General features: G+C 39.6%; 3 protein-coding genes across 7 annotated transcripts in view; 1 reads left to right on the top strand and 2 right to left on the bottom strand.

Moving 5' to 3' along the window:
- Nucleotides 1-6,809, bottom strand: part of LOC143033061 (uncharacterized) — a 22,637-nt gene extending 15,828 nt beyond the window's left edge. The window contains exon 1 of the mRNA XM_076198262.1: nt 6,532-6,809. Coding sequence (XP_076054377.1) covers nt 6,532-6,534 — 3 coding nt within the window. The 5' untranslated portion in view covers nt 6,535-6,809. The remainder of the gene's footprint in view (nt 1-6,531) is intronic.
- An 8,567-nt stretch (nt 6,810-15,376) lies between these two features.
- On the top strand, nt 15,377-17,003 carry LOC143030570 (uncharacterized). The gene is made up of 2 exons (XM_076193727.1): nt 15,377-16,044; nt 16,224-17,003. The coding sequence occupies exons 1-2, from the start codon at nt 15,920-15,922 to the stop codon at nt 16,447-16,449; spliced, it is 351 nt and encodes a 116-aa protein (XP_076049842.1). The 5' UTR covers nt 15,377-15,919; the 3' UTR covers nt 16,450-17,003.
- A 9,191-nt stretch (nt 17,004-26,194) lies between these two features.
- Nucleotides 26,195-126,916, bottom strand: LOC143033033 (sorting nexin-25-like). 5 transcript variants are annotated; one of them, XM_076198251.1, is made up of 19 exons: nt 126,554-126,916; nt 121,397-121,648; nt 112,441-112,610; nt 110,385-110,519; nt 104,128-104,303; nt 103,848-104,034; nt 103,545-103,604; nt 89,000-89,120; nt 80,227-80,397; nt 74,765-74,974; nt 67,854-68,043; nt 60,247-60,386; nt 59,980-60,153; nt 51,267-51,487; nt 50,896-51,153; nt 50,607-50,804; nt 41,410-41,556; nt 36,243-36,381; nt 26,195-33,430 (listed from the first exon to the last, which is right to left on the bottom strand). In XM_076198251.1, exons 2-19 carry the CDS (start codon nt 121,637-121,639, stop codon nt 33,359-33,361), a joined length of 3,012 nt encoding a protein of 1,003 aa, XP_076054366.1. In that variant the 5' UTR covers nt 121,640-121,648; nt 126,554-126,916; the 3' UTR covers nt 26,195-33,358. The 5 variants fall into 5 exon arrangements, with proteins under 5 accessions (XP_076054366.1, XP_076054349.1, XP_076054361.1 ...); XM_076198234.1 differs by lacking the exon at nt 126,554-126,916 and adding an exon at nt 126,237-126,438; XM_076198246.1 differs by lacking the exon at nt 126,554-126,916 and adding an exon at nt 125,457-125,530.
- Between the last annotated feature and the right edge of the window lie 17,263 nt (nt 126,917-144,179).

Below are 144,179 nucleotides of genomic sequence, written 5' to 3'. Positions count from 1 at the left end.
ACACCACGCCAGGGAACAGAACTTGGCACTCGCGTTTGGTTGTTACAGTGTTTGTCGACTAATACCCTCTGCGATGAAGCGGCACAGCACTCAAATATTCCTCCGGAGCGAATAAAGTGTTCCCAAGACAGTAGGTGAAGGAGTGGGAGAATTGGGATCCTAGAACACACACACGAACACACATTTTGGTGTAGTGATATCGTCCTCGTTTGCTAACTCAACGGTCTGAGTTCGGTCCCCCCCTAGGGCTGAAAAACTTCAAAGCGCTGCAAGCTGACACCACTCCCTGTTGGGTAAGGATTTGTGTTTTTACCTAATTGTAGTATTCAGGAAAAGAGCAACGCTCGATGGATCCCGTCTCCTACTCGTGTGTGTGTGTGTGTGTGTGTGTGTGTGTGTGTGTGTGTGTGTGTGTGTGTGTGTGTGTGTGTGTTTGTGTGTGTGTGTGTGTGTGTGTGTGTGTGTGTGTGTGTGTGTGTTTGTGTGTGTGTGTGTGTGTGTGTGTGTGTGTGTGTGTGTGTGTGTGTATGTGTGTGTGTGTGTGTGTGTGTGTGTGTGTGTGTGATTCACCATGGTCTTTGGATCACAAGTTGGACTCATGACCGACAGTTATTAACCTCCCGGATGAGAGTTCAAAGCTCGTATGATAATGATATGACCGATCTATGGGTAATACTGTGACCTTACACGCACACACACACCCAACTCCCCGCCCACGAGAGTTGGAGTAACAAAGTAGACCAAAGTAGACCACTTGGAAAAAAGAAACTAACGAAGCAGAGCGCTTTCGTATATTACATCTTCAGTGCAACAAGTGCATAGTAATAGAAATGCATAGATAATATATACATGAAAAAAGGAACAAGGACAGTTTGAATAAGGGCAGCGGACAATTACCCCCTGGAGGGCGGAAGGTCAATGTCAATACACTAATGATGGAGGGGCGACATCAGGTCACAGTCGCCAGGGTCAATGCTTCCATCGACTATGACCTAATGTCAATCATTAGTGGTGTGTGTGTGCACGAATGTGTGCGTGTGTATATAAATGTGTGTGTGTGTGTGTGTGTGTATTTACCTAGTTGTGTTTACCTAGTTGTATTTTACGGGAAGGGGAGCTATGCTCGTGGTGTCCCGTCTTCATATCTCATTATATCTAAACTATTTTTAAATTCATGTATTGTTTTTTGCACACACCACTTTCTCATCTAACTTGTTCCAACTGTCTATTGCTCTGTGAGGAAAGCTGTTCTTTTTAAAATCTCTTCTATAGCTGTCTTTTTTTATTTTCTTTCCGTGTCCTCTTGTATTTCTGTCATCCCATTTTATCAGATTCTCTCTATCAGTAATTTCTATGCCTTTCATGATTCTGTAAATAGCTATCAAATCTCCTCTCTCTCTTCTTTGCTCTAGTGTCTGTAGTTTAAGTTTTTGTAGTCTCTCTTCATATGATAGTTTTGAGAGTGTTGGTGCCAGTTTTGTAATTGCTCTTTGTATTCTTTCAAGTTTTTTTATACATTTTTTTGTACTTGGTGACCATATCGTTGCTGCATATTCCAATCTTGGTCTTATCAGGGTGATTAGGATTTTCCTCACCATTTCTTCATCCAGGTATGTAAATGCCACTTTGATTGTTCTTATTAAATTATAAGTTTCTCCAAAAATCTTATTTATATGTTTCTCAGGTGACATATTATTCATAACAATGACTCCCAGGTCCTTCTCATTTTCTACTTTTTTTATTCCTTCTTCTCCCAAATTATATGATCCTGCTATTCTGTTTTTGCTTTTTCCAAATTCCATTATACTACACTTTTTTGTATTGAACTCCATCTCCCACTTCCTACTCCATTCTTGTACTTTATTTAGATCCCTCTGTAGTGATTCACAATCTTCTTCAGTTTTCACTCTTTTCAGTAGTTTTGCATCATCTGCAAAGAAGCTCATATAGCTTTCAATTCCTTCATCCATATCATTAATATATATAGCAAACATTATTGGGGCCAGAACTGTTCCCTGCGGGACACCGCTTATTACTTCATTCCATTTTGAGTGCTGATCTCTTATCACTACTCTCATTTTTCTTTCTTGCAAAAAGTCTTCCATCCAATTTAGCAATTTACCTTGTATTCCTCCTTCATATTCTAATTTCTTAAGCAACTTCTTATGTGGTACTTTGTCAAAAGCTTATTTTAGGTCTAGAAATGCACAATCAGCCCATCCATCTCTTTCTTGTATTATATCTATTAGCCTTGAATAGAAACATATTAAATTGGTGACGCATGACCGTCCTTGTCTGAATCCAAATTGCCTTGGATTTAGTACGTTGTTTTTTTCCAAGTATTTTACCCATCTACTTTTGATAATTCTTTCACAAATTTTTGCTATTGTACTTGTTAGAGAGACTGGTCTATAATTGGTAGGTTCTTCTTTATTTCCTCCTTTATATATAGGTACTATATATTTGCTTTTTTCCAATCTTCTGGAACTTTTCCTTCTTTTAAGGAACTGCTTATTATGCTATGTATTTTGTCTGCCAGTTCATTCCTGCATTCTTTCAGAATCCAGTTTGCTATTTCATCTGGCCCATGCGATTTTCTGACATCAAAATTACCCAAGTGTGTCAATATTTCATTCTTTGTTACTTCTATTTCTTCCATAGGGGGACTTTTTCTTTCCACTCAATCTCTTCAGGTTGTATATTTTCCCTTGTAAACACTGATTTAAAATGTTTGTTCATAATTTCTGCCATTTCCATTTCCTCAGTGTATTCAACTCCTCCTTGTCTCAATTTCTCCAAGTCTTGTTTGTTTTTCAGTTTATTGTTTACAAATCTGTAGAATAGTTTTGGTTGATCTTTACACTTTTCTATAACATCTTTTTCATATTTTCTTTTTTTCTCTCTGCACTTTTGTACATATTCATTTCTATAACCAGTATATATTTTCCATTTTTCAGGTCTTCTGTCTTTTTTCCATCTGGTCCAGGCTTTGTCTCTTTTGTCTTTTAACTCCCTACAACTTTTGTTGTACCAGCATTTTACATATTCTTTTTCTTGTTTTTGTCTTGGGACATACTTTTCCACTCCTTTTTTGTAAATTTTTGTCAAAATATTCCATTTCTCTTCCACTGATGTTTCTTCTTTGTATAGTTCTTCCCAGTTTTCTTGTTGGAAGAATTCTCTTATTTTATCAAAGTTTGTTTTTTCATACATCATTCTTCCTTTTCTATATTGTTCATTTCTTTTCATATATTTTTCCTCATTTAGTTCCAGTTCAATCAATATGTGGTCACTTTTACCTATTGGTGTTTTATATTCAATCTTGTCCACTATTCTAGGTTCAGATGTAATTATTAAGTCTAGCCTCGATGGTTCTTCTTCATTTCTATACCTAGTGTTCTCTTGTATCCATTGTGTCATTGAATGGTCAGTAATCATCTCAAGTAGAGCATTTCCCCATGAGTCATCACCACTCTTTACTGTCATTTCTTCCCAGCAGATTTCTTTGCAATTAAAGTCGCCCATCATAACTATTCTTCCTCCGTCTTCCATTATTTTAGTTAATGCTATCTTTGTGTCCTCTAACATACTTTTATATTCACTCTCCTCCCATGAGGCTGTTTTCGGAGGCACATAATTGATCACAAATTTTCTGCTCTTCTTATCTCTGTCTTCCACTTCTATCATAATCATCTCTACTGTATTCTTTCCATATATGACACCTTTCACGTTTATATCCTTCTTAGTCAGGAACATAACTCCACCCCCTTGCTTTTTCTCTCTGTTTCTAATCCAATAATTGTATGCATCATGTCCTACACTGTTGGGTGGTAGTGGGCCTTTTAATTTTGTTTCTACAATTCCCATTATGTCCGGTTCTTTTTCTTTCAAATAATCATTCAGCTCATTCAATCCTGTTATTAATCCATCTATATTTGTGTAAGACACTCTTAGTTTTCTGCCACTTCCATTGTGTTCTCTGTTTCCCTTATGTTTTTCTTTTGTATGTCGAACTTCCTTAGTTTCATGTTCACTACTCTCCAATAGAATCTCTCTTTCTCTGACTCCGTTCTGTTCTCGTTTTTTGTCTTAGCTTCCAGTCTTTTCTGCTTTTCTTCCTCTCTTTCCTCTTTATTCATTTCTCTTTTTATCCATATCTTTTTGTGTTGTTCACTTGTTGCTAGTTTCCCTGTTTTGGATAAGATATTCTCTGCCGTTGTTTGTGACTTGAATTTAATCTTAATTGGTCTGGTCTTGTCTGTGCTATACTTTCCGAGTCTAAATTTCTCTTCGATTTGTTTCATAATTCCTGGTTCATCTTCCTGAACTGATTCTAGTAATTGGCTTACTTTTTCATTTTCCTCTTTGATTCTTGTGGTTCTATCTGTGTTGTGTTTCTCTTCCATTCCTAATATAATTATACATTTCTTCTTGTCTGCTAAATCCCTTACTATATTCTCCTTTTGTCTCATCACTTTAATAACTGAGTCTTCAGTATGTTCTTTCAATTGCTGTTTGACTATGTCAGTGAATGAAATCTTATTTCCTTCTTGGGTTTGCTTCCAATTTTTACTTTCTTTAGCTATTGTTTCTCTGTTTTCTTTACTATTCTTCTTCAATTCCTCATTCTCCCCCTTTACCTCTCTTAACTGTCTTTTTAGTTCTTCTATTTCATCAGTTAAGTTTTTATTCGCCTTTTCCAGTTCTTCCAATCTTTCAACCCTTTTTAAAATGGTGTTCATATGACCTAACCTACTCTCCAAGTCCTCGATCACCTTATCAACCTTCTTCTCTAGTCTTGTCAGTCGGGGGGGGGTTTGTGTCCCCCCCACCCTCTTTAAATCCCTTGAAAATATTCTCATCACTTTCTGCTATATTGCTCCTATCTATACCTCTAATCTTCACATTCCTATTAGACATGTTATCATCCAACTCGTCTTGGGGTCTTTTGTCTACCCGGCGGCCCGTCAGGGCCATTTCCTCCACCTCCTCATTACCTTCCATTTCCCCAGCAATCCCTCCCCCTCTCCTCTTTCCTTACTTTCCCACTACCTCACGAGCAATTTCCCCCCCCCCCCCTGCAAATACAAAAAGGCACTTCTCTTTGCGTTGGTATCCACAATCTGCACTTTTCTTCAGAGCGTTCTTCAAGCCGTCCGTTCGTTGAAAGTGTGTGTGTGTGTGTGTGTGTGTGTGTGTGTGTGTGTGTGTGTGTGTGTGTGTGTGTGTGTGTGTGTGTGTGCGCGCGTGCTTAATGCACGTCACTTTCCGCCACTTCACCCCCAGTTGCGTCTACAGTCTTGTTTATACTAAACCCAATTTCTTTCAACGGCTGAGGTAGATGAAATGACCTGAAACTAACAGTCTTGTCCCGATTTATCTAAGGTTCTCAGGTGATGAAGTTACCTGAAGGTCACATAATTCGAATAAATCATAAATTCATCTAATTAATGAAAGGAGTGGGACGCCACCCCCGAAAAGGAGATCGGGGTCTGGAACATGGGGGAAGTGACCTAGGGTACCAATTTATATATTTTCTGATGACCCCACAATCACTTCTGTAGAGTTTTTACCGCATGACATCTATCTCATAATTATTACTTTTTTACTAAGGAAATCTGGAGACCCTCAAGCAGGAGGGTCGGGGCAACTGTCCCCTTTACCCCTGTTACAAATCCGGTACCACTTTAAAGACAGCCTGGTTATCGTTTGATCCACGTGAATTAATCTGACTCTTTGGAGGAAGGCGCAGATATGGGGGAAGGGGGGACTAGGGGGGAGGGGATTGGGGGAGGGGGGACTGGGGGGGGCGGAGGAGTGGAGGGGAGGGGTGGCGAGATTATATTATATTAATTATATCATATTATATTATATTATATTATATTATATTATATATTATACTATATTATATTATATTATATTATATTCTTTTTTTCCTGTTGACGTTTCCCATTTTCATATATTATATTATATATTATATGCACTGAGGAGGGGGCCAGATCGATTGGCTTAATCGAAAAAGTTCTGTTGACACCTGAAAATTGGGAGTTCGTCACTTATTTGGAACGAATCCACTAGCGGTTATCATTCAATTGGACTCGTTGGCTTGTAATGACAGGAAACTCTGACAGAGATACTATGAGCATTAGGAAATGAAAAGCTCCGTTAGTTTCCTTTGCCATCACAAGCCAACAATTCTAAACAAAATATCTACAGTACGTCGCCAAGTCTGAGTTTCCTTTCTTATTTAAGTGCTAGGTGCCCGTGAATGCTCAGCTACCATTTAACACTTACTGTTCAAAATTATCTCCATCTGCGACTATTCACTGATGTGTTATCCTCGGCATTTGTAATTGTTATTTCGAACTGTGTTCTTTTCTTTATCTGCACTTCATGTATATTGATTCAATCCCAAATAAAATTACTTACTATTGTGTTCAGTAAACAGCATGGTATAACAAGCGTTCGCTTAGTGCTCATGAACACTTTCACATAGGAAAAAAAATCAGCCAAATAGATGGTGTGAAATACCATTGTCGTTGTTTCCTGAAGCTTCCCAAGAAATGGCTCGAAGAGCTGGAGGTGAGGATGAATGTGGCTTGGGCTGGTCCTGGTGTTTATTACTAATTGATTAGGAATGAGTGCTGTTCATTCTGTCGCTTCTCACTTGGGACGATCTAATACAGAACGCTATCAATCTCAACGAGTAGGAATGATCTTCGAAGACACTTTGGAATGACGGTCGGCCACATAAAACGGAAAGTGTTGTGACACCGAACAAGAGTGCACTCGCGTCTTTACGCGGTCAATCCGCCCGTAAACTACTAAGAAGGATAACGAATCTTAGTCGAAACCCAAGCTGACCGGATATGACGACAAAATGTGTAGTATAGAAAATAAGGTGGTTGTAAGTAAAAAATAATAATGAAAGAAAAACAAAGATATCCATCGTTTCTCCTCTGAAATTCAAATTGATATAGTCTCCCCACTTTCTTTTTTTTATTAATTTAAGGGAAAGAAACGCATAGATAGTGAAGGTGACGAGCCTTGTCCAGGAGGGGCCGAGTAGCTGCGGCCAAATCTGTTAGCTTTGCCGCGGTTTGACCGGGCCAGGAAACAGTCACTGTTGGGGAGCGGAGTCCGAGATTCGAACCCATAATTAAGCGAATGCAAGACCAGCATGCTTCCGATTACGCCACCAATCCTCATGCATTGTATATTTCTATATTTGCAAAATTTAATAAACAAATACATAGATAATAGATAACAAACAAATAAATAAATAAACAAATTTATAAATATGTAAACAGATAGATAAACAAAGGATTACAAATGATTACAAAGGAAGAGCATGCCGACAGGAGACCTTTTGGTCCGTAACAAGGTCGGATGCGGAAAAAAGTAGATAAACTAATAGAATAAATAGATATTGACAATAAACAAACTGAAAAATAATGATAATTTAAATAAATAACAATAACAAAATAAATTAATAGATATATGAACAAAGTAAACGAATATCTCCTATGAAATAGAAGCTATTGCAAAGCAAACCATTTACTTTTCTTTTTATTTCAAGTGTGAAGAAAAAAAAAAACTTTCCTTAAACCGGGTCCACACTGCCTCATGTAGACCTGCATGTAGCAGGTGGCGTTGGTTAATGCTGTACTGTCCACACTGATGATCCACAGTAAGTGGGCATGAGGAAAGAATGTCACTCTCACAGATACAATTCTTATCTATATCATTGGATGGCTCCCATTAATGTGAATGTTTTAAACCCCATACATAATCATCGCAAATTGATAAGGTCAGTAGCTATATATGTATATATATATATATATATATATATATATATATATATATATATATATATATATATATAATATATGTATAGATATAGATATATATACATTATATATATATATATATAGATACATTATATATATATATATATGTGTGTGTGTGTGTGTGTGTGTGTGTGGTGTGTGTGTGTGTGTGTGTGTGTGTGTGTGTGTGTGTGTGTGTGTGTGTGTGTGTGTGTGTGTTGAGACATTGTGACAAGTTGAAAAAAGGTGGAAAAAGAGTCACGGGTCTCGTTCCGAGTTTATTCCTGACCGGTTTCGCTTGTAGCTTCTTCAGAAGAAGCTACAAGCGAAACCGGTCAGGAATAAACTCGGAACGAGACCCGTGACTCTCTTTTTCCACCTTTTTTCATATATATATATATATATATATATATATATATATATATATATATATATATATGCTAATAAGAACACGGGTACGTGTGTTCACTTATGCAAAGTAGACCACTTGGAAAAAGAAACTAACGAAGCAGAGCGCTTTCGTATATTACATCTTCAGTGCAACAAGTACCTGAAGATGTAATATACGAAAGCGCTCTGCTTCGTTAGTTTCTTTTTCCAAGTGGTCTACTTTGCATATATATATATATATACATATATATATATATATGTATATATATATGTGTGTGTGTGTGTGTGTGTGTGTGTGTATGTACACACACACACACACACACACACACACACACACACACACACACACTTTCAACGAACGGACGGCTTGAAGAACGTTCTGAAGAAAAGTGAAGATTGTGGATCCCAACGCAAAGAGAAGTGCCTTTTTGTATTTGCAGGGTGGGGGAAATTGCTCGTGGGGTAGTGGGAAGGTGAGGAAAGAGGAGAGGGGGAGGGATTGCTGGGGAAATGGAAGGTAATGAGGAGGTGGAGGAAATGGCCCTGACGGGCCGCCGAAAGGTAGACAAACGACCCCAAGACGAGCTGGATGATGACGACATGTCTAATAGGAATGTGAAGATTAGAGGTATAGATAGGAGCAATATAGCAGAAAGTGATGAGAATATTTTCAAGGGATTTAAAGAGGGTGGGGGGGACACAACCCCCCCCCCCGACTGACAAGACTAGAAGAGAAGGTCGATAAGGTGATCGAGGACTTGGAGAGTAGGTTAGGTCATATGAACACCATTTTAAAAAGGGTTGAAAGATTGGAAGAACTGGAAAAGGCGAATAAAAACTTAACTGATGAAATAGAAGAACTAAAAAGACAGTTAAGAGAGGTAAAGGTGGAGAATGAGGAATTGAAGAAGAATAGTAAAGAAAACAGAGAAACAATAGCTAAAGAAAGTAAAAATTGGAAGAAAACCCAAGAAGGAAATAAGGTTTCATTCACTGACATAGTCAAACAGCAATTGAAAGAACATACTGAAGAATCAGTTATTAAAGTGATGAGACAAAAGGAGAATATAGTAAGGGATTTAGCAGACAAGAAGAAATGTATAATTATATTAGGAATGGAAGAGAAACACAACACAGATAGAACCACAAGAATCAAAGAGGAAAATGAAAAAGTAAGCCAATTACTAGAATCAGTTCAGGAAGATGAACCAGGAATTATGAAACAAATCGAAGAGAAATTTAGACTCGGAAAGTATAGCACAGACAAGACCAGACCAATTAAGATTAAATTCAAGTCACAAACAACGGCAGAGAATATCTTATCCAAAACAGGGAAACTAGCAACAAGTGAACAATACAAAAAGATATGGATAAAAAGAGAAATGAATAAAGAGGAAAGAGAGGAAGAAAAGCAGAAAAGACTGGAAGCTAAGGCAAAAAACGAGAACAGAATGGAGTCAGAGAAAGAGAGATTCTATTGGAGAGTAGTGAACATGAAACTAAGGAAGTTCGACATACAAAAGAAAAACATAAGGGAAACAGAGAACACAATGGAAGTGGCAGAAAACTAAGAGTGTCTTACACAAATATAGATGGATTAATAACAGGATTGAATGAGCTGAATGATTATTTGAAAGAAAAAGAACCGGACATAATGGGAATTGTAGAAACAAAATTAAAAGGCCCACTACCACCCAACAGTGTAGGACATGATGCATACAATTATTGGATTAGAAACAGAGAGAAAAAGCAAGGGGGTGGAGTTATGTTCCTGACTAAGGATATAAACGTGAAAGGTGTCATATATGGAAAGAATACAGTAGAGATGATTATGATAGAAGTGGAAGACAGAGATAAGAAGAGCAGAAAATTTGTGATCAATTATGTGCCTCCGAAAACAGCCTCATGGGAGGAGAGTGAATATAAAAGTATGTTAGAGGACACAAAGATAGCATTAACTAAAATAATGGAAGACGGAGGAAGAATAGTTATGATGGGCGACTTTAATTGCAAAGAAATCTGCTGGGAAGAAATGACAGTAAAGAGTGGTGATGACTCATGGGGAAATGCTCTACTTGAGATGATTACTGACCATTCAATGACACAATGGATACAAGAGAACACTAGGTATAGAAATGAAGAAGAACCATCGAGGCTAGACTTAATAATTACATCTGAACCTAGAATAGTGGACAAGATTGAATATAAAACACCAATAGGTAAAAGTGACCACATATTGATTGAACTGGAACTTAATCAAGAAAAATATATGAAAAGAAATGAACAATATAGAAAAGGAAGAATGATGTATGAAAAAACAAACTTTGATAAAATAAGAGAATTCTTCCTACAAGAAAACTGGGAAGAAATATACAAAGAAGAAACATCAGTGGAAGAGAAATGGAATATTTTGACAAAAATTTACAAAAAAGGAGTGGAAAAGTATGTCCCAAGACAAAAACAAGAAAAAGAATATGTAAAATGCTGGTACAACAAAAGTTGTAGGGAGTTAAAAGACAAAAGAGACAAAGCCTGGACCAGATGGAAAAAAGACAGAAGACCTGAAAAATGGAAAATATATACTGGTTATAGAAATGAATATGTACAAAAGTGCAGAGAGGAAAAAAGAAAATATGAAAAAGATGTTATAGAAAAGTGTAAAGATCAACCAAAACTATTCTACAGATTTGTAAACAATAAACTGAAAAACAAACAAGACTTGGAGAAATTAAGACAAGGAGGAGTTGAATACACTGAGGAAATGGAAATGGCAGAAATTATGAACAAACATTTTAAATCAGTGTTTACAAGGGAAAATATACAACCTGAAGAGATTGAGTGGAAAGAAAAAGTCCCCCCTATGGAAGAAATAGAAGTAACAAAGAATGAAATATTGACACACTTGGGTAATTTTGATGTCAGAAAATCGCATGGGCCAGATGAAATAGCAAACTGGATTCTGAAAGAATGCAGGAATGAACTGGCAGACAAAATACATAGCATAATAAGCAGTTCCTTAAAAGAAGGAAAAGTTCCAGAAGATTGGAAAAAAGCAAATATAGTACCTATATATAAAGGAGGAAATAAAGAAGAACCTACCAACTATAGACCAGTCTCTCTAACAAGTACAATAGCAAAAATTTGTGAAAGAATTATCAAAAGTAGATGGGTAAAATACTTGGAAAAAAACAACGTACTAAATCCAAGGCAATTTGGATTCAGACAAGGACGATCATGCGTCACCAATTTAATATGTTTCTATTCAAGGCTAATAGATATAATACAAGAAAGAGATGGATGGGCTGATTGTGCATTTCTAGACCTAAAATAAGCTTTTGACAAAGTACCACATAAGAAGTTGCTTAAGAAATTAGAATATGAAGGAGGAATACAAGGTAAATTGCTAAATTGGATGGAAGACTTTTTGCAAGAAAGAAAAATGAGAGTAGTGATAAGAGATCAGCACTCAAAATGGAATGAAGTAATAAGCGGTGTCCCGCAGGGAACAGTTCTGGCCCCAATAATGTTTGCTATATATATTAATGATATGGATGAAGGAATTGAAAGCTATATGAGCTTCTTTGCAGATGATGCAAAACTACTGAAAAGTGTGAAAACTGAAGAAGATTGTGAATCACTACAGAGAGATCTAAATAAAGTACAAGAATGGAGTAGGAAGTGGGAGATGGAGTTCAATACAAAAAATGTAGTATAATGGAATTTGGAAAAAGCAAAAACAGAATAACAGGATCATATAATTTGGGAGAAGAAGGAATAAAAAAAGTAGAAAATGAGAAGGACCTGGGAGTCATTGTTATGAATAATATGTCACCTGAGAAACATATAAATAAGATTTTGGGAGAAACTTATAATTTAATAAGAACAATCAAAGTGGCATTTACATACCTGGATGAAGAAATGGTGAGGAAAATCCTAATCACCCTGATAAGACCAAGATTGGAATATGCAGCAACGATATGGTCACCAAGTACAAAAAAATGTATAAAAAAACTTGAAAGAATACAAAGAGCAATCACAAAATTGGCACCAACACTCTCAAAACTATCATAGGAAGAGAGACTACAAAAACTTGAACTACAGACACTAGAGCAAAGAAGAAAGAGAGGAGATTTGATAGCTATTTACAGAATCATGAAAGGCATAGAAATTACTGATAGAGAGAATCTGATAAAATGGGATGACAGAAATACAAGAGGACACGGAAAGAAAATAAAAAAAGACAGCTATAGAAGAGATTTGAAAAAGAACAGCTTTCCTCACAGAGTAATACACAGTTGGAACAAGTTAGATGAGAAAGTGGTGTGTGCAAAAACAATACATGAATTTAAAAATAGTTTAGATAAAATGAGATATGAAGACGGGACCTCACGAGCATAGCTCCCCTTCCCGTAAAATACAACTAGGTAAATACAACTAGGTAAATACACACACGGCACACACGGCCCGGTGGCGGATTGGTAAAGCACTGGCCTCACAAGCCAGAGAACCAGGGTTCGATTCCCCGGCCGGGCGGAGATAAGTTGGGTTTGTCTCCTTTCACGTGTAACCCCTGTTCACCTAGCAGCGAGTAGGTACGGGACGTTAGTTAAGGAGTTGTGACCTTGCTGTCCCGGTGTGTGGTGTGTGAGTGGTCTCAGACCTACCCAGAGATCGGCAAATAATGAGCTCTGAGCTCGCTGCCGTAGGGTAGTGTCTGGCCGTCTCGACAAGAGGCCGCAGCAGATCCGAGGTGAATACACACACACACACACACACACACACACACACACACACACACACACACACACACACACACACACATATATATATATATATATATATATATATATATATATATGTATGTATATATATATATGTATACACATACATACATACACACACATATATACATATATATCTAAGTCTAAATAAAAATATTCTTCTAAAAAACGCTGTGGAAGTCGGGGACAGGTGGTATTACGGTGACACTTTGTCCTAAAAATATTCTTGAAAAAGCGCTTGGGTAAGTCGGGGGCAGGTGGTATTCTTCTTCTTCTTCTTCTTCTTCTTCTTCTTCTTCTTCTTCTTCTTCTTCTTCTTCTTCTTCTTCTTCTTCTTCTTCTTCTTCTTCTTCTTCTTCTTCTTCTTCTTCTTCTTCTTCTTCTTCTTCTTCTACGCGTTCTTCTTCTTCTTCTTCTTCTTCTTCTTCTTCTTCTTCTTCTTCTTCTTCTTCTTCTTCTTCTTCTTCTTCTTCTTCTTCGCGTTTTTCTTCGCGTTCTTCTTCGCGTTCTTCTTCGCGTTCTTCTTCGCATTCTTCTTCGCGTTCTTCTTCGCGTTCTTCTTCTTCGCGTTCTTCTTCTTCGCGTTCTTCTTCGCGTTCTTCTTCCTCGCGTTCTTCTTTGAGTTCTTCTTCGCGTTCTTCTTCGCATTCTACTTCGTGTTCTTCTTCGCGTTCTTCTACGCGTTCTTCTTCGCGTTCTTCTTCCTCGTGTTCTTCTTCGAGTTCTTCTGCGCGTTCTTCTTCGTGCTGGGGATCCCGTGGTGGGGTTCCGCCCCGAGGCCGAGGCCGAAGGGGAAAACGAGGGATTAGAGCGTGGAAAGCTGCGGAGCCAAGCTTCCGGCGAAGCCGGGGAGGGCGAAGCCCGTGGCTTGTATATATATATATATATATATATATATATATATATATATATATATATATATGTATGTATATATATACATATGTATACACATACACACACACACACATATATACATATATATATATACTGTATATGTATAATATATATATATATATATATATATATATATATATATATATCGTTACGGATCTTATAACTAACTCATCTTTTTCTATTGTGCATTGGCCGCGATCCGGAATCCACGAGTGATAGTAAAATCGTGTATGCAATTGTCCAGGTCAGGGAAAGGCAGGAGTGTCACTTTGTCACTTTATTAGTTCCAACGAGAAGAGGACTGACAGTTGTTCACACCGGGTTTAGCCTTGCACTACTCGCGAGGGGGATATAGCGAGCCCGCGGGGACCCCCCCCCCGGCGTCCCCCGACACATACCGTCGCTATATACCCCTACCTCCTCTCCGAATCACGCATCAATCACACGTTACAAATCACGTCACGTCCAGACCAGCCATCCAGGCGCACTGTGCAACATTCATTCATGCTCTTTCGCCACAATATTTATTTATATGTATGTATGTATGTATGTATGTATGTATGTATGTATGTGTGTATACATATTGTTTTTTGGGTGGGGTGGGGCTGGGATGTGGTGGAGAATGGCATAGCCGCACCTAACCTAACCTGACATAAAAAAGCTCCTATAAAAGTGTTGCCAGTGCTGGGAGTAGGTAAGTATAAAAATATGTTGTCTACTGATGCCTACAATCTTTCGTACTGATATATTTTCTATTAAGGAAAATCGGTATATATAAAGTTGTTTGCCAGCCTCACAGGTGCAATTCTCATCTACATCACTGGGTAGCTTCCATCATTCTGAGTATTTTGAACCGCATAAATAAGTACGGTCTGCATTTTTTTTTTTTTTTTCAGAGGCTGCGGTGGAAAATAGCACAACTGCACCTAACCTAACTTAAAAACTCATTTTAATGTCACGGTTCGGGATAACTCTTTCCTCATATCATAATGGCTAGTACTTATGTTCCTTGCTCTTGATGTTCCATATGCTGGGATGCTGATTCAATAACTATAAAATATTGGGTGCGACCTCTCGTCCAATCAATGGGGCTGGCAGTTTGTTTACTAGGTCAGTTTGCAATGACGTCATGATTTCTTTAGTCCAATGATCTTTACTTTTATATCTAAGTACCTCCCCTAAGGGCGTGACTTTACTCTCGTGAACCAATTGAATTTTCTCCTCCTCCACCCTTTTTCCAATCAGAAAATCTATTACAAACCCCGTCAGCAATACTGTTTACTCAATCTCGAAATCATTGCACCACTGACTTATTTTACACATTGTTACATAGGCATAAAAATTAACATTATACAGCAATGAAATCGAGTCCCCGGCGGCTGTTTGCAAGCATTAGGCGGGGAGCGAGATTGTGCAATTCCTTTGCCTACGAACTGTTGTTTATCAAACACCGAACTCATAAAAATGAAATTCTCGCCACCTACCCCTCTATCTACCTCTCTTTCTACCCACTTGTCTACCAGCCTCTTACACTGACCCGTGCTCTCAATATCCACCATATACATGTGATTCACACTGACATTTTAATATTGATACAAGCCCTTTCTAAGGACTTCCCCCAAGACTGTCCCCTAACTGACGTTTCTTCTTTTCCAGCTTAGGTCCCTGAGACAACGAGGTCGCCTGGTCGTCCTCAACTGGGCCCTCGGACACATTGTTGTACCGGGGAACGGAGCCTCAGGCAGGGAGGCGAAGGTAGCAGCAGTCAGTGACCATATGAACGGCGGTATCGGTTCAGAGTCGATCAGAAATCTTGATTATTGCAGTAAGAGCAATGAACAAGCGGGAGCTGCAGGGACGCAAGATGCTAGGACTCCAGTGACCCTCGCCCCGCTGGTACCAGAAGTGTACGGTCTATGTACGATTGTCCCCGGGAGTACGACTATCCAGGAGAGAAAAAGCTGTACTCCATCGCCTACGGCTGGGGTACCGGTGCTTCTGGGAGGTGACGGACCGACATGAAGAATGCCAACACTGCGGTGCAGCAGAAGCCAACACGCCGAGCCACTATGTGTCCGCCTGCTCAGCGACTGGGTTCCTCCGTGCAGGTTCAACGAATTTGCCTGGAGGCCTAGTGAGGAGGCTGATAGGTGTGCTTACGCCGTATCGTCTTGGATGCCTACTCGGAATGCCTCCCCTTAGATTTTTTTTTTTTTTTTTTTTTTTTTTATCTGACCACGTATTGACATTTTTACTTTGATATAAGCTCCTTAGAAGGAATTCCTTCCAAGACTGTACACTCACTGATTTTTTTTTTCCTCCTCAACAGCAAGGACGACTGGTCTGCCGGGAACGAGGCGGGAAGGATAGCAGCGGCCAGTGAACAACATGGACGGCGATATCGGTGTGCTCCCGAGACGAAGAGGAATCTTGAATGTTGCAGCAAATGCGACGGCCAAGAGGGAGCTCCAAGGACCGAAGATGTTGGCACTCTCACATCTGGGGTATCCACAGTTATCACTCCTGATTCCTGTGTACATGTTTTTCTATGTTAAATAATTGTAAAAGTGGACTGTGACCCGCGCAAATATTGAATAGTTCTTGGAATCAATAAAAACGAAAATAAAGGAAGCTGGGGGTAATTCCTGACCACCTGCCACAGGGACGCTCGGGGGACCAAGAAATGGTCCCCAAATTACGCAATGAGGCACACTCTCAAACACACGTCCAAACATAAGAGCCACACACACGAACATACGTATAAGGTCACGGTTACATGCCACCGAGACGCCGGGATGACCACCTCCCTACCGGGACGCTGAGGGGAATTCCGGGCCACCTGCCACCGGGACGCTCGGGGGACTAAGGACTGGTCACCTGTCCTCCGGGACGATGGGGTGGCCAGGATCGCATTCATTACAAGCGTTCACAAGCACGCAAAGAGGCACATTTTCAAACACAAGTCCAAATATAACAAGAGCTACACAGACGAATAGGCCTATACCTGCAAGCTCACGCTCAAAGCACACAGGTGCACATTCAGATCACGCGTTTTGCCCTACACACAGATGTGTACATGCCTGTATGTGTGTAACGTACATTATCATGATTTTATTTCTTCTCAATAAAATAAAATGGCCTGTCAACCTCTGTTTGCCTGTACGTACCTATATAAATTTGCAGGAATTTTATAGACCTGGCTCAGACGCATTTCTACACGATAAACCTAAATCATTTAGTTTCAGTTATTAAAAAAAAAAAAAAAAATGAGTATGATTTCTGGATTCAGCATGCAAAACTCTAATGGTATATACTAATGACGTCTTTGTTCCAAGGATTTTTTTTTATACAGCCCAGTGTTATTTTGTTTAGCATTTGGAGGGATATTTATCAGAAACAAATCTGCTCAGCTGTGTGTGTGTCCAGAGATGGTTGGGTTGTATTAATACATGTATTTATGAAGTCTAAATAATCCCATTTCTCACATAACACTAAATTCAAGCGAAATTAATTAACATTAGGTTAGGTTACATTATGCTATATTTTGCCAAGTTGCGTTCGATTATGTTACATTATGATATTCGAGTAGCCTACATTACATTTGCTAATCTTTAAGTTTTTATGCTGTACAAACTTTACTATTTTAACCAGAATATTAAATTGCTAATACACTAAAATGGTTGTGTGTATGGGGCGGAGGAGGGAGGGGTGCCTGGAGGCACAGTTCCCAGCTATAGTAGACGCAACGAGAAGTGGCCGCTAAGGCGGGGTTAGGGAATTTCCTGGTGTTGCCACATCTCCACAGATAAAACGGCCCGCACGGCTCGCCCACCCGCCCGCTCTCTCTCTCTCTCTCTCTCTCTCTCTCTCTCTCTCTCTCTCTCTATATATATATATATATATTATATATATATATATATATACACACACACACACACACACACATATATATATATATATATATATATATATATATATAACACATATATATATGTATATATATATATATATATATAATGTATTTATCCATGGCGAGAACGTGCGTGTGGATGCAATGCTTTCTGAATGCAGTGTGGGGGCGTGGCCAGAGAACGGATGGAGTGGCAACGTCGCTCTCTCCCGCTCATATGCCATGTCCACGACTCGAGGAAACGAAACCTTTGTATAGAAAACATTACTTTGATTTTTACCTCAGTGGTGGTGTGTGAAAAAAATTATAACATAATTATATGTGGCAACATTATAAAATTATAAATTTGAAATAAAATAAAATTATAAAATAATTATATGTGGCAACACAGGGGGAATCCCCGTGCTCCGGCCTAACGGCCAGTTTTCGATGCACCGAGTATAGTGCTCTTGCAGTCTGGCAAGAATATGGTGGTCCAAAAGTACAACCTCCAAGGTCCGAAGGTCCTAGAGATAAGTTGTATACAAAGTTAGGTCAGGCTAGGATACGTAATTTCTTGAGACGAACTATCTCGCCTATTTATATGTTTATTAATTATTCTGTTTATCTGTGGCACCTCTTTGGTAATGACAAGGTTAATGAAAGCATAACATGGCTGAGTGTCCCACATGATTTATTGGCGCAAACACTGCCATCTGCAGTCCTCCGATCCTTTTTTTTTATATATATATAAATCGGTCTATGCCCCTGAAACTCCAATTTCGCAGTCATACGCCGGGATGGCTTGTGTGCAGAACAAAATGCCTACGTGCACCATCTCCCATGCCTTGTCAGTCTGTGTATTTACCTAGTTGTATTTTACGGGAAGGGGAGCTATGCTCGTGGTGTCCCGTCTTCATGTCTCGTTTTATCTAGACTTTTTTAGAATTCATTTATTGTTTTTGCACACACCACTTTTTCATCTAACTTGTTCCAAATGTCTATTACTCTGTGGGAACAACTGTTCTTTTTCAGATCTCTTCTATAACTGTCCTTGATTTCCTTTCCGTGTCCTCTTGTATTTCTACAATCCCATTTTATTAGATCCTCTCTATCAATAGTGTTTATGCCTTTCATGATTCTATAAATAGTTATCAGGTCTCTTCTCTCTCTTCTTTGCTCTAATGTTTGTAGCTCAAGTTTTGCTAGTCTCTCTTTATATGATAGTTTTGAGAGTGTTGGTGCCAATTTTGTAATTGCTCTTTGTATTCTTTCAAGTTTTGTTATACATTTTTTTGTACTTGGTGACCACGTCGTCGCTGCATATTCCAATCTTGGTCTTATCAAAGTGACTAGTATTTTCTTCACCATTTCTTCATCCAGGTATGTAAATGCCACTTTGATTGTTCTTATTAAATTACAAGTTTCTCCAAAAATTTTGTTTATATGTTTCTCAGGGGACATATTATTCATAATAATGACTCTCAGGTCCTTCTCATTTTCTACTTTTTTAATTTCTTCCTTTCCCAATTTAAATGATCCCACTATTCTGTTTTTGCTTTTTCCAAATTCCATTATACACTTCTTAATATTGAATTCCATCTCCCACTTCCTACTCCATTCCCATACTTTATTGAGATCACTCTGTAGCGACTCACAATCTTCTTCAGTGTTCACTTTTTTCAACAATTTTGCATCGTCCGCAAAGAAGCTCATATAACTTTCAATTCCTTTATCCATATAATTAATGTATATATATATATATATATATATATATATATATATATATATATATATATATATATATATATATATATAGCAAACATTATTGGGGCCAGAACTGTTCCTTGTGGAACACCACTTATCACTTCATCCCAATTAGAGTGTCTCTTATCACTACTCTCATTTTTCTTTCATGCAAGAAGTCTTCCATCCACTTCAGCAGTTTTTCCTGTATTCCTCCTGTAGTTTCTAATTTCTTAAGCAACTTCTTATGTGGCATCTTATCAAAAGTTTTTTTCAGGTCTAGAAAGGCGCAATCAACCCATCCATCTCTTTCTTGTATTATATCTATTAGCCTTGAATAGAAACACATTAACTTTGTGACGCATGATCGTCCTTGTCTAAATCCAAATTGCCTTGGATTTAGTACGTTTTTTTTTTTTCAAATGCCTTACCCATCTACTTTTGATAATTCTTTCACAAATTTTTGCTATCGTACTTGTTAGAGAGACCGGTCTATAGTTAGTAGGGTCTTCCTTGTTTCCCCATTTATATATTGGTACTATATTTGCTCTTTTCCAATCTTTTGGAACTTTTCCTTCTTTCAATGAACTGTTTATTAGGCTATGTATTTTGTCTGTTAGTTCATTCCTGCATTCTCTCAAAATCCAGTTTGCTATTTCATCTGGTCCATGCGATTTTCTGACATCGAGATTACTCAAGTGTTTCATTATTTCATTCCTTGACACTTCTATATCTTTCATAGGGGGACTTTCTCCTCCCATTCGATATCTCTAGGTTGTATGTTTTCCCTCGTAAACACCGATTTAAAATGCTTGTTCATAATTTCTGCCATTTCTATTTCCTCTGTGTATTCAACTCCTCCTTGTCGTAGTTTCTCTAATTCTTGTTTGTTTTTTTAGTTTGTTTACAAATCTGTATAATAGATTTGGTTGATCTTTACATTTTTCTATGACATCTTTTTCGTATTTTCTCTTTTATTCTCTGCACACATGTAGATACTCATTTCTATAACTAGTATATATTTTCCATTTTTCAGCTCTTTTGTCTTTTTTAAATTTTATCCAAGCTTCATCTCTTTTGTCTTTCAACTCCCTACATCTTTTGTTGAACCAGCACTTTACATATTCTTTTCCTTGCTTTTGTCTTGGGAGTTGGGACATACTTTTTCCTCCTTCTTTATAGTTTTTTTGTTGTCAAAATATTCCTTTTCTCTTCTACTGTTGTTTTCTCCTTGTGTATTTTTTCTGTCTGTTTTTTGAAAAAAAATCTCATATTTTATAAAAAAAAAAAAAAAAATCATACATCAATCTTCCCTTTCTATATTGTTCACTTTTTCATGTATTTTTCCTCATTTAGTTCCAGTTCAACCAATATGTGGTCACTTTTACTTATTGGTGTCTTATATTCAATCTTGTCCACTATTTCAGGTTTTGATGTGATTATTAGGTCCAGTCACGATGGTTCTTCCTCATTTCTATACCTAGTGTTCTCTTGAATCCATTGCGTCATTGTATGTTCTATAATCATATCAAGTAGTACATTTCCCCATAGGTCGTCTCCACCCTTCTCTGTCATTTCTTCCCAGCAGATTTCTTTACAGTCAAAGTCACCCATTATAACTATTCTTCCTCCATCTTCCATTATCTTATTTAGTGTTATCCTTGTGTCTTCTAACATTCTTTTGTGTTCTCTCTCTTCCCACGAAGCCGTTTTAGGGGACACATTATTTACTACAAACTTCCTGCTCTTCCCGTCCTTGTCTTCCATTTCAATCATAATCATCTCTACTCTATTCTTTCCATATGTGACATTCCTCGTATTTATATCCTTCTTAGTCAGGAACATAACTCCACCCCCTTGTTTTACCTCTGTTTCTAATCCAATAATTATATGCACCATGTCCTATACTGTTGGGTGGTAGTGGACCTTTCAATTTTGTCTCTACAATTCCCATTATGTCCGGTTCTTTTTCCTTCAGATAATCATTCAGTTCGTTCAAGCCTGTTATTAAGCCATCTATATTTGTGTAAGACACTTTTAATTTTCTGTTACTTTCATTGTGTTTGGTTTCCCCTCTGCTATGAACCAATTCCTCACTTTCATATTCACTACTCTCCAATAGAATTTCTCTTTGTCTGACTGTTCTTTTCTCGTTTTTGTCCTTAGCTTCTAGTCTATTTGTTTTCTCCTCCTCTTTATTCATTTCTCTTTTTATCCATACCTGTTTATATTGTTCACTGTCTGCTAGTTCCCCTGTTTTTGCCAAGATATTCTCTGCTGTTGTTTGTGACCTGAATTAACCTTAATTGGTCTGGACTTATCTATATTGTATTTCCCTGTTCTATATATTTCTTCTATTTCTTTTCCTGTTTCTGGTTCATCTTCTTGAACTACTTCTAATATCTTTTCAACCTTTTCCTTTTTTCCTTTATTCTTGTCCTATTTAGATTATACTTCTCTTCCATCCCTAATATAATTATACATTTCTTTTTATCCGCTAAGTCTCTTACTATATTCTCCTTCTCCCTCATCACTTTAATAACTGTGTCCTTAGTTTCTTTCATCTGCTGTTCCATTATACCTCTAAATTCCATTTAATTGTTTTCTTGTACATTTTCCAACCACTTTCCTCTTTTGCTATTCCTCATTCTCATCCTTTACTTCTCTTAACTGTCTTTTTAATTCTATTACTTTAGTTTGGATTTGATTCTCATTCTTTAGTTCTTCCAGCTTATCAACTCTGATAACTTTATTTGGTTAAACTTAGCTTCCTAATTTTCATTCCTTTTAGTTTCTCCTCTAGATTTACTAGTCGGGGGAGGTTGTCATTTCCTCCCTCATTAAATCCATGGAAATAGTTATCTACACCTTTCATTCCACTGCTCTTATCTATATTTCTAATTTTTACATTTTTACTAATCACATCGACTTCCCCACTATCGTCAGGCCGTCTTTTGCTTACATTCCGTCTGAGTTCCTGGGCCCTATCTTCCCCTTCATCATTTCCTTCCATTTTCCTCAGTAATCCCTCCCCTTCTCCATTTTCTTCGCCTTCCCACTACACCACGAGCTTTCCCCTTTCCTATTAATACAACACAGGTACTTCCTTGTCGTTGTGATCCTTGAAATTTGAAGATATCACCGGAGTCCAGACTTTGCTGTCACTCCGACATATTTGTATGTAGAGGTGGGCGGTCCGATTCGGAAGTTCGAATTATCCTACTTAATCAGATTAGCATTTTCGAATCGGATAATCGAATCGGACTGGCGACAATTTAAGGCGATTAGCGATTAATCCAGGTCGACGTCGTCTTTATCTATTTATTTATTTTTTTGCAATAACAGTTCCTTAATATTTTTTTTTCTATATTTTTCTCAAGTAAATATTTTTAGTTTTATTCTGTTGTATTTACACTTTCGTAATTTTTATATACTTTAATTGAATCATATACTTTAATTAAATTATATACTTTAATTAATTATATACTTTAATTAAAATGATATATAGCAAACATTATTGGGGCCAGAACTGTTCCTTGTGGAACTCCACTAATCACTTCATCCCAATTAGAGTGTGTGTTTCTTATCACTACTCTCATTTTTCTTTTATGCAAGAAGTCTTTCATCCACTTCAGCAGTTTGCCCTGCATTCCTCCTGCACTTTCTAATTTCTTTAGCAATTTTTTGTGTGGCACCTTATCCAAAGCTTTTTCCAGGTCTAGAAATGCACAATCAGACCATCCATCTCTTTCTTGTATTACATCTATTAGCCTTGAAAAGAAACACATTAACTTTGTGACGCATGATCGTCCTTGTCTAAATCCAAATTGCCTTGGATTTAGTATTTTTTTTTTCAAATGCCTTACCCATCTAATTTTGACCATTCTTTCACAAATTTCAGCTATCGTACTTGTAAGAGAGACTGGTCTATAGTTAGTAGGGTCTTCCTTGTTTCCCCCTTTATATATTGGTACTATATTTGCTCTTTTCCAATCTTTTGGAACTTTTCCTTCTTTCAATGAACTGCTTATTAGACTACGTATTTTGTCTGTTAGTTCATTCCTGCATTCTCTCAAAATCCAGTTTGCCATTTCATCTGGTCCATGCGATTTTCTGACATCGAGATTACTCAAGTGATTCATTATCTCTTTCCTTGTTCTATCTCTTTCATAGGGGGACTTTCTCCTACCACTCAACATCTCTAAGTTGTATGTTCTCCCTCGTAAACACCGATTTAAAATGCTTGTTCATAATTTCTGCCATTTGTATTTCCTCTGTGTATTCAACTCCTCCTTGTCTTAGTTTCTCTAATTCTTGTTTGTTTTTTAGTTTGTCGTTTACAAATCTATAAAATAGTTTGGTTGATCTTTACATTTTTCTATGACATCTCTTTCATATTTTCTCTGCTTTAACTTTTTCCTTTTTTTCCTTTATTCTTGTAGTCCTATTTAGATTATACTTCTCTTCCATCCCTAATATAATTATACATTTCTTTTTATCCACTAAGTCTCTTACTATATTCTCCTTCTCCCTCATCATTTTAATAACTGTGTCCTTAGTTTGTTCTTTCATCTGTTGTTTTACTATATCTCTAAATTCAATTTTGTTGTTCTCTTGTACTTTCCTCCAACCACTTATCTCTTTTGCTATGGACTCTTTATTCTCTTTATTATTATTCTTTAATTACTCATTCTCATTTTTTACTTCTTTTAACTGCCTTTTTAATTCTATTTCTTTATTTAGGTTTTGTTTCTCCTTTAGTTTTTCCAATTTATCAACTCTTTGTGTAATCCATGTAAGTTTACTGAACCTAACCTCCCACTGTTTGCTCATTTTCTCTAGTTTTTCCTCTAGACTTGCTTATCAGGAGAGGTCATCTCCCCCCTCATTAAATCCATGGAAATAATTATCTTCACCTTCCATTACGCAGCTCTTATCTATATTTCTAATTTCTACATTTTGACTAAGCTCTTCTACTTCACCTCTATCGTCTGCGCACCTCTTGTTGACATTCCTTCTGACTTCCGGGGCCTGTTCGTCCCCTTCCACATTTCCTTCTATCTTCCTCACTAATCCCTACCCTTCTCCTTTATCTTCAACTTCTCACTACACCACGAGTTTTCCCCTTCCCTACTTATACAACGCAGATACTCCCTTGTCATTGAAATCCTCAATATTTTAATTTTTTCCTGAAGTTTCCAAACTTCGCTGTCACTTCGACTGTCGTGTGTGTGTGATTACCTAGTTGTATTTTATGGAAGGGGAACTATGCTCATGGTGTCCCACTTTTGTATCTCGCAGTGTCTAGTTTGCTCTTAAATTCATGAATGGTTTTTGCAAATACTATCTTTTTGTCCAGTTTGTTCCAAGTGTCTACCATTCTATGTGGAAAACTGTTCTTCAGATCTCTTCTATAACTATGTTTTTTGAGTTTCTTTTCATGTCCTCTTGTGTTTCTCCTTTCCCAACTTAACAAGTCCTCTCTATCGAGTATTTCCGTGCCTTTCATGATTCTACAGATGGTCAGTAGGTTGCCTCTCTCTCTTCTTTGCTACAAAGTTGGGAACTCCAATTTAGCCAGTCTCTCCTCATATGACAAATTTGAAAATGCAGGAGCCATTTTTGTGGCTTCTCTCTGGATTCTTTCAATTCTATTTATATTCTTTTTGGTACTGGGTGACCACAATGTTGCTGCATATTCCAGTCTAGGCCTTATCAGTGTGACAAATATTTCTTTAATCATTTCTTCATCCAAATATGTAAATGCCACTTTTATTTATCTTAGGAAGTTATAGGATTCTCCGACAATTTTGTTTATCAGAGGAGGGGTCATTTGAGATAATTAATCCCAGATCTTTGTGTGTGTGCATGTGTGTATAATATGATGATAATAATAAACAATTTATTAAGATTACAGCAATACAAAGTTGCACTGACAATATGCATTTTGTTTAAATCTAAGAACTAGTCTAAAATAGGTGCATAAAGTGGACAGGGTTGTTGTTGGTGGTAATCTTTCCCTTTTGATACTCACTGTTTCAATGACTGGATATTCTGGACCCTAACAGTGATGATAATTTCGGAGGTCAGCCGTTGGTGCACACTCGATGACAGAGTGCGGGATTGTATTATGATGTAGGTGGTAGCCGTGAGATATGACTTTACTAAGTCTAAATCCTGTAACGGGAGCCTGTAGTGATTCACCTATGAATATCTATTTGATAATGTATGTACAGTATATATAAAGCCACCTGGTGGGTTCTGTTACTATGTTCATATTCCTGCCAAAATGGATTAATGTTTCCTGTGTATTCTAAACATGGGATGCAATGTAGCCAGTCTCTTGTCAGCCATGAGCGAGAGAGCAGCTTCACTTCTTAGTGTCTTCTCTTTCTTTTTCATCACTCATTTCTTTTTTCACCCATATACTTTTATAGTTTTCACTATTTGGCAACTTTCCTGCTTTTACTAATACTTCTGCTACCATTTGTGATCTTAATTTGATTTATCTATATATTTTCCAAGCACACTAATAACTGAAGTGGGTGTATGAATCAAATGACACCAAATCTGAAATATTTTCTGCTCATTTGGCTACATAAGTACAGTAATCAGTTCAAAGGAAAGGCTATTTTTAGATAAAAGAAGGAACAAGAAAATATTGGTAATCATGGTACACATATATTTTACACAGTATGTACAAGCTTGGCAAGTCTAGGAGCATCTTGGAATGTTGATTGTTGTGTTGTTTGCTTAGTAATGCCTCACTGACCTGCTCTGCTTGCCTTTCCTATATTTCTATCAATGCACCACCTGGGTAGGACTACTATTTGTGTGGTGATTGGCAGGTTCATTTCTTGGTGAGCAAGACATGTCAGCCATTAAATGATCTGGGATCTGGATGCAGGGGGTCCAAGAGAGAGTACATTCTGGCATCAACAGTAATACGGAGTGGACCCAAAGAGCACTCCCTATGGAATGAGCTAAAGATAAATTTAAAATGAAATGACTAGGTAACAAACTCAACTTCTATATCTGCCAAACTTTTCACCAAATTTGTTAAAATTTAACATAAATTAGTATACTTCCAAGGGCAACTTTTAAGTTTCTGTCATACCACAGGTATTACTGTATTAGTATGATTATACAATTAATCAACGTGAAGAAGCAACTACCTTTGGCATAATTTTTCAGACATAAAAGGAAATTAATTACCCGTATGTGACAGAATGTGATGAAAATTGCACCTTTTGTGCCAAGATAAAATCAATGAAAAGGTTAGTTTGGCATTTTGCTTTAAGTATGGTATCTACATGTGAAAATATATTTGCAAGAAACAAAGATCTCACCACTTTGTCATTTGAAGGACTACTGTCAACTGGACTAGTTTATAAGTATATCAGTAGTGATACATAAATTACATTCCACATACAATCAATGTTTCACTGACAAATATCATGTTAGAATCTCTTCCTATTTACAGTCTGGGAATAAATATTTTCAATGGTGGAGGTAGAATTACACCACAATATTTGTACATACATATACCAGAGGCTTTTTTTCCCTTACAAGAGAGGTAGCCAAAAAACAAAGGCATAAAAACCACTCCCATCCATTCCTTTAAAAGGCATACTCAATTATGAATTCATCTGCTTCCCTACCACCACTAATAGCCATGGAAAAGAAAAAGTTATATGGAATCAATAAAACAGAAGACAGTGGTCACATATTCCATAATCTGAATATTCAATACAAAATCACCAATCTTAGGTAAAAATGTTATCATGAATATGATAATGAAAAGGTAGTCTTACAAACTCTATTATCATATGGTAACCCTGGGCATACATTTTGTACCCTTTTTTTGTCTTTCAACAGATGCAACCACTACACAGACAACAAAGAGCACCTTAAACTACATTGCCCTACATTTACCTCTTCCATTCAGCAACACAAAATCTTTCCAATGAGTGACTTATGGGTTGAATTAGTGGCTGTGGCCAGTTTCCTTGGGCAGTAGGTTTCTTGCAAGAGAGAATGGAGCCCATTAACTGACCGATTTAAAAATGTCAGTTGTTACCTGCTCTGCAAGGTGGCAAGGGATACAACCTTTGTTGGAGCTTAGGGATTTAAGAATATACAACCTTACTAACATCATACAATGACTTGTGTTTTCAAACTGTAAACTGCATACCTCTGGCCTTTCCCTTAACCTGAGGTCTAACCCTGAACTAAATAGAATTAACAGAGATTTATCAAAAAGTCTATATTGTGTCTAAGGTTCACTGAGTTTATACTGCTTGTATATTGTAGTGATAGTTTCTTTGTTTTGTCCAGATATTGTACCTGCATGAGATTTAAGCACATTGGGTCTATGTGTGCATTTTGTCTTTATGTTTGTGATGTGTTGTTTGAATGAGATGGATATATTTTATGTTATGCTGAGAATCTTGTGTGTGTGCTACGAGGGAGTTATTAATAAAGAGGAATAGTTTGCATTTGTGTTTTCCTGCCCAGTTGGTGAGAAAGGTGGCTGTGGATCTGGTTAGGGCTAATTTGAGCCTTTTTTTAATTAACCATATGTTGAGTGTGTCAAGGTATGGCTGTAGTATTTCTGTGTCTCTGTCTACGTCATGGTATGTGTATATAATTGTTATGTCATTTCCATAAGAAGAGATTTGTATTTCTGGGGTGTTGGTATATTGTTCACATATAGATTAAAGAGCGTGGGGGATAGGACAGAGCCCTAAGATACTCCATTCCTAAAGTTTCTAGTATTTATCTAGTTGTATTTACCTAGTTGTATTATACAGGAAGGGGAGCTATGCTTGTAGTGACCTGTCTTTGTATCTTGCAATATCTAGTTTGTTCTTAAATTCTTGTATGGTGTTTGCACACACTATTGTTTCATCCAATTTGTTCCAGACATCCACCACTCTGTGTGGATTTTTTTTTTTTTTCAGATCTCTTCTATAACTATCCTTTTTGAGTTTCTTTTCATGTCCCCTTTTCTTTTATCCCACTTTAATAAGTCTTCTCTGTAAAGGACTTCCATGTTTTTCATGATTCTGTAAATGGCCAATAGATCTCCTCTTTCTCTTCTTTGTTCCAGGGTTGGTAGTTCCAGTTTAGACAATCTTTGTTTGTATGTCAATTTTGAAAGTGTTGGGGCCATCTTTGTCATTCTTTTTTGTACTGAGTGTCCATAGTGTTGCAGCATACAGGAATGCCTCACTATTTGACTGAGTTGTGTTCACAGCTGACTGGTTGCAATGCGAAAATTTGTATATCGAGGTGGGTTTTACATGTAAATAGGGGGGTTGTCTTCATGAACCCTGTCAACCCCCTCCTCAGTTTTTGCCTCCTGGGGCTTTCACATACACCCAACACTTGTTTTACCTACTTTATAGCACATATTTTTATGTATATATAAGTATTCAGAATGTAGAAGGTGCCACAAATTAATAATGAATGGTTTTAGACTAACAGGAACTTTGACTAATAAATAAACAAACAATGTGCACTTGGAAAAAACAGAAAATTTCAGTCATCCTCCAACATCACCTCCACATCATCCACCTTTTTATCATCCATGTCTTATAAGAAACTTGTGACTCCGAGAGCTTGGTCTACACAGCCTCCACAGGCTCGACAGGCTCCTCCACCACAACCCTTCGTGGCAGCTTGCCTGGCCATGGTGTGAAGAAGGAGGTGATCTTTGATTGCTGTGACTGTTTTTTCTTTTCTTTCATCAGATTTTCATACACAGCCACAGCCACCTTCACAGCCTATTATGCCTGAAAGCTGTGATCAGTATCACTGTTGATGTCCATGATTGCGTCACACAGTGCACACCAGTGTGCCCTTTGAATCTGGCAAACCAGGTATTGCTTGGCTTGAAGGTGGTGGTGGTGATGGTGGCTGTGGTTGTGGTGGTGTGCATGGTGGCAGGTGAAGGTGGCGCTGATGGTATCACCATGGATGTGGATGGCTGCAGCTCGTCTGCTTCAGCCAAACTCTCCCAAGGTGACATTGCCTTGTCACAAATAAGAGCCTGGCTAAGAGGCTGACGGCGCTGAGTCCTGTCCTCAATCCACGCACACAGCATGGTCTCCATCTTTTCCATGCAGCTGTCTCTCGTCCTGATGACTTTGAGCCTGTCACCAAACACAGTAGTCTTGCTTAATGCCTCATACTTCTCCCTCTTGCTCCATACAGTGCTGATGGTTGATGAAGTCAACTTCAGCTCCTTAGTCAAGGAGGCCCTGGCACCCTGCTGCATTCGGTGGATGATCTTCATCTTGGCTTAGAGATCCAGAGCCTTCTGTGCCTTCTTAGGTGCTGAAAGTGGCTTGGGTACCATGGCAGCTGCACATGTGGAGAGGTGGGTTGAGCGGAGCAGAGCAGGAGCAGCACATCTTGTTGCTGTGCAAGGGGAGTGCAAGTGGGCAGACAGAGCAGTCTGCCCACTGTTGGGTGTTATTATTAGCACTGTTACCACTCATTGCTGATCTGAAGGGTGGGTAATCAGTCTGTTACTAGCAGTGGAGTGGAGGCATCAAAATGGGTGGATGCTGCCTTTTAAGCCACTTTGTCAGTTCATTCACTAATAGGGATGCCAACATGAGATAGCACCCAGCAGAATGATACAGTTTTGAAGCAGGTGAGATTTGGATGATCCATGAATAGATTCTGTGGACCAATGGCTGGTGAGACTTGAGGATGGAAACTGCTAGTCAGATGTTTAATAAATCTGATGTAATCACATAGGATGATTCAAAGGCTGCTGTGGATAATAAGTAGGGCAGTAAACATGGCAAAGAGTACAGTGATGAAGGCTGAGATGATGTGGAGGGTAGGGACCTAGATCTTGTTTTGGTTGGGAACAGTGCTGTATAAACTACTCCATAGTTTGAGTGGGAGCAATCAGAGTATAGGATGACAGCTGTGGCATGGGTACTTAGTTGGCATTTTCTATTTTGTTAAACTGGCTGCAGTGAGGTGAGGTAGGTGAGCACCAAAGTACATAGCCAGGGGGCTTGAATCATTGTGAAAAGGAATTTGTTAGCAATTTCCAGTACAGATAGCAGGTCTACCATTCTTTTGCCATATGGATGATGTTATGTACGTATTCAACAAATTCTTGATGGATTGTAGAGGTTTTAATCGTGTAGGAACTGGGTTGATACAGGTACCCTTGATGTGATAGAGAAGTTTTAGTGATGTCTGAGTAAGGTAGAAGTCAAGTATGGGAGGGGGTTCTGTCTATTTTATACTACAAGCTTTTTAGTGGAGTACTGCAAAAGACACCTCTGTTGAGGTGTAGGCCAAAGCAATGTATAGGTTCATCGTAACTTCTACTTTAGATACTACTCAACATTAAAACAATACTAACATAAATTCAATCTCACCCCAATCTCTTCTTGTTCTACATATTCATATCACAAAGACAACAAAGAATGTATCACTGCCCTAACAACATTATGTCTTCACTATAAGATCTTTGAGTCTGGTAAGCTCTTGCATTCTCTCAATCACTTCACTACCCAAGAGGAGCCATGGCAACAAATAAAATAGCCTGGTAGCAAACTGAGTACAGGGAAAAATAATATCTAGTACTATTACTAAGAACAATATTAATAATAACTGTTGCCATGAGTTTTACTGAGTGGAAAACCAGGAGCCCCACAGCAGCTGGCAATGGTCCTCCCAGGTCCTCTTACAGATCTCTCTGGGAAGAAACTTTGGACTATTTTCTGTGTTGTATTGGTGTGAGATTTTTTCTATGTTACTGGCTGAAAGTATTGGAGGGGGAGCTGTCACCAATTGTCAGCTTTCCATGATTAAAAAGGTGTAATAAATACAGATGAAATTGACACAGAGAGATCTTGGGCCCAGTCTGGAGACAGCATCAGTTCCTAAGACCTCCTGAAGGGATAATCAAGAGAGGCATAACCCTTTGTTAATAAGGGGATGCCAAGGAGATAAATAAAAGAGCTTTTCAATAAACAGAATGAAAGAAAAGTTCAACCCAGCATGGAAAGGTTTAAGATACACTGTGAGGTAAAAAAGTTAAATCATATATAATAAGTGCTCTAACAGCACAACATTCTGCAAGGTTTTTATGCTTCTGTTCACTGATTATATGTCCTACCAAGTAATATTTATTTATCATATATAGTATGTTAGTATTAAGCTTTACAAGTGCTAAAGGTGTAACAAAATTTTATCAATCTATTGTGTACACCTAAGTCATGGTAATGTTTATGGGTATACATTCTTACAATATCATGGTATCATGATCTGACAATAAGGAAAAAAAATCATAATCATATCCTGATATCAATCCATGAACTAGTGATAACCTTGCCCACAACATAGAGAAGGGATTCACAGCTTTTATAGCATTTCCTTGGAAAAAGAATACTGGTTTATATAAATACATACATACATGTATATAGCAAAGGGCCTTTTCCCCTTATAAGAAGGATGGCTGAGTTAAAGGATACACTTACTTTACATCCACACCACACCCATCCAAAAATTCATTCATCATCCTTCCTATCTTAGCACCTCCACAAGTCAAAAGCAGAGTAGCAAGGCACAGCATTTCCCCCAGCAAGGTCCACAGCTGGAGCTGGTTTACTCTCACCACTTTATTATATGGTGGCCCCCACCCCCACCTCATTAACTTGAGATATTTACAAAGAAGACATGAAGAACATCCCTTCATGCCAGATAATTTCCTCATCTATAAATTCCTCTCAAGAGAAGCAAGAAGCACTTATGTTTATATTCATGACATCTTCCAGCTCTATGACATTACAAGCACAGAATAGGCCTGGCTACAGAATCAAACTACCATTAACACAATATTTCTTCTTCAGGTGATTGATGGGCCAATCCAGTGGCTGTTGCCTGTTACTTGGGAGCTGTGGGTTTTTTGCAGGAGAGCTTTGGGGCGATAGATTGACTAACCGATTGCTTTGCATTCATCCTCAGATACCTACTTCTCATAACACTTCATTCTCTCCAGACTTCCCTTAATTCTGTAAGTTCATCTCTACCTCCTCATATACACACAGCTCAATGGTGCAGTGGTAGCATTCGTAACTACTGCTCTAGCAGAACGAGTTTGAATCCTGCCCAGGGCAGAAATAATATCAGTATGTGCTGCAAGCCGTTACTCCAACTCTAGTGGGTGGGAAGTTGTGTGTATTAATCTAGTTGTATCTTGTGGGAGGAGAGATATGCTTCTAATGACACTCTGTTGTATCTTTCCACATTCAGTTTATTCTTAAAGTCATGTATAGTATGTGTGTGTGTGTGTATAGTCACAGCATTACCCATAGATTAGTCATATATGGGCTCTGCTCTCATCAGGGAGGGTAAAACCTGTCGACTTTGAGTCCACTACATGAATCACATACATCTATTGTTACACATGACTTCAAATACTACAAGCTTTCCACTTCCTCTCCACTTTAAAATTACCTCCAACCCACCACCACAATCACCCCTTGTACATCTCATAACTTTATTTTTGCCTATTTACTTTCAGCTTTTTCTTCTCACACACCCTCTCAAAGTCTGTCACCAATTACTTCAGTCTATCCTCCAACTCAGCCACACTTGCTGTGTCATCCATAAACAATAACTGGCTCACCTACCACATACATAGGGAAAACTTTACAACTAAGGGCTGCACTTTCTATGTTGGCAAGACATGTTATTAACATGCAATTGTGCTGCTTCTGAAAAGGTGACTAGAAACCTTAGATCATCACTACAACATAATTTTCACTTTATCATGGATTTCAAGGAATTTCTTACTTTGGTTGCTTATCTAACCTTTCTTGAAGTTCTGGGAAGAGCTGTTTGAGAAGTACTTCAAGGATTGTCTGAAAGGTTAAATATAATCCATAAATCCTAAGTTCCTCATTATTATAGAAAATATTGTTCTCATAAGTCCCCCATTGTACATGGAGGGAAAAAAAAAAAAAAAAAAAAAAAAAAATATATATATATATATATATATATATATACACACTACTAGGTGCCTTATATGGTATACTGACTTAAATAGGTTCTATACAGTTAATACTTTTAGGATTTTTATGACACCCCTACAAATCAGATTCATACACTCTCCAGTGCTTTTAGTTTTTCCTCGTATGTTTTATCTGCCAGGCAGGGGACTAGTTTGGTTGCTGTGCTTTGCATTCTCTCAATTTTAGTTATATCCTTCACTCTGTGTGGGGACCATACCACTGATGCATTAAAGTCTTGGATGGATCAGGGTTTCAATGAGTTTTTGCATAATTTCTTTATCCATATAGTGAAAAGCCACTTTAATCTTCTGCAGCAGACTGTACATCTCTCCCACAATCCTGCTGATATATCTGTCAGGTGAAAGGTTGTCTTTCATCAACACTCCCAAATCTTCCTCCTCTTTTGCTTTAGTAGGTTCTCTTCCCATGGAATAGTTTAAGGATGGTCTTTTGCTGCTATTGTCCATTTCCAGTATATACATACATGCATACATATACAAAAGGCTTTTTCCCCCTTACAAGGGTGGTAACCAAAAACCAAAGGCATAAAATCCACTCCCACCCATTCCATCCCCACATACTCCACTTCCATCCACCCCCTCCCTCCCTCTTATCTTGGTTCCTCCTGGATGATGGGTCATCCCTGCATCTTGCCCACTGCCCTGAGTCAAAAACGGTGTAACAATTCACAGCACATCCACAGCAAGGCTGCTTCATTAAATCGGCGACCCCCACTCTCCGTCCCCTCATGCAGAAATGGAGAAAACGGGGAGAAATCCCTTCAGTCTGTGTCAGTTTATTTTTCACACATACTCCCTCACCCCCCATCCCCAACCCATTCCCATTCATGTATCACAGCATCATCCATACACAACCACTCTCCACTCACCCCCATCTTCTGTTTTCTCCCATCCTTTCTCAACAGACATTCCCCTCTTTCCCAATGCCTCCTTCACCTCATCCATCCATCTCATCCTTGGTCGCCCCTTCACATTCACTCCTTCTACTTCTGCCTTCCACACATCTTTTACTAATCTTTCTTCAGTCATTCTTTCCATGTGTCCAAACCATTCCAATACTCTTTCATCAACCCTATCTCCCAACTCATTTTCCACCCCTGTTCTCCTCACCTCCTCATTTCTCACTCTATCCAGCCTAGTAACCCCTGTCATACTTCTCAGGCACCTCATCTCAAACACATTCAAACTCCTTCCCTCTTCCTCTCTTATGTTCCATGTTTCTGCCTCATACAGTGCTGTCAGCACAATCACTACTTCATACAATCTCCTCTTAGTATCCATTTCCAAATGTCTATTTATCATTATACTTTTTAATCCACCAAGGCATTTATTGCTTCTCTCAATCTACATTCTACCTCCACTCCTCCCTTTCCCATTATATTCACCCCAAGTATCTAAAACTATCCACTTTCTCCCCTTGTACATCTCATCACCTTACTTTTACCCTTATTTATCTTCAACTTCTTTTGTACACCTTCCCAAACTGTCATTGACTTCCTCAATCCCTCCTCTGATCCTGCTATAAGGGCATAGTAGTCAGCAAACAACTGACTTATCTCCCACTTTTCTCCATTTTCTTTAACCATCTCCAATCCCTGACCCATTACCCTTGCAGTTACGTCTCAAACCACCCCATCAATGTACAAATTTCCAGTACTTTGCATTTTTTGGTATTGAAATTCATTTTCCATTTTTGGTTCGATACAAAATTAGTGTCTAATCTTTTTGTAATAGTCTTCAGTCCTGTTTATTCTCTTCTCATGATTTTTGCATTATCTGCAAACATGTTGGCATAGCTTGTTGTACCTTCCATTATGTCAGTGACATAACAAGAATCATTATTGGTGCAAGCACTGAACCTTGTGGAACTCTGCTCTTTACTGCTTTCCATCTTGACATCTTATCCTTTACTACTGTCCTCATATATCTTCCTTTCAAAAAATCTTTCATCCATTCTAGTAGTTTGCCTCTCAGTCCTCTAATGTGCTTATTAGGGGAGAACCGTTTCCAGGTCATTTGCTGAAAATGTGAAGATGGTAGCATTCACATGTCAGTTTGCCTTAACCACTTCAATACGGGACTTAAATCTCGCGGGCAGCAGCCAATGCCAGCCGTACGACGTAACGAAATAATATTCGCATCATAAAATATAGTCGCCGCTTATATCGATCGTTCTCTCTTTCACCCGCGAATTTTGAAAACCACAGAGAATGGGATTAAGGGCGCATTTGGGAGAATGTAAAAACACAGGGGCGACTACAATAAATATAATCAAGACGCCCATATGGCAGCGTCGCGAATCCACTTGCTCCTCATGACGCCTACGTGTGCGGCACCGTATGGAAGGGGTTAAGTGAACAGGTGGAAGAAATACAGTTAAAGTTAATAGAAAGATCTAAGAGCTGGTCTGGGGAGTGAGTGTCAGTCTTTCAGGGTTACATCCCTAGATGGAAATGATAGAGTTGAGAAGTTTTGAAAAGTTTTGAAAATGGGCAGCAGGGAAATGATTCCCTCTTCCATCCATCTTGCAGGACCACCATTAGGTAATACCCATCATTGGTCCCTGACTAATAAATAACACTTACCATTTCCCATGAACTGATTAAAATGAGGTTATGCAACAATGTATAGATGCAACTTACATAAAAGAGATTTTTATTCAAAGCATGATGTTGCAGAGTGGTAAATAACTTGATTGCTCCACGCCGTGCATTCTGCTGCCCTACTAGAGTGCAAAGAAGAACTGGCAAATTGTTGATGAACTGCTCCCGAGCTTCAAACCTGCATGTAAAGGGGTATTGAAGTATATCAACTATTTCAAGTGATAATTAAAGAGCATATAGAATAATGAAAGCTTCAATTACAGCATGTACTACTATACAGTATGTGATATGCTGGGTGCCTTTCACAAGAAATAGTGATTAGAAAATAATTGTATTACCATTGATATACTTGATTTGAAGTTCAATGTGTAGGTGCAGTACCATTTATATAAAAGAAAACGTTCATGTAAACATATACAGTGGGTTTACAAATTCCAGACAGCTTGAGTTCTGCGATAAAAGTTCCACATGATACCCTAAATTCTAAATTCTTAGCATCTGTGCTCGTTGCTCACAACTTTCTTGGATATGCTGCACATTTTTTATATTCACATTCATAATGTCTACATGCCTCATTTAAGAATGACATGAAAACTTGATAAACTAATTTTTGTATCATATATTACCATGTATATGATAAACCTGAAAAAAAAGAGATATAGAAAAAGCTGATAGGGCATTTGGGTTGGATGGGTGTCATGAGGAATGTCTTAAAAAGGAAGGTATGGTTATAGTGGACTGGCTACTGAGGTTGTTTAATGTGTGTCTAAGGGAGGGGAGGAGTGCATGTGTAGTTCCACTTTACAAAAGGAAAGGGAACAAATATGAATGTAGTAGATTTAGAGGGATCAGTTTGTTGGGTGGAATTAAAAAGGCATATGTAAGCATTTTTATTGAGAGCATTAGGAAAGGAACAGAGGGAATCATTGCTAAGGAATAGTATGGGTTTAGGAAAGGCAGAGGGTGCATGCATAAATTTTTTGTGGTAAGGCATATTTGTGAGAAGTCTTTGGCAAAAGGTAAGGATTTCTTTAACATTTATGGATTTTGAGGCTTATGACAGGGTAGGAAGGCACTATGGGAGGTATTGTAGATATATGGGATTGGGGGATAGCAGTTAAGGGTTGTCAAGAGTTTATGAGGGTAGAAGAGCTTGTGTTTGGAATGGGAATGAAGAGAGTGGTTTGAGGTAAGGGTGGGGCTGTGTTATGGATGTGTAATGTCGCCATAGCTGTTCAATGTGTACATAGCGACATACTACTCAGGGTTAGAGATAGTGCAGAGAAGTGGGAAGTGAGCCAGTTGTTGTTTGTGGATGACACTGCACTTGTGGCAGGGTCAGAAGAAGAATTAAGGCAGTTAGTGACAGTGTTTGAAAAAGTTGCTGTGATAGGAACATTACATGTGCCTACAACACTGAAATTTAAGAGGTAGAAAAATGTTTGAATGTGTTTGAATTGGAGTGTCTGAGAAGTATGGTGGAGGGTTACAAAGTTGGATAGATTGAGAAATGAGGAGGTGAGGAGGAGAACAGGTGTAGAAAGGGAGCTGACAGTTTGGGCTGATGAAAGATTATTGGAATGGTTTGGGCACATGGAAAGAATGAAAGAAAGATTAGCATAAAGAGTGTGGAAAGCAGAGGTGGATGGAATGAAATTGAGGGGACAACCAAAAATGTAATGGATGGATGGATGGAGTGAAAGGAGCTTTGAGCAAGAGGGGAATGTCTGTTGAGCAAGAAAGGGAAGAGGCATGTGATAGGTGTGAATGGAGAATGATATTTTGATGCAGCCCAAAATTATTTCTCATTGTCTCCTATATTTTTTGTATGAGGGGACGAGGAGGGAGGGACGCCATGTAAATGAAGCAGCCCTTTTGTAGATGTGCTGTCTTGCTGCATTGCTTCTGACTTGAGCAATGGGCAGGAAATAGGAATGACCCTTCATCCATGAGGAGCTAAGAGAAGATGGAAACAATGGGCAGTACATGGAAATGGAATGGGTGGGAGTGGGTGTGTTCCTTGGCTGGCTAACTCCCATATATGGGAGAAGAGGCCTTTGGTATATAGTTCTAGAATGATCAGTCTGTTGAGTGTATTTGGGTACTTGTTAAGAGAATTCGAAGGGGAGGAGGGGAAAAGAATGAGTAATTGGGGAAGGAATGTGTAATCTCTTAAACAATTATTTTAGCTCGGTATTCGTAAACGAAACACCTCAAAGTGAATTCCAAACTGAAACCTGTGAAAAGTCTGGGGTAAACTTACTCACTACGGTAAATATAACAAAAGAAACAATTAAAAGGTGTATAGACAAACTCAAAGTTAATAAAACACCAGGGCCTGACGGTTGGCATCCAAGAATCTTAAAGGAAATGAAAAATGAGATTGTTGTTCCATTAGAAATTATTTTCAAGAAATCCATCATATCCGGAGATGTCCCAAGAGAATGGAAGCTAGCTAACGTTACTCCCATATTCAAAAAAGGTGACAAAAAGAAACCAAATAACTATAGGCCTATTAGTTTGACTTCGATCGTAGGAAAAATAATGGAAACTATCATCAGAGATGCTATCGAATATCATTTAGAAAGTAACCGTTTGATAAATGATAGCCAACATGGTTTCAGACGGAAACGTTCTTGCGTGACTAACTTACTCGAATTCTACAACACAGTTATCTCGAATTATGACAAAAGAAACAATATAGATTTAATATATCTAGACTTTGCAAAAGCTTTTGATACCGTCCCACACGAAAGACTACTTACTAAATTAGCTTTGCATGGAATAAGTGGTAGCCTATTAGGTTGGACTAGTAATTGGTTGAAAGGTCGAAAACAGAGAGTTGTTTTGAATGGAAAAACTTCTGGATGGAAAAGTGTTGCAAGTGGAGTTCCTCAGGGTTCCGTTCTTGGGCCACTTCTATTCATAGTATATATTAATGATATAGACCATGGACTAAAATCTACTGTTTCCAAATTTGCTGATGATACAAAACTGTGCGGAGTGGCAAATGATCACTCAAACCAATTAGATATTCAAGAAGATTTAGATAAATTACAGCAATGGTCTGAAAAGTGGCTCATGAAATTTAACACAAGTAAATGCAAGGTAATGCACATAGGTAAAAATAACAGTAAGTACGATTACAAGTTATTTGGAAATTCATTAACAAAAGTGGATAGTGAAAAAGATCTCGGCGTAATTATCAGTAGCGACCTCAAATCATCCAAGCAGTGTATTTCAGCCTCTGAGAAAGCAAATAAGATTCTGGGATTGATTGCGCGATCTTTTGATTTCAAAAGTCCATCACTCATTAACAAGCTATATAAATCGTTAGTTCGTCCACATTTGGAATATGCTGTTTCCGTATGGTCACCGAATCTCATTAAAGACATTGACAGACTGGAAAAAGTACAACGGCGAGCCACAAAACTGATTCCAAATATCAAAAATAAATCATACGAAAATCGACTTAAGCACATGAATCTGTTTTCCCTAAAAAAGCGTAGACTCAGAGGTGACTTGATACAGGTCTTTAAGATTTTAAAAGGAATTGACAACATCAAAAGTGACAAAATTTTCACATTGAATGAGAATCAGACAAGAAACAATGGTCTCAAACTGTCCGGAAATAGATTCAATTTGGAAGTAGGTAGAAACAACTTTGCCAACCGTGTAGTTAATGAATGGAATAAACTTCCTGCACAGGTAGTGCAATGTAGTTCAGTTCGAAGCTTTAAGAATCATCTAGATAAATACCTAAGTAAGATGCTGTAATGATTATAATTTATGTTATATTATTTGTTTTTGTTTTGTTATAATTTGTCTGTCTGATTTTCATTTATTATCAGTGTCAATTTATTATCATTTACTATTTACCTGTTTGTTTGTTATTCAACTATACCTATGCATTTTTTTATTTATTTTATTTTTTATTTACATTATTATATTTTTAATTTATTATTAATTTTATTTTTTTTTTTTTTTTTTTTTTTTTTTTGCATCCGACCTAGATATGGATCAAAAGGTCTCCTGTCGGCATGCTCCACCTTGGTAATATTCATCACAAAGCAGATAGGTGGGAAGTTTTTGGCTAAAATTAAGGACTTTTTTTTTTTTCTTTTAGCTTTTATGGATCTGGAGAAGCTCATGACAGGGTTAACAGGAAGATATTGTGATATGTTTTTTGGGTTCATTTGTTATTATGTGATGGCTGCAGCTCCAATTCTTTGTATACTGGTTTGTGTTGGACAGAATAGTGTATGTGAAGTGGAATCAAATGTAGGATGTGTTGCATTTGATGGCCATATCTAAAGATAGTGGTTGGTTTCATATACTTTGGGAACATTGAACACACACCACTCAATCTGGATTAACACACAAACAGCAGATAGAAGAGGATGCACAATATTAGAACAAATCCCCAATCTAAACAAAATAAACTTCAGCAACACCCCCCCTAGACAACCTCCTCATCATAACCAGCAAGCAACATCTGACATAACAAGGTGCTCACCCACCCTGTGAACACAAACATGGGAAACAATACAAAATCTTCCATTAGATCATTTCCCAATACAAATTACCAAAGACCTGGAAGAGAAAATACACTTTACATAGAAGAGAACATTCATAAACTACATGGACTAATATCAATCCCTTATTAGAACCATGGATGATATTGTAGCAACCATCCAGAGGGTAAGCAGGAGACATTCCCAGAGGTTGCAGGAAGAAATACAACTCAACTATACACAAGATAGCCACCTAAAAGAAAGAAAAGTAAAGAAAAGAAAAGAAAAGAAAATAAAGTAAAAAACACACACAACCTAACAAGACAAGAAAAAACTACAGCATTAAAATAGATAAATAAATAATCAACTACATACATATATATGTAAATGACATGAAGGTGTAGAATGCTACATAAACTTCTTTGCAGATGACACAAAACTACTAAAGAAAATAAGTACAGAAAAAGATTGTAAATCATTACATAAAGACCTGGACAAAATCTGGGAATGAAGTCAAAAGTGGGAAGTGAATTTCAACATCAAGAAACGTAGTATAATGGACCTTGGAAAAAGTAAAAAAAGAATATCATAAGTTGAAAATCCCCATGTATACTTAGCTTGTAAAACTTAAACACTGGCAAAACCTATCTGTACATTATCTTTTAATTTTTTACAGTACTCAAAAGGCTTACCTAGTTCTAATTTTGTCTTCTTCAGTGCGGGTTTGGAAAGCTGAGGTTTGCATTTCATCTGATGGCCACAGTGAGTCCCGAATAGTGTGTGCATAATACAAAACCATAGACTCAGCCAAGAGACTTGATACAGTTTCTCTCACATGCCTATAGAAAAAGAAAAAGAAAGTACATAAATGTAAAATATACTGTCATTCTCATGTTTATGACAAAATATATTACAATCAGAGCTCTTACATGCCTAAGTGTCACCCTGGGGCAAAGTTCTCAGTGACGTTCCCCGCCTCCCCATCACCACTTCCCATCTCCACCATCCCTTACTGCCTATTATAGCTACTGGCTTGCAAAATAATTAAACGGACTTTAAAAATGTTATTTAATGTCCCTATTGCAGAAAGGATATGGGAAAAATATTTCATATTCTGTTGATTCTAATGCAAAATTGGTAAATTATGGTAATATATCCAGGGTTCCTTTGACCTTTTTTTTTATCATAATTATTCTGTCAACCTTGTGGGTGGCATGTCCAGACTAAATGTGCCACCCCAGGGCATTTCCTTTTTTCGCCTACCTATGCTGTGGTGGGGGCAAAAGAATACTGCCACCAAGTATTTCCACTTGAGTCATAAAAGGCGACAAAAAAGGGACGGGGGATGGGATTAGGAGTCCTACAGCCTGTAGCCCCAAAAGGGGACATTCCTAAAAAAGAAAGTGTTTGGTTGTAAGATGCAAAAATGTACCTGTGGAGGAGACTGCAAGAGATCATAAGGCCTACACCAGGCAGTTCCATGTCCATTACCATCATTACCATCCCCATTCATAAAGTTATCTAACTTCTTAAAACAACCAATATTTTCAGTGTTCACTACATGGTTACTAAATCCAATTTTCTAACCATTCTATTAGTAAACCAGTTTTTGCCTATTCCCTTCATAAATATAAATTTGTCCAATTTAAATCTATTACAAGTAATGCCTAGCTGTCTTAATATGATGACCCTGTCTGCATCACCCTTGTTAAAGCCCTTGACCCATTTGAATACCTCTATTAGATCACCCCAAACTCTACATCTTTCCACAGACTGTAAGTTAAGGTGCCTATGCCTGTCTCTGTAAGGTAAATTTCTGAGCTCATGTATCATTTTGGTCATTTTCCTCTGTATTGATTCTAGTGATTTAATACCCATTCTAAAGATTGGAGACCAAAACTGTACCATATAATCAAGGACAGGTCTGCTTATTGGCAGACAGAGTTCAATTTCTTCAATGCATGTCAAATATTTGTGTGCAAATGTTAGGTTACCCGACATACAATGCTTCAATGATACATCACAATATGCACATTATAAGATATAAAACTACAGCTGTAATATTTTCCTTTCTCTCATTCTCTTTCACCCTGAATGTGGATAACCACAGAAAACATGATAAAGCCTGTTCAGAGAATACAGGGATCACTCAGCTACAACTACAAAATAAATATGATCATGACACTGATGCTTATAGATAGATAAGTTACATATAGTAATGCATTAAGGAATTGCGAAGTAAACAAATTATTGGAAGAAATCATAGATTTGAAATTGGACTACCGAGCTATACTTAGGGAATTGATTACCTTGCATAAGAGTAACGAGCAAACGATTAGAGAGTTGAGTGACCTAAAGAGTGAAATTGATGTCCTCAAAAGAGAAAATGAAAGAATGAAAAATGAGTACAAAAATAAAAATGAAGAACTGAAAAGGAGGTCAAAGAGCAATTACAGGTAGTGACTGGAAAGGCAGAAGAGTCAATTAAAGAAACAGACCTTATTGAAATAAAAAATGGTACAAAAGCAGATGGAGGAAAATACAAAAGAAACAGTTACAAAGTAATTAAAGAAAAGGAAAACTGGGTGAGAGATACTGTTGACAAAGATAAATGAATTGTGGTCTATGGTATCCAGGAAAAATATGATATATATATATATATATATATATATATATATATATATATATATATATATATATATATATATATATATATATATATATAAATACCAGAGAGAAAAGGAGGAAAAGGAAATTGCTAAAGAAATTTTTAAAGAAATACAGGACAAAGGGCAAAATTTTTATAAAGATATTGACGAAATTCACAGGATAGGCAAATATCTAAAAGAAAAACAACACAGACCTCTGAAAATAAAACTAAGAACTCAAATGATAGCCGAGGATGTATTATCGAAAACAGTAAAATTAGCAAACAGCAAAAAATTCAAACATATATGGATAAAAAAGGAAATGAGTGATGAGGAAAAAGAGAAAGACAAGGCTCTCAGAATTGAAGCAAATGATAGAAATGAGAAAAGAACAGAGACTGGAAAAAAACAAGTTTTTTGGAGAGTACTGGACTTGAGACTGAAAAAATGGTACATCAGAAAAATGGAAACTTAAACAAAAAAAAGAGAAGAAAATACAAAACTAAAAGTGGCACACACAAATATCGATGGTATGATCTCTGGAATTAATCAACTAAATGACTATCTAGAAATAGAGAAACCTGACATTATGGGAATTGTGGGTTAAGGAAAATACTAGATATAGAAACAATGAGGAACTGTCGAAGCTAGATCTAATATTAACTTCTGAACCATATAGTGTGAACAAAATGAATTATAAAACACCAATTGGAAAGAGTGACCATATACTAATAGATTTTGAATCAAAAGAACAAAATCATGTAGAAAGGAATGATAAGCATAGAGAAGGAAGATTAATGTACAACAAAATGGATTTTGTAAAACTAAGAAAATTTTTCCAATTTACAAACTAGGATAAATTCTCCAAAGAAGAAACAAAGATGGAAGACAAATGGAACATATTCAAAGAAAAGTATAAGGAAGGAATTGATATGTACCAAAGAAGAAGCAAAAAGAAATTTACATAAAGTGTTGGTATAACAAAAGGTGCAGTGAGGCTAAAGACAGAAGAGTCAAAGCCTGGAAAAGATGGGAAAAAAAAAAAAAAAAAAAAAAATCCAAATGGCAAACACACATAAAACTTAGGAATGAATATGTGAATATACGCAGGAAAGAAAAACGAAATTATGTAAATGACAAATTAAAGGATGAACACGAAATTGTAAAACTGCGTGAGGGAGATAAAGAATATATAGACGACACAGAAATGGCAGAAGTTATGATCAGACATTTCAGGTCTGCTTTTACAAGTGAGAGTTCACAAATTTGGGAAGATGGACAACAAGAAAGCCCCCCTAAAATGAAAGAAATGAAGGTAACACAGAAAGAAATAAGAGACCAAATAAAAATTCTAGATGTTAGGAAATCGCATGGACCGGATAGAATTGCAAATTGGATACTGAAAGAGTGTATAGACAAACTGACAGACAAAGTATACAAGATAATAGACTTTTCAATCAAAGAAGGAAAGGTACCACAAGATTGGAAAGATGCAAACATAGTACCAATATATAAAGGAGGAAACAAAGAAGATCCTACAAACTTCAGACCAGTATCCCCAGGTTTAAAAATATTATAAGAAATAGGGAAATCAATGAATTGTTAGATGAAATAATCAAACTCAAAAGTGAATGCAAAAGAATATACAAAGAAGTAGCCCTATTATGAAAGGCCAATGAAGAAAATAACAGGGAAATAGGTGAGTTGAAAATTGAACAAAATTGGATAAAGGGAGAAAATAAAATATTGAAAAATGAAGATATGAATAGGAATGAGGCATTAAAGAAAGAGATGAAGGATCAAATACAAGCAGTGACTAAGAAGGTGGAAGAAAAGATCAAAGAAAATGACTTACAAGAAATAAAGAAACAGTGGAGGGTAGAACAGGAAAATAAAAAATTATCTTTTAAAGAAATAGTGGAACAGCAGGTCAAGGAGAATGCTAAGGAAACGGTAATCCAAGTGATTAAAAAGAAAGGTAATTTGGTTAGGGATAGAGTGGACAAAAAAAGATGCATTGTAATATATGGTATTAAAGAAAAGCATGATGTTCCTAGGTATCAGAGAGAAAAAGAGGAAAAAGACAGCGCTAAAGAAATTCTGAAAGAAATTCAAGGAGGGGCAAAGTTTAGACAAAGAAGTCGAAGAACTTTACAGAATAGGTAGATACTCAAAAGAAAAACAATATAGGCCACTAAAAGTAAAACTTAGGTCACAAATGATTGTAAAGGAAGTACTATCTAGAATAGCAAAACTAGTAACCAGTGAACAACACAAAATTGTATGGATAAAAAAAGAAATGAGTGATGAAGGTAAAGAAAAGTAGCTTAGAAATGAAGCGAATGAAAAAAATGAAAAAAGAACTGAGACTGAAAAGAATGATTATTTTTGGAAAGTGGTGGACCCAAGGCTTAGAAAATGGTATATCAAGAAAAAAGAAAAAAAGCAGACAGAAAAAGATGAGAAAGAAAAAAATAAAATTAGCCTATACCAACACAGATGGAATGATCTCAGGACTGAATGATCTAAATGACTATCTGGCATTAGAAAAACCGGATATAATGGGAATAGTAGAAACTAAATTAAAAGGTAATCTACCACCAAATACTGTGGGACAAGGTCTATACAACTGTTGGATGAAGAACAAAAAGGAAAAACAGGGAGGGGGAGTATTATTTTTTACCAGGAAAGACTTAAATGTGACAAAGTTAACAGAAGGAAAAAACAATGTAGAATCAATTATGATAAAAGTTGAAAGTAACCACATGAAAAGTAGAAAATTTGTAGTAGAAACATGGAACATAAGAGAGGAAGAGAGAAGGAGTTTGAATGTGTTTGAGATGAGGTGTCTGAGAAGTATGATGGGGGTTACTAGGCTAGATAGAATGAGAAATGAGGAGGTGAGGAGGAGAACAGGGGTGGAAAGGGAGTTGGGAGATAGGGTTGATGAAAGAGTATTAGGATGGTTTGGACACATGGAAAGAATGAATGAAGAAAGACTAGTAAAAGAGGTATGGAAGGCAGATGTGGAGGGAGTGAACATGAGGGGACGTCCTAGGATGAGATGGATGGATGGGGTGAAGGGGGCTTTGGGGAAGAGGGGAATGTCTGTTGAGGAAGGATGGGAGAAGCCAGAAGACAGGGGTGAATGGAGAATGGTTGTATATGGATGATGTTGTGATGCATGAGGTGGAATGGGTGGGGGGGATGGGGGTGAGGTAGTATGTGTGAGCAAAATTTGACACAGCCTGAAGGGATTTCTCCCCGTCTTCTCATTTTCTGCATGAGGGGATGGAGAGGGGGGGGGGTCGCCGATTTAATGAAGCGGCCTTGCTGTGGATGTACTGTGTCTTGCAACACTGCCTCTGACCCAGGGCAGTGGATAGGGTGCAGGGATGACCCGTCATCCAGGAGGTGCTAAGATGAGAGGGAGGGTGGAGGGGAGTGGAGTGTATTTAGGGATGGTATGGGTGGGAATGATTTTATGCCTTTTTCTTTTTGGCTACCTCCTTTGTAAGGGGGAAAAAGCCTTGGTATATGTATGTATGATGTAAGTACCCCCCAAAATACAGTCCTGGACAGAACACAATCATTCCAAATTGTTGTAAGATAATAAGTATGAACTGACTGATATACTAAAGGAAAGAGGAAATACAGTAATTATGGGTGATTTTAATTAAAAAGAAATACATTGGGAAGAAAAGGGTGAAGACATATGGAGCAGCATGCTACTCAATATGACCATTGAATACACAATGACTCAGTGGATAAAGGAAAATACTAGATACAGAAACAATGAGGAACATTCGAGACTGGATTTAATACTTACATCAGACTCTGAAATTGTAGACAGAATAGATTACAAAACACCAATAGGAAAGAGCGACCATGTACTAATAGAATTTGAACTAAAAGAGCAAACAGACCTAAGAAGAAATGAAAAACATAGAATAGGAAGACCAATGTACAACAAAACAAATTTTGAGAAACTTAAAAAATTCTTTTGTAATGCAAACTGGGAAAAATTCCTGAAGGAAGAAACAAGGATGGAAGAGAAATGGAATATATTAAAAGAAATTTATAATGAGGGAGTGAACAAATATGTACCACAACAAAAGCAAGAAAGAGTATACATAAAGAACTGGTACAACAAAAAATGTAGAGAAGCTAAGGATAAAAGAGAAAGCCTGGGAAAAAATGGAAAAAAGAAAAAATACAAACTATGAAAAAGAAATAATAGAAAAATGCAAGGAACAACCTAAACTATTTTATAGATATGTGAATGGTAAACTAAAAAACAAACAAGAAATAGAAAAGCTGTGCCAAGGAAGTTGTGAATATACAGAAAAACAAGATATGGCAGAAATTATGAGCAATCATTTTAAATCAGTATTCACAATTGAGAACTCAACCTGTGAGGGAATAGACAGAAATCCCCCCCAATGAAGGAAATAACTGTAACAAAGAAGGAAATCAGTGACCAAATAAAAAACCTTGATGTCAGAAAATCACATGGTCCGGATGGAATCGCAAATTGGATAGTGAAAGAATGCATAGAGGAGTTAACAGATAAAATATACAATATAATCAAATGCTCGCTCAAAGAAGGAAAGGTACCACAGGACTGGAAAAATGCAAATATTGTTCCAATATATAAAGGAGGAAACAAGGAAAATCCAACTAACTACAGACTGGTCTCCCTAACAAGCACAGTAGTAAAAATATGTGAAAAAGTGATCAAAAGTAGATGGGTTAAACACCTGGAAGAAAAAACTATACTGAACCCAAATCAACTTGGATTTAGACAAGGAAGATCATGTACAACAAACCTGATCTGCTTTTATTCGAGACTAATAGAAATACTACAAGAAGGATGGATGAGCAGACTGTGCCTATCTAGACCTACAAAAAGCATTTGATAAGGTATCACATAAGAAATTAATAAGAAAAATAGAATCAATAGGTGGCATCGGAGGTAGATTATTAGAATGGATGGAGGACTTCCTGACTGGGAGAAAAATGAGGGTAGTAATTAGAGACAAATACTCGAAGTGGGAAGAAATGATAAGTGGTGTCCCACAGGGTCAGTGCTAGCTCCAATCATGTTTGCCATATATATAAATGACATGGATGAAGGAGTTGAGTGTTATATGAATTTCTTCGCAGATGACGCAAAAATACTAAAGAAAGTAAGAACAGAGGACTGTGACTCATTACAATCAGACCTGGTCAAAATCTGGATATGGACTCAAAAGTGGGAAGTGAACTTCAATATCAAGAAATGTAGTATAATGGAGTTTGGAAAAAGTAAAAACAAAATATAAAAAAAATGTAAAATTGGTGAAGAAGAAATAAAAAAGTGAACTCAGAAAGAGACCTTGGAGTAATAATTTGCAAAGACATGACACTGGATAAACATATCAACAAAATAGTTGGAGAAACCTTCAACCTATTAAGGTCAATGAAAGTGGCATTTGACTATTTAGATGAAGAAATTATTTAAAAAATGTTAGTTACATTAATAAGACCAAAACTGGAATATGCAGTGACACTATGGACACCCAGTACTAAAAAGAATATAAGGAAACTAGAAAGAATACAGAGAGCAAAGACAAAGTTGGCACCAGCTCTTTCCAAGTTAATATACGAACAAAGATTATCCAAATTGGAACTACCAACACTAGAGCAGAGAAGAGAAAGAGGTGATCTACTGACTATCTATAGAATTATGAAAGGAATAGAAATCCTTGATAGGAATGATTTACTAAAAAATGACAATGGAAAAACAAGAGGTCATGAAAAGAAACTAAAAAAGGATAACTATAGAAGAGATTTGAAAAAAAGGCTTCCCACACAGAGTGCTGGATATCTGGAATAACTTAGATAAAGAAACAGTGTGTGCAAACACTATTCAAGATTTTAAGAAAAAAAATTATGCTGAAAGATACAAAGACGGGTCACCACGAGCATAGCTCCCTTCCCGTATAATACAACTAGGTAAATACTACTTTATCTTCCCCTACTCTAGCACTACATTCACAAACCTCCCAAAACTCTCTAAACACTCATTTAAATCTATCCAAAAAGCCTCCCTTTCCTCCTCACTTTTCTCACTACAAGGTCCACATGCACTCACAAAAAAATCTTATCTACCACCCCAGTTTCATTTTCACCCACATCAACCTTGAAGATACTTCTCTCCACTTTACCACATGCTTTCCTATCTTATCACTTGCCAGCAGAGACACTCCCTCCCTCCTTCACCCTCCACATCACTCCCGGCACTCACCTCACTACACTTCCAAACTCAAAATTACCCCTCCTTTACAACTTAGTTTCACTTAACCCTTTCCATATGATGATGCCTACATAGGTGCCATAACGCACGAGTGGGAATATGAGGATGCCAGCATTGGGGTCTTGATTATATTTATTTTGTAGTTGTAGCTGAGTGAGCCCTATTCTGTGAACTGACTTGATCATATTTTCTGTGGTTATTAATATTCAGAGTGAAAGAGAATGAGTAATATAGCTGTAACTTTATATTTTAAAACGCGAGTATTGTGATGAATCATCGAATCATCATACATCAAGCAGCTGATACTGCCCACGAGACTTTGGAGACTTTGACTTGTACTGAAGAGGTTAACACTAACAAATCCAACTTCCTTTTCACAAACATACTGCCAATCTCTTATTCTCACCTGTACCACAACCAGACACATTTAATGACCCAATTTTTAGGGTTCTGCTTGGAGTTCTCCTCTTATACCCTCATAGGATGATCATTAAGAAAGCAGGCTTCCTAGTCCCATCACTCTGTCCTACTTTGTTGCCTTTTATGACTAGCATGAAGATTACTGGCAGAATTCTTTCTCATTACCAAAGGGATAAGAAGAGTCATATATGTGGGCAGGGTGCAGGGATGACCCGTCATCCAGGAGGTGCTCAGATGAGAGGAAGGGTGGGAGGGGTGTGGAGTGTATTTAGGGATGAAATGGGTGGGAGTGTTTTTATGCCTTTCCCTTTTTGGCTACCTCCCTTGGAAGGGGGAAAAAGCCTTGGTATATGTATATGTATGTATCACCATGGCTCAAAACAGTCCATAAAGCATTAGCTGCATGATACCATGCAATCACTACTACATGCAAGTCAATGCCACAATATGGATTTCATCCAATATAACCTTAAACAGCATTATAATCCTTGAGTCAATTAGTATATGTAATACATAAACTTACTTTGTTATTGTCTTCCCATAAGTTATTTGTACAAAAGATATGAGAGTTTTGCGCAGCCATTTTCTTACTCCCCGTAATTCACACACTTCTTCTAGAAAGACAAAAATGGGTTCTGCAATGGAATCCTTACTGTCTCCATCAGTATCTCCTTCCATAACCCCGACATCATCTTCATCACTGTCTCCTTTTCCTTCATTACTGGAAGAACCAAACAGAAAGCATTCAAGAACAGATTCATAAATTTGACCGATGTCAAAAATTTGCATCAGTTTAAGAATACTGTACTTACCCCTTAAAGAAAGTTGAGAATGAAAACTTTGATTTTTTCTGTTGGGTACCTGTTTGCTTCAGGTGTTCTGGTGAGGGTGATAGGAATGCATACACTAGCTCAGAACCAGACAGCTTTTCATCTGTTAGAACTGTATCTAGGTAATTTTGTGCAACTGCTTTTGCTTTGTCAATATAAGTTTTATCAGAAGTTTTTCCGAACAACATTTTGCTAGGAACACTTGGAACTTCTATATTTTTCATGAAAGACGATATTTGACTGAAAAAGATGGAATATGTAATTACATTAGAAAAATATAAATACCAGGGTATCTGATGTTATTCAAATCAATAATCCATAGCACTTAATTTTAGATCATATATATCTCATACCATAATTTCCTGTGGAGGTCAGACAGCTGTGGTAGTTTTCTTACAACAACCCAGCCATGAGCAGGAATGCCTGAGGTCAATGACATTTCATATCGGTTTGATGATGGGGAATTTGATACAACTGTAGGATTAACCTCAGTAGGAGGACAGCACTTTATGGAATCTGTACTGAGATGAACTAGAAGAACAAGGTGGGGTGGTGTATCTCGATCTTCCATCACCTGAAAGCATCAGAATTTAGTTCAGTATGTCAAAAGGCAACAATAAATTGTTACCAAAATGACAAATTTTGAATTTCCCTTTTTAACCCCTAAACTGACACACCCTAATACCTATCCAAAAAAAAAAACATTCACTGTCCTTCCCTCATGACCCTCTTTAATGAAGGGCTATCCTACCTCCTACCACACTTGACCAAAAACTTCTCATACACCTGTCTTAAAACGAAAATGTGATCTAAGGACCCTCTTCCTATCCTAAACCCACACTGCTTTTCCCAAATTATTACCTCTGTTCCCCTCTTAAACCTCTCAATAGAAAACTTGCCTAACAGTGTAGATAGAGAGAATTATTCCCAGCAATGAAAGAAATAAACGTAACACAAAAAGAAATCAGTGATCAAATTAAAACCATTGATGTCAGAAAATCACATGGCCCAGACGGAATTGCAAACTGGATACAGAAGGAATGTATGGAAGAATTAACTGACAAAATATATAATATAATTAAGTCCTCACTTAAAGAAGGAAAAGTACCATTGGACTGGAAAAAGGCAAACATTGTACCAATTTATAAGGGAGGTGATAAAGAAGATCCATCTAACTACAGACCGGTCTCACTAACAAGCACAATAGCAAAAATTTGTGAAAGAGTTGTCAAAAACAGATGGGTTAAATACCTGGAAGAAAAATCTATACTGAACCCAAATCAATTTGGATTCAGACAAGGGAGATCATGTACAACAAATCTGATCTGCTTTTACTCAAGATTAGTAGACATAATACAAGAAAGAGATGGATGGGCGGACTGTGCTTTTCTGGACCTGCAAAAGGCATTCGATAAGGTACCTCATAGGAAATTAATAAATAAGATAGAATCAAAGGGTGGCATCAAAAGGAAAATTATTGGAATGGATAAAACTTCCTGATTGGGAGGAAAATGAGAGTTGTAATTAGAGAAAAATTCTCCAACTGGGAAGAAGTAAAAAGCGGTGTCCCGCAAGGATCGGTACTGGCCCCGATCATGTTCGCCATATACATTAAGGACATGAATGAAGGCATGGAGTGCTATATGAATTTTTTTGCAGATGATGCAAAATTACTTAAGAAGGTAAAAACGGAAGAGGACTGCAACTCATTGCAACAAGATCTGGACACGATATGGAATTGGATTCAAAAGTGGAAGTGAAATTTAATATAAAGAAATGCAGTATAATGGAATTTGGAAAGAGTAAAAACAGAATATCAAAAGATTACAGAATTGGAAAAAAAAAAAAGCATACTCTGAAAAAGATCTTGGAGTGATGATTGGAAAGGACATGAAACCTGATAAGCATATAAATAAAATATTCGGAGAAACCTACAATTTATTGAGGTCAATCAAAGTGGCATTTACTTATATGGATGAAGAAATGATAAGAAAATACTAACTACACTAATAAGACCAAAACTTGAGTATGCAGCATCACTTTGGACACCCAGTACCAAAAAGAATATTAAGAAACTAGAAAGATTACAAAGAGCAACAACCAAACTAGCACAGACTCTCGCCGAACTATCACATGAGCAAAGACTATCCAAATTGAACCTACCAACTCTGGAACAAAGAGAAAGAGGAGATTTGCTGACTACCTACACAATAATGAAAGGAATGGCAGTTTTAGACAGGAACGACCTGTTAGTGTGGGACAACGGTAAAATGAGAGGACACGGAAAAAAACTGAAAAAAGATAGTTATAGAAAAAACTTGAAAAGGAACAGTTTCCCACACAGAGCGATTAATACATGGAACAAATTAGACAACAAAACAGTATGTGCAAACACTATACAAGATTTTAAGATAAAACTTGATGCGGAGAGATACAAAGACAGGTCACCACGAGCATAGCTCCCCTCCCGTATATTACAACTACAACTAGGTAAATACTTCTATTAGCATCTGTCCATCTGCACCCTTTACCTTCTCTTTACCGTATTCACATCCTCCCACTCCTTTCACTTCCTTCCAAAACATCTTTTTACCGTTTTCAAAATTCTCCATTAAATATCTATCCCACCTTATATGTGGCAAGGCAGATTCCTGGGGAAATAATCTGTTAAGTATGGCAATGGAAAACTCAATGACCCAATAGGTAAAGGAAGAGACTTGATTAAAAGGAGATGACACTGTCGTGAGATTTGATCTACAACTCGCCAAAGAGCCAGACATTAGTAGTTCCTTGAACCACCTTTGCCCCATAGGAAAAATTGACCAAGTAACAATTAAATTTCAGCTGAAGGATAAGGAAAGAGTCAAGTAATGAATCTCACAGGCAAGGCAAACTCATTTTTGGGAAGGCATTACTTAGGATTGAAGAAATTCTTTGAAGAAGCAAACTGGAAGGAATTCATGAATACCATGGGAATAAGTAGGAAATGGGAATTTTTTCTTGACATTTACAACCTGGGAGTGAACAAACATACTGGATTAGTGAAAGAAAGCAAAAACAAAACTGGTTCAATAAAAGGTGAGAAAAAAATGGGCATGGCTTAAGGAACATGGAGAAAGAGAAGAATCAATACAATAAGAAGCTTACAATCAAGCTGGAAACAACTATACAAGCATTTGCAATGAGGAAGAGAATAATTTTGAAAGGGATGTTGTAGATAAATGCAAAGATGAACCGAAACTGTTCATAAATAGTAAACTGAGACACAGGGAAGTAATCATCAAGTTAACTGTGGGTGGTGAGGTCTTTGTGGAGGCCTCAGTTCAGGCAAAAATAATGAAAGAATGTTTCCAATCTCTCTTCACAAAGGAGAGAACTTTTTTTAAAGGAAAGTGTGGAACAAAAAATCTGGGTTTAATTTAAAAGACCCTGTATAAATGTAGAAGTGAGGAAAGTGTTAAATTTTTGGGGATCAGTGGATATCACAAAAACTTCAGGGCCTGACAGGATCTCAAATTGGATACTTAAAGATTATAAGAAACAACTGGACAAAATTCAGTCTTATTGTATATTCATTAAAAGAAGGCAAAGTGCTGCATGACTGAAAAAGGACAAATGTGGTATCAATTCACAAAGGTGGAAGTAAGGAGACACCACTAATCTATAGGCAGCTATAGACTATGTTTTCTTGCACCAATTACATGCATATTATTTTTCCTTCATATTTTCAACAAAAATATTACAAAACAGATAATTCCATCTGTTTTCTCCTGGTCTCTCTTGTAGGACACCCACAGCTCCTGGGTAAATGGCAATGGCCCCAGAGTGGTCCACAAATCAATCAAAGAGGAGATATTGTGTTGTTATTTAGGTAAGATGAGAGCAAGGCAAAGTAGGATGAGTTATTTACATAGTTGTATTTTATGGGACGAGAGCTATGCTCATGGTGACCCGTTTTTGTATCTCTCCACATCCAGTTTATTCTTAAAATCTTGTATAGTTTTGGCACTCACTGTCTCTCCATTTAGCTTGTTCCAGACCAATCACTCTATGTGGGAAGCTATTCTTTTTCAAATCTCTTCTGTAATTGTCCTTCTTTAGCTTCTTTTCATGTCTTCTTGTTTCTCTTCTGTCTCATTTAAATAAGTCGTCTCTATCAAGAATATCCATACCTTTCATAATTCTGTAAATGATCAACAAATCACCTCTTTCTCTTCTCTGTTCCAGTGTTGATAGATGTAATTTCTCCAATCTTTGTTCGTATGTCAAATTTGATAGTGTGGGTGCCATTTTTGTTGCTGTTCTTTGAATTCTTTCTAGTTTTCATATGTTCTTTTTTTTTTTGTGTTAGGTGCCCATAGTGTTGTAGCATACTCTAGTTTAGGTCTTATTAGTGTAACAACTATTTTCTTTACCATTTCTTCATCCATGTAGTTGAAGGCCACTTTCATTGATCTTAATAAGTTAAAAGTCTCTCCAAATAATTTATCAGGTGTCAAGTCACTTGAGATAATCACTCCCAGGTTCCTTTCTGACTCGACTTTTTTGACTTCCTCGTTTCCAATTTTATATTGACCCAATATTCTATTTTTGCTTTTTCCAAATTCCATTATGCTACATTTCTTAACCCCTTCCATACGGTGCCGCACACGTAGGCGTCATGGACTTAGATCTCGGTGGCAGCAGCCAATGCCAGCCGTACGACGTGTCGTAATAATACTCGCATCATAAAATATAGTCACCGCTTATATCGATCGTTCTCTCTTCACCCGTGAATTTTGATAACCATAGAAAATGCGATTACAAAAGAATTAGAAAGAATGTCATTATGGAGGGGCGACTACAATAAATATAATCAAGACGCCGATATGGCAGCCTCGCGAATACACTCGCTCCCCATGACGCCTACGTGTGCGGCACCGTATGGAAGGGGTTAATGTTAAAATTCATTTCACATCTCTAACTCCATTCCCATATTTTGTCCAGGTCTTCTTCTAGCAATCTGCAATCTTCTTCTGTGCTTACTCTCGTGATTAATTTGTCATCATCAGCAAAGAAGTTCATGTAACAATTCACTCCCTCATCCATATCATTTATACATATGGCAAACATTAAAGGACCCAATACAGAGCCTTGCGGGATGCCACTTATCACATCTTCCCAGATTGAATTTTTGTCTCTGTACCACTCTCATTTTTCTCCCACTTAAGAAATCCTTCATACATTCCAGTAGCTTACTTTGTATTCCTCCTATTATTTCAATTTTCCTATAAGGCACAATCTGCCCAGCCATTTCTTTCTTGTATTATCTCAATTAATCTCGAGTAAAAGTATATAATTTGTGGTACACGATCTTCCACTTTTAAAGCCAAATTGTTTAGGGTTTAATATTTTATTCTCTTCCAAATGTTTGATCCATTTGTTTCTGATAACTTTTTTGCATATTTTTTTCTACTGTGCTTGTAAGGGATACTGGTCTGAAGTTTGTAGGATCTTCTTTGTTTCCTCCTTTGTATATTAGTACTATGTTTGCACCTTCCTAGTCTTGCGGTACCTTTCTTTCTTTGGGTGAAAAGTCTATTATCTTGTATAATTTGTCCGTCAGTTTGTCTATACAGGTAAACGTCGACTTACGATGGCCGCGACTTACGATTGTTCGACTTTACGATGACGACGACGATATGATATATTTAACCCCTTCCATACGGTGCCGCACACGTAGGCGTCATGAGGAGCAAGTGGATTCGCGACGCTGCCATATCGGCGTCTTGATTATATTTATTGTAGTCGCCCCTGTGTTTTTACATTCTCTCAAATGTCTCTGAATCCCATTCTCTGTGGTTTTCAAAATTCGCGGGTGAGAGAACGATCGATATAAGCGGTGACTATATTTTATGATGCGAGTATTATTACGACACGTCGTACGGCTGGCATTGGCTGCTGCCCGCGAGATTTAAGGCCGTACTGAAAATACATATTATAGTGTATGAATATGGTAAAAAGGATAAAAATAATTAAATAAACTACTGTACATGTTTAATAGGCTATATTCAGTATCTCTGGTGGTTAATATACAGGTAGGCTAGGTACAGTGACCACGGAACAGAGTGATACACAAATTGGGGATCGACTTACGATGAAATCGTCTTACGATGGATCTATCGAAACCTAATGCCATCGTAAGTCGACGTTTACCTGTACACTGTTTCAGTATCCAATTTGCAATTCTATTTGGTCCATGCGATTTCCTAACATCTAGGTTTTTTATTTGGTCTCTTATTTCTTTCTGTGTTACCTTTATTTCTTTCATTTTAGGGGGTCTTTCTTGTTGTTCATCTTTCCATATCTGTGAGCTCTCACTTGTAAAAACAGACCTGAAATGTCTGATCATAACTTCTGCCATTTCTGTGTCATCTATATATTCTTTATCTACTTCATGCAGTTTTACAATTTCATGTTTATCCTTTGTCATTTACACCCTGTGTTGGGGGGGGAAAAGAATGCTGCCAAGTATTCCCACTTGGATTGTAAGAGGCATAAAAAAATGGGACAGGGATTGGGACCAGGCATCTTCTCCCTGCAGTCCAACAGGGGACATTCCTAAAAAAAGTAAAGGCATAAGAGGGTCTAGAAATTTTCCAACCAGTACCCTAAAGTTTGCATCTTTTAATGTGCATGGATGTGGTACAGATGAGAGTAAAAGGGAAGAGATAGGTAGTATGTTTGTGAGAAGAATGATGGATGTGTTGGCTTTGAGTGAAACTAAGTTGAGAGGGAAGGGAGAGTGTGAGTTTGGGAGTGTAGTTGGGAGGTTCTCAGGAGTGAAGAGAGGGCGTGGGAGAGAAGGGGTGGCTATACAAGTAAGTGAAGAGATAGGTAAATGTGTAGTGGAGTGGAAGGAGGTTTAAGGATAATGTGGATGAAGGTGAAACTGGGAAAGGAGATGTGGGTTTTTGTAAGTGCACATTCATTGTGTCTTCCAGTAATTTAGAATAATCATTATCAGACCAAGCCTGTGTTTTTGGTGGCACATACACTGCCACAAATTTTCTGCTTTTCATATTTTTGTTTACAATTTTAATTATAATTAATTCCACATTATCTTTGCCTTCATTTATCTTTGTCACATTTAGACCCTTTTTGGTCAATATCATGACACCTCCACCCTGCTTGTCTGTTTTATTTTTCACCCAGTGGTTGTATAGACCTTGTCCCACTATACTTGTTAATAGAGGTCCTTTCAGTTTTGTCTCCACAATTCCCATAATGTCAGGTTTCTCTATTTCTAGATAGTCGTTTAGTTAATTAATTCCAGAGATCATGCCATCGATATTTGTGTATGCCACTTTTAGTTTCATATTTTCCAGTCTCTGTTGTTTTCTCATTTCTATCATTGGCTTCAATTCTGAGAGCTTTGTCTTTCTCTTTTTCCTCATCACTAATTTCCTTTTTTCATCCATATATGTTTGAATTTCTCGCTGTTTGCTAATTTAACTGCTTTTGATAATACCTCCTCAGCTATAATTTGAGTTTATAGTTTTATTTTAAGAGGTCTATGTTGTTTTTCTTTTGAATATTTGCCATTCTGTGAATTTCATTGTCAAAATTTTGCCCTTTGTCCTGTATGTCTTTCAAAATTTCCTTAGCTATTTCCTTTTCCTCCTTTTCTCTCTGGTATTTATATCATGTTTTTCCTGAATACCATGGACCACAATGCATTTACCTGTCAACTGTATCTCTCACCCAATTTCCTTTTTCTTTAATTACTTTCATAACTGTTTCTTTTGTATTTTCCTCCATCTGCTTTTGTACTATTTCTCTAAAAGATTTTTTTTTATTTTCCTGTTCTTGTTTTCATTGACTTTTTTTTTTTTTCATTGAGGTCTGTTTCTTTAAATGACTCTTCCACCTTTCTGGTCACAACCTGTAATTGCTCTTTGACCTTTTTCAGTTCTTCATTTTTTTTTTGTCCTCAATTTTCATTCTTTCGTTTTCTCTTTTGAGGATTCCAATTTTGCTCTTTAGGTCACTTAATTCTCTAATTGTTTGCTTGTTACTCTTACGCAAAGTAATGAATTCCCCAGGTACAGCTCGGTAGTCCAATTTTTAAATCTATGATTTCTTTCAATAATTTGCTTACTTCGCGATTTCTTAATGCACTGCTATATCTAACTTCTCTATATCTAAGCCTTTACCTATTTCTCCTGGATTTCTTTGAAAACCTGAAAAACTTTTGTTCTATCACCTTTGGTTTATCATTGGAGTGTCAATTAAACATGTTTTTTTGGGAATGACACCTCTTGGTGATTCCACCTTACTTATATCCAGGCCTCTCTTCATTGGTTCATTTAATATTCTTTCATCTTTTTCTTTGTCCACTGTGCCAACGATACTTATTTCAAGAACTGGATTTTACCTTATCAGTCACACGAGAAACATTACACATCCCGCAATGTGAGCAATAACTACATATAGGGCATATACTCTGTATTGTTACTGTTTCAAAACTGGGGGACAATACAGCCATGAACTTTCCTTTAGAGTAACATGTTTATGACAACTCTGTATTGTAACACTCAAAGGGAGTGAGGCTTCATGTTAAATCCTATCATAATCTTACCTGTTGTCCATGAAAAATTATATACATACTCCAAGTGCCAAAGTCAAAAGGCATAAATCCACTCCAACCCATTTCATCCCCACACCCTCCACTACCATTTACCGCCCCTTTCTCCCTATTTTTTGGCTCCTCCTGGATGCAAGGTCATCCCTATATCTCACCCATTGCCCTGGGTCAGAAGCAATGTACATGAGAATTCAGTGTGGGTGAAGGATAGACCCTATAAAATATTTCACAAAAATTGTTGATGGTTGTTTGAGTTATTTCCTAGTAATGGGTCTCAGAAAAAAAAACATCATTACAACTGAATTCTGGCCATGTTAGACTGGTTTAGTCAACTAATTGTATATTATAATGGATCTATTTTGATAATAAAGTCAAATTACCTATATTTCAAACTGTGAAATATCATTTCTTACCATATTAGTCAAATTAATCTATACTACCTGAACATTCTGCACATAAACTCTCCATCGTCCAATATTGTCACTCCATAAAGCAGTCCGTTCAACATGGGTCTCTAGTTGTTTGTGGTCTGCTGAGAGAGCACTAATTTCATTTTCTAAATGTGTAATGACTTTTGGATCTGCTTTCCTGCACTGTTTAATTGCTTGCAAAGCCTGTTAGCAATACAAAATACAAAAATTAATGCAAGAAATTATTAAATTTTTCTTATGTACAAAGACTTTAAACGCAAAAAATAAAGCTCTTACCATACGTTTGTTTATCAGTCTTTCCTGAAGATGGGCAAGTTTATTTCTGGCATAAGTAGAATGATCAGTAAGTTGTAGTTGTTGTGCTGTATCCACTACCTCAGTACTACTTCCATTTTCTGTTGTCCCAATTCCTTCCTCTAGAACATACAAATACATTTAACAGGAAAATGAAGGAGAAATAAGGAAAAATGAGGTGAAACCAGTTATCAAAATGATGAGAGCATGTAAAACACCTGAGTTGGATGGGTGTCAAGTGGAGTGTTTAAAAAAAAGGGAGGTACAGTGATGGTGGACTGGCTGGTGAGGTTGTTTAATGTTTGTCTAAAAGATGGTAGATTGCTGGAGAACTGGAGGAGTGCCTGTATAGTTCCTCTTTACAAGGGGACAAGTGTGAGTGTAGTAGTTTCACAGGGATCAGTTTGTTGAGTGCAGTTGGGAAGGCTTATGGGAGGTTTTTGATTGAGAGGATTAGGAGAGGAACAGAGGGAGTAATGGGACCTTTCGCAGTCAGGCTCGTAGATTCCTATTAGCGCTAGAATTTTCAATTGTCTCGGATTTCACGCGGCAAAGGGGTGACTTAGCTAATTTGGAAACAGATATTGAAAAAAATAAAAAATAAAAATACGACATAAATTGCTGTGGTGGGGAAAAAGAATATCTTCCCTGTGGCGGGGGAAAAGAATACTGCCACCAAGTAATTCCACTTGGATCGTAAGAGGCGAGAAGAAAGGGACGGGGATTGGGACTAGGCATCCTTCTCCTTGTAGCCCCACAGGGCACATTCCTAAAAGAAAAAGCAAAGGCATAAGAGGGTCTGGGAGTTTTCTGACCAGCACCCTAAGGTTTGGGTCTTTTAATGTACATGGATGTGGTACAGATGAGAGTAAAAGGGAAGAGATAGGTAGTATGTTTGTGAGAAGAAAGATGGATGTGTTGGCTTTGAGTGAAACTAAGCTGAAAGGGAAGGGCGAGTGTAAGTTTGGGAGTGTAAGTGGGAGGTTATCAGGAGTGAAGAGAGGGCGAGGGAGGGAAGGGGTGGCTACACTAGTAAGTGAAGAGATAGGTAAATGTGTAGTGCAGTGGAAGGAGGTTTCCTCAAGGATAATGTGGATGAAGGTGAAACTGGGAAAGGAGATGTGGGTTTTTGTTGCATATGGACCTGGCAGTGAGAAGAGTGTAGAAGAAAGGGAGGCTTTTTGGATAGATTTAAATGAGTGCATAGAGGATTTAGGGAGAAATATCAATGTAATAGTACTGGGAGACCTTAATGCTAGGGAGTGGTTGGGAAATGTGGAGTTCCAGGAAAGAATCGTAGTGGAGAGTTGATGGTGGAAATGTGTCTAGAGAGTTGATGATAGCAAATACAGTGTTTCGGAAGAAAGTCAAGCATAAGTACACATGGGAGAGGGTGGTGGAGGGAAGGGTGGTAGACAGAGCGTTAATGGACTATGTAGTGGTAAATAGGTTTATGATAGGAAGAGTTAAGGATGTACATGTGCTAAGGGGAGAGGGTGGGGGAATATCAGATCATTTTTTGGTGGAAGGTAAGTTGAGAGTGGAGGATAGATGGAGGAAGAGGAAAGTGACAGAAGGTAGGGAGGTACTTAGAGTGAACTCTTTAAATGAAAAGGAAAAGGAGAAGGAGTACAAGAAGAAGCTGAAGGAGGAGTGGAGGGAGTGAAGGATAGAGTAGAGCTAGGTGTGGAGGAGGAATGGGGATGGTTCAAGGAGGGAGTCACAAGGTGTGCAAAGATTGTGTATGGAACAAGGAGGGTGGGAGGAAATATAAGGAAAGGTAGTGAGTGGTGGGATGAGGAAGCAAAGAAGGTTGTAGAAGAGAAGAAGTGAGCTTTCACAGATTGGTTACAAAATAGGACGAGGGAGTCATATGAGAGGTACAAAGAAAAGAAAAGAGAAGTAAAGCACAAGGTAAAGGAGGCAAAGAGGAGAGCAGATGTGAAATGGGGTAAGATTATGACAGAAAATTTTGAAAGTAATAAAAAGATGTTTTGGAAAGAAATTAAAAGAGGAAGAGGAGGTGAATCAAGTAGAGAAGAAAAGGATAAAGGTGCAGATGGAGAGATGATAATGGAAGAGAAGGCAGTAAGGGGAAGATGGGCAGAATATTTTAGGGAGTTGCTAAATGTGAAGGAGGATAGGGAGGGAAAGGTAGCTGCAGTGGGAAATGCTAAGAAAATGAGAGTGATGAGTGAGGAAAATGAAGGAGAAATAAGGAAGGATGAAGTGAAGGCAGATGTTAAGATGATGAAAGCAGGGAAGGCACCTGGTCTGGATGGATGCCATGCAGAATGTCTAAAAAAAGGAGGTACAGTGATGGTGGACTGGTTGGTGAGGTTATTTAATGTTTGCTGGAGAGAGGGTAGAGTGCCGGAGGACTGGAGGAGTGCCTGTATAGTTCCACTTTACAAGGGAAAAGGGGACAAGTGTGAATGTAGTAGTTTCAGAGGGATTAGCTTGTTAAGTGTAGTTGGGAAGGCTTATGGGAGGATCTTGATTGAGAGGATTAGGAGAGGAACAGAGGGAGTAATTGGTGAGGAACAGTGTGGATTTAGGACGGGTAGAGGTTGTGCAGATCAGATTTTTGTGGTAAGACAGATATGTGAGAAAGCTATAGGAAAGGGGAAGGATGTTTTTTGGGCCTTTATAGGAGAACAGTTGCTGGCTGGCGAAGTCACATCTTGGCTTAATGTACTGTATGGTTAGTTGCCAGCAGCCGACGGTTAGTAATCGTACCGGAAAAATTAAGTCTTCGATGCAAAATCATATTTTCTATACATTACATGGATTTGCCTATTGCTTGGTGCATTCAAATGAAAGTATATATCAGTATATGTCCATTGAAGTCGGTAGAAAATGACAAATTGCTTGGCTTGATACAATTATAGCCTGTTTTACGAATATCATTTGTAATTATAAATAGAGGATCAAACAATGCTATATGCCATTTGCAATCATGAAATTAATTGACTTAAATTTCAGACACAATAATGTACAACGATCCTCTGTAAGCTTATAAAACTTGCCCAAAAGAAGTATTTATTTTCTGGCAAGAATTACAAAATCTGGCAGTGTCTGGTATCAAATCGCTCACTGCGAAAGGTCCCATTGGTGAGGAACAGTGTGGGTTTAGGATATTGAGAAAGCTTTAGAAAAAGGAAAGGATTTTTGGGGGGGACTTTATGGATTTGGAAAAGGTTTATGACAGGGTAGAAAAGAAGACACTGTGGAAGGTACTGCAGATATATGGGATAGGAGGAAAGCTGTTGAGAGCAGTCAAGAGTTTTCATGAGAGTAGTAGAGCCTGTGTTAGAATTAGAAACAGAGAGAGTGGTTTAATGTGACTTCGCCAGCCAGCAACTGTTTTCCTATGCCTAAAATTTTCAGGCACTGAAATAGAAACAGTCCCGCACAGATAAAACATAGACAACAGTCCAAAGCTTCTTTCATGGACAGATATGTGGGAGATTCTGAGGACTTGTCAGCTAGTGTGGGTCTGTGGGTTTTCCAATTAGTGAAACTTGAAGTAATCAATGATCATAAGATACGTTCCAGTGCATAGGGTATAATATTACCTAAGAACATAAGTATGAAGGAAACTGCAAGAAACCATAAGGCATACACTAGGCAGTTCCATGTCTATTACCACCTGTCACCCCCATCCATAAAGTTGTCTAATCATTTCTTACAACAACCAATAGTTTCAGCACTCAATACATGGTTACTAAGTCTATTCCATTTGTTGATCACCCAATTAGTAAAACAATTCTTGCCTATTTCTTTCTTAAATCTACATTTGTCCAACTTAAATCCAATCTTCCTCACTTAGTGTTTTGCTTCTATTCATTTTTGTGTGCCTCTCATATGCTTCCCTGGTTCTATTTGGCAACAGATATTAATATGTTCACTTCTCCCACCATTGCCTTCATCCCTTGATCATCTTATATGCTGCCACTCCTTCTGCTTCCTCCCATTCTCCTTATCCCACATGTTCTCTATGCACACTCTAGCACTTCATCTTTGAAACATCCCATTTCTTTATCCTTCACTACCTCTCACACTTATCTCAGTTTCTCCTGGTACTGGATTTTTTTTCTTTCACCTCATTCAATTTGTTCACTTTCAAAATTTCTCTGTCTCCCTCATTTTTCTTCTATCTCCACTTTATCTCCAATCTTAACTTTCCTGCTACTAGATAATGATTTGACAATCCCCTGCTCTCTCCCATAAATACATTTATATCCAAATCTCTTCCAATCTTCCTTAGGTATTTCACTACACAGCCCATCAATGCCCTTTCAACCATCCTCCTATCCACCACCCTTCCCCATGTATACTTATGCTTGTTTCTTTTCTTAAACACTGATATTACCAATTCCTTTTCTAAGCACATCTCTAATATCTTCTGTCCACTCCAGTATAATTCTTACTTGACACCCCATACCTCCCTCCTACTCCATCAGCTCATCTCCTACTCTAGCACCAAGATTCCACAACTCCACTACATAATTTCTCCCAAAATTCTATGCACTCATTGAAATAAATCCAAAAATCCTCCCTCTCCTCCTCACTTTTCTCACTATCAGGTCTACATGCATTCACAAAAACCCATATCCCCATCATGCACTCACCTATCTCATTACTTATCAGCAGTGCCACTCCTTTCTTTCCCCACTGTCACTCCTAACACCCCCACAAAACACTTCTAAACTCCAAATCATCCTCTCTTTCAACTTAGTTTCACTCAATGCTGAATGGAGGGTCCCTAGACCTCTCACTCTGTCCCATTTAGTCACCTATAACCATCTATTCCCATCTATATATGCACAATATACCCACACCTCACACCTCAGAAATACAAATTTCTTCTTGTGGAGATGACATAACAATTACATGCACACACCATAACACAGACAAAGCTGCAGAAATACTACAACCATAGCTTGACACACTAAACACCTGGTTCACAACAGACTCAAAATAGTACCAACCAAATCTAAAGCCACACCTCTCACCAACTGGACAGAACACAAATACATACCACGCCTCTTTATCAACTATACTCTCATACCACACAAACATATACCCAAGATTCTTGGCATAATATATGATACATTCATGTCATTCAAACAACACATCATGAACATAAGGAGAAAATGCACACCTAAGCTTAACTCGCTTAAATCAATTGCAGAAACAACATTCAAACAAAACAAAGAAACTACCATCACAGTATACAAACAATGCAAACAAGGAGTGATGAATTATGCGTGCCCCACATGGGCTCCTAATTTCATTATGACACACCATAACACCCTACATACCATACAAAACAAAGCCCTAAAGACAATTACATGCTACACAAATACACCTACAGACCATCTTCACCATGAAATAAAGTCCTCAAAGTTAAGGATTTCCTTGAAATGAGAGGCACACAAACACCTGTCACAGCCTCCACAAACACACTATATCCATAAAGACTAGATTCAATATTTATATCAGAGCCTGAAAATGTGGATAAAACTGAATACAAGACACCAATTGGGAAGATTGATCACATACTACTTAAGCTTGAACTACATACATACATATACCAAGGCTTTTTTCCCCTTACAAGGGAGGTAGCCAAAAAGGGAAAGGCATAAAATAATTTCCACCCATTCCATCCCTGAAACAAGAAACACAAGAAAGGAAGACTGATGTATGACAAAATGGACTTTGGGAAACTTAGAAAGTTCTTTCAAAAACTGAGTTGGGAAATATTCTATAATGAAGAAGCACAGGTGGAAGAGAAATAGATGATTTTAAAAGAAATCTATAATGAAGGAGTGAATAAATATGTACCAAAACAAAAACAGGAAAAGATGTACATTAAATGCTGGTATAACCGTCTGGGGTATAGGCTGCATGTTATTAGGACTAAGTAGCATACAGCTGGTACTTTAGGGTCTATATGGGGCATCCCTACAGATCAGAGCCACACATCATTTTTTTTGTGATAGAGGAAATCTTTGTTTATAGAGAAATTATGATACTTTATTATACTGCAACTGTCCCTCCGTTATGCTGTCTCCCCAACCCTTGTTACTGTCCAGTACCATTTCTCTGAATATTCATTCAATGGAGTGGTTGGGAAGTGTGGAGCTCCAGGAAAAAATATCGTAGTGGAGAGTTGATGGTGGAGATGTGTCTAGAAAGAGAGTTGGTGATAGCAAATACAGTTCAGGAAGAAAGTCAATCATAAGTACACATGGGAGAGGGTGGTGGAAAGAAGGGTGGTAGTGTTAATGGACTATATAGTGGTAACCAGGAGAAGAGTAGGAAGAGTTACGGATGTACATGTTCTAAGGGGAGAGAATGGGGGAATATCAGATCATTTTTTGGTGGAAGGTAAGTTGAAAGTGGAGGATAGATGGAGAAAGAGGAAAAGGACAAAAGGTATGGAGGTGCTTAGGGTGAACTGTTTAAATGAGAAAGAAAAGGAGAAAGAGTACAAGAAGCTGAGAGAAGAGTGGGAGGGAGTGAAGGATAGAGTAGAGCTAGGAGTGGAGGAGGAATGGGGATGGTTCAAGGAGGGAGTCACAAAGTGTGCAAAGATGGTGTGTGAAACAAGGAAGATAGGAGGAAATAGAAGGAAGGGTAGTGAGTGGTGGGATGAGGAAGCAAAGAAGGTTGTAGAAGAGAAGAAGCGAGCTTTCATAGATTGGTTACAAAATAGGATGAGGGAATCATATGAGAGCATAGCTCCCCCTTCCCACAGAACACAACAAGGTAAATACACAACATAGCAAATCACCCACACACACCTAAAAACATCAAAACAAAATCCAAATACCTATATCACACACAAATACTCACTTCTCTTCCTCCACAACTATCAGACACCAGCCTCCAGAAGCATAGCTATAATCCCATTGCTCACTGTTCCATCAACAAACTGAAAGACAACACACTGCTGCATGCCAGACCCCCCCCCACCCCGATATCCATCCCTCTGAATCCTCTCTCCACCATAAGGACAGAGTCCACCTGGCCAGACTATTGTGCAGCCACTATCCAGTCATTCTATGCTACCAGAAGAGGTTGGATGACCACACTGCTAATAGATATCCAGGATGCAACACTTCACCCCATACTATACAACACATTATGGAAGACTGCATATTTTAAAATGGATTTATGGGAAAACCCCATTACAGCCATTGCAGTCCTCTGAGAGACAGGACTGCTCAGCCAGACAGTCTAGGGAACAACAACAACAATAACATCCATGGGAACATGATGGTACCATTCTTTTCTCTCCAACTACAGGGGGAACAGGGAGAGGTAGAATCACAGATGTGGTAAAGGACAGGTTTATGGAAGTGGCATAAACAAGGGACAGCAGTAGTATAAAAGTATCATCATTCTTTAATGAGTAGAGATTTAATCTCTATCACAGACAAATGAAGTGTGGCTCTGGTCTGTGAGTGCCCAAAACAATTCCTTAAATACTGACTGCATGTTACCATACAGCCAATACCTCAATTAATTCCAGAAAATAGAATTGTCATAACTTTCACAATAAAAAATGCTTAACTCACCTGTATAATCAGTCATAAAGTCAACTCCCTGAAGAGTAGCCTGAGTAAGCATTGCATAATATGTGTGAGAAACCAAAAATCCTGTGTAGTGACGCTCTTCCAAGATCCTTTCCATTTCCTCACCAATTTCATACAATACTTCTGGACCACGATTACCAAGTAAAAATGCTTCTACACCTCTCAAAGTTGCCTAGGACAATAAACAGTTAACATTACAAATGTGCTGATTATGTAAATTCAAATACATAAAAAAAATGAAATAAATCATCCTATTTCATGAATCATCAACTTGTACTTGCAATTAAGTTTCTATCTTCACATTAGTATATTGATTTTTATTTACTAATGCTAGTTCATATATCTACCTATATACCAAAGGCTTCTTCCCCTTTATAAGGGAGGCAGCCAGTCACAACACATAACCACCTACCCACTGCACTCCCATACACCACCCACTGTTTCCCTCCCATCTCACCTCCTCATGGATGAAGGATCATCCCTGTCTCCTGCCCATTGCCAGGGTCAGAAGCAATGTAGCAAGACACAGCACATCCAGAGCACAGCTGCTTCATTTAAATAGCAACCCTCCCTCCTTGTCCCCTCATGTGAAAAAATGTGGAGACAAGGAGAAATCCCTCCAAGCTGCATCAAAATATTATCCATACACAACCATTCTCCACTCATCCCTATCCCCTGCTTTCTCACTTCCTAGTTCAACATACATTTCCTTCTTGCTTAAAGTCCCTTTCATCCCATCCATCTGTCTCATTTTTGGTCTTCCCCATTCATTCCATCCACCTCTGCTTTCCACACTCTTTTTGCTAATCTTTCTTCACTCATTCTTTCTATATGCCCAAACTATCACAACAATCTTTCATCAGCCCTATCTGCCAGCTCCCTTACTAACCCCACTCTCCTCCTCAACTCTTCATTTCTTACTCTATCCAACCTTGCAACCCCCATCACAGTTCTCATTAACTTCATCTCAAATATATTTAGGCTCCTCCTTTCTGGTTCTCTTGAATTCCAAGTCTCTGCCCCATACAAGGTAAAAGATTAACAAAGTTATGACTACTGATAAAATTTCAAACACACCCTGGACATCCTCTTGACACCCTTGGTAGTTAGTAAGGCATATGGGTGTCAATCAAAATGGGAATAGAGGGAGTAATAAAGGAAGAACAGTGTTGGTTTAAGAAAAGAAGAGAATGCATAGATAACATTTTGTGAGAAGTTTTTGGCAATAGGTTATGTCTTTCTGGCATTTATGGATTTGGAGAAGGCAAATGACAGTTGACAGAGGGCACTGTACGGGATAATGGGAGGGCTGTTGAGGGCAGTCAAGTGTTTATAAATGAATAGTAGAACTTGTGTTAGGGGATGAAATGGAGAGAGTGAATGGTCTGAGATGAAGGTGGGGCTGTGCTAGGGCTGTATAATGCCACCATGGTTGTTTAGCTTGTAAATGGAGGTGGTGCAGGAGATAAGAATTTAATTATTGCCTCAAGTTTCACTATGTTGAAAACCTGCAGCCCCACAGTGGCTGGCAATGTATTAGGGTGAGACTATTTCTCTGTCACCAGCTGAAAATGGTAGGGAGGGGGAGCATTCAGCTCACCATGTACATACATACATACATACATATACCAAAGGGTTTTTCCCCCTTACAAAGGAAGGTAGCCAAAAAACAAAGGCATAATACCATTCTCACCCATTCCATCCCTAATACACTCCACTACCCTCCAACCTCTACCCTCACTCTTATCTTGGCACCTCCTGGATGACGGGTCATCCGTACATCTTGTCCACTGCCCTGGGTCAGAAGCAGTGACTCAAGACACAGCACATCCACAGCAAGGCCGCTTCATTAAATCGGTGACCTCCCATCTCGTCCCCTCATGCAGAAAAGAAGATGGGGAGAAATCCCTTCAGGGTGCGTCAAATTTTTCTCATACATACTACCTCACCCCCATCCATTCCACCTCATGCATCACATCATCCATATACAATCATTTTCCATTCACCTGTCTTCTCTCCTCTTCCGTCCTTCCTCAACAAACATTCCCCTCTTCCCCAAAGCCCCTTTCACCCCATCCATCCATTTCATCCTAGGTCGCCCCTCCATGTTCACTACTTTCACAGCTGCCTTCCATACCTCTTTTACTAGTCTTTCTTCACTCATTCTTTCCATGTGTCCAAACCATCCCAATACTCTTTCATCCACCCTATCTCCCAGCTCCCTTACCATCCCCATTCTCCTCCTCATTTCTCACTCTATCCAGCCTAGTAACCCCCACCATACTTCTCAGACACATTCAAACTCCTTTCTTCCTCTCTTATGTTCCATGTTTCTGCCCCCATACAGTGCTGTTGGCACAATCACTCCTTCATACAATCTCCTCTTAGCATCCATTCCCAAATGTCTATTCCTCATTACACTTCTTAATCCACCAATGCATTTACTCGCTTCTCTCAATCTACATTCTACCTCCACCTTCACTCCTCCCTTTCCTGCCACATTTGCACCCAAGTATCTAAAACTATCCACTTCCTCCAGTCGCTCTTCCTTAATGCTCACTTCTAGTCTGCTGCCATTTTCACCCCTTATACATCTTCAACCTTCTTCTTTCACACACTCTCCCGAACTCTGTCACTAACTTCCTCAATCCCTCCTCTCATCCTGCTACAAACACAGTGTCGTCTGCAAACAACAGCTGACTCACCTCCCACTTTTCTCCATCTTTAACCATTTCCAATCCCTGACCCACTACCCTTGCATTTACCTCTCGCACCACCCCATCCATGTATAAGTTGAACAGCCAGGACGACATAACATATCCCTGACAAAGTCCCACTTTTACCTCAAACCACTCACTCTCTCCATTTCTAATCCTGACACATGCTCTACTACTCTCATAAAAACTCCTGACAGCTCCTAGAAGCTTTCCTCATATCCCATATATATGCAAAACCTCCCACAGTGTCTTCCTATCTACCTGTCATAAGCCTTTTCCAGATCCATAAAAACCCAAAAAACATCCTTACCTTTCCCAATAGCTTTCTCACATATCTGTCTTACCACAAAAATCTGGCCTACTCAACCTCTACCAGTCCTAAATCCACACTGTTCCTCACCAATTACTCCCTCTCTTCCTCTCCTAATCCTCTCAATCAAGATACTCCCATAAGCCTTCCCAACTACATTTAACAAGCTAATCCCTCTGAAACTACTACACTCACACTTATCCCCTTTTCCCTTGTAAAGTGGAACTATACAAGCACTCCTCCAGTCCTTCGGCACTCTACCCTCTCTCCAACAAACATTAAATAACCTCACCAACCAGTCCACCATCACTGTACCTCCTTTTTTTAGACATTCTGCATGGCATCCATCCAGACCAGGTGCCTTACCTGCTCTCATCATTTTAACATCTGCCTTCACTTCATCCTTCCTTATTTCTCTTCCATTTTCCTCACTCATCACTCATTTTCTTAGCACTTCCCACTGCAACTATTTTTCCCTTCACATTTAGTAATTCCCTAAAACACTCTGCCCATCTTCCCCTTACTGCCTTCTCTTCCATTATCATCTCTCCATCTGCACCTTTTACCTTTTCTTCTCTACTTGATTTGCCTCCTCTTCCTCTCTTAATTTCTTTCCAAAACATCTTTTTATTACTTTCAAAATTTTCTGTCATACTCTTACCCCATTTCACATCTGCTCTCCTCTTTGCCTTCTTTACCTTGTGCTTTACTTCTCTTCTCTTTTCTTTGTACCTCTCATATGACTCCCTCGTCCTATTTTGTAACCAATCTGTGAAAGCTCGCTTCTTCTCTTCTACAACCTTCTTTGCTTCCTCATCCCACCACTCACTACCCTTTCTTCTATTTCCTCCTGTCCTTCTTGTTCCACACACCATCTTTGCACACTTTGTCACTCTTTCCTTGAACCATCCCCATTCCTCCTCCATTCCTAGTTCTACTTTATCCTTCACTCCCTCCCACTCCTCTCTCAGCTTCTTTTTGTACTCCTTCTCCTTTTCCTTCTCATTTAAAGAGTTCACCCTAAGCACCTCCCTACCTTTTGTCCTTTTCCTCTTTCTCCATCTATCCTCCACTCTCAACTTGCTTTCCATAAAAAAATGATCTGATATTCCTCCACTCTCTCCCCTTAGAACATGTGCATCCTTAACTCTTCCTATTATACTCCTATCTACCACTGCATAGTCCATTAATGCACTATCTACCACCCTTCCATCCACCACCCTCTCCCATGTGTACTTATGATTGACTTTCTTCTGAAACACTGTATTTGCTATTATCAACTCTCTTTCTAGACACATCTCCACCATCAACTCTCCACTACGATTCTTTCCAGGAACTCCACGTTTTCCAACCACTCCGTCGATTGGTTCATTTCCTATCCTAGCATTAAGGTCTCCCAATACCACTACATTGATGTTCCTCCCTAATCCCTCTATGCATTCATTTAAATCTATCCAAAAAGCCTCCCTTTCTTCTACACTCTTCTCACTACCAGGCTCACATGCACTTGCAAAACCCACATCTACTTTCCCAGTTTCACCTTCATCCACATTAACCTTGAAGAAACCTCCTTCCATTCCACAACACATTTACCTATTTTTTCATGAAAATGGCAGTTGCCAACAAGACTGACGAGTTAAACAACATATGAGGACGGAGCCTTAATTTGTACGACGTTTCGCTTATTACAGCTTTTTCAAGTACAAGTTGAGATACATATGCTTGAGACTAAATAAGGGGAAATGAGGGAACGGGGAGAGAAAAGAAGAAGAGGGAGAGGAAGAGGAGGAAGAGGAGGAGGAGGAGGAGGAGAGGAGGAGAAGAGGGGGGATTGACTACTGGGAAAGGTTGAGAATGCTGGCCCAAACGTCTGTGGGCAAAATGTTCACAAAGGGTGGTTTAAATATTTAAAATTTTGCTGGCCATGGGTATTAGGGGAATTATGTGGGGCGAGATGTTAAACATGCCCCTGTTTTGTTCAATAGTGTTCGTTCCTTGAATGATTGCTGCTTCTAAACACTTCCTGCGGATTTTGTCTGGTTCTCGTATCAGCAGCTCTGCATTCTTCCAGTCCATAAGATGGTTTTCCTTGTTTCTATGTGTCACACATGCATTGGTGGTGACATCATGCCTGACGTCGTAACGGTGTTCACGTATTCGTGTATTCAGGTCGCGTGACGTTTCTCCGATGTAAACTTTATCACAGGACAGCACCACAAGACATCTCGTGTTGCCAACCAGTGCCACCAACCTGACACATATTTTAAGAACCACCAACTTGGAAGTAGTGTGCCAGACAAGCAGGACGATAAAAGACATCACGAAGACGAAAATACACAACAACCAAACACCGGGCACCAAAGCCAGCGTTTATCGTATTCCGTGTTCAGGATGTGATAAAGTTTACATCGGAGAAACGTCACGCGACCTGAATACACGAATACGTGAACACCGTTACGACGTCAGGCATGATGTCACCACCAATGCATGTGTGACACATAGAAACAAGGAAAACCATCTTATGGACTGGAAGAATGAAGAGCTGCTGATACGAGAACCAGACAAAATCCACAGGAAGTGTTTAGAAGCAGCAATCATTCAAGGAACGAACACTACTGAACAAAACAGGGGCATGTTTAACATCTCGCCCCACATAATTCCCCTAATACCCATGGCCAGCAAAATTTTAAATATTTAAACCACCCTTTGTGAACATTTCGCCCACAGACATTTGGGCCAGCATTCTCAACCTTTCCCAGTGTTCAATCCCCCCCTTCTCCTCCTCTTCCTCCCCCCCTTCTTCTTTTCTCTCCCCGTTCCCTCCTTTCCCCTTATTTAGTCTCAAGCATATGTATCTCAACTTGTACTTGAAAAAGCTGTAATAAGCGAAACGTCATACAAATATAGGCTCCGTCCTCATATGGTGTTTAACTCTTCACATTTATCTATCTCTTCACTTACTAGTATAGCCACCCCTTCTCTCCCTCGTCCTCTTCACTCCTGAGAACCTCCCAACTACACTCCCAAACTCACACTCGCCCTTCCCTCTCATCTTAGTTTCACTCAAAGCCAACACATCCATCTTTCTTCTCACAAACATACTACCTATCTCTTCCCTTTTACTCTCATCTGTACCACATCCATGTACATTAAAAGACCCAAACCTTAGGGTGCTGGTAGGAAAAATCCTGCTCAACAAACACTCCTCTTTTACTCAAAGGCCTCCTTCACAACATCCATTCAGCCATCTCATTCTTGGTATTCCCCTAAGTTCACTTCATCTACCTCTACTTTCCATACTCATTATGATAGTGCTTCTTCATTCATTCTTGCCATGTGCCCAAACCATCTCGATATTCTTTCATCTACCCTATCTGTTAGCTCCCTTTCCACCCCCACTCTTCTCCTCATCTCTTTATTTCTTACTCTATCCATCTTTATAATACCCACCATATTTCTCAAACACATTTCAACTTCTGCTTTCTTCCTCCCTTAAATTTCAAGTCTACCCCATACTGTTCTAACTTGCAACCAATCCACATATGTACACTTTTTCTCTTCTACCACTGTCTTCATCTCTTCATTCATCTGTTCATCCTACCATTCCCCACCCTTCCTTCTATTCCCTCCTATCCTCCTCATCCCATATACTATCTCTGCACACTTTGTCACTTCCTCCTTGAAATATATTTATTCTTTTTCTACTCCTACCTCCCCTCTCTCCTTCACCACCTCCCATACTTATCTAAATTTCTACCGGTATTCTTTGTTGTTTTTCTTCTCATTCAATTTGTTAACTCTCACCATCTCTTTACATGTCTCCACAGCTGCATATCAATATAAAGAAATAAAACAATACAACATACCTTGTCAACAGAAACTGGAGGGGGTTGCGGGCTCAAATATGTATGGTATATTTCCATGCCCAGTTGATAGTGGAGCTTCTTATCAGAATGACGAAGTTCCTGAATAGCTGCCCACAACCCAAGCAGAGCTCCATGGCCAATTTCGTCAAGGTAGAGACCAAAATAGTGACGTGCAAAGGCATACTCCAAAATAACTTGGAACATCAAAATCTATAAGCAAAACATGTAAAGCACAATTAATGTGACATTCTACAATTTTTGATTGATCATCACTTGCAGATAGTACTTAATTTTACAACAATCTCTAAATTTACATGTCTACCCATCTATATACTAAAAGTCCTCTTTCCCCTTACATGGGAGATAGCATACTAAGGCATGCACCCACCCTTCACCCATCCCACACCCATTTGTTTTCTCCTTTATACTAGCTCCTTGTGGGTAATGGGCCATCCTTGCTCCCTGCCAATTACCTGGGTCAGAAGCAACAGAAGCAATACAGAAAGACATAGAACATCCACAGCAGAGCCTAACAGGCAAACCTGTTTACTCCCACAACTTCATGACATTGTGACCCCCTCCCTCCCTCCTCATCCTCTCATGTATGATTAGATAAGACAGGTAAAAATCCCTTCTGGACACAACTAATCATAATCCATTAACCACTTCCATACGGTGACGCCTACATAGGCGTCATGAGGAGCAAGTGGGTACGCGATGATGCCGACGTCGGCGTCTTGATTATATTTATTGTAGTCGTACCTACGTAACCTCCATTCTCTCTAAACTGGCTTCATCATATTTTCTATGGTTATCAAAATTCACGGGTGAAAGAGAACGAACGATTGAGCACTGACTTTATTTTTTATAATGCGATTATTATGACGCAACATCGCACGTCGGGCAGCTAATGCTGCCAGACGTGCGATGTGCCCCGGAGTGAAGAGGTTAACAAATAACAATCATTCTCCTCTCACAACTATCTCTCACTCTCTCCTTTCCCTGCTCAACAGACATTCCCCTTTTCCTCAAGGTTCCCTTCATCCCATCCATCCATCTCATTCTCAGTCTTCCCCACACTTTTTCCTAGTTCTCCTTAACTCACTCTTTCCATGTGCCCAAACCACCCCACTACTCTTTGGTCAACCTTATCTGCCAGGTCCTTTCCCATCCCTGCTCTCCTCATCAGTTTATCATCTTATATTCTATCCACCCTCATAACACCCACCATACTTCTCAAACATTTCATCTCAAACACACACACACACACTGAAAACAGAAGAAGATTGCAGAGCACTACAAGATGACCTGGATAAAGTATGGGAATGGAGCCAGAAATATGAAATGAACTTCAACATCAAGAAATGCAGCATAATGGAATTTGGAAGAGGCAAAAATAGAGTTTCGGGAAAATATACAATTAGAAACAAAGTAGTCAAAAAAGTAAACTCAGAGAGGGACCTAGGAGTAATCATCTTAAGTGACTTGACACCTGACAAACATGTAAATAAGTTATTTGGAGAGACCTATAACTTATTAAGATCAATGAAAGTGGCCTTCGACTACATGGACAAGGAGATGGTTAAGAAAATAATTATTACATTGATAAGACCAAAATTATCATATGGTATATCCATGTGGGCACCTAGCACTACCTGGCATTAGAAAAACCAGACATAATGGGAATTGTAGAAATGCAATTAAAAAGTCCTCTACCACCAAACACTGTGGGACAAGGTCTATACAACCATTGGATGAAAAATAGAAAGGAGAAACTGGGTAGAGGAGTAATATTTTTGGCTAAGAAAGGCTTAAATGTGACAAAGATAACAGAGGGAAAAAACCTCACAGATAAACCATATTGGAAAGACTAAAGGCACTGGATCAGCCAACTTTCAAAGATTGTAGAGAAAGAGGTGATACAATTAGTGTTCGCATCATTATAGGAGATAGATTACAGTGACAGAAGAGATCTCTTGATTAAGGGTAGGAGGGTTTTAAGAATCATGAGAAATTAAGGAAGACTACATGTCTAAAGGATGGGAAGAAATAGCTGGAATAGCTTAGAACAATACATGAATTCAAATCTAAATATGAATTAGAAATCAAGGATATGGACTAGGTTGGGACTGTACATGTAGGCTAGATATGACAAATTGGAGTGTAGGAGAATGAACCCAATGAGCACTGTTTGTTTCTTGTATGCTACAAATGGGTGAATACACCAGCTCCACCTGTTGGGCACTCTTTTGGCAGAGCTATGTCTCACTGCATTGCCCATGATCTGAATGGTTTGGCAGGGGACAGGGATAACCCTTCTTCTACTAAGTGCTAAGATGGGAGAGATGATGTATAGGTTTTCAATGAATGTGGGATGGGTACATGCTTTCACTTGGCCAACCCCCTTATAAGGGGGAAAAGACCCTTCAATATAAAGGTATTGGTTATGTTTGTATATATGTAAATATGTATGTATATGTATATATATATTATATATATATATATATGTATGTATGTATATATATGTATATATATATATAGGCATATATATATATATATATATGTATTTACCTAGTTGTATTTTGCGGGAAGGGGAGCTATGCTCGTGATGTCCCGCCTTTGTATCTTGCAGTGTCTAGTTTGTTTTTAAACTCATGAATGGCTTTTGCGCATACTATTCCATTGTCCAGTTTGTTCCAAGTGTCCAAAACTCTATGAGGAAAACTGTTTTTCTTCAGTTCTCTTCTATAGCTATGTTTTTTTTATTTTCTTTCCATGTCCTCTTGTGTTTCTTTTGTCCCAGTTAAGTAAGTTCTCACTATCGAGTACCTCTGTGCCTTTCATGATTCTGTAGATGGTCAATAGGTCACCTCTCTCTCTTCTTTGCTCCAGTGTCGGTAACTCCAGTTTAGCCAATCTCTCCTCGTATGATAGGTTTGCAAGTGCAGGTGCCATTTTTGTAGCTGCTCTTTGGATTCTTTCTATTTTCTTTATATTCTTTTTGGTACTGGGGGACCACAATGTCGCTGCATACTCTAATCTAGGCCTTATCAATGTAACCAATATTTTTTTCATCATGTCTTCGTCCAAGTATGTAAACGCCACTTTTATTGATCTTAGCAAGTTGTAAGTCTCCCCGACAATTTTGTTAATCTGTATATCATAGGACAAGTCGTTCGTGATAATTACTCACAAATCTTTTTCGGATCCTACTTTCTTGACTTCTTTGGTTCCAATTGTATATTTTCCTGATATTCTGTTTTTGCTTTTTCCAAACTCCATTATGCTACACTTCTTAGTATTAAAGTCCACTTCCCATTTCTGACTCCAGTTCCATACCCTATTTAGGTCTTCTTGCAGTGCTTCACAGTCCTCATCAGTTTCTATTTTCCTTAGCAGTTTGGCGTCATCGGCAAAGAAGCTCATGTAGCAGTTCACGTCCTCATCCATGTCATTCATATAGATAGCAAACATTATTGGTGCCAGCACAGATCCTTGCGGTACTCCACTGATCACCTCTTTCCAGTCTGAATATTTTTCTCTGAGCACTACTCTCATCTTTCTACCAGTCAGAAAGTCCTCTATCCATTTTAGTAGGTTTCCCTGTATTCCTCCTATGTGTTCCAGCTTTTTTAGTAGTTTTCTGTGTGGTACTTTGTCAAAGGCTTTTTGCAAGTCTAGGAATGCACAATCAGCCCATCCATTTCTTTTTTGCACTATGTCTATTAGTCTTGAGTAAAAGCATATTAAGTTTGTGGAGCATGATCTTCCTTGTCTGAATCCGAATTGTCTTGGGTTTAATATGTCATTGTCTTCCAGATGTTTTACCCATCTATTCTTGATTATTTTCTCACAAATTTTGGCTATGGTGCTTGTTAGTGATACTGGCCTATAGTTGGTGGGTTCTTCTTTGTTTCCTCCTTTGTGTATTGGTACAATGTTAGCGTTTTTCCAGTCCTCGGGTATCTTTCCTTCTTTGAGTGAGCTGTTTATTAAGATGTGTATTTTGTCTGTTAGTTCTTCTTTGCACTCCTTTAGAATCCAATTTGCAATACCGTCCGGGCCATGTGATTTTCTGACATCCAGCCTTGATAAATGTTCTGATATTTCCTTTAGTGATGCTGTAAACTCATTCATGAGGGGAGATTTCTTGTTTTTATCTATGTCACAATTTGGTATTTTCTCTCTGGTGAAAACAGATTTAAAGTGATTGTTCATGACTTCGGCCATCTCTAAATCTTCTGTGTATTCTATGTTTCCTTGGCATAGTTTCACCAATTCCTGTTTGTTTTTAAGTTTACCATTCACATACCGATAGAATAGTTTGGGTTGCTCTTTGCATTTGTCTATAATATCCTTCTCATGGTTCCTTTTCTCCTCTCTTCTCACATTAACATACTCATTTCTATAGTTAACATAAATTTGCCATTTGCTTTGTTTTTTGTCTTTTCTCCACTTTTTCCAAGCTTTGTCCCTTCTGTCTTTTGCCTCACTGCATCTTTTGTTGAACCAACATTTAATGTACTCTCTCTCTCGCTTTTGTCTTGGTACATGCCTGTTTACCCCTTCATTGTAGTTTTCCATCAATATATTCCATTTCTCTTCCACTGTTGTTTCTTCCCTGTAAAATATTTCCCAGTTTGCATTCCGGAAGAATGTCTTTAGTTTTGTAAAGTCTGTTTTGTTGTACCTCAGTCTTCCTTTCCTATGCTTTTCGTTCCTCTCTATGTCCATTTCTTCCTTTAGTATAGTTTCGATGAGTACATGGTCACTCTTTCCAATTGGTGTCTCATACTGGACTTTATGCACTATTTCAGGCTCTGTTGTAAATATTAGATCTAGTTTCGATGGCTCTTCATTATTTCTGTACCTTGTGTTTTCACAGACCCATTGGGTCATTGTGTACTCCATGGTCATATCTAGCAGTACATTGCCCCACGAGTCATCTCCTCCTTGCACTGTCATGCTGTCCCAACAAATTTTTTTGCAATTGAAGTCCCCCATAACTACCAGATTACCCTTACCCATTAGTATCTCATTGAGTGATTTTCTTGTATCATCTAGCATTTTTGTATGTTCGATTTCTTTCCAAGCGCTTGTTTTTGGAGGCACATAAGTCACCACAAACTTTCTACTTTTCATATTCTTGCCTTCGACTTTTATCATGATCAATTCAGCATTACCTTTGCCCTCTGCAATTTTTGTCACCTTTAGGTCTTTCTTGGCCAAGAACATGATTCCCCCTCCCTGTTTCTTGTCCCTGTTTTTTATCCAGTAGTTGTATAAACCTTGTCCGATAACAGTGGATGGTATTTCACCTCTTAGTTTAGTCTCTACAATTCCCATTATGTCTGGTTTTGCTTCTAACAGATAATCATTGAGTTCGTTCAGTCCCGAAATTAGTCCGTCAATGTTGGTATGTACATACATATGCATGTGTATATGTAAGAATTTCTAAATACCTTTTGCCCTGGAAGATTTTGCAAAGGACGTGAAAATGAAATGTCCTCACTCCTTTCTTCATTCTCATGTCCAATGGTGGCCTCTTGCTGAGTACTTAAAACCTTGATTCTCCTCTCACATTGTGCTTTGGCATAAGTAAGTTGATTGATATACCTCTTCAGATTCCTTGCCTGAAAAGAGAATATATTCTTAAGAAGAATTATATAAAAAAAAAAAAAAATCTAACATTTTCATTTAAGAGACAGGGAAGAGAAAAAAGAAAGAAAAAGTTAAAACAAAGGAAAGAAAGAGATGAGGAATAATGGGAAAAATGTACAGGGTGGGAGAGATGCAAGCATAAATATGTACACTCACATGAAAACAGTGGCAATGGATAGGATGTCAGGCTGGAGGGAAGTAAATAACAGTCAGTGGGTCTAAGAACTGGTGCCCATGATGATCCTGATTTACATAAATGATGGATGAAACATACATATACCAAAGGTTCTTTTTCCCTTTACATGGAGAGTGGTCCTGCCAAGACATGCACCCATCCTTCACCTATTCCACATCCATCCAACATCCATTTATTGTCCCTTTTATCTTGGCTCCTTGTAGATGAATGGTCATCCCTTTCCTTTGCCTGCTTCTTGAGTCAGAAGCAATGTCACACGACACATCACCTCCACGGCAGCAGGGCCCAAAAGCTGGTTTACTACCACCACTTCATTACATAGAAACCACTCCCTGTACCCACTCCTGCCCACTGCCTGGGTTACAAGCAATGCAGCAAGACACAGCACAGCCACAGTAGGGCCAGCCACTTTATTTATACAGCAACCCTCCCTTCCCATCCCTTCACACAAAAAATGGAAAAAATGGAGAGGACAAGGAGAAATATCGTCTGGCTGCATCAAATTATCATCTATCCACAACCATTTTCCACTCACACCTATCCCCTGCCTTCTCCTTTCTCTTCTCGACAGACACTCTCCTTTTGCTCAAAGGCTCTTTTACCTGATCAATGCATCTCACTTTCAGTCTTCCCCTCAAGTTCACTCCATCCACCTTGGCTTTCCAGACTCTTTTTTGCTAATCTTTCCTCACTCACTCTTTTCATGTGCCCAAACTACACCAACAATCTTTCATCAGTTGTATCTGTTGTCTCCCTATCTACCCTTCCCCACTCTCCTCCTCACCTCATTTCTACACAGTCTATCCCTGTATGTGGTATTACAAAACAATCAATTAATTAATTGTTGCCTTGGGACTGGCTGGTGAGGTTATTTAATGTTTGCTAGAGAGAGGGTAGAGTGCCGGAGGGCTGGAGGAGTGCCTGTATAGTTCCACTTTACAAGGGAAAAGGGGACAAGTGTGAGTGTAGTAGTTTCAGAGGGATTAGCTTGTTAAGTGTAGTTGGGAAGGCTTATGGGAGGATCTTGACTGAGAGGATTAGGAGAGGAACAGAGGGAGTAATTGGTGAGGAACAGTGTGGATTTAGGACAGGTAGAGGTTGTGTAGATCAGATCTTTGTGGTAAGACAAATATGTGAGAAAGCTATAGGAAAGGGGAAGGATGTTTTTTGGGCTTTTATGGATCTGGAAAAGGCTTACGATAGGGTAGACAGAAAGGCACTGTGGGAGGTTATGCAGATATATGGGATAGGAGGAAAGCTTCTAGGAGCTGTCAAGAGTTTTTATGAGAGTAGAGCTTGTGTCAGGATTAGAAATGGAGAGAGTGAGTGGTTTGAGGTAAAGGTGGGACTTCGTCAAGGATACGTTATGTCGCCCTGGCTGTTCAACTTATACATGGATGGGGTGGTGCGAGAGGTAAATGCAAGGGTAGTGGGTCAGGGATTGGAGATAGTTAAAGAAAATGGAGAAAAGTGGGAGGTGAGCCAGCTGTTGTTTGCTGACGACACTGCGCTTGAGGCAGGATCGGATGAGGGATTGAGGAAGCTGGTGACAGAGTTTGGGAGAGTATGTGATAGAAGAAAGCTAAAGATAAATGTGGGTAAAAGTAAGGTGATGAGATGTACAAGGGGTGAAAGTGGCAGTAGACTGGAAGTGAGCATTAAGGGAGAGCAACTGGAGGAAGTGGATAGTTTTAGATACTTGGGTGCAAATGTGGCAGGAAAAGGTGGAGTGAAGGTGGAGGTAGAATGTAGATTGAGAGAAGCGAGTAAATGCCTTGGTGGATTGAAGAGTGTAATGAGGAATAGACATTTGGGAAGGGATGCGAAGAGGAGACTGTATGAAGAAGTGATTGTGCCAACAGCACTGTATGGGGCAGAAACATGGAACATAAGAGAGGAAGAGAGAAGGAGTTTGAATGTGTTTGAGATGAGGTGTCTGAGAAGTATGATGGGGGTTACTAGGCTAGATAGAGTGAGAAATGAGGAGGTGAGGAGAAGAACGGGGGTGGAAAGGGAGTTGGGAGATAGGGTTGATGAAAGAATATTAGGATCGTTTGGACACATAGAAAGAATGAGTGAAGAAAGACTAGTAAAAGAGGTATGGAAGGCAGATGTGGAGGGAGTGAACATGAGGGGACGTCCTAGGATGAGGTGGATGGATGGGGTGAAGGGGGCTTTGGGGAAGAGGGGAATGTCTGTTGAGGAAGAACGGGAGAGGACAGAAGACAGGGGTGAATGGAGAATGGTTGTATATGGATGATGTTGTGATGCATGAGGTGGAATGGGTGGGGGTATGGGGTGAGGTAGTATATAAGGGGGAAAAAGCCTTGGTATATGTATGTATGTATGCCTTGAGTTTCACTAAATGGAAAAACCCACAATGACTGGCAATGGTCCTTGAGCCCTCCCACAGATCTCTCAAGGGAGAGACATTGGACTGCTGTCTGTGTTGTTAATGTGGGACCGTTTCTATGTTACATACATACATATACCAAGGCTTTTTCCCCCTTCCAAGGGAGGTAGCCAGAAAGGGAAAGGCATAAAAACACTCCCACCCATTTCATCCCTAAATACACTCCACACCCCTCCCACCCTCCCTCTCATCTGAGCACCTCCTGGATGACGGGTCATCCCTGCACCCTGCCCACCGCCCTGGGTCAGAAGCAGTGTCGCAAGACACAGTACATCCACAGCAAGGCCGCTTCATTTAATCGGCGACCCCCCCTCTCCGTCCCCCTTTGCATATAAGGCGAGGACGGGGAGAAATCCCTTTGGGCTGCGTCAAAATTCACTCACACATACTACCCCACCCCCACCCCCATTCCTCCTCATGCAGTCACAACATCATCCATATACAACCATTCTCCACTCACCTCTGTCTTCCGTCCTCTCCCTTCCTTCCTCAACAGACATTCCCTTCTTCCCCAAAGCCCCCTTCACCCCATCCATCCACCTCATCCTAGGAAGTCCCCTCATGTTCACTCCCTCCACATCTGCCTTCCATACCTCTTTTACTAGTCTTTCTTCACTCATTCTTTCCATGTGTCCAAACCATCCTAATATTCTTTCATCAACCCTATCTCCCAAATCCTTTTTCACCCCTGTTCTCCTCCTCACCTCCTCATTTCTCACTCTATCCAGCCTAGTAACCCCCACCATACTTCTCAGACACCTCATCTCAAACACATTCAAACTCCTTCTCTCTTCTTCTCTTATGTTCCATGTTTCTGCCCCATACAGTGCTGTTGGCACAATCACTCCTTCATACAGTCTCCTCTTCGCATCCATTCCCAAATGTCTATTCCTCATTACACTCTTCAATCCACCAAGGCATTTACTCGCTTCTCTCAATCTACATTCTACCTCCACCTTCACTCCACCTTTTCCTGCTACACTTGCACCCAAGTATCTAAAACTATCCACTTCCTCCAGTCGCTCTCCCTTAATGCTCACTTCCAGTCTACTGCCACTTTCACCCCTTGTACATCTCATCACCTTACTTTTACCCACATTTATCTTTAGCTTTCTTCTATCACATACTCTCCCAAACTCTGCCACCAGCTTCCTCAATCCCTCCTCTGACCCTGCCACAAGCGCAGTGTCGTCCGCAAACAACAGCTGGCTCACCTCCCACTTTTCTCCATTTTCTCTAACCATCTCCAATCCCTGACCCACTACCCTAGCATTCACCTCTCGCACCACCCCTTCCATGTATAAGTTGAACAGCCAGGGCGACATAACGCATCCTTGACGAAGTCCCACCTTTACTTCAAACCACTCACTCTCTCCATTTCTAATCCTGACACAAGCTCTACTACTCTCATAAAAACTCTTGACAGCTCCCAAAAGCTTTCCTCCTATCCCATAAATCTGCATAACCTTCCACAGTGCCTTTCTGTCTACCCTATCATAAGCCTTTTCCAGATCCATAAAAGCCCAAAAAACATCCTTCCCCTTTCCTATAGCTTTCTCACATATCTGTCTTACCACAAAGATCTGATCTACACAACCTCTACCTGTCCTAAATCCACACTGTTCCTCACCAATTACTCCTTCTGTTCCTCTCCTAATCCTCTCAATTAAGATCCTCCCATAAGCCTTCCCTACTACACTTAACAGGCTAATCCCTCTGAAACTACTACATTCACACTTGTCCCCTTTTCCCTTGTAAAGAGGAACTATACAGGCACTTCTCCAGTCCTCCGGTACCCCACCCTCTCTCCAGCAAACATTAAACAACCTCACCAACCAGTCCACCATCACTGAACCTCCCTTTTTCAGACATTCTGCATGGCATCCATCCAGACCAGGTGCCTTACCTGCTTTCATCATCTTTACAACTGCCTTTACCTCATCCTTTCTTATTACTCCTCCATTCTCCTCACTCATCACTCTCATTTTCTTAGCATTTCCCACTGCAGCTATCTTTCCTTCCCTATCCTCCTTCACATTTAGCAACTCCCTAAAATATTCTGCCCATCTTCCCCTTACTGCCATCTCTTCCATTATCATCTCTCCATCTGTACCTTTTACCTTTTCTTCCCTACTTGATTCGCCTCCTCTTCCTCTCTTAATTTCTTTCCAAAACATCTTTTTATTACTTTCAAAATTTTCTGTCATACTCCTACCCCATTTCACATCTGCTCTCCTCTTTGCCTCCTTTACCTTTTGCTTTACTTCTCTTTTCTTTTCTTTGTACGTCTCATATGACTCCCCCGTCCTCTTTTGTAACCAATCTGTGAATGCTCGCTTCTTCTCTTCTACAACCTTCTTTGTTTCCTCATCCCACCATTCACTACCCTTTTTTCTATTTCCCCCTGCCCTTCTTGTTCCACACACCATCCTTGCACACTTTAAGACTCCCTCCTTGAACCATCCCCATTCCTCCTCCACACCCATCTCTGCTCTATCCTTTACTCCCTCCCACTCCTCCTTCAGCTTCTTTTCGTACTCCTTCTCCTTTTCCTTTTCATTCAAGGAGTTCACTCTAAGAACCTCCCTACCTTTTGTCCCTTTCCTCTTTCTCCATCTATCCTCCACTCTCAGCTTACCTTCCACCAAAAAATGATCTGATATTCCCCCACCCTCTCCCCTTAGCACATGTACATCCTTAACTCTTCCTATCATAATCCTATTTACCACTACATAATCCATTAGCGCTCTATCTACCACCCTTCCCTCCACCACCCTCTCCCATGTGTACTTATGCTTGACTTTCTTCCGAAACACTGTATTTGCTATCATCAACTCTCTTTCTAGACACATTTCCACCATCAACTCTCCACTACGATTCTTTCCTGGAACTCCACACTTCCCAACCACTCCATCGATTGGACCATTTCCCACCCTAGCATTAAGGTCTCCCAGTACTATTACATTGACATTTCTTCCTAAACCCTCTATGCACTCATTTAAATCTATCCAAAAGGCCTCCCTTTCTTCCACGCTCTTCTCACTGCCAGGCCCATATGCACTTACAAAGACCCACATCTCCTTTCCCAGTTTCACCTTCATCCACATTATCCTTGAGGAAACCTCCTTCCACTCCACTACCTGTTTACCTAACTCCTCACTTACTAGAATAGCCACCCCTTCCCTCCCTCGCCCTCTCTTCACTCCTGATAACCTCCCACTTACACTCCCAAACTTACACTCACCCTTCCCTTTCAACTTAGTTTCACTCAAAGCCAACACATCCATCTTTCTTCTCACAAACATACTACCTATCTCTTCCCTTTTACTCTCATCTGTACCACATCCACGCACATTAAAAGACCCAAACCTTAGGGTGCTGGCCCGAGGCCCTCCAGCACCCCTTATGCCTTCACTTTTCTTTTTAGGAATATGCCCCGTGGGGCTACAGGGAGAAGGATGCCTAGTCCCTCTCCCCGTCTCTTTCTTCTCGCCTCTTACGATCCAAGTGGGAAACTTGGTGGCAGTATTCTTTTCCCCCACCACAGGGAATTCCCCCCATCACAGAAAGAGAATACTCAGAGAAATGGTACAGGACAGCAACAAGGGGTTGGGGGACAGCATAACGGAGGGACAGTCGTAGTATAAAAGTGTCATCATTTCTCTATGAACAGAATTTCTTCTATCATAGACAAAATGATGTGTGGCTCTGGTCCGTAGGGGCGCCCCATATAGACCCTAAAGTATCGACTGCATGCTACTTTGCCACAATAACAAGCAGCCAATACCCCAGACGTTTCTATGTTGCTAGCTGAAAATGGTAGGGGAAGGGGAGCAGTCATTGTTTGTCAGTGATGAAAGGGAGGGAGGAGGGTAGAAGGGAGTGGAATATCTAGGGAATGGAATGGGTGGGAATGGGTTTTATGCCTTTTACTTTTTGGCTACCTCCCTTGTAAGGGGGAAAAAGCCTTAGTATATGTATGTATGTACAAAGGAATTTAATAAAGTAAGCTTGGAAAAGGACCTAGGAGTAATTATCAGCAAAGACATGTCACTAGACAAGCATATTAACAAAATAGTCAGAGAAACCTTCAATTTACTAAGATCAATGAAAGTGGCATTTGATTACTTGGACAAGTAAATGGTAAAGAAAATATTAGTTACACTGATAAGACCAAAATTGGAGTATGCTGGAACACTATGGATGTCCAGTACTAAAAAGAATATAAAGCCAGTCACCCTGGCTGTTCAATTTGTACATGGATGGGGTGGTGTGAGAGATAAATGCAAGTGTGGTGGGTCAGGGATTGGAGATGGTTAAAGAAAATGGAGAAAATGGGAGATAAGCCAGCTGTTATTTGCAGACAACACTGCACTTGTGACAGGATCAGAGGAGGGATTGAGGAAGTTATTGACAGAGTTTGGGGAAGTGTGTGAATGAAGGAAGTTGAAGATAAATGTGGTAAAAGTAAGGTGATGAGATGTACAAGGGGTGAAAGTGGCAGCAGACTGGAAGTATTAAGGGAGAGAGACTGGAGGAAGTGGTTAGTTTTAGATACTTGGGTGTAAATGTGGCAGGAAAGGGAGGAGTGGAGGTGGAGGTAGAATGTAGATTGAGAAAAGCAAGTAAATACCTTGGTGGATTAAAAAAGTGTAATGAGAAATAGACATTTGGGAAAGGATGCTAAGAGGAGGTTATATGAAGGAGTGATTGAACCGACAGCACTGTATGGGACAGAAACATGGAACATAAGAGAGGAAAAGAGAAGGAGTTTGAATGTGTTTGAGATGAGGTGTCTGAGAAGTATGGTAGGGGTTACTAGGCTGGATAGAGTGAGAAATGAGGAGGTGAGGAGAAAAAAGGGGTGGAAAGGGAGCTGGGAGATAGGGTGGATGAAAGAGTATTGGGATGGTTTGGACACATGGAAAGAATGAGTAAAGAAAGACTAGTAAAAGAGGTATGGAAGGCAGATGTGGAAGGAGTGAACATGAGGGGGCGACCTAGGATGAGATGGATGGATGGAGTAAAAGGGGCTTTGGGGAAGAGGGGAATGTCTGTTGAGGAAGGACGGGAGAGGACAGAAGATGGGTGAAAGGAGAATGGTTGTGTATGGATGACACTGTGATGCATGAGGTGGAATGGGTGTGGGGTGGCAGGAGAGGGAGAATGTGTGAGAAAAATTTGATGCAACACAAAGGGATTTCTCCCCGTCTTCTCCTTTTCTGCATGAGGGAACGGTGAGGGGGAGGGGGGGGAGTCACCGATTTTGATGAAGCGGCCTTGCTGTGGATGTGCTGTGTCTTGCGACACTGTTTCTGACCCAGGGCATTGAACAAGATGCAGGGATGACCTGTCATCCAGGAGGTGCTAAGATAAGAGGGAGGGAAGGGAGTGGAGGGGAGTGGAGTGTGATAGGGATGGAATGGGTGGGAGTGGTTTTTATGCCTTTGTTTTTTGACTACCTCCCTTGTAAGGGGGAAAAAAGCCTTTGGTATATGTATGTATGTATATAGAAAGAATTCAAAGAGCAATGACAAAGATGGCACCAACACTCTCCAAATTGACATACAAACACAGATTGGACAAACTGGAACTACCAACCCTGGAACAAAGAAGAGAAAGAGGAGATCTATTGACCATTTACAGAATTATGAGAGGGATAGAAGTCCTAGATAGAGCTGACTTATTAAAGTGGGACAAGAGAAAAACAAGAGGACACGAAAAAAAAACTCAAAAAGGATAGTTATAGAAGAGATCTAAAAAAGAATAGCTTCCCACACAGAGTGGTGGATATCTGGAATTAATTGGATGAGGCAACAATGTGTGCAAATACTATATAAGAATTTAAGAACAAACTTGATGCTGAAAGGTACAAATATGGGTCACTATGAGCATAGCTCCTTTCCTGTATAAAACAACTAGGCAAATACACAGGCTCTGTTTTTTAGCACCTGAAACTTGTTACCTGCAACAAATCGCCTTTGCCTGTGCCTTGAGGTGTGCTTTCACGGCTGGGATCTACACCTTTAGCTTTCTTCAGATTATTGATTGCAGTTGCTTGCATTATTTCATTTATTATATTTCGCCTGCAAAAACGTAAGTCCATTAGTATATCTTAACACACATTACATATTTTCAAAACATTCTATAAAAGTATAGCTGTTATATCAACCATGGTGTGGTATACTCATATCTGTATTTCTTACCATAAAAAGTATAATGATGCACATGCAGAAATAAGCAACTAATGAAATTTCTTACAATCCACCCACTGCCCTGGATCTCTCTTGCAGGAGATCCACAGCCCCCAGGAAACCAGTTCAGCCTACAAGTCACTCAATGAAGAAATTTTGTGTTACTGTTGGCAAGGGGTGATAGAAAATTGAGTATAGAGCAATCTGTGTTTTCTGTGTGGTAGTTGTATCTGGGGTAATCGCAGTATTGCCATGCCAATTCAGTGCTAGTACTGTTTTAATGTGAGGCAGTGACCTGGATGTAGGCATGCCTGTATTCCTGCTTGCCTTACAAATTAATTTTCTGTTGTGCTCTCTTTTTGGGAGAGTTTGATGAAGTATAAAAATTTGGTAGTGTATTGTGGAGTGCTTGTTTCATGACTGTATTACATACAGTAAGAGACCTTACTCAAGCTGTCATTGTATGAACCACTATCATATGAACATGATTTATGTGTCTTATACCACTTTTATTCCTTCAGAACTGAAAATTTACCATTGGAGTGACAGAAAGGAGAAGGGGGGGATTAGCAATTTTAAACTACATATCCAAATACTCCCTAAATCTGAACATGGTGTGGCCCAATTAGTTCGGATATATGAAGCACTCTTGTATATGCTTCTAAATAAATATATTGTGGGGTACTGGGGCAGGTTAATGTAATGCTTGAGGTTGTTTTCATGTTGCATTCTAATGTTGTATTTACCAAGATGTATTTTGCGGGAAGGGGACCTAAGCTCGTGGTGTCCTGCCTTTGTATCTCACAGTGTCTAGTTTGCTCTTAAACTCATGAATGGTTTTTGTGCACACTATTTCTTTGTCCAGTTTGTTCCACGTGTCCACCACTGTATGTGGAAAACTGTTTTTCTCCAGATCTCTTCTGTAGCTATGTTTTTTTTTATTTTCTTTCCATGTTCTCTTGTGCTTCTCTTGTCCCAGTTTAACAAGTCCTCTCTATAGAGTATTTCTGTGCCCTTCATGACTCTGTAGATGGTCAGTAGGTCACCTCTCTCTCTTCTTTGCTCCAGAGTCAGTAGATAGATGTTCTATAGTTGTTTTTGTGTTGTCAATTATCATTTCTAATGTCTTTGTACTTGTTTGTTTTCTTAACTACTAGATACTATGCATAGTTAAGTATAGTTATTATGAATTGCTTGCATACGATGATAAATGTCCAAGTTTTGTACCAGTTACTTTTCTAATCAAATTCAGTTTCTTGTTCGCTTTCAGTCAGGTCTTTAACATGTGAGGTAAAGGTCATGTATTTACCTAGTTGTATTTTACGGGACGAGAGCTATGCTCGTAGTGACCCGTTTTCATGTCTCTCCACATCCAGTTTATTCTTAAAATTGTGTATAGTTTTGGCATTCACTGTTTCTCCATTTAGTATGTTCCAGACATCAATCACTCTATGTGGGAAGCTATTCTTTTTCAGGTCTCTTCTATAAGCGTCCTTCTTTAGTTTCTTTTTGTGTCCTCTTGTTTCTCTTTTGTCCCATTCTAATAAGTCATCTCTATCAAGAATTTCCATCCCTTCCATAATTTTGTAAATGGTCAATAAATCACCTCTTTCTCTTCTCTGTTTCAGTGTTGACAGATGTAATTTCTCGAATCTTTGTTCGTATGTCAGATTTGACAGTGTAGGTGCCAATTTTGTCGCTGCTCTTTGAATTCTTTCTAATTTTTTTATGTTCTTCTTTGTGCTGGGTGCCCACAATGTTGTGGAATATTCTAGTTTTGGTCTCATCATTGTAACCACTATTTTTTTAACCATCTCCTCATCTATGTATTTGAAGGCCACTTTCATTGATCTTAGTAAGTTAAAAGTGTCTAAATAATTTATTGACTTGTTTATCAGGTGTCAAGTCGCTTGAGATGATTACTCCCAGGTCCCTTCCTGAATTGACTTTTTTGACTTCTTGTTTCCAATTTTATATTGACCCGATACTCTATTTTTGCTTTTTCCAAATTCTATTATGCTACATTTCTTAATGTTGAAGTTCATCTCACATTTCTGACTCCATTCCCATATTTTGTCTAGGTCTTCTTGCAGCGATCTACAATCTTCTTCCATTTTTACTCTCTTGAGTAATTTGGCATCATCAGCAAAGAAGTTCATATAAAAATTTACTCATCCACATCATTTATATATATGGCAAACATTACAGGAGCCAATACAGAGCCTTGCGGGACACCACTTTTCGCATCTTCCCAGTTCAAATTTCTGTCTCTAAGTACCACTCTCATTTTTCTTCCAATTAAGAGTACCTTCATCCATTCCAGCAGCTTACCTTGTATTCCTCCTATTATTTCAATTTTACTTATTAATTTTTTATGTGGTACCTTATCAAATGCCTTCTGCAAATCCAAGAAGGCACAATCTGCCCAGCCATCTCTTTCTTGTATTATCTCAATTAATCTCCAGTAAAAGCAAATTAGGTTTGTGGTACATGATCTTCCACTTCTAAAGCCAAATTGTTTAGGGTTTACTATTTTATTTTCTTCCAAGTGTTTGGTCCATTTATTTCTGAGGACTTTTTCACATGTTTTTGCTACTGTGCTTGTAAAGGATACCGGCTGAAATTTGTAGGAGCTTCCCTATTTCCCCCTTTATATATTGGTATTATGTTTGCATCTTTCCAATCTTGCAGGTACCTTTCCTTCTTTGAGTGAGAATTCTATTATCTTGTATAATTTGTCTTTCAGTTCGTCTATACACTCTTTCAGTATCCAATTTGCAATTCCATCTGGTCCATGCAATTTCCTGACATCTAGGTTTTTTATTTGATCTCTTATTTCTTTTTGTGTTACCTTTATTTCTTTCATTTTGGGTGATCTTTCTTGTTTTCTATCTTCCCAAAATTGTGAGCTCTCAATTGTAAAAACTGACCTGAAATGCCTGATCATGACTTCTGCCATTTCTGTGTCATCCATATATTCTTTATCTCCTTCATGCAATTTCACTATTTTGTGTTTATCCTTTAGATTTTCATTAATATATCTGTAAAAGAGTTTAGGGTGATCCTTACATTTGTCTATAATATCTTTTTCATAATTTCTTTTTTCTTTCCTGTGTATATTTACATATTTGTTCCTAAGTTTTATATATGTTTGCCATTTGGATGTTTTCTTGTCTTTTTTTCCATCTTTTCCAGGATTTGTCTCTTCTGTCTCTAGCCTCACTGCACCTTTTGTTATACCAATACTTTATATAAATCTATTTTTGTTTCTTTTTTGGTACATATTTGTCAATTCCTTCCTTGTACTTTTCTTTTAATATGTTCCATTTGTCTTCCATCTTTGTTTCTTCTTTAGAGAATTTATCCCAGTTAGTGTTTTGGAATTTTTTTCTTAGTTTTTCAAAATCCGTTTTGTTGTACATTAACCTTCCTTCTCTATGCTTATCATTCCTACCTACACTGTTCTGTTCTTTTAATTCAAACTCTATTAGTATATGCTAGGGTGGGAAATGGTCCAATCGATGGAGTGGTTGGGAAGTGTGGAGTTCCAGGAAAGAATCGTAGTGGAGAGTTGATGGTGGAAATGTGTCTAGAAAGAGAGTTGATGATAGCAAATACAGTGTTTCGGAAGAAAGTCAAGCATAAGTACACATGGGAGAGGGTGGTGGAGGGAAGGGTGGTAGATAGAGCGCTAATGGATTATGTAGTGGTAAATAGGATTATGATAGGAAGAGTTAAGGATGTACATGTGCTAAGGGGAGAGGGTGGGGGAATATCAGATCATTTTTTGGTGGAAGGTAAGCTGAGAGTGGAGGATAGATGGAGAAAGAGGAAAGGGACAAAAGGTAGGGAGGTTCTTAGAGTGAACTCCTTGAATGAAAAGGAAAAGGAGAAGAAGTACGAAAAGAAGCTGAAGGAGGAGTGGGAGGGAGTAAAGGATAGAGCAGAGATGGGTGTGGAGGAGGAATGGGGATGGTTCAAGGAGGGAGTCTTAAAGTGTGCAAGGATGGTGTGTGGAACAAGAAGGGCAGGGGGAAATAGAAGAAAGGGTAGTGAATGGTGGGATGAGGAAACGAAGAAGGTTGTAGAAGAGAAGAAGCGAGCATTCACAGATTGGTTACAAAAGAGGACGGGGGAGTCGTATGAGACGTACAAAGAAAAGAAAAGAGAAGTAAAGCAAAAGGTAAAGGAGGCAAAGAGGAGAGCAGATGTGAAATGGGGAAGGAGTATGACAGAAAATTTTGAAAGTAATAAAAAGATGTTTTGGAAAGAAATTAAGAGAGGAAGAGGAGGCGAATCAAGTAGGGAAGAAAAGGTAAAAGGTACAGATGGAGAGATGATAATGGAAGAGATGGCAGTAAGGGGAAGATGGGCAGAATATTTTAGGGAGTTGCTAAATGTGAAGGAGGATAGGGAAGGAAAGATAGTTGCAGTGGGAAATGCGAAGAAAATGAGAGTGATGAGTGAGGAGAATGGAGGAGAAATAGGGAAGGATGAGGTGAAGGCAGTTGTAAAGATGATGAAAGTAGGTAAGGCACCTGGTCTGGATGGATGCCATGCAGAATGTCTGAAAAAGGGAGGTTCAGTGATGGTGGACTGGTTGGTGAGGTTATTTAATGTTTGCTGGAGAGAGGGTAGAGTACCGGAGGACTGGAGAAGTGTCTGTATAGTTCCTCTTTACAAGGGAAAAGGGGACAAGTGTGAATGTAGTAGTTTCAGAGGGATTAGCCTGTTAAGTGTAGTAGGGAAGGCTTATGGGAGGATCTTAATTGAGAGGATTAGGAGAGGAACAGAAGGAGTAATTGGTGAGGAACAGTGTGGATTTAGGACAGGTAGAGGTTGTGTAGATCAGATCTTTGTGGTAAGACAGATATGTGAGAAAGCTATAGGAAAGGGGAAGGATGTTTTTTGGGCTTTTATGGATCTGGAAAAGGCTTATGATAGGGTAGACAGAAAGGCACTGTGGGAGGTTATGCAGATTTATGGGATAGGAGGAAAGCTTTTGGGAGCTGTCAAGAGTTTTTATGAGAGTAGTAGAGCATGTGTCAGGATTAGAAATGGAGAGAGAGTGAGTGGTTTGAAGTAAAGGTGGGACTTCGTCAAGGATGCGTTATGTCGCCCTGGCTGTTCAACTTATACATGGATGGGGTGGTGCGAGAGGGGAATGCTAGGGTAGTGGGTCAGGGATTGGAGATGGTTAAAGAAAATGGAGAAAAGTGGGAGGTGAGCCAGCTGTTGTTTGCGGACGACACTGCGCTTGTGGCAGGGTCAGAGGAGGGATTGAGGAAGCTGGTGGCAGAGTTTGGGAGAGTATGTGATAGAAGAAAGCTAAAGATAAATGTGGGTAAAAGTAAGGTGATGAGATGTACAAGGGGTGAAAGTGGCAGTAGACTGGAAGTGAGCATTAAGGGAGAGCGACTGGAGGAAGTGGATAGTTTTAGATACTTGGGTGCAAGTGTAGCAGGAAAAGGTGGAGTGAAGGTGGTGGTAGAATGTAGATTGAGAGAAGCGAGTAAATGCCTTGGTGGTTTAAAGAGTGTAATGAGAAATAGACATTTGGGAATGGATGCGAAGAGGAGACTGTATGAAGGAGTGATTGTGCCAACAGCACTGTATGGGGCAGAAACGTGGAATATAAGAGAAGAAGAGAGAAGGAGTTTGAATGTGTTTGAGATGAGGTGTCTGAGAAGTATGGTGGGGGTTACTAGGCTGGATAGAGTGAGAAATGAGGAGGTGAGGAGGAGAACAGGGGTGAAAAAGGATTTGGGAGATAGGGTTGATGAAAGAATATTAGGATGGTTTGGACACATGGAAAGAATGAGTGAAGAAAGACTAGTAAAAGAGGTATGGAAGGCAGATGTGGAGGGAGTGAACATGAGGGGACGTCCTAGGATGAGGTGGATGGATGGGGTGAAGGGGCTTTGGGGAAGAGGGGAATGTCTGTTGAGGAAGGAAGGGAGAGGACGGAAGACAGAGGTGAGTGGAGAATGGTTGTATATGGATGATGTTGTGACTGCATGAGGAGGAATAGGCGGGGGGGGGGGGGGGTAGTATGTGTGAGTAAATTTTGACGCAGCCCGAAGGGATTTCTCCCCGTCCTCGCCTTATATGCAGAGGGGGACGGAGAGGGGGGGTCGCCGATTAAATGAAGCGGCCTTGCTGTGGATGTACTGTGTCTTGCGACACTGCTTCTGACCCAGGGCGGTGGGCAGGGTGCAGGGATGACCCGTCATCCAGGAGGTGCTCAGATGAGAGGGAGGGTGGGAGGGGTGTGGAGTGTATCTAGGGATGAAATGGGTGGGAGTGTTTTTATGCCTTTCCCTTTTTGGCTACCTCCCTTGTAAGGGGGAAAAAGCCTTGGTATATGTATGTATGTATTAGTATATGATCAATCTTTCCTGTACTCCATTTTGTTCACAATATCTGGTTCAGAAGTTAATATCAAGTCTAGTTTCGACGGTTCCTCATTGTTTCTATATCTAGCATTTTCCTTAAACCATTGTGTTAAGGTGTATTCGATGGGCATATCTAATAGGATGTTGCTCCAATGATCTTCTCCCCCTTTTACTATCATTTCTTCCCAGATTATATGCTTTGCATTAAAATCTTCCATGATCACTATGTTTCCACCCTCTTTCAGTAACTGCACATTCATTATGTCTTCCAGTAATTTAGAATGTTTGCTATCTGACCAACCCTGTGTTTTTGGTGGTACATAAACTGCTACATATTTTTTGCTTTTCATCTTTTTGTTTACAATTTTGATCATAATTAATTCTACATTGCCTTGGCCTTCATTTATCTTTGTCACATTTAGACCCTTTTTGGTCAATATCATGACACCTCCTCCCTGCTTGTCTGTTCTATTTTTCACCCAGTGGTTGTATAGACCTTGTCCCACTATGCTTGTTGATATAGTTCCTTTCAGTTTTGTCTCCACAATTCCCATGATGTAAGGTTTTTCCATTTATAGATAGTCATTTAGTTCATTGATTCCAGAGATCGAGCCGTCAATATTTGTGTATGCCACTTTTAGTTTCATATTATCCTTTCTTTTTTTGTTTAAGTTTCCATTTTTTTTATGAACCATTTTTTCAGTCTCAAGTCCAGCACTCCAAAAAAACTCGTTTTTTCCGTCTCTGTTCTTTTCTTATTTCTATCATTGGTTTCAATTCTGAGAGCTTTGTCTTTCTCTTTTTCCTCATCACTCATTTCCTTTTGTATCCATATATGTTTGAATTTCTCACTGTTTGCCAATTTAACTGCTTTCAATAATATCTCCTCTGCTATCATTTGAGTTCTTAGTTTTATTTTCAGCGGTCTATGTTGTTTTTCTTTTGAATATTTGCTTATCCTATGGATTTCATAGATTTCTTTATCAAAATTTTGTCCTTCATCCTGTATTTTTTTCAAAATGTCCTTAGCTATTTCCTTCTCCTTTTCTCTCTGGTATCTATACATATCATGTTTTTCCTGGATACCATGGACCACAATGCACTTACCTTTGTCAACTGTATCTCTCACCCAATTTTCCTTTTCTTTAATTACTTTCATAACTGTTTCTTTTGTATTTTCCTCCATCTGTTTTTGTAATATTTCTCTAAAAGAATTTTTTTTCTTGTTCTTGTTTCCATTGATTTTTTATTTCAATGAGGTCTATTTCTTTGATTGACTCTTCCACCTTTCCCGTCACTACTTGTAATTGTTCTTTGACCTCCTTTTTCAGTTCTTCATTTTTATTTTTGTCCTCATTTTTCATTCTTTTGTTTTCTCTTTTGAGGATTTCAATTTCGCTCTTTAGGTCACCTAATTCTTTAATCGTTTGCTCATTACTCTTACACAAAATAATCAATTCTCTAAGTACAGCTCGTTAATCCAATTTTAAATCTATGATTTCTTCCATTAAGTCATTTACTTCATGATTTCTTAATGCATTTCTATATCTAATATCTCTATCTATATCTAAGCTTTTATCTATTTCATCTGGGTTTCTTTGAAACCCTGAAAAACTTTTATTTTCCCACCTATGATTTTTCCTTTGTGTTTCTATCAAACAATGGTTTTTGGGATGACACCTCTCGGACTTTCCACTATACTTACATCTAGTCCTCTCTTTGTTGGTTCATTGGTTATTCTTTCTTCTTTCTCTTTCTCCATTATGCCAAAACTATACCTATTTCAAGAACTGGATTACTTTAACCAGCCACTCGAGTACCATAGCTTACTCATCGCATACAATAACAACATAAGAACATAAGAATAACAGGTTTCCTTCATTTTTGGCGATAAACCACGAGATAAGCGCGCTCAAACGCAGCACTTCCTTTTGCTTCGGTGTCTGGAATGTGCATCAGATAAAAGGCCCAGTATCAGAGACTTTGTCTAGGGGAAAGGTTGACTATTGAGATGTACAGTGCTTGTCATGGCATTATGCTGGCTGCCCCACACACTTACCAAACACAAACACATACCATAAAAATATATTTGCACACTTGCTGAGGTTCTAATGCTTGGTGCTGCCTCCTTTATACTTCACCTCATCCCTCAGTTGTTTAGGAAGACTTTCACACAAATTCCTGAGAGTCTGGGGAGGTATATTAATTCATACCTCATGTACAACAGACTCAAGATGTGAAATAGAACTAATATCCTTACCCATCAAACTTTGCTTCACTACTGACCAAAGGTTTTCAATGGGGTTCAGTTCAGGGGAATTGTCTGGTCAGTCATTAAAGAAGCTCGCATCACAGTCCTTAAGCCACCCAACTACAGATCTGGCAGTGTGACATGGTGCACCATCCTGCATAAATACCATAGCCCCACACTTGTCAAGTGCGTCAGGTAAATTGTCACACAACAGCTCCAGATAATTATACTGATTCATATACTGGTTTTTGGGGCACACTATAAGTTCACCAACACTCTGAGCAGTAAAACACCCCCAAACTATGAGCAAGTCTGGGTGTTTGGTGGTCTCACAGGTGTACTGTGGGTCTAGTGGGTCACTACCTCTGCCCTGGTACACATGTCCACCATGGTTACAGGTGACAGTGAAGGTGGCTTTGTCATTCCAACGTACCTCAGACCACTGTTGAGGAGTCCAATTATGATATTTAAGTGCATAACCCAGCCTATGTTTCTTCTTTCTTTTAATTCTCTAGCAGTTATGGTAGGTGTACTCTCTAGCTGCTTTTTGAGCATGGTCAAAGTACATACAGATGTCTTCTTCAAGGGGCCAGGCCGAGGTTTAACAGACAGTAACTCGACACCACCGCTGGCCTTGAAACACTTCACCCAATTTCTTGCAGATCACTCACTCACACCAACATTTGCCACTATTTCTCTTGTCTGGAGTCCAGCTTTGTGAAGCCCTATGATCTGAGCTATAGTTACAGGCATTAACAACTTCTTTTTACCCATAGTCACCAAGGTATAGCCCAGAAACCAAGGGAAACCCAGACAAAAGTTTGGGGCAAATGAGAGAAAAATGGCGCAACACTTCCTCTCACCACGGCAGCCACATGGGCACTGAGTGAGTATATGGTGTTTGCTGGGAGGCAGTGACCTCATGCTAATGGCTGGTACCCAACATAATGCAGTAACGGAAAAAGAGTCTTCTGTGCGGTAGTGCATTGTTTTTCATCACAGCATTATGCCAGGGTGCTCACCCAGCATAATGCCATGGCAAGCACTGTAGGTATTCTGTTAAATCAGCCACTTCCAGCTTAGTGAGGTAAAGGTCATGTACATCAGATATGAGGCCCAGTATCAGCATTTTGTCTAGGGGGAGATATCTGTACGTGTCACCCTCATAAGCCATATGGGGAGAGACTAAAAGCACTGGGTCTGCTAACTTTGAAAGACTGAAGATATAGAGGTGATATGAGTACAGTACCCAGGTTGACAAAGAGGATAGATTACATTGACAGAAGGGACCTCTTGACCAGGAATGGGAGGACTAGGAGATTATGAAAACAAATTGAGATAGACTAATGCTTAAAGGATATGAAGAAATACATTTTCCATATAGATATATAAATATTTGGAATACCTTAGAAGGTGATACGGCTGAACCTGGAGCAATACATGAATTCAAACCTAAGTACAATAACTGGGAAATAAGGATTGTCATGGTCATAGTTCATGTTCACGATACCTCGACCATGACAGTATCGTGCTACGTATGTTGCTACGCACCTCCCCGCCGTGCCCTACATGCCACAGGCCCATACTTGGAGCGACGCAACCCTGGGACGCAACATAAACAACGAACCCTTGTGCAAGTGTGACCCTCCTACGGTGATTAATGAGCATAAGGGTACTCACGGACCTGTAGCGAAGGAGCCCGGATCCAAAAGAAACAATAGACCCCTTGTGCGCAAAGACGCTAGCATCTAGAAGTGCGCGCGAAGGTGCCAATGGACCTGCAGCGGAGGAATATGAAAACCGGTGCCCCCACCGACCGAGGTTAAGGGGCACGCTCGCCAAAACCAGACGGCAACGTAGAGCCAACATGTATCTGCTCACAGTGTAGTGTAGAATTAAGATATTAGGTAGAAACTTTTGTGAGCCCTCTCCACACAGAAATAAAGAAGATGATGAAAGATGTGAAGTTGGGCAAGTAGAAATAAGATAAGTTAATTAAATACATGTCGGCACCTGTGCCATGGCACCGGTGTCACGCGGCCTGTGTATATAAGAAAGGGAGCAGTGGTCCTTAGGCCCACTCCCGTTCCAGCGCCCAATCTCTGTACTCGCTCACCATTTGGTAAGAGATATTTTTATATTTTGTACTGTGCTCAAATATCATTCCTTGTTGTTCTTTTACCGTCTTTACTTATCCCCGTGTAGAGAAGGAATATCCAAAACGAGGCTGTGTTTTGAATCTAAAATTCTGGATTGTAGGAACTACTCGAATCCTAAGTCTCGATTCGACGTATCAACTCAAATACGGAGCCTAGATTCGTGACAAGGATATTGACCAAGTTGGAGTCAAACATGAATTTGAAGCTACTAATTTGGAACCATACATGAATTTGAAGCTAGGTATGATAAACTGGAGAGTAAGAGAAACAACCTCACAAGAAAATACAAAGGGCAGCAATCAAACTGGTCCCCAGCCTGGCAGATAAACCATATGGGGAAAGAATAAAAGCACAACCTTGAAAGATCGAAGAGAAAGAGGCAATGTGATTACAGTATTCAGATCACTAAAGGGGATACATTATATTGACAGAAAAAAATCTCCTGACCAAAAATGGGAGGGCTCAAAGAGGTCATGGAAGCAAATTAAGAAAGACCACATGTTTACAGAATGTGAAGAGATAGTTTCCATATGGATGCATAAATAAATGGAATAGCTTAGAAGGCCTAAGCTCAAACAATACACAAGTTCAAATCTAAATATGATAATTGGAAATCGAGGATAAAGATTAAGTTGGAATGGTACATGAATTTGAGGCTAGGTAGGATAAAAAATTAGAGGAGAGGAGACGGGACCCAAAAAGCATTGCTCCTTTCCTGTATTCTACAATTATGTAAATATAAGTGTTGTTCCTTCCTGTATACTACAATTTGACAAATATAATCAGATAAAAATACCCAAGACTCCCGAGCAAGCATGTGTTATCATTAATAAATGTGTGGTATTCTCTCTGAATCAGTCAGGGAAGCATTATAGTGCTGAGAGTCACCTATCTTCAAAAATCTCTGGTGGTTTCCAACAACTCCAAGTGAAGACCATATCAAACACTAGCTGAAGGTGTGTATTTTCTACTGGTATCTTGTTTATGTCTTTCTAGTAAGTAGTTTAGGTATCATAGGGTGAAGAATTTTTGTTTACAGCTTGTGAAATATCCCAGCAGGGGACTGGGTGGGCTCATGGATGCCCATAATGTAGGGATTATGGGGTAAAATAATACCTCAATTAAGTTGTCTAAATTAACCCTAAATGGATAACTATAACAAATTTGTAATATCTAAAGGATTTTGTTCTGGTTTATGCCAAATAATTCAATTCAGCTGGTGTTAAAGGGTTAAACATTTTGTAACAAACTTGATACAAATGTCTATCAATGATCCAAACAGTTGTAAATTAGTGTCTAACTTAAAGCAAGCATAGAAACAGCCAAAATATAAACACTGGTATTCCACTGGTGCAGTCCCACCATAATCATCAATGGGAGACATACATCAAGAGGCATGCTGTTTCACTCACATGCTAATGCCATTCCCCATGACTTCTCAAAGCAAGCCACCATGCAGTCACCCATCCATTTAAAAACAACTTTTGACAAGGTTGATCAACTTGTCTCAGCAACAAGTTCATCGGGCATCACTTTTGTCTTTTCCACTTAAGGTTGTCTCCAGTGGAGACAGCACTATGAGTGGGATGATCATCATAAAAGTATGTCACAATTTAAGCTGGTATCAGGCCTTTCCTAAGGCTCATGGAAAAGTTGCTGTTAGTTACAAAATCTTACTGGTGATATCCTATAATTCTTCAAAGGCACTTGGTACAAGACATCAAGATACCTGTTCTAGACATAGAACCTAGTTATGGACCACAAGGTCTCCTGTAGGCATGCTCCACCTTTGTAATCCTTCATCAATTCCTTCTATCCACTTCCACATTCAGTAACTCTCTAAAATACTCTACCCATCTTCCCTTTACGGCCTTCACTTCCATTTCCATTAATATCTGTCCATCTGCACTTGCATTTCCTCTCAGCACAATAATATGCAGTCAATACCCCAATAAAGAAAACATTGAACACCTTGTCCTACAATACCCCACACTAATAGTCCATGGATAACAACAGTGTTTCTTCCATGAATGACTTATGACCTGCCCAGAGGCTGTTGCAAGTTTTCTGGGAGCTGTGGGTCTCCTGCAAGAAAAACCTGAGGCAATGAAATGACCAAGTGATCCAGAGACCTCTTTACCCAATATATCTACCTCGTTTTCAGTCTTCTTCTCAAGTTTATTCCATTCACTTCTGTTTTCCACATTCTTCTAGCTAGTCTTTCCTATCATATTTCTATCATATGCCCTAACATCCTCAAAATTCCTCAATCTATCCTATCTAATATATGTCTCTCCACCTTAAATCTTTTCCTCATCACCCCTTTTCTCACTCTATCCATCCATCTACCATACCACTAAAATATATTTTGATTATCCATATCTGCCTCCCTCAAATTCCAAGTCTTTGACTAAAATAATAAATTCTGCTTCACAGTAATTCTTCACAGGAAGGACAAATGTCAGGTGTTTGTGGTCACCCTATAAGATGAATGTCATGGATAATAAAATCCTTGTAGCTCATTTTTAAAACCCTTTAACCTTCTCACTTCCATCCAGAGGTGGGTCCAAGATATCTAGCAACTTCAACTGTATTTTCTGACCTTCTTAAATAAGGTGAGCTGACAAGTGGTGACTGCTCCTTTCTTACTCCAACTTCTTTTATTCAATGACACAAAAAGAGGAGACCAATGACAAACAACCACATATGGTGGTCCTACAAGATGGACAGCAGAGCTGCCCATTTTTAAAACCTGTCAATACCTTCACCTTCATAAGGTTCAGCCCTGAAGGGAAGACACCTGGTCTTTGGACTGGGTTCAAGATCTCTCTATCAATTTCAATTGTATCTCTTTTTTATATTCAGTCAACATAGAAACTGTTCAAAACCAATACAACCCAAACAAGAGTCCAAATTTTTTCTTCATAGGGAGATCTGTGGGAGGGACCAAGGACCACTGCCAGCTCTTGTGGGGCTGATTGTTTTCCAATCCATGAAACTTGAAGTCATAGTCATTATTGTTACACAAGATCAGTTTCACACTAACACAACACAAACAACAGGCTCAAGTCATTCCACAGAGATCCACAGGACAGCCCGAGGAGTGTTCCTAGCTGTTATGGGGCAGTAGGTTTCCAATCAGTAAAAATAGAGGCAATAATTATTGTTAGCTGTTCTTCACAGGCATATTTGTACTCAATGAAAGAACACATATAAGCCTTTAACCTAAATATCTGCATGTGGTGGTACTGCTCTTGGTGAGAGACACCTGTGGGCTCACGAAGTCCCCAGACTGGGCTATGATCATGACCACTAGATCCAGCACTTGGCTCTTCCTGCTTTTCTAGATACTGAAGCAGGGTATTTTAAAAGTACTCTCAAGCTACAAAACAAAATTTAATCTAAATTTACTATTCCTACATGTAAGCAGGTTACAAGTAAGCAGTCACTTTTAAGAGACTATTACTTCATGCACTGCAAACACAAAGATATCTTCTTTAAATAATCTCACCTGATATGCCTAATACTTTCATCATTGGCATTGACTACAAAGTTAAGCAGATCTTCATAACTGAAGAAAAAATTAAAATCAATAAAATGAACCAGAAATAAAATAAGAGCAGAGTAATAATAGTACTACTGAAAAAAGGCAAAACCTGGTGCCATAATCAAACTGTATGTCTCCAATATGCAAAAGAAAGCTAGTGTCTAGATTCTTGAAATTAAATAAACTACTAAAAAATAAATAACAATGAATATGATGCACACACTAACAATCTATCAGATCATCATGTTAGTAATTAAAGATTTTTACCTTAAGTGTTTTAAATCATGAACATCAGTTGAATCATGAATTAGAGTAATGAAGTCCTCATAGCTAGCAGCATACATATAGGTTCTTCTATGTAGTTCCTCAGCAGCTTGTTGCTGTCTAAGGTATAATACAAGACGCTGATTTATCCAGTCAGGATCACAAATTCTATCAACAAGTGGTTCAAAAACTGGAACAGAGATGTTGGATGTCAGAATATGAAATGCATACATAAGAAAACAGTTATCAATGCTTTTCTTTTTAACCATTATCATATACAGACCTTGGCAAGCTAACAGCTCTTTGAGAAGGGTTTTGAGTGGGGTACATTTTGAATATTCTGGAGGAAGGGATCGGCTGATTAAGAGCTCAGCAACAAGTCGCAAAAAGTTTCTTTCACGTTCAGGGGAGCTAAGTTGCGGTATAAGGTGAAAAACTCCTCTTTCACCTCGAGCTTGACTGAAAATGAAATAACAAAAATGTAATAAACTTAGTAACTATATGTTGAGTACTGAAACACTTACAGAAGATTAGAGGAGATTAGATAATTTTATGGATAGGGATGACAGGTGGTAAGGGACAGGGAACTACCTCGTGTAGGCCTTATGGTCTCTTGCAGTCTCCTTCATTCTTATGTTCTTATGACTGACTCAAAGTGATTAGTATAGTCTTAAATTTTAATTGGAGTTAACTTTTGATCAATATGATGGTTACATTGCTGAACAGGCCTTTTAGCTCTACCTAAATACCAAAAGTCTTCTTCTCCCTATAAGGGTGGTAGCCAGCCAAGGCATACACCCACCCTCCACCCATCCTACATCCTTTTGTTTTACCTTTGATCTTAGCTCTTTGTGGATGAAAGGCCCAATGCCTGGGTTTGAAGTATTATAGCAAGACACAGCACCTTCACAGCAGGGCCTGACATTCAAAGCTGGTTTCTTATAGGAAAACTTGTTGTTGGAGTGTTCATTTGTTGTCATTTGGCTGTTGGCAGCCATTTTGGATTTTTGTGTGGTTCAGTGAATAGACACCAGGTGGCAGTATTGTTGAGCTGCTATGTGGAGTGCTGGGTCCCCAGTACAAAGGAAAAGGTGACTGGAGCAGGGTTGGAGCAAAGACTGGATTGGAGCTAATACTTGTTAGATGTCATTTTTTAATATTTAACAACAACAAAAATCTTGTATCTCAGAATCACATACTACAAACATGTTTTTTCCATAAACAATGTAATTCAGGGGATTACTTTCCTGGACTCAGGAAAGTCCATCTATGTAAGGGATCTGCTATTCTATGAAAATCATTCATGCAATCAATTGTTGTCTTGAGTTTCACTATGTGGATAACCCACAGTCCCAATGTGGCTGGCAATGGTCCTTAGGCTTCCACAGATCTCTGGCAAGAAACTTTGGACTGCTGTCTGTGTTGTATTAGTATGGGACTGTTTCCACCTCACTGGCTGTGAGTATTAATGGAAGGGGAGCAGTCAACAATGACCATCATAAACTTAGTGAACCAGTCACAAGAATTATATTATAAACCAGCAATGTTCATTTACTCAAGGCAGCACCATGCAAGTGGTATGCCAAACCAGCAAGACAATGGAAGAATTTATAAAAGTGGAAGAGAAAAAGGATGAAAAGGACTTTGGTGTCAATAAGATTCCATGTAAGAGGTGTAACATGTTTTACAGAGGTAAAATAACATGTACAAAAAAATACATTCATGAACATCAAAATGTTATAATTAATATCACCACTGGCACATGCACAACACAATGGGATAACACCAACCATCTAATGGACTGGAATAAGGCTGAGCTAATTATATGTGAAACTAACAGGGTAAGAAGGAAGTGTCCAGTAGCAGTGAATGTTCAAGTCAAATATTGTCATGCAGGTAATTTTGACTGGTGGTGTAAAGTTGACTGTCAATAATTAAAAAGAAAATTAATGTCAAAAATGTTGTGAACAACTTTACACCACCAGTCAAAATTACCCCACATGACAGTACTATTGAAATGAATCTACATGAATTCATGTATTTCTTATGGTGAATAGGGTTTTGGAAGGCCATATGTGACTTGTACCAGCCATGTGACTTTCTGCAACTTTTTGCTTTCCCTTCCCTTGCCCTGCCCCTTCTGGGGCTTTTATGCTTATCTTGTATTCTTCATTTCTGTACTTGAAGCAGCTCCAATGAGCAAAACATTGTACATTCAATAAAGGCTTCATCTTTAGATGGTTTTTACTCTCCCAAAACTATCAGCAGTTGCCATCATCAAACACTGCCTGGGACAGTTAGCACATGGAATGTTACATAACAAAGGTTTTCAAATCAATGCTACGAGCTGCATTGTTGGCCTAAATCACATAAGCTAAAAAAAATGCATACCACAGGTAAAGTTGAAAACATGTAAGCTTGTGTAACTCAAGAGTTACCTGTGTTAGAAAAACCTAACTACTCTTTAATTTGAAATCCATAAAATCAGTTGAAAAAATAATAATAAATTGGAATCTCTAGTTGTGATGCTTTACTGTATCTCTATACAAAAGGCTTCTTCTCCCTTACAAGGAAGGTATCTAGCCAAGGTACACCCCCCCACCCCTCCACCCATCAAATACTCATTTATTTCTTTAGGTGTTACATGGGTAATACATGGCCCAAAAATGAAAGCTTGAATTTTATCTATGCAGTGGGAGGCACAAAAAAAAAAAATGACAGTGATGGATGAGGAAAATAGGGGAGAAATAAGAAAAGATGAAGTGAAAGCACTTATTAAAATTATGAAAGCAGGAAAGGCACTTGGACTGGATGGATATCATGTGAAGTGTCTGAAAAAGGGAGGTATAGCGATAGTAGACTTGCTGATGAGGTTGTTTAATGTTTATCTAAAGAGTGCCACAAAACTGGAGGATTGCTTGTATAGTTCCACTTTACAAGGGAAAAGGTAACAAAGGTGAGTGTAATAATTTCAGAGGGATCAGTTTGTTGAGTGTAGTTGGGAAAGCTTATGGGAGAGTTTTGATTGAGAGGATTAGGAGAGGAACAGAAGGGGTAATTTTGTGAGGAACAATGTGGGTTTAGGAAAGGTAGGATTTGTATGGATTAGATTTTTGTGGTAAGACAGATATGTGAAAAAGCTTTGGTAAAGGGTAAAGATTTTTTTTTTTTTTGGGGGGCTTTATGGATTTGGAAAAGGCTTATGACAGGGTAGACAGGAAGACACTAAAGGTTTTCCAGATATATGGGATAGGAGGAAAGCTGTTAAGGGTAGTCAAGAGTTTTTACAAGAGAAGTAGAGCCTGTATTAGAATTAGAAATGGAGAAAGCAAGTGGTTTGAGGTTAAGGTAGGACTTTGCCAAGGACGTGTCATATCTCCATGGCTGTTCAATATGTACATGGATGGGGTGGTGAAAGAGGTAAATGCAAGAGTAGTGGGTCAGGGATTGGAGATGGTTAAAAAAATGGAGAAAAGTGAGAGGTAAGCCAATTGTTGTTTGCTGATGACACTGCACTTATGGCAGGATAAGAGGCAAGATTAAGGAAGTTAGTGACAGAGTTTGGGAAAGTGTGTGAAAGGAGAAAGTTAAAGGTAAATGTCAGTAAAAGTAAGATGATTAGATGTACAAGGGGAGAGAATGGCAGGAATTTAGAAGTGAGTCTTAAAGGAGAGGCTGGAGGATGTGGATAGCTTTAGACATTTAGGGTTGTATGTGACAGAAAAGGGAGGGGTGGAGGTGGAGGCAGACTTAGCTTGAGAAAAGTAAGTGCCTTGGGGGATTAAAAAGTATAATAAGAAACAGACATTTGGGAATGGATGCTAAAAGGAGATTGTGTGAAGGAGTGATTGTGGTGACAGCACTGTATGGGGCAGAGACATGGAACATATGAAAGGAAGAGAGGAAGAGTTTAAATGTGTTCGAGATGAAATGTCTGAGAAGTATGATGGGGGTTACAAGGTTGGATAGAGTGAGAAATGAGGAGGTGAGGAGCAGAGTGGCTGTGGAAAAGAAGATAGGAGATACAGCTGATGAAAGAGTATTGGGATAGTTTGAACACATGGAAAGAATGAGTGAAGAAAGATTAGTAAAAGAAGTGTGGAAGGCAGAGGTGGATGGAGAGAACATGAAGGGGTGACCAAGGATGAGATGGATGGAAGGGGTATAAAGAGTGTTGAGGAAGAGGGGGGTGCCTGTTGAGGAAGGGAGAAGGCAGAAGATAGGGGTGAGTGGAGAATGACTGTGTATGGATGATCCTATGATGCATGAAAGGGAGTGCGTGGGGAATATTGGAGGAGGATTAGGGAGTGGATATGGGTGAATATCTTAACACAGCCCAAAGGGATTTCTCCATCTTCAATATTTCTGCATGAGGGGATGGAGGAAAGGGGGGGGGGGGCATTACCGATTAAATAAAGCAGCCTTGCTATGGATGTGCTGTGTCTTGCTGCATTGCCTCTGATCCAGGGCAATGGGTGAGATGTATTGATGACCCATCATCCAGGAGGAGGCAAGATGAGACAGAGGGAGGGAGGGGTGGTGAATGGGAGTGGAATAGATGATGAATTGGGTGGGAGTGGGATTATGCCTTTTGACTTTGGCTACCTCCCTTGTAAGGGGGAAAAAGCCCTTGGTATATGTATGTTTGTATATTTTCTACAACCTATATTCTGTTGATTTAATAATTGTATCTAACAATAAAAACTCCAATTTGAATCTGTGAAGAACATAAAAATACATTTCTGAAGCACAGCTACTTACAGTAAAACATGTCTCAACCATTTCCATACCATGATATTTTTCAAAGATTTTGTTCTGGATAATACCTAATGACTTCATTAGGAATCTTTAAATGACATCATGGTATGGAGACCAAGCATCTTCAGGTTTTTGTTCAGTGGGAGAGGCTGACTATTTAAATAACCTCTTCGGTACGATGAAGCCTATGTAGGCATCATGAGGTGCAATTGAGTACACAAGGATGCCAGCGTCAGTGTCTTGATTATATATTTTTTTATAGTTGTACATGACTTACCCCTGATTTCTGTGAACTGGTTTGATAATGTTTTCTGTGTTTATTATTACTCAGAGTAAAAGTGAGTGAGTAATACAGCAGTGACTATATTATATAATGCAAGTAGCGTCATGCATTACACATATGGCAGCTGATGTTGTGCACGAGAATTTGATTTGTATTGAAGCGGTTAATATGACTCTTGCATGCTTCTTATATTCAGCCACCACCTTGGCCCAAAAATAACTTGGAGAAGAGACATTGTGGTGTTGTTTGGATTGGGTGAGAGTAGGTCAGTATAGAAATGTTGCTCTAAGTCTCCTCTGTGGTAGTTGCATCTGGAGCAGTTGGAGTCTGTTGCCAGTCTAATCCTGTGTTAGTTCTGTTTTAACCCTTAGCATACAATGATGCCAATGTCAGCATCATGAGGCATGAGTGGGTATACGCGGATGCCAGTATCAGCATCCTGATTATATTCATCTTGTAGTTGTAGCTGAGTGACCCCTGCATTCTGTGAACACACTTGATCACGTTTGCTGTGGTTATCAACATTCAGGGTGAAAGAGAGTGAGTATTGCAGATGTAACTTTATATTTTATGTGTATTGTGATACATCATTGAATCATCATACATCAGACAGCCTAACACTTCACATGAGTATTCGACTCATATTGAAGAAGTTAATGTAGATAGTGACCTGAATGTAGTCATGTCAGTATGGGTCTTACTTGTCTTTAGAGTTATTTCTCAGTTGGGTTGATGACTGAAGGTCTGAAGAAGTTTTATGATCCATATTCCAAGGGCCTCTTCCCCCTTATGAGAGAGGTAGCCAGTCGAGGCATTCACCAACTCCCACCTATTCCACTCCCATTCACCACCCTTGTTCCCCTCTCATCTTAGCTCCTTGTGAATGAAGGGTCATCCATCTCCTACCCACTGCCTGGGTCAGAAACAATGCAGCAATGCACAGGATATCCATAGCAGGGCTGTTTCATTTACATAAAGTGACCCTCCTTCCTCATCCCCTCAAGTGGGAAATAGAGAAGACAGGGAGAGATCCCTTCAAGCTGTGTCAAAATATCATCTATACACAACTATTCTCCATTCACTCTTATTCCCTGCCTTCCCCCTTCCCTGCTCAATAGACATTACTCTATTGCTCAAACACCCTTTCACCCCATCCATCCATATCATCCTCAGCCATTCACTCAAATTCATTCCATCCACCTCTGCTTCTCACACTCTTTTTTGCTTATCTTTCTTCATTCATTCTTTCCATGTGTCCAAACCATTACCTGTGTTTTATGATCTGAATGTGTATTTTGTATGAATGTGTTATGCAGTGCTGGAGGCAGGTTATTCTAAATGTAGCTTATTGTACATACTCGTACTGGTACAAAAAACGAAATAATTCTCCATCTTGCCCTAAAAAAAATAACTTTGAAATTACATTAATATGACATTGTACTACATGTTTTTCTGTCTTCTAGTTTACAGAACTACAAAAAAATATATATATATATTACCCTGCAACTTGAGCCACATGGATCTTATCAAGATGTTGTGTCAAGCAGCTTACAACACCACATGTGATGAACTGTACCTGATCCATGCGAGTTAAGCGGTCATAAACGTTCATAACACACAACCACAGCACACTCCTGCAACAAGAGCTACTATAAAAATATGCTCCTGCAATAAATATTAGAGTATACACATTCCTGCAATAACTGTAAACTAAAGTACACCTATTCCTCAATTTAACACACAAAAGGGAGAGAACATTAGTCCAATACATATAATAAATCCAACATATCTAAGGTCACCAGTATCGTTAATAGGTATCTTCCACCTGACCCCACATTGCATGACCCCTCTTTTTGTAAGAGTGCTATATAAGTATAGTACCTTCCCCCATTCTGTACTACTGAAGAGGAGTGTAGCTTACAGTCAAAATATATAGATTCACTGTTTCCAGTTTTTTTACTCTGTTTTGACTGTGGTGTTAGTTTTGAATTACAAATGTGCTATCACATTTTTCATCAGTGATAGATATATATATATATACACATATATATACATACATATATATATATATGTAGTTTTAGATACTTGGGTGCGAATGTGGCAGGAAAGGAAGGAGTGGGGTTGGAGGTAGAATGTAGACTGAGAGAAGCGAGTAAATGCCTTGGTGGATTAAGAAGTGTGATGAGAGATAGACATCTGGGAATGGATGCTAAGAGGAGGTTATATGAAGGAGTGATTGTGCTGACAGCATTGTACAGGCCAGAAACATGGAACATAAGAGAGGAAGAGAGAAGGAGTTTGTATGTGTTTGAGATGAAATGTCTGAGAACTATGATAGGGCTTACTAGGCTAGATAGAGTGAGAAATGAGGAGGTGAGGAGGAGAACAGGGGTGGAGGGGGAGTTGGGGGATGGGGTTGATGAAAGAGTATTAGGATGGTTTGGACACATGGAAAGAATGAGTGAAGAAAGATTAGTAAAAGAGGTGTGGAAGGTAGAGGTGGAAGGAGTGAATATGAGGTGGCGTTGTAGGATGAGATGGATAGATGGGGTAAAAGGGGCATTCCAAAAGAGAGGAATGTCTGTTGAGGAAGGATGGGAGAGGACAGAAGATAGGGGTGAATGGAGAAGGGTTGTGTATGGATGATGCTGTGATACATAAGGGGGAGTGGGTGGGGGATGGGGGGTGAGGTAGTATGTATGAGAAATAGTTTGATGCAGCCCGGGGGGATTTCTCCCCATCTTCTCCTTTTCTGCATGAGGGGACGGAGGGGGGGGGGGGGTCGCCAAATTAATGAAGCGGCCTTGCTATGTATGTGCTGTGTCTTGCGACACTGCTTCTGACACAGGGCAGTGGACAGGATGCAGGGATGACCAGTCATCCAGGAGGTGCCAAGATGAGAGGGAGGGAGAATGGTGGAGGGGAGTGGAATATGTAGGGGATGGAATGAGTGGGAGCGGTTTCTATGCCGTTTTCTTTTTGGCTACCCCCTGTGCAAGGGGGAAAAGAGCCTTTGGTATATATATGTATGTATGTATGTATGTATGTATGTATGTATGTATGTATGTATATATATATATATATATATATATATATATATATATATACACATTGTTATGAAATGGATATTTTTGAAGTATTTTTCTTCTCATGATGATAATAACTTGTGAGTGTTCAGTAGTCTTGGTGTTTATTCTAACCAATTATGATTTTTCCATGTTTTGAGTGGTTTATTTTAAGTACTTGTTGAGAAGGAGGGCATAACTTATGAGCACAGCTTCTGAGCTGAAGGGTATGATGATTAGCTGGGAACTTTCTCAAATCACTGGTATTGTATTGCCTCCTTCTTGAAGTCTGGAAGGATTTGGAAATTCAAACTGGGTACATACCCAATTTGAATCTTAAGGGGTAGATGAGAGCATAAGTCATTCTTTCAGTTATTTGTGTAAGTGAGTTGAAACAAGAAAGAGTGAGTGCTGTATTGGTTGATGAGCAGCCCATTGAAGTGGAGCAAATGCCTGACCCATTATAAAGGAACACTTATGAATAAATTACCTCAAAGTTTCCATGGTTGGTGTTGATTCATGTACTAGATCCACATACCAAGGTAATACATTGTGTTCTATGAAATGATCCATGATTTCACCTAGTGCTGCATCAAGTTTACGGCTCACCACAACACCTTGTTTAAGTCTTGCAACTCTGTCAACATCATGTCTACTGCTCTGTAAAGTAATACAACAATTTGAATTACATATTTGAATCTGATATTTTCCGTGCAATACAATAGATGATATTAGAAGCATTCATTTTTTTCTTTTATTTTGTACAGCTGGCCTTTCCCCATTGTAAAAGTGAAGTGGCCTACACAAAGCACATCCTGACTCTTCACAGGAGAAAAATACAGAAAGAGGCATATCAAAAGAAGCAGCACATGAGGACAGAGCCATCATTAGTACAACATTTCACTTGTCAGAGCTTTATCAAGTACATAGCCATGGTACACAAATATCTGAGAATAAATTGGAAGATCTGAGGGAATGGGAGGAGGTCATTGAAGCCTAGGGAAGGTTAGGGAGATAGGAAGCAACTTTCTGTGTGCAGGATGTTTATTCACTGGTGATAAACAAATGTGAAATAGGAAGGAATAAGGTGAGGAAACCTTTGTCCACTGATAGTGGACAAAATAAGTGTGGAGGGCATCTAGAAATAGCTTTCCAATAATTTGTTTGTAACAGGAAGCAAAAGAATCAGGTGGAGTGAAATGTTTAACATCCCTTTATCTATATACAGATAGAGGCATCCCCAGTACCCTCATTCCACCTGATTTAAAAATTGAAGACACACATGGTTATACATTCTTATCTGTATGTAACAGGAACATGAAAATAGAAGTTGTGTCTAATTTTCAATCAATCCACAGACCCTGGTTTCTCTTATGATGACCCACAGCCTTCAGGTAACTGCCAACAGCCTCCATGCAGGTACAAAAGTCAGTCAGGGAAGATATATTGTACTGTTTAAGGATTGTTAGTATGGGGCACTGTAATATGAAGTATTCTATCTCTTCTATGTGGTGGTTGCATCTGGAACAGTTTGAATCAGTGGCCAGGTCTATTCTGTGTTAATAGCATTTCAATGTTGGATGGTGTCCTCAACACAATTGTGCCAGTGTGATTCTTAGAAATGGGAGGGTTGTTGGTGGAGAATTGAGTTTGGTGGTCAATCTTGAAGGGCTTGTTTAGTGATCTGAGTATTTACCTATTTACATTTACCTAACTGTTTTGGACAAGAAAATGGTTTATTGTTCATGAGGTCCTATCTCCTACTCTCCAATTTGTCATAGTTGGCCTCAAATTCATAAATGGTTCCAACTTGGTCTGTCCTTAAATTCCAATTATAATATTCAAATCTGAAGGTATGTATTGCTCTTGCTTGGGCTACATCCCCTAAGTTATTCCAAGTATTTATGCATCTACATGGAAAATCAATTTCTTCACATCCTTTACACATGTAGTCTTTCTTAATTTGTTCTCATGTCCTCTTAACCACTTCGGTACAATGATGCCTACATAAGCGTCATGAGGTGCAAGTGGGTACATGAGGATGCAGTGTCGACGTCTGGATTATACATTCTTTTGTAGTTGTACATGAGTTGCCCCCAGATTTTGTAAACTGGTTTGATTATGTTTTTTCTATGTTTATTATTACATACATATACCAAGGGTTTTTCCCCCTTACTAGGAGGTAGCCAAAAAGGAAAAGACATAAAATCATTCCCACCCATTCCATCCCTGAATACACTCCACACCCCTCCACCCTCCCTCTTATCTTAGCAGCTCCTGGATGACGGGTCATCCCTGCACCTTGTCCACTGCCCTGGGTCAGAAGCAGTGTCGCAAGACACAGCACATCCACAGCAAGGCCGCTTCATTAAATCGGCAACTCCCCCTCTCCGTCCCCCCATGCATAAAAGGAGAAGATGGGGAGAAATCTCTTCGGGCTGCGTCAAAATTTTGCTCACACATACTACCTCACCCCCCATCCCCCTGCCCATGTTTATTATTACTCAGAGTAAAAGAGAATGAGTATTACAGCAGTCACTTTATATTTTATAATGTGAGTAGTGTGATGCAAATTACATATGGTAGCCAATGCTGCGGGCAAGAATTTGAGTCATACTGAAGTGGTTAAAGCCCTCCTACCCCTTATCCTTCAGACAAGTAGTCTTTCTTAATTTTATCCCATGACCTCTTAATGCCCTTCACCCTTAATTAAGAGATCTCTTCTGTCAAAGCAACCTATCCCCTTTAATGTCCTGAATACTTTAACCCAGTGTTTCCCAAACTTTTCCAGTATGTGACCCCTTCCAGTAGTACCAAACATACCATGACCACCACCTTTATAAGCCTTCTGAAAGTCTACCAATTTTTTATATCGCTGATACATTATCTTAAAATTTAAAAGATTAATCACAGCAGAGAGCAATAATTTTTTCATTATTGTTTATTAATATTTATTAAAAAAGATTGATTTAATTATATATTCCAATAAGAAGGATGTGTTTACTTTTCTGATACAAGCAAATCAATATGTGGATTGGTGTAGCTGAATATACATACAATTAGACCCTCCATGGCCCCCAGAAAAAGACTCATGACCCTTTTAGGGGTCATAACCCGCAGTTTGGGATCCCCTGCTTTAACCATATCACCTCTTTCTCTTCAATCTTTCAAAGTTGGCAGACCCAGTGCTTTAAGTCTTTCCTCATAAGGTTTACCTACTAGGCTAAGAACCAGGTTGGTTGCTACTCTTTGTATTCTCTCAATCTTGCTTATATCCTTCACTACTACTGATGTATATTCCGGTCATCAATGAATCAGGGTTTCTATGAGTTTTTTCATCATCTCTTCATTCATATAGAGAAAAGCCACTTTAATTTTCAATACACCCAATTCTTTCTCCTCTTCTGCTTTGGTTATGGGTTCACTTCCCAAAGAATAGTTTAAGGATGGTCTTTTGCTATTATTGCTCATTTCCAGTAATTAATCATTTTGTTTTTATTTCCCATTCTTGAGTCCATACAAAAATAATGCCTGGATCTTTTAGCAATAATGTACAGTCCTCCTTGCTTTTCACTGTTATCATGATTTTTGCATCATTTGCAAACATGTTGGCATAACTTATTGTACCTTCGTATCTTCCCTTCAAAAAAATCTTTCATCCATTCAAGTTGTTTGTCTCTCACTCCTCCAATAAGCTTCAATTTCTATATAAGTCAACTGTGAGGTTCTTTATCAAAAGCTTTCTCCAAGTCGAGGTATACGCAGTCCACCCAACCCTCTCTCACTTTCGAGTAAAAGTTTAAGAGGTTTGACACACATGACTTTCCAGATCTGAAGCCAAACTGACTATCTGTCAGAATGTCTGCCTCTTCAAGATATTTGATCCATCGATCTTTCACAATATTTTCACATAATTTCACTATTGTGCTAGTTAGTGACAGTGGCCTATAATTTAGTGGTATCCCCATAGTTCCACCTTTGTAAATTGGTACCACATTTGCCCTTTTTCAATAAAGCAGCACCATGACTTCTTTCAATGAACATACATTACTTGTCAAAAGTATGCAGAGCCTACTCCCTGTGGCAGCATATCTATGATGAAAATAGGAAGGCATTTCCCGAGGTAAAATTATATAGATAATATGTATCAAGCAGCCCCCTGCTGTCACACTGGGCCAACAGAGTAGAATATGATGGAGAACCCAGCCATTTGCTCTCACACTGCTGTGGGAAGAACATTTATAGGTAACCCCTCTCTTCGCGACATTGACTTTTTTCACATTGGTTTTCTTCTTTTCCCTACAGTCTGAATTGTTACCATGACCCTACAAAGGAATTAACTAAAGAAATAATTGTCCAATTCATTGGACTCAAGAAAGCAAGCCATGGAACTAAGGAAATCAGTGAAATATTGAAGGAGGCCGATTCCAAATTCAAGAGATATACAGTGCATTTTCAGAAGGGAGGAGGGCTGGAGGTACCATTTCAGTAACCTGGTACAAGGAGTCCTAAGAAGACTTTTCCTTTAGAGATTTTATTTTTGTTAGTGGATATGACTCTAAAGTATGCTTTATGTTATTCAAAATCCTTGGAGAAGTCTTCTTACGATGCCCTATCCTAGGTTTCTGGGATGGTATCTCCAGCCCTTCTCCCTCCAAAAATTACACCATATATCTCTTGACTTTGGACCTAGCCACCTTCAACATTTCACTGATTTCCTTAGTTCCATGGCTTGCTTTCTTTAGTCCAATGACTTGGGCAATTATATCTTTAGCTAATTCTTTTGTAGGGGCCATGGTAATGATATAGACCCTAGGGAAATCGAGAAAACCAAAGAGAAAAAAGGCAAGGTCCCGAAGAGGGGGGTTACCTGTAAATGCTCTTCCCACGGCAGTGTGGGAGCAAATGGCTGGGTTCTCCCTTACATTCCACTCTGTTGGCCCAGCATGACAGCAGGGGGTTGCCAGATACATTCTATCTACATAATTTCACTTCAGAAAATGCCTTCCTTTTTTTGTCATAAATATGCTGCCACAAGGAGTAGGCACTGCATACTTTTGATGAGTACAGTATACCAAGACGGTGAATCTTGTCTACTAGTTATTCCCTACATTCTTTAAATATCCAGTTTTAGATCCCATCAGGTACTGAAGTTTTTTTCACATCTAATGATTCCAAAATATTGAGCACTTGTGTGTGTCATGGGGGAGGGGGGGGGATAAGGCATTGGGGTACCTTATATACTATTGTGTATCCTCGAGTAATAGCTTGAATAAAAGTCAACCCTCTATTTATGGCAAAAAATCTAGAATTTTTCATATACATTGTATAAAAGTCGGCACTAGTCTCTGATGTAACTTTTTTATGTAAAGTGTTTGTTATATCTATTGTAATGTGTGAGTGTTCCCTGTGAGTACTTTTTCAAATAAAATACCATCAGTACTGTACATTTTTTAAATTTTACTACCTTCTTCATTCCATGATTAGTGCGATGTATCAATAGATGGAGCTGGTGATACAAAACAACATTTGTGTACCATGTACATCATGATGTGCTGATGGTGATCTTAAATGATCACCGTCAGCACATCATGACTTCCAAGTGCCAGTTAATTACAGATAAACTACATACAGGCTATATATTTGGTAAGATTGCTAATATGAAGAAATAGGTAACCAGTATAGTAAATCAGTCTTCAAAACAAATTTCCATAGGTCTGAGTGCAGGTAGTTTGAGCTATAGGGAGTTGGGGTGAGCTAAACTTTGACTCCTAGCTTGAACCCTGTACTTTCAGTAATATAAAGATTGTTGTTTTTTGACAAATAATCTTTTTTTTTTCTTTCTCATTTTCTATAGTGATCTGGCTCTTAACTGTTTATTTTTCTACTTATTCCAATCATGAATCTTATCACTTTAAAACTAGCACATATGTATTAGATGTTCCCCTAATTTTAGCTTTAAAAAAATATCTATAATTTGTTACTATTCCTTTAAGGATATACAGTACTACTAATACTATACTACCACTATTAATATTATTGCTGTACTATTATGGACTTCCTACTTGAGCCCATTATAGGTTAATAATGTTACCAAGGTGACTGTAGGTTAAGCAAATTAATTGTAGTACATATTAATTGCATACACTCGTTCTATGTGAAGGTGTGAATTGTACATTAGGCAACACAGGATGTCTGATCTGAGGGTAAACAGGATTCTCTCATCAGTCCCAAAGCAAAATCTGCCCAGAGGGAGGTGTCTTTCTTCTCATTGATTCATGTTTCTGTATAGAGAATCAAGTAAAATTCCATTAACTACCTCAGAACTATCTAAGACCAGTGTGATGTGGACAGTGAAAGACCCATGTCTCCAACAGATTGCGTGATACAGCCCTGAGTAAGATTATAAATGAGGAATGAGTATGGTGAAACTATGGTGTTTTGTTTTTGTGTCTTCTTATGGTGTATTATGATGACTATCATGTCTGTAATTTCACATAGTGTGTGTTATCATATTCAAATAGTGTTATTGTAACAAAATAGCACATGTGTTCCCAGTAAGTGAAACTGAAAAGAATTATTTTTTTTTTGGAAAGTGGTGGACCTGAGGCTGAGAAAATGCTATATAAGGAAAAAAGAAACAAAGCAGACAGAAAAAAATGAGGAGAAAGGAAATTAAAAATACCTTATACCAATATACTGTAGATGGAATAATTTCAGGAATGAATGAATTAAATGATTATCTGGCCTTAGAAAAACCAGACATAATGGGAACAGTGGAAACTAAATTAAAGTATACTCTACCACTCAACACTATGGGACAAGGTTTATTCAATTGTTGGACAAAGAATGGAAAGGATAAACAGGGTGGTGGAGTATCAATTTTGACTAACAAAGATTTAAATGTAATAAAAATAACTGAAGGAGAAAATAATGTAGAATTAATTGCAATACAAGTTGAAAGCAAATATATGAAGAGTAGAAAATTTGTAGTGGTGTATGTGCCCCCCAAAACACAGTCCTGGATAGAAAGTGATCATTCCAAAATATTAGAAGATACAAAATATGAATTAACTAATATACTAAAGGACAGGAAATATAGTAATAATGGGTGACTTTAATTAAAAAGAAATATGTTGGGAGGAAATGCCAGTGAAGGGTGGAGAGGAACTCTGGGGCAACTTCCTGCTCGACATGACCATCAAATACACAATGACTCAATGGATAAGGGAAAATACCAGATACAAAGGTAGTGAAGAACCATCAAGGCTGGATTTAATACTTACAACAGAGCCTGAAATTGTTGACAAAATTGATTACAAAACTCCGATAGGAAAGAGTGACCATGTACTAATAGAATTTGAGTTGAAAGAGCAAATGGATCAAAGTAGAAATGATAAACATAGAATAGGAAGATTTAAGTACTACAAAAAAAAAATTGAGAAACTCAAAAAATTATTTCACAACACGAACTGGGAAAAATTCCTAAATGAAGAAACAGGGATGGAAGAAAAATTGAATGTACTAAAAGAAATTTATAATGAGGGAGTGAATAAATATGTACAACAAAAAAAGGAAAGAACATACATAAAAAGCTGGTACAACAAAAAATGTAGTGAGGCTAAGGATAAAAGAGACAAAGCTTGGAAGAAATGGAAAAAAGACAAGAAAACAAGCAAATGGCTAATGTACATCAAACTAAGAAGGAAACATGCCACAGGACTGGAAGAATGCAAACATTGTACCAATTTATAAGGGAGGAAACAAGGAAGATCCATCAAATTACAGGCCAGTCTCCCTGACAAGCACAGTAGCAAAAATTTGCGAAAAGGTCATCAAAAATAGATGGGTTAAACATTTGGAAGAAAAAGCTATACTGAATCCAAATCAATTTGGATTCAGACAAAGAAGACCATGTACAACAAACTTGATCTGCTTCTACTCGAGATTAATAGATATAATACAAGAGAGATGGTTGGACAGACTGTGCCTTTCTGGACCTACAAAAGGCATTTGATAAGGTACTACACAAGAAACTAATAAGGAAAATAAAGTCAATAGGTGGCATCAGAGGAAAATTATTGGAATGGATGAAAGACTTCCTGACTGGGAAGAAATGATAAGTGGTGTCCCGCAGGGATCAGAACTGGCCCCGATCATGTACATAAATGACATGGATGAAGGAATAAAGTGCTATATGAATTTCTTTGCAGACAATACAAAAATACTAAAGAAAGTAAGAATGGAGGAGGATTGCAACTCATTACAACAAGACTTGGACAAGATCTGGAAATGGACTTGAAAGTGGGAAGTGAAATTCAATATCAAGAAATGTAAAATAATGGAATTTGGAAAAAGTAAAAACAGAATATCAAGAGATTATAAAACTGGTGAAGAAGAGGTCAAAAAAGTTAACTTGGAAAACGACCTTGGAGAGATGATAAGCAAAGACATGACACCAGACAAGCATATTAATGAAATAGTCGGAGAAACCTACAATTTATTGAAGTCAATAAAAGTGGCATTTCCCTATTTGGATGAGGAAATGATAAAAAAAAAACTAACCACACTAATAAGACCAAAACTCAAGTACGCAGCAACACTATAGACACCCAGTACCAAAAAGAATAAAAAAAAATTAGAAAGAATACAGAGAGCAACAACAAAACTGGCACCAACTCTTTCCAAAATGGCATATGAACAAAGACTGTCCAAACTAGAATTACCAACTCTTGAACAACGAAGGGAAAGAGGAGACCTACTATCTATAGGATTATGAAAGGAATGGAAATCTTAGATAAGAATGATTTATTGAAATGGGACAATGAAAAAACAAGAGGACATGAAAAGAAACTCAAGAGATAATTACAGAAAATATCTGAGAAAAAAAAAAAAAATAGCTTCCCACACAGAGTGATAGATGCTTGGAAAAATATTAGACAAAGAAACAGTGTGTGCAAACACTATTCAAGATTTTAAGAAAAAACTTGATGCTGAAAGATACAAAGATGGGTCACCATGAGCATAGCTCCCTTCCTGTATAATACAACTACGTAAGTGGAAAACCCACGGACCCACAGTGGCTGGCAACAGTCCCCAGGCCCACCCACAGATCTCTCAGGGAAGAAACTTTGGACTGTTGTCTATGCTGTATCAACATAGAACTGTTTTTGTGTCAATGATTGAAAGTAGTAAGAAGAGGGGAGCTGTCATCACTTGTCAGCTCTCCATGTGTGAAAAGGTACAAGAAATATAGGTGAAACAAATAGATATCTTGGACCCAATCCAGAGACTCAGTGACACCTCCTCAAGACTACACTTTCTGATGGAGGGAAGGGCAATGATAGTTTTTGAAAATGGCCAGCTCTTCTGTCCATCTCACAAGACCACCACAAGAAGGTGCACATTATTGGTCCCTTACAGAATAAACCGAAAAAAAATCTTACCATAACAAGAGAATGTAGAGCTGTTATCTCCTTTGGTATCTTGACTGATACCCTATGCTGTGTTGAAAGCATCACATATGCTGCAATGGTAAGTGTGGCTCCCAACACTATGGCTGATATTCCTCCAACAACCATTGACAGTGGGAGTATAATGCCACCAAAGGTACTCCGTTCTCCCCATCCCCACACAACATCTGCAGACACTACAGCCATAAGAATGCCCCCAAGCCATGCTGCCCACATCTGTCCTCCCTGAAAATAAATGAAAAATCTATTTAGTCCCACAGACATACAAAATTGATCACCTAATTAGTACAAACCTGTTAGGTAGATATCTGTCAGTCTCAAGAGACTATGGAGTTAGTCTTTGGGTAGGGACACCGTTACATCTGGTGTGAATAAATTAGCCAGTGCAAATGTGACAGTCCTTGTTACAGCAGGTGCAAATGAAGTCTGATGCTAAGCTGCCATGATGATTAGAGGTGTTCCATCTCTGCCTCTTTGCTCCAGACTACTGAAGGAGTGTCTCTTCGAATTCAAAGTACTTTCTGAGCCAATCGCTCTGACACTAGTCTCCTAGCTTTGTAGTGCAGCTGAGGTCTGTTGAGTGCTTCCCTACAAACCTATTTTTCTTATAAAAGACCAGTCCTGATAAAAAATCAGAGAAAATCAATTCAACCCTTTGAGCTAAGTCATGCATTCTCCTGATTTTGTTCTGGTTATTGCAAGATAACTACACCAAGCTATGAAAACATAGCCTTGATCCTAGAGGATATACAAGACAATACAACTCTGACTATATTCCCCACAAAAAGATCCAATAGAAAAAGAAAATGAATAACTAAATTTAAACTGCACATCAAAGAACAAAATAGGTATATATATCTATACACTAAGGGCCTCTTCCCCTTTAATGGGAGATAGCCAACCAAGGCATGCACCCCCTCCCACCCAATGTTTCCCTTTCATCTTAGCACTTCATGGATGAAGGGTCATCACTGTCTCCTGCCCACTGCCCAGGTCAGAAGCAATACAGCAAGACACAGTACATCCACAGGAGGGCCACTTCACTTACATATGGTGACCTTCCCTCCTTGTCCCCTCATGTGCAAAATAGAGATGGGGAAAGATCTCTTAAGGCTGCATCCAAATTTCATCCATACACAACTGTTCTCCATTCACAACTATCCCCAGCCTTCTCCCTTCCCTGATCAACAGACATTCCCCTTTTGCTCAAACCCCCTTTGACCCCATCCATCAATCTCGTTCTTGGTCACTCCCTCAAGCTCATTCCATCCACCTCTGCTTTCCATATTCTTTTTGCTGATCTTTCCTCACTCATTCTCTGTGTCCAAACCATCCCAATAATCTTACATCAGTCCTGCCTGGCAGCTCTTTTTCTATTGGCACTCTACTCCTCACCTCATTTCTCATTCTATCCAACCTTGTAACCCCCACCATATTTCTCAGACACTTCATCTCAAGTACATTTAAACTTCTCCTTTCCGACTCTTATATTCCAAGTTTCCATCCCATAAAGTGTTGTAGGCACAATCATCCTTTCATACAATCTTCCTTTGCATCTATTCCCAGATGCTTATTTCTCATGACATTTTTTTAATCCCCCACTCTACAGTTTACCTCCTTTCCCACTATTCCATTTCCTGACACATGCAACCATACATACTTAAAATTTTCACTCCCTCCAGCCTCTGTCCTCTATGACTTACTTTCAAATTACTGTCACCCTCTCCCCTTGTACATATCACCACCTTATTTTACTCACATTTACTTTCAATTTCTACCTATCACATACCTTCCCAAACTCCATCATTAACTGCCTTAGACCCTCCTCTGACCTTGCCACAAGTCCAGTGTCATCTGCAAACAACAACTGGTTCACCTCCCAGCTTCCTCTACCATCTCTGACCAATTCCAATCCCCTCCCCACCCTTATATCCACCTCCTGTACCACCCCATCCATGTACACACTACATGGATGAGGGAATGGTAAAGAAAATATTAGTCACACTGATAAAACCAAGATTGGAGTATGCTGTGACACTATGGACACCCAACACAACTAGGTAAATACAGACTCCCTTCCATGCGTAAAAGCTTCATCCATACACAATCATTCTCCACTCATCCCTATCTTCTGTCCTCTCCCTTCCTTCCTCAACAGACATTCCCCTCTTTACTAATACCCCTTTTACCCTATCCATCCATCTCATCCTTGGTCATCACTTCATGTTCACTCCCTCCACCTCTGCCTTCCACACCTAAAATCATTTATAGCAAATAATATAATAAATAATCTTATAAATCATGAGAGATACATTTGGCAAGACTTTTTTCATACATTGGGTTATGGAAACCATAGATACTTTTGGTCAGAGGGCAAAATAAATTTTCTTTTTTTTTTCAGTTTTGTTTCATTTATACCTTCTCACTGGCCAGGATGATGAGCACACAAGCTACTGTATGTACCAAGCTTTGCATGTTTTGTACAAACAGTATGCCCACAGCGTTTGTTTTACTTGGATCATTATACTGTATAAGCAGTTTGGTAAAAAAAAAAAAAAAAAAAAAAAAAATCAATCAATTGGTTTTTACTTTATTTTGATTTCAGGTTTTCCAACATCAGAGGGCCTGTAATCCAGTGAATAAAAAAGTCTGGCCTTAGAGACAGAACCAACAATACACATGTTTGTGGCCCTGCAAAAACTTCAAGCCCTCTTTATTCAACCACTATACCTCCTGAATCATTTCTTTCAGTGTATATTTCTAAATTCTCTCTTCTTCCCCTCCTGTTACAATCATCTCATTTCTCCCTCATCAATCTTTCACTCTTGGCAATCTTAATTTCCCCATTTCACAACATAATGGTATTTTTTTATTGCAGGACTATAGAAATAATATTTTCTGGGGGTAGTGTATATCAATTATCACTCAATTACAAGAGAAAGAAGAATTGTAAAGAATTCTTGAAAAAGAACTTTGGTTAATTTTTTCAGCATTGGGTTGGCTAAGTTGGTTAGAATGAGTAAGATTAAATTAATTGTGGTTAGTCTGGCGAGGCTAGGTTTGCTCACCTGGGTGGCTACCACCTACCAGATAGATGGGTCAGAAGTTGGTCTTGTTAGGTTAGGGTTGATTAGCTTAGGTTGGAAGCTCTGGATACCAATATGAACATTAGTAATTTCTGATGATACACTCTTAAAAGCAATTAAACTACAGTGAAATAGTTGAAAATATATACTGGGTGATTAACAATATCTAATGAGTTGATATAATTGCAGTTCTCTTTTATATTTATCCTAAGCTGTTGGTAAATATGGCTGTAGCTCTTATTTTTGGTCAATTTTTAGAAGTGCACATCTATGCAATATAGCAATAGAAAAACATTTATCTGCAGGGTGAGTAATTTCACAGTTTGAAGAATAACATTAAGATCAGCTCCACAGTAGTGTTTTAAGAATATGTAGCATGGTGACATAACTTGGAGTGGGAGAACACCTGGTACAAAATATCAATGCCATTGTCAAACTAACATTGATGGGACTGGACAGACAAAAACATGGCATCTTGAACCTAATGCCAGCGCTCAGTTCAGTGGGGTATTTGCTTTCAGCAAGGTTTTTTGTTACTGGTTTCAGCCAAGAAAAATGTACATTACACTGATGTATTATAATTTACAAAATCAATATTTAATTTTTTAAGTGCACACGTATTGTATACGCGTGCACTTAAAAAAAATTATATCTGGGCCAGGATTTCTACCTGGCAATTCTAGAGTTAGATTCCAGAATCACACAAAGTATACCTAATATGAAACTTAAGTTGTTCAATAGCCTCAAACCTAATATCACCTATCTTAAGCCAACATAACCATTCAGTAAAAAAAATAAAAGTATTTTTTTAGAAGTGCACACATATACAATATAGCATTAGGAATTTTATTACTAATTTTGTAAATTATAATACATCAACATAATTTATGGTTTTTCTTGGCAGAAATCAATAAAAAAAAAAACTTGCAAAAAAACAAATATACTACCGAAGGAAGCTGCAAGCATAGCATCGAGACGCCATGTGTCCGTCCAGTCCAGTCAGTGTCAGTTAGACGATGGGTTTCACGTTGTGCACCAGGTGCTCTCCGACTCTAGGGTGACATTATTAATAAGCACTGTTACAAAGGCAATAGGGCTTCCTTCAAGCTAGGCAACAACTTTATTCCCCACAGTCCAATCAAGTTCTTAATTAGGCCATCAGCATTCGTGATAACGACAACCAGGATGATCTTTAGAATTACAGGTACCTTGTTACTAAATACAGCTTAGGTTATGTAGGTTAGGTTAGGTTCTAGTTAAATTAGGTTAGAATAGACATATTTATCATCTTTTAATTTCTTCAACCTTGGCATTTCTCAAAAACATGGTATATCATTCACCCACCATGACTTCATTCATTAGTAAATAGGTTTTAGCAACTTTTTTGTTATTAATTTCTGCCAAGAAATATACATAATTGATGTATTATAATTTACAAAATTATGAATTTTCTATTGTTATGTCACATAGGTTTGCACTTCTAAGAATTTACTGAAAAAATAGATCTTACAAATGCAGAAAAGAAAGAATTGATACATGTGTTCGCATGATACTGGAATAAACTAATTCTAGTGCATCTGTGCGTCTAGTACTTTTTTATATTCAGACCTATGACAATGTTGTTAAAAAACATACGTCAGAGAGTACAGTTAATATGAAAAAATTATACAGTGACTATAATACTATTCTGGTCAATCCTACCAATAAATTGACTTGAGCAAACTTACAGTCAGATTTGTACGTAAATTACGTCGTAATCCTTGGGTTACTATTTTGCAGAGAATATTAGCTTCTCTTACCACCTGATGCATTGTGGAATACACTGCACAATTTCATTAGGCAGCTCACGACTTTTTTCTCATAATCAATTACGGTAATGCCAAATTATGAATCATATTTTCGAACTGCCTAAATAACACATAAGTAAGAAGATAAGCACATTCACTTTCACGCCAAATTCATACGTAATATGGAAACTCGTGTTTCCCCATTAATACTTATTAGATATTTAACATTTCACTTCCAACATACGTTATTTTCTTACCCAAACTATTTCTGGCTTCCACAGTAACTTCCTTTCCTTTATTTTCTATACGTATCTCAGTATCCTATTATATCATCCGCCAAACGTCAAGTTCGGCAATAGTTTTGTTTACAAATTATCAGCTGGTAGATAGCTGGTAGCAGGTGTTCAGAAAGAAATTAGGTTCGGTCCAAACCGGCCTAAGGAGCAGTACCTTACGAGTTTGGTTTCCTTTCACGTTTGTGATTACTTATATTTTAATAAGTTATTAATTAATTAAGGCTGATTCTAATGCTCTTCATTTTATATATGTATACATATATCTGAAAACATGACGTCAATGATGACGTCACGCCTCGATGCCCGTTCTGCGTCCCACTGGTGTGAAATATGGGGACTGTTCTGTTCTGTTCTGTTAAATTTGGGAGTGAAGCTCCCACGGGCTTTTAATGTGAGCCCGCTTGGAGGGTGATTTGACTTATGAGTGTGTGTGGGCCCAACCACATACATTCACAAGATGTGCATACGCATGTGATATACGTATGCACATCCCGGGGAATGCACCCTTCCTGATGTAAGTGTAGTCAGTTAAGATGTGAAACTGGTGTAATAAATTGGAAAAAAGGGGGGGGGTTGATTCAATGTATGAGTGTGTGTGGCCTTGGCCACGCCCACTCATACATTCACCAGATGTGCATACCTATGCAATATACGTATGCACATCGCTGTGAATTCACCCTTCCGGACATAAACGGTGTATGTAATCAGTACAAATATATAAAAAATTAAAGGGGGGTGGCTGACACTCCACCACCCGATGCAGTTCGTACGGACTTAAGTGGCTGCATAGGCGGCGCACAAGACCCTCAGATGTTGTCGGAGGCCCTCTCCTCAGAAAAGCAGTTGCGGGGCAATGCTTGAGGTAGTGGACAAGGGTGGCTTCAGGGTGGCGGCAATGTCGACATCTTCTCTCTTCTGGCGTGGAGTTGTTCTTGATTTGCCAGAAACAACGGTCCTCCAGCCGCAGACGGAAAAGCAGAGTTTCCACTTTTCTAGGTGTGGAGCGAGGAAGTACAAGGGGCTCGTAGTCTGTGACTGCCCTGTACCACCTCGCCCTCTCTGACACCTCTGCCTCCAGTCTGTGCTGAAGGAACCGTTGTATCTGGTTAAGAGCCCTGGTGCGTAGGCGCAACTGATTTCTGCTAAGAGGGACGACAACATCGACTTTGGGTCTTTGGAGCGCCACTTCTGCTGCGGCGTCGGCTAGCTCATTACCTGGGACACCTACGTGGCTCGGCACCCAGTTGAGCGTAACACTCCTACCTTGCTGATGCAGCTTCAGCAGGAGTGCTAGGATGGAGGTCAGTAGGCGTACATTGTCGCTGGGCTGTGTCGATTCTAAGCTGCCTAGCAGAGACTGTGAATCCGTGTGTATTACCACAGGACCAGCTCGAGATATTAGAGCATGCTCTAGCGCTCCTTGGACCGCTATGGCCTCAGCTCGGAGAGTGGACGCATGATCAGATACTCTCCTGCCGAAGGTCAAACCATCCGTCACGAAGGCAGCCCCCGCACTACGGGGCCTGTTGGGGTCTACGGAGCCATCCGTATAATAGACCGCCATTCCAGGTTCCGATAGTGCGCGGATGCCTTGTAGGGCCTGCGCTCGCACTCTTTCCTGGTCACATAACTTATTCTTACTGGGAAGCTTTGTGACAACGAAGGTTGCAGGTATCGACAGCCATGGTGATGGGGGCTTGAACTCTGGGTGTGGAGAGTCCCTACCCTTCTCAAGGAGAACGCTGGTGAGCCTGAAGGAGTCCAGAAGTCCTGCCGCCTGTGATAACCAGGTATCAGAGTGGATAAGAGTACCCACCCGTCCCAGAGCTGTCACAAGGCTCTGACTTAGCTCAGTTATCCTGGGGCTCTGGACTATCTTGGCAAGAAAGTCGACCTCCAGCCTTCTGACCCGTGACGTTAATGAAGGCAATGAAGCCTCCATCTGGAGGTTAACAATCTTGGTCCAAGGTTGAGCTCCCAGGATAATCCTTGCTGCGGCATTTTGGCAAGGCTCCAGGTCTTCAAGCTTGGCAGTCGCCACATTTATGAGAGCTGGGGCAGCGTAGTCCACCAAGCTGCGGACTGCGTGCACATAGAATGTGCGAAGGACCTGATGCGTGGCACCAAGTGCCTTCCCCGTCATTGCTCTCATAACTGTGGTTCTTGCCTTCAGTCTCTCCTTGAGATAGGCTAGTTCCTTCTGAAAGGTGAGCCTCTCATCAATCCAGACCCCCAGGTACTGAAACTGGTGAACCCAGTCCAGCCTAGGATCCTGGATGGTGAGGTGCTCCCCCTCTTTCCAGAGTCTTAATGCCATGGCCTTCGATTTTGTAGGGGAGATCTTTAACCCTAACCTGCAACACTCCGTCGCCACAGTGCTTAGGCAGCGCTGAGCCCTGCTGAAGCACCGCCGTTTCCCAGTAATTATGAGTGCAATGTCATCTGCATAAGAGATAACCTTACACCCGTTGGGTAGAGGTAGTTCCAGAATGTTGAAGACGAGCACATTGAACAGAGTGGGGCTGAGGACCCCCCCCCCCTGAGGAGTGCCATTCTCCAGCATTCTGGCCTCTGATATGTGACCCTGAAATCTTACTTTCGCAGACCGGTGACTGAGATAGTCAGCAATCCAAGAAAGCAGCTTGCCTTTTACACCCTTGCGAGCAAAGGTGTCTAATATCACAAGTGGACTGGCCAGCTCAAACGCCTTTTCCAAATCCAAAAAAGACCACGATGGACGGTGTGCCACTGACAGCATTGAGGAGTGTTGCTATACTGTTTGCTGTGCCAGTGCCCTTGCAGTAAGCATGTATATGCTCATGCATTGGGCCCAGTTTCCACAGCAGCCTGTTTAGCACCATCCTCTCCGCTGTCTTCCCCATGCATCTTGTCAGGCTGATGGGGCGATAAGCACTAGGTTCCTTTGGCTTTGGAATTGGCGTTATGATTGCCGTCTTCCAGGCTGTTGGTAGCTTGCCAGTCCTCCAAGACGCGTTTATCACCCTTAGAAGTGCCTCGTCACCCGCTGGCCCAAGATGGGTCAGCATGGAGTAGGTGATGAGGTCCTCTCCAGGTGCCGTGTCTGAGCTGGTCCTGTGTGTGACCCGTAGCTCCTGAAGCGTAAAGCTAGCGTCAGTATCATCCGATCGACTCATCATGTCCTCAACACTGTGGCGCCTCACTCCTTGGAGGTCCTGAAGTGTGTCTAGAACACACTGCGGGAGTGAGGTGCTGCTGGAGCAAGAGACAAACTCTTGCACCAGCCGCTGCGCCTTAGCATCAGGGGCATGATGAGTGCGTCGCGGTTGAGTCCTGCCAGTAGATTTACGGAGCTTAGACCACAGCTCTGCTAGGGAGGTGTGAGCGTTAAAGCCCTTACACCATTCAAGAAATTTAGCTCTTCTGGCATCTGCAGCTATGACGTGAGCGTCATGAACTGCAGCGAGCAAGTTGGCCAAATTGGTCTGAGTTCGGCGCCGTCGGAAAACACGCCTAAGCATGTTCACCCGATGGTTGGCCTCTCTCACCTCGGGGGTATAATACCAGCTGTTCTTATGTTCTCTGGGGGACTGGCGAGTCTTTGGGATGGCTCTGTTGGCAGCCGCCTGAAGGGCTGCAGAAAAGTCAGCTTCTAACGTTTCCACGTCCTGTGGTGGAACGTAGGACGCTGCCCATTCTTCAACAGACCTCTCAAATACTGGCCAGTTTGCCAAAGCTGTCTTCCACCTGGGAACAGGTAATACAGCTGGTATGGGTGGTGTATCCCGTATGTGCACAGAGACACCGAAGTGATCGCTAGTGACGATAGGATGCACCACCCAGGTTACCCTAGGGAGGAGAGTGGCCGTCGCCAAGGTCAGATCAAGTCGTCCACCTTGCACGTGCGTCGGATTTCCATCAATCAACAACGCAATGTCAGGGCATTCATCTAATACGTAATTTAAGTGGCGCCCAGCGACATTGGGCCCTTGGGGCGACATCAAAATATCATGATGGGCGTTGAAGTCCCCTCCTATGATGAGGAGCCTGTCCGCAGCAAGAGCACACACTTCTCCAAGGTCCAGTTCCGCTCTCTGGCCCCTGTATATGTTATAGATGGTGTACGTTTCATGGGCTCGATGGAGTCGAACCGCAAGAACTTCCACACCATCCCCACATGATAAAGGGTCCACGATCTCACTGCAGGGGATGGATGATTTGACTAAGATCATGCACCCTCTAGCAGTGAGAAGGCGAGGGAGGGAGAAGATGCGATATCCCGGAAATCGCACCTCGTCGCTCACCAATGTCTCCTGGAGCGGCATGATATCGTAATCATGCTCTTGCGCAAGTACAAGGAGACACGAGCTTTTGCTGCGGAACCCGTTTATCTTCCACTGTAGCAACCTTAAGTGACAATTGAACAGGGTGACTTTCTTCCCTGTCAGTTTCCATTACGGTCTCATCTTGTCCTCCCCGGTCAGAAGACAAGATGGGTTGCGTCTTTGTTACAGTGGGGACATTTTCCTCCTCATCAGAAGAGGAGTCTTCAAGCCTAAGTGCACATTGACGTTGGGGCCTGGCAGAAAGCACTTTCCTCGTCTTTGTCGTTGTTGGTGTTGCTTTCCCAATAGTGAAAGTGGGCGTGGCGGGCTTGGGGGAAGTGGAAGGGGAGGAGGAGGAGGCAGAGGAAGAGGAGGAGGCAGGGGAACAAGCGGGGGAGGAGGCGGATGATGAGGAGGTAGAGGGGGAGGGAGTCCTCTCCTTTCGCCTGGGGTTCCTCTTCTCTTTAAGAAGTTTGAGCACGTTCTTGAAGGCCATATCCACCATGACTAGCATCTTCTCCGGATCGCTTTCCCCTAGGGTAGTAGCGACTGCAGAGACGACACCAGTCACAATCAAGTCGATGTCATCCTCCCTAAGGGGGATGACATCAGACGGATACTGAGGTGGAGGGAGCTGCCGTTCCCGTGCTCGTGGGGTTGGTACTGAGGGCGTGGGTTTGGCTTTAGGTTTAGGGGTGGGATTGGAGGCGGGCGTGGGTTTGGAGGTGGGCGCGGTTTTGGAAGTGGGTGCGGGTTTGGAAGTGGGTGCGGGTTTGGAGGTTGACGTGGGTTTGGGTGCGCTAACTTTCTTGGGAGCTGGTTGTGTCTGTGTGGGGGCTTGGTTAAGTGATGGGAATTACTCCTGGTTGTTCAAATCAGTAGCGCTAGGTGTAGGTGGTTATGGTACTGTGGTGGGAGAGTGCTTCCCGCTGCCCCATACAAATGTTCCTGGAGGGGCAGGTATGAAGTCCTGTTGCTTCTCTGTTCTCTCCTTACAGGCAATGGCCTGAACTTTACGCACTGCGCATGAGGTATTTCAGGCGTTGTGCTTCTTGCTGCAGTTGGAGCACTTGGCAACAGTCTCAGTGCCAGCCTTGAACTTTTTAAGACAAGTCTCAGTGGCATGCTGCAAATGCCGCACTTGGGCTGCTTCGAAGTGCACCTCGCCTGGTGATGACCATAGCGCTGACACCTGAAGCAACGGAGAGGATCAGGGATGTACGTTCGTACATCATACCTGCCATACCATCCCAGGTCGATCGAGTCAAAAGGTTCGCCTCTGATCGTAATTAGCACTTGGCGTGTGGGCGTCTTGTCCCATCGGCGCATCCTCGTGGCCGCAATTACCTGACTGTGATCTTCGATGGCCTCAGTCAAGTAGCCGGTCGGGTAATTGTGTACCTGGAGTCGATGCTTTTTGTCCTCCGGGTTAAGCCGCTCCAGGTTCACAGGCTTGCCATCAGGCGACTTGATCCCGTCCAGCTCCTCGACAAGGTCATAGGTGCTTGGTAACACTAGCACGTTACCATCGCCAAGGGGCCGGAGGGACAGAAGCTTACCACGTAGGGGGCCCTTCTCTAGAGCTCTGACCACCTCAAAGGCCGCGTCATACCCCGCCGAGGGTACGACCTTAAAGGGGGGAGCTTGCCACCCTTGCCACTAACAGGGGCCACCATGACAGCAGCTTAATCGTCTGATGGAGGCGCTGATCCCGGAGCGCATCGACGCCGTTTCGGCACACCAGTGACACTATCAGTAGCCGCCATGGCGGCACTGAGTACGAAAGGTAATACGGAGTAACGTAAAAATCAGTGTTCGTGAAAAAAAGGCGGAAATCTAAGGGGCAGGGGGGCGCGGGCGTTTACTAACGTGTTGGTGCTGATTTGCTGTCTACCTAGCAGCAATCGATCGAATACGAGGCCCGAGTGCACCTAGAGCGTGCGAGACCGGGCTTTTCTTGATGAAGGGGTTCCCACCTCTCCCGCCGTAAAGGCGATTTTTAAAAGAACCGCAAGGGCTACGCCGATCGTGCAGGTAGAATTATTTAGGGCACAATCCTGCCAGAGCGAGATTCCACAGGAAGGGGGAATTGTCTCGGGTAGCAGTACTTTCCGAATTCAATAGGTTGTAGCACGTCAAACAGAGCTAGCATCTAGGGTGAGTGACGGCATACAAGGCGAAAATAGCGTGAGGAGCGATCCAGCGTGGATGTTCTCAGTCTAGAATCTGTCTAATCTCTGATGTAGGGACTATGTTGAGATTAAACGTTTACACACAATCAGGGCCGTCCATCATGAACCCCGAAAACAGTGCAATGGGAGCACCTAATTACAGAACCAGTCAAAGGAATAAAAACGTAAATGGTCGATCACATTAAACAAATACCAATACCTCCAACAAAATAAATGTCTAAAATGCGATTCCCATTTATCTATCTGTCTATCTATCTATCCGAATATCAAAAGGATTCTTCCTTTTTATAAAAGGAGGTATCCAACCAAGGCATTTCCTCACCCTCCAGCCTCCACCCGCCCAACATCAATTTGTTTCCCTAATATATATATATATATATATATATATATATATATATATATATATATATATATATATATATATATATATATATATATATATATATATATATATATATATATATATATGAGGAGGACCTCACTACCTCGGCGACAAGTGTGAACATTACATATTCATTGTAACCAATAACAAGTAAATGTAATAATAATGATAATGCTAGCAATAAGAGTAGTGGTAAAATGATAACATTTATAATAATGATGAAAAAAATAGTAGTAGTAACAATGATAACAATAATAATAATAATAGTAATAATAATAATAATAATAATAATAATAATAATAATAATAATAATAATAATAATAATAATGATAATGATAATGATAATGATAATGATAATGATAATGATAATGATAATGATAATAATGATAATGATAATGATAATGATAATGATAATGATAATGATAATGATAATGATAATAATAATAATAATAATAATAATAATAATAATAATAATAATAATAATAATAATAATAATAATAATAATAATAATAATAATAATAATAATGATAATCTACTAATGATAAAAATTAAACCATTTCAAAGGTGACACATTTTAAAAATGTTACATGTCTTGGAGAGGGGGGTCTGTAAGTCCTCCGAGGTCGTAAGTTCTCCGAGGCAGTAAGCCTTTCGAGGCTGTAAGTTCTCCGAGGGTCCAAGTTCTCCGAGGGTGCAAGTCCTCCGATGGTGCAAGCCCTCCCAGGGTGCAAATCCTCCGAGGGTGCAAGTCCTCCGAGGGTACTAGTCTTCCGAGGGTGCAAGTCCTCCGAGGGGGCAAGTCCTCCGAAGTTGGAAGCCCTTCGAGGCTGCAAGTCCTCCGAGGTCGTAAGTCCTACGAGGTTGTAAATCCTCCAAGGTAATAAGTCCTCCAAGGTAATAAGTCCTCCAAGGTAACAAGTCCTCCAAGGTAACAAGTCCTCCAAGGTAACAAGTCCTCCAAGGTAACAAGTCCTCAAAGGTCGCAAGTCCTCAGTGGTCGCAAGTCCTCAGTGGTCGCAAATCCTCAGTAGTCACAAGTACTCAGTGGTCGCCATGTTCCCTTGAACTGACCAGGAAAAAATGTCCCCTTGGGTTCGGCCTCGGGGCGGAACCCCAACACGGGATCCCCAACACGGGATCCCTATCACGGGATTAGAGCGCGGAGGTTATATAAAGGAGTGGTTGTGCCGACAGCATAATCTTTACACAACTCTTCTCCATTTACCCCTGTCTTCTGTCCTCTCCCCTCCTTCCGTAACAGAAACTCCTCTCTTTTGTAATGCCCCCTTTTACCCCCATCCATCCATCTCATCCTAGGACGCCCCCTCATATTCACTCCTTCCACCTCTGCCTTCCACACCTCTTTTACTAGTCTTTCTTCACTCATTCTTTCCATGTGTCTTAACCACCCTAATACTCTTTTATCAACCCTATCTCCCAGCTCCCTTTCTACGCCTGTTCTCTTCCTCACCTCCTCATTTTTCACTTTATCCAGCCTAGTAACCCCTATCATACTTCTCAGGCACCTCATCTCAAACACATTCAAACTCCTTCTCTCTTCTCTTATGTTCCATGTTTCTGCCCCGAACGGTGCTGTCGGCACAACCACTCCTTTATATAACCTCCTCCGAGCATCCATTCCCAGATGTCTATTTCTCATTACACTTTTTAATCTCCCCAAGGCATTTACTCTCTTCTCTCAATCTACATTCTACCTCCACCCCCACTCCTCCCTTTCCTGCCACATTAGCACCCAAGTATCTAAAACTATCCACTTCCTCCAGTCTCTCTCCCTTAATGCTCACTTCCAGCCTGCTGTCAGTCTCTCCCCTTGTACATCTCATCACCTTACTTTTACCCACATTTATCTTCAGCTTCCTTCTTTCACACACCTTCTCTAACTCTGTCACTATCTTCCTCAATCCCTCCTCTGGTCCTGCCACAAGCGCAGTGTCGTTAGCAAACAACAACTGGCTTATTTCCCACTTTTCTCCATTTTCTTTAACCATCTCCAATCCCTGACCCTCTACCCTTGCATTCACCTCTCGCACCACCCCATCCATGTATACATTGAACAGCCAGGGCGACATAACACATCCCTGACGAAGTTCCACCTTTACCTCAAACCATTCATTTTCTCCATTTCTAATCCTAACACAGGCTCTACTACTCTCGTAAAAACTCTTGATTGCTCTTAACAGCTTTCCTCTTATCCCATATATCTGCAGTACCTCCCACAGTACCTTCCTGTCTACCCTGTCATAAGCCTTTTTCAAATCCATAAAAGCCCAAAATACATCCTTACCTTTTCCTAAAGCTTTCTCACATATCTGTCTTACCACAAAAATCTGATCTACACTGCCCCTACCTGTCCTAAAACCACACTGTACTTCACCAATTATTCCCTCTGTTCCTCTCCTAATCCTCTCAATCAAGACCATCCCATAAGCCTTCCCAACTACACTCAACAAACTGATCCCTCTGAAACTACCACACTCACACTTGTCCCCCTTTCCCTTGTAAAGTGGAACTATACAAACACTCCTCCAGTTCTCCGGCACTATACCCTCTCTTAAACAAACATTGAATAACCTCACCAGCCAGTCCATCATAACTGTACCTCCTCTCTTCAGACATTCTGCATGGCATCCATCCAACCCACGTGCCTTACCTGCTCTCATCATCTTAACAGCTGCCTTCACTTCATCTTTCTTTATTTCTCCTCCATTTTCCTCACTCATCACTCTCATTTTCTTAGCGCTTCCCACTGCAACTACATTTCCCTCCCAATCCTCTTCCACATTTAGCAACTCCCTAAAATACTCTGCCTACCTTCCTCTTACTATCTCCTCTTCCATTATCATCTCTCCATCTGCACATTTACCTTTTCTTCTCTACTTCCTCTTTTAATTTCTTTCCAAAACATCTTCTTACTTTCAAAATTTTCTATCATACTCTTACCCCATTTCACACCTGCTCCTCTTTGCTTCCTTTATCTTATGCTTAACTTCCCTTCTCTTTACTCTGTACTTCTCATACGATTCCCTCGTCCTAATTTGTAACCAATCTATGAAAGCCTGCTTCTTCTCTTATACACCCTTCTTTGCTTCCTCATCTTACCACTCACTACCCTTCCTTCTATTTCCTCCCATCCTCCTTGTTCCACACACCATCTTTGCACACCTTATGACTCCCTCCTCGAACCATCCCCGTTCCTCCACTCCTAGTTCTACTCTATCCTTCACTCCTTCCCACTCCTCTCTCAGCCTCCTCTTATACTCCTTTTCTTTTTCTTTATCATTTAAGTAGTTCACTCTAAGTACCTCCCCACCTTCTGCCCTTTTCCTATTTCTCCACCTATTCTCCACTGTCAATTTACCTTTCACAAGAAAATGAACTGATATTCCCTCACTCTCTCCCCTTAGAACATGTACATCCTTAACTCTTCCTACCACACTTCTGGTCACCACTATATATTCCATTAACACTTTATCTACCACCCTTCCATCCACCACCTTCTCCCATGTGTAGTTATGCTTGACGTTCTTCCTAAACCCAGTATTTGCTATCATCAACTCTCTTTCAAGACGCATCGCCACCATCAATTCTCCTCTACGATTTTTACCTGGAACTCCATACTTCCCAATCATTCCGTCTATTGGTTCGTTTCCTACCCTAGCATTAAGGTCTCCCAATACAACTACATTGACATTTCTCCTTAATCCCTCTATGCACTTATTTAAATCTACCCAAAAAGCCTCCCTTTTCTCTACGCTCTTCTCACTACCAGACTCATACGCACTTACAAAAACTCACATCTCCCTTCCCAGCTTCACCTTCATCCACATCAACCTTGAAGAAACCTCCTTCCATTCCACTACACGCTTACCTATCTCTTCACTTACTAGTATACCCACTCCTTCTCTCCCTCGTCCCCTCTTCACTCCTGAGAACCTCCCAACTACACTCCCAATCTCACAATCGCCCCTCCCTTTCATTTTAGTTTCACTCAAAGCCAGCACATCCATCTTTCTTCTCACACACATACTGCCTATCTCTTCTCTTTTACTCTCATCTGTACCACATTCACGCACATTAAAAGACCCAAACCTTAGGGTATTGGTTGGAAAACTTCCAGACCCTCTTATGCATTTTTTTTTTTTTTTTTTTAATGTCTCCTTTGGGCCTACAGGTAACAGGACTCCTAATCCCATCCCCCGTACCGCTTTTTGTTGCCTTTTACGACTCAAGTGGGAGGACTTGGTGGTAGCATTCTTTCCCCCCACCACAGGGTATTTACACTTGTATATTCTTTTTCTAATGAGAATGAATTTGCACTTTCACTTGTGCTTTTTCTCTGTTCAATGAGAGTTTTGGTGATCTCTTTTCTATGAGGTACACACTCGCTAGAGGCATAGTTTTACTGAAGACACGATATCCTAAGTGGTTAGTTTGTTTTTTAATAAACGTGTTAGTTTGTGTAGAGCTAAATATTCATATATATATATATATATATATATATATATATATATGTATATATATATATATATATATATATATATATATATATATATATATATATATATATATATTAACATGGAGATATATCCGTTTACATAAAAGTTCCATTATGTGAATTAAATGTTACTAATATTTATGCTGTCAAGAAGTGTGAATGGTTATTGGCTACAATTTTTATTGGAAATTGTGATTTCTATTACTGATGTTTCTGTTAATTATTCAAGGCAGTTGACTTTTGAGCTTTTTTATATCTAACTTTAAGATTTATGTATATAATACATTATGGTAGGACATGCTTATTGGTCGTATTTGAGTGGGAGTTATGAACACATTATTCCGGGGCTTTACGGTCGGAAGGAAGTGAAGAAGTACTTTTACAGATAGTGGGAAAAGTTTGATAAATAAATGATCGTGAGGACCTAACCTATCGAATCGCATGACGTCCTACGTCCGAAGGAGAAATAATCAATGTAATGTCATAGTTTTATGTATTAGTTATGTTCATCGTGGGATTTGTCGTTGTGCTTTGGTTTGTCCTAATTTACTCGGTTTCGGGTGACTGCCTGGGAGATTTCTTCGCGGTGACATTTTGATATTGTGAGTTAGTCTACGTTGAAATTGAAATAATATCTTGTAAGTCTACTGTAAAAATTGCACTGGGAGATGTTTTATTATTTAGTTATTGAGTTCTATCTTTCGTAGTTATTTCTAATAGTTCTACGTGGGTTATTTTACATCTTAAGAATGTCAATTTAGAAATTTTGAAATTATTACTTTATGGTTTTGATACGTGGGTTATTTGTATGTACCTATGGTTTTGTTTGCGATATATAAAAAATCTAAAAATTGGGTACATATGGTAGGCCTGCGCTGAAGTCTGATTAGCACTGGTTGGCACCGTGGATAGATGAGAACTGGATCTGAAGGTGTTGATTCTTAGCTGGTGTTGAATATTGCTTGGGTAAGCAAATTTCGGTGAGCAGCTCGAGCCAAGGGTGGAGGGTGTGGTTGGTTGGTTGAGATGGTTATTTTTGAGTTGACACGGGGGTGGTTGGGTAAACGAGGATACTGACCCGATGCGAAGAACAGGTATGTTAGGCGGGTCCGGGCCTAACTGCTGCGAAGCTCCTGGTCTGGATGGAAGGGGGTGGAGGTGGGTTAGGCGGGTCGAGGCCTAACCGCTCCGAGGCTCCTGGTCTGGCTGGTCATAAAGGGGGGTGGAGGTGGGTTAGGCGGGTCGGGGCCTAACCGCTGCGAATTTCCCGGTCTGGTTGGTCATGAGGGGGGGGGGAGGGGGGTTAGGCGGGTCAGGGATCCTATGAGAGGGATCAGCATCAGGGGTGAGGATGCACCCATTTTTCAGACCTGATTAACACGTAAAAAGTTGGGCATGCCTCCTCCATACTCCAGAGCAATCTTTGTCTCATAGTATACGCCAGGCATCTGGTCAGTAATTCTCGCAGGAATCCCACTGTTCTGTAGAAGATATTAGGGCACCCCGCAATGAAAACCAAACGTTTTCTGGAAATTAGCGTAAGTTACAGGTAACCCCTGTCGAGATTCACATCGGCGCTCCATAAGAATACAGAGCTCTAAGATACGATCAATTGTTGACTTAATATAGACTATTTGGGCTTCTGGAATTTTAACAGATGAAATCAAAACCACGCCAGCAACCGGTGGGCGAGCACCTTGCGCAGCATGCTAAACAAATAATACCATGGTAATTGTAAGCAGTCCTGCCTACTTTTTCCCCATCCAGGTAGGGGTGACCACTCCCTTTTCACCAGTGTATTCATATACACACATATCATTCCAACATTATTCTATTTCAATGCTGAGATAAATGATTGCTTCATCTGGGGCTAGGCTTTCTTTGCCTGCTATGAATCGAATCTCGTTGGAGGTCTTGCAGCCCTCTCCTTCTCGTCTCCTACCTAAGAAGAGGGAGGCAAGATTGAGAAGCAGGATTTGAAAGTAGAGTGAAGAAAAACTAACAGCTGTTTTATTACCTTCAAGTGATGCCCCTGGAATAGACTTCCTTCCAGGAGTTGATCCCGAGAGTGAGGAAACGACTGAGACTGACAGCATATTTAGTCACTGTCAGTCTTTTCTCCTACTGACTAACAACAAATCCATTCTTCCGTTTAACAAACAAAAATCCTCCGACGATGGTACGTGACGGTGGGGACAGGAGGTGGTGACCTCTGAAAACCCTCAGTCACAACCCATCCACACGAAAGGTGGTGTCGACCCATTGTTCGCTAAGTGATGGGACTAGGGAACAACACAGCTCGGCAGCAGCCTACACTATTGAGCAGATCTATTCAGAATCTGTTTCGCTTACCCCACATGAGAAAAAAAAACTAGAAAAGGTGCCCTAATCATAGCCCTCCTAAACTTAACCTGGCTGAGAAGCCTCTCCCAGCAAGGTCACTTAAAGGCGACATGAATAATGATAATTAAACAACAGCAAGGAGGGGGTTCAATTTCCAACTCTTCACAGGGGGCGTAATAATCGCCGCTGTCGGTGTTATCAATAGATCCAATCACCACAATCAATGACTGCAACTCCGATCCCAGTAAGAGATATTGCAATTTTGAGTCTACCCAACCCTGACAACCACAAACTTAGCCTCTACCGAAACGAAGTGGCTCTTGGGTTGGATTACTTGAAATCTAATAACAACGAACCAATAACAAAGAAATACTCCATAAAAGTATGTGATGAATTTTAAAACAGATGCGGAACCCTAAACGATATGTGGTCCCAAGGAAAAACACTAACAGCAGAACTAAAATCAAGAGTTCAGTATGACAAAGTTAAATCTTTAACAATCCTGGCAAACACCCCAATCCAAACGACACCACCAGTGTAGAAGTCCGCATTCGGCCACTACGATTACATACAGAAGAAATAATGGAAAGAATAGTAGTGATCTTTAATCAACCACATCTTTCAACCTACCTAACTGTGGGTTACTTAAGATATGAAGATATGGCTTCCAAGCGTTTTATTTTCCCCAGAGCACAATAAGCCTTCGCTCCCTGTACACGGAAATCTGGAGTCCAGGTCAGGCCATTGTTCAGTATGCTACCTAGCACAACGGCATGATCTTTCATTGGGATGTATTGGGTTGCTTATCTTCAGAGGAGTTTCCATGATTGTCCTATTGGGTTTGTCGCCGTTAGAGTAGACAGCTTTACTCTTCGACGCGCTGAACTTGATATGCCACTACTGCTCCCATGCGTGTGTCCCGTCAAGTATGTTTTGCATTATGTATTAAGTTCCCTTCATTGTTTTGTGTCTACTATTATGATTAGTGTCGTCCACATAAGAAAGAGTAAGGGCCTGGTTACGTAGGTAGGCCGGCTCTGGAATATCATTCCTATATAGATTATAAAAAGTGGGGACAAGGACAGTATCCTGAGGCACTCCAGCCTTAGACACAAAAGGCCGGGACAGGCAGCCCCGTCATTTTATTCTTAATGTCCTGTCATCCAGGTAATTACAGCCTCCCCCTGATGCTGACTGAGGTCGAGGGGTACCTTGTCTTCCTGATCTACTCTGGGCATCGCCCCTCCTAACAGAAACATCACGTGGACGCAACCTCCTGATTTCATATATGAACTGCTCCGGACCGCCTCAAGGTTGTAGTTCTGGTGGGTGACAGTCCCGCAAACCTGAAAAGAAGATACTACCCACAACATATTGACTGTTCCTAGGGATGATCAGGACGTTACTGTGCCAGTATTAGGGATTGAGTCAGATGATATGCACCACAAACAACTGTCCCCATCAGAAGGTTCAGAATGCCACAGTCTGATTCATCACGGGTTTGTGATGGAGCAATTCCAGGACCTCTGAATCATTACTCTATGCTACCAACATCAACCTACTCAACTAAAACAATAAAAATATATGCTACACTTCAGACATCTTGAAAGACTCCACGCCAAATACAAACACCCAATTCAACACATTCTACCCAGACCTCACTGTGCAGGCTCTTTGTCCTCAGTGCCTATCTCCTCACCGATATACACGAGAAGTCGTGAATAATCATGAGAATATTGTCTAATGCAAAATTCACTGTTGCACGCGGAAAGTGAAATGAACTCACTTCTTGTAGGAAATATGCACACACTTTACACGGACAACAACACACTCACAAGCGCAAACATATACACTTGCTTTTTCTTCTAATGAAATTCACATAATTTCCAACTTTCTCTCAGATAGTTTTTTTCTTATTTCAGCTTCCCTCTCACTAGAATTTTCCTTTTTTTTTTCTACAATGATATCTCCGACCTTTTTCCCATCTTTCGTTGGTTAATATAGACAAGAGTATCGATCCTCCTGCCACCTGACTTCTGAGCCACGATATAAAACTCAATAAAGTATCCTTAAAAACGCTCATTGGCAATAGCCACCTTTTATACACAATTATCTTTTCATTTTCTTATAAACTTAATTTGTCTTCCACAAACACCGATCTCGCGAAAGTGGGTGGTCTGACCTAGCCGATCCATGATCTATCCATACCTCTGAGGACAGCTCTAGCAAAAAGTCCGGAACGTCAGGTAGCAAACTTCCTCATCGAGTCCGATGTTTATGTTTTTTCATAGGATATGTATACGCATATAAATACGCGCGCGCACGCACACACACACACACACACACACACACACACACACACACACACACACACACACGCACACACGCACACACACACAATCGGTGGCGCGGTTGGTAGAGTCCCAGAAAGTCGGTACGGAGGTGCAGGCGGTACCTGGTTCGAATCCTGTCCAGGGCTGAAATTATTTCAGTATCGCTGCGCTTCGAGTCGTTACTCCAACTCTCGTGGGCGGAGAGTTGGGTGTGTCTGCGTGTAAGGCATAGAATTACCCATAGATCGGTCATACGAGCTCTGAGCTCTCTTCCGGGAGGGAAATAGCTGTCGATCACAAGTCCAACACGTAATCCAAAGACCAAGGTGAAACACACACACACACACACACACACACACACACACACACACACACACACACACACACACACACACACACACACACACACACACACACACACACACACACACACACACACACACACACACACACACACACACTGGAGACGGGACACCACGAGCATAGCTCCCCTTCCCGTAAAATACAACAAGGTAAATACACACACACGACTCGGTGGCTCAGTGGCAGAGTTCCCGGCCGCCACTACGGCGGTCCGGGCTCGAATCCCGGCCAGAGCTGAAATAATTTTAGTATCGCTGCGCTGCGAGTCGTTACTCCAACTCTCGTGGGCAGGGAGTTGGTTGTGTGTGTGCGTGTAAAGTCACAGCATTACCCATAGATTGGCCATATATGAGCTCTGAGCTCTCTTCCGGTAGGGAAATAGCTGTTGGTCACGAGTCTAATACGTGATCCAAGATCATGGTGAATCACACACGCGCACACACACACACACACACACACACACACACACACACACACACACACACACACACACACACACACACACACACACACACACACACATATATATATATATATATATATATATATATATATATGTGTGTGTGTGTGTGTGTATTTACCTAGTTGTATTTACCTAGTTGTATTTTACGGGAAGGGGAGCTATGCTCGTGGGGTCCCGTCTTCATATCTCATTTTATCTAAACTATTTTTAAATTCATGTATTGTTTTTGCACACACCACTTTCTCATCTAACTTGTTCCAACTGTCTATTGCTCTGTGAGGAAAGCTGTTCTTTTTAAAATCTCTTCTATAGCTGTCTTTTTTTATTTTCTTTCCGTGTCCTCTTGTATTTCTGTCATCCCATTTTATCAGATTCTCTCTATCAGTAATTTCTATGCCTTTCATGATTCTGTAAATAGCTATCAAATCACCTCTCTCTCTTCTTTGCTCTAGTGTCTGTAGTTTAAGTTTTTGTAGTCTCTCTTCATATGATAGTTTTGAGAGTGTTGGTGCCAGTTTTGTAATTGCTCTTTGTATCCTTTCAAGTTTTTTTATACATTTTTTTGTACTTGGTGACCATATCGTTGCTGCATATTCCAATCTTGGTCTTATCAGGGTGATTAGGATTTTCCTCACCATTTCTTCATCCAGGTATGTAAATGCCACTTTGATTGTTCTTATTAAATTATAAG

Source organism: Oratosquilla oratoria, chromosome 1 (assembly GCF_046742065.1).
Source record: "Oratosquilla oratoria isolate Oo_2021 chromosome 1, ASM4674206v1, whole genome shotgun sequence".
NCBI classification, from domain to species: Eukaryota; Metazoa; Arthropoda; class Malacostraca; order Stomatopoda; family Squillidae; genus Oratosquilla; species Oratosquilla oratoria.
The sequence above is the reverse complement of the archived record's forward strand: the minus strand, read 5'-3'. Positions and strand labels throughout refer to the sequence as shown.

Bases quoted from the DNA above. Each gene is read 5' to 3' on its own strand.
- LOC143030570 (XM_076193727.1), top strand. From the start codon at position 15,920: ATGCCAACACTGCGGTGCAGCAGAAGCCAACACGCCGAGCCACTATGT. The intron at 16,045-16,223 runs GTGTGCTTACGC...CCTCCTCAACAG, and splicing joins CCTAGTGAGGAGGCTGATAG to CAAGGACGACTGGTCTGCCG.
- LOC143033033 (XM_076198234.1), bottom strand. From the start codon at position 126,320: ATGCATCAGGTGGTAAGAGAAGCTAATATTCTCTGCAAAATAGTAACC. The intron at 104,304-110,384 runs GTAATATATATA...TTTCATTTTCAG, and splicing joins CATGTGGCTCAAGTTGCAGG to TCAAGCTCGAGGTGAAAGAG. The intron at 103,605-103,847 runs GTAAAAATCTTT...TTTTTTCTTCAG, and splicing joins CATGATTTAAAACACTTAAG to TTATGAAGATCTGCTTAACT.